This window comes from Gorilla gorilla, chromosome 20, assembly GCF_029281585.2.
Source record: "Gorilla gorilla gorilla isolate KB3781 chromosome 20, NHGRI_mGorGor1-v2.1_pri, whole genome shotgun sequence".
Taxonomy (NCBI): domain Eukaryota; kingdom Metazoa; phylum Chordata; class Mammalia; order Primates; family Hominidae; genus Gorilla; species Gorilla gorilla.
Window position 1 is genome coordinate 46,880,281 of NC_073244.2, and position 137,418 is coordinate 47,017,698.

At 51.7% G+C, this 137,418-nt stretch overlaps 7 protein-coding genes across 21 annotated transcripts in view; 4 read left to right on the forward strand and 3 right to left on the reverse strand.

Annotated features, from left to right (window-relative positions):
• Positions 1-17,060: 17,060 nt before the first annotated feature.
• On the reverse strand, positions 17,061-44,501 carry NPHS1 (NPHS1 adhesion molecule, nephrin). The gene is made up of 29 exons (XM_019014386.4): positions 43,807-44,501; positions 43,484-43,699; positions 43,289-43,411; positions 42,988-43,116; positions 42,391-42,472; positions 41,578-41,681; positions 41,264-41,391; positions 41,004-41,175; positions 40,665-40,822; positions 40,281-40,425; positions 40,070-40,194; positions 38,026-38,212; positions 37,672-37,801; positions 37,371-37,543; positions 36,332-36,472; positions 36,116-36,256; positions 35,485-35,606; positions 34,391-34,562; positions 34,136-34,292; positions 33,727-33,878; positions 31,513-31,624; positions 31,254-31,435; positions 27,312-27,368; positions 23,233-23,352; positions 23,066-23,090; positions 22,889-22,964; positions 22,670-22,763; positions 22,461-22,573; positions 17,061-18,278 (listed from the first exon to the last, which is right to left on the reverse strand). The coding sequence occupies exons 1-29, from the start codon at positions 43,862-43,864 to the stop codon at positions 18,147-18,149; spliced, it is 3,726 nt and encodes a 1,241-aa protein (XP_018869931.2). The 5' UTR covers positions 43,865-44,501; the 3' UTR covers positions 17,061-18,146.
• A 4,386-nt stretch (positions 44,502-48,887) lies between these two features.
• Positions 48,888-59,133, forward strand: KIRREL2 (kirre like nephrin family adhesion molecule 2). 2 transcript variants are annotated; one of them, XM_019016150.4, is made up of 16 exons: positions 48,888-49,171; positions 49,336-49,485; positions 50,398-50,547; positions 50,694-50,854; positions 51,472-51,622; positions 52,288-52,393; positions 52,510-52,658; positions 52,900-53,027; positions 53,113-53,245; positions 53,532-53,632; positions 53,796-54,015; positions 54,484-54,588; positions 54,918-55,027; positions 56,638-56,703; positions 58,149-58,187; positions 58,457-59,125. In XM_019016150.4, exons 1-16 carry the CDS (start codon positions 49,111-49,113, stop codon positions 58,526-58,528), a joined length of 1,902 nt encoding a protein of 633 aa, XP_018871695.1. In that variant the 5' UTR covers positions 48,888-49,110; the 3' UTR covers positions 58,529-59,125. The 2 variants fall into 2 exon arrangements, with proteins under 2 accessions (XP_018871695.1, XP_004060597.1); XM_004060549.5 differs by having other exon boundaries at positions 58,149-59,133.
• A 1,388-nt stretch (positions 59,134-60,521) lies between these two features.
• Positions 60,522-71,654, forward strand: APLP1 (amyloid beta precursor like protein 1). 4 transcript variants are annotated; one of them, XM_019016152.4, is made up of 17 exons: positions 60,524-60,794; positions 61,678-61,821; positions 62,910-63,042; positions 63,251-63,363; positions 63,626-63,759; positions 63,872-64,050; positions 64,497-64,627; positions 65,651-65,725; positions 66,516-66,674; positions 66,753-66,881; positions 68,376-68,475; positions 69,580-69,687; positions 69,944-69,970; positions 70,446-70,516; positions 70,752-70,814; positions 70,936-71,079; positions 71,205-71,654. In XM_019016152.4, exons 1-17 carry the CDS (start codon positions 60,648-60,650, stop codon positions 71,301-71,303), a joined length of 1,956 nt encoding a protein of 651 aa, XP_018871697.1. In that variant the 5' UTR covers positions 60,524-60,647; the 3' UTR covers positions 71,304-71,654. The 4 variants fall into 4 exon arrangements, with proteins under 4 accessions (XP_018871699.1, XP_018871700.1, XP_018871697.1 ...); XM_019016153.4 differs by having other exon boundaries at positions 69,947-69,970; XM_019016154.4 differs by lacking the exon at positions 66,516-66,674 and having other exon boundaries at positions 60,522-60,794.
• A 4,708-nt stretch (positions 71,655-76,362) lies between these two features.
• NFKBID (NFKB inhibitor delta) lies at positions 76,363-94,207 on the reverse strand. 6 transcript variants are annotated; one of them, XM_055369063.2, is made up of 12 exons: positions 91,609-91,970; positions 90,626-90,729; positions 90,379-90,439; positions 89,558-89,763; positions 88,818-89,008; positions 88,631-88,736; positions 88,297-88,443; positions 88,123-88,174; positions 87,885-88,033; positions 82,280-82,396; positions 81,796-81,960; positions 76,363-80,493 (listed from the first exon to the last, which is right to left on the reverse strand). In XM_055369063.2, the coding sequence occupies exons 1-12, from the start codon at positions 91,865-91,867 to the stop codon at positions 80,440-80,442; spliced, it is 1,611 nt and encodes a 536-aa protein (XP_055225038.1). In that variant the 5' UTR covers positions 91,868-91,970; the 3' UTR covers positions 76,363-80,439. The 6 variants fall into 6 exon arrangements, with proteins under 6 accessions (XP_055225038.1, XP_063557344.1, XP_055225044.1 ...); XM_055369069.2 differs by lacking the exon at positions 91,609-91,970 and adding an exon at positions 94,097-94,207 and having other exon boundaries at positions 76,364-80,493; positions 88,818-88,963; XM_019016529.4 differs by lacking the exon at positions 91,609-91,970 and adding an exon at positions 92,334-92,464 and having other exon boundaries at positions 76,364-80,493.
• HCST (hematopoietic cell signal transducer) lies at positions 92,440-96,162 on the forward strand. 5 transcript variants are annotated; one of them, XM_055369073.2, is made up of 5 exons: positions 92,440-93,638; positions 94,435-94,527; positions 95,242-95,307; positions 95,663-95,794; positions 96,011-96,162. In XM_055369073.2, the coding sequence occupies exons 2-5, from the start codon at positions 94,485-94,487 to the stop codon at positions 96,049-96,051; spliced, it is 282 nt and encodes a 93-aa protein (XP_055225048.1). In that variant the 5' UTR covers positions 92,440-93,638; positions 94,435-94,484; the 3' UTR covers positions 96,052-96,162. The 5 variants fall into 5 exon arrangements, with proteins under 5 accessions (XP_055225048.1, XP_063557345.1, XP_055225045.1 ...); XM_063701275.1 differs by having other exon boundaries at positions 96,014-96,162; XM_055369070.2 differs by having other exon boundaries at positions 92,440-93,043; positions 96,011-96,156.
• Positions 96,163-96,293: 131 nt separating this feature from the next.
• On the reverse strand, positions 96,294-100,208 carry TYROBP (transmembrane immune signaling adaptor TYROBP). 2 transcript variants are annotated; one of them, XM_019016532.4, is made up of 5 exons: positions 100,064-100,208; positions 99,626-99,658; positions 99,345-99,479; positions 99,117-99,160; positions 96,294-96,525 (listed from the first exon to the last, which is right to left on the reverse strand). In XM_019016532.4, exons 1-5 carry the CDS (start codon positions 100,122-100,124, stop codon positions 96,460-96,462), a joined length of 339 nt encoding a protein of 112 aa, XP_018872077.2. In that variant the 5' UTR covers positions 100,125-100,208; the 3' UTR covers positions 96,294-96,459. The 2 variants fall into 2 exon arrangements, with proteins under 2 accessions (XP_018872077.2, XP_004060601.4); XM_004060553.5 differs by having other exon boundaries at positions 99,117-99,163; positions 100,064-100,207.
• A 27,317-nt stretch (positions 100,209-127,525) lies between these two features.
• The window catches only part of LRFN3 (leucine rich repeat and fibronectin type III domain containing 3), a 16,012-nt gene continuing 6,119 nt past the window's right edge, over positions 127,526-137,418 (forward strand). Inside the window, exons 1-3 of the mRNA XM_055369075.2 lie at positions 127,526-128,717; positions 130,572-132,002; positions 135,702-137,418. The exon at positions 135,702-137,418 is cut by the window's right edge and continues 6,119 nt beyond it. Coding sequence (XP_055225050.1) covers positions 130,588-132,002; positions 135,702-136,173 — 1,887 coding nt within the window. The 5' untranslated portion in view covers positions 127,526-128,717; positions 130,572-130,587 and the 3' untranslated portion in view covers positions 136,174-137,418. The remainder of the gene's footprint in view (positions 128,718-130,571; positions 132,003-135,701) is intronic.

A 137,418-nucleotide genomic window follows, 5' to 3' on the forward strand; every position in this document is an offset into this window, starting at 1 on the left:
TCCCAGCTACTCCAGAGGCTGAGGCAGGGGAATCGCTTGAACCTGGGAGGCGGAGGTTGCAGTGAGCCAAGATCGCGCCATTGCACTCCAGCCTGGGTGACAGAGTGAGACTCTGTCTCAAAAAAAAAAAAAAAAGAAAAGAAAATACGGTTCTCACGTTTGTAATCCCAACACTTTGGGAGGCCAAGACCGAGGAGTTTGAGACTACCCTGGGCGACATAGTGAGACCCCGTCTCTACAAAAAATACAAAAATTAACTGCGTGTGGTGGCACACACCTGCGGTCCTAGCTACTCAGGAGGCCGAGGAAGGTGGATCTCTTGAGCCTGGGAGGTCAAGGGTGCAGTGAGCTGTGATTGTGCCACTGCACTCCACCCTGGGTGACAAAGTGAGACTCTGTCACCAAAAAAAGAAAAAAGAAAAGACAAATAACCTATATAACCCAGCTGTTCCATGCTAAGTACATATCCTAGAGACCTTAAACATGGGCAGCAGGAAACATGTACAGGAAAGAATGTTCAGAGGAGCAGTGTCTGAACTACCCAAATGTCCATCAAAAGGAGAATGGATACATACATGGTGGTGTAGTTATGCAGTGGAATACTATACAGTAATAAAAAAGAATGGATACTGATACACACAACTGTGTGGCTGAATCTCACAATGTCAAGTGAAAGAAGCCAGACACCAAACAGGGCAAGCTGTATTATTCTTTTTTTTTTTTTTTTTTTTTTTTTTTGAGACACAGTTTCACTCTTGTTGCCCAGGCTGGAGTGCAATGGCACGATCTCGGCTCACTGCAACCTTCACCCCCTGGGTTCAAGCGATTCTCTTGCCTCAGCTTCCAGAGTAGCTAGGATTACAGGCATGTGCCACCACGCCCCACTAATTTTGTATTTTTAGTAGAGACAGGGTTTCTCCATGTTGGTCAGACTGGTCTTAAACTCCCGACCTCAGGTGATCTGCCCGCCTCGGCCTTCCAAAGTGCTGAGCCACTGTGGCTGGTCTATACTTTTCAATAAATATAAAAGCAAGGAAAGTGAAACTGCAGTAAAATGTTGGGAATACATGCATGGGTGGTCAAACTATGAGGACAAGAAAAGTAAGGACATGATTATCACAGAAGTCAGAGAGGTGGTTGATTGTGGGGGATGGGAGGAATTGTAATGGGGTAGAGGGATATGGGGACTTCTATATCCTATTTTCTTTTTTTAAAATGGAAACCATATGTCTTAATTTTTTGTTTTGTTTCGTTAGACGTATCCTTGCTCTGTCACCCAGGCTGGAGTGCAGTGGTGCGATCTCGGCTCACTGCAACCCCCATCTCCCGGGTTCAAGTAATTCTTCTGCTTTAGCCTTCTGAGTAGCTGGGACTACAGGCACCCACCACCACACCTGGCTAATTTTTGTATTTTTGTAGATATGGGGTTTCACCATGTTGGCCAGGCTGGTCTTGAGCTCCTGACCTCAAGTGATCCACCCTACTTGTCCTCCCAACATGCTGGGATTACAGGCGTGAAGTCCTAGGTCTTTTTTTTTTTTTTTTTTTTGAGACAGAGTCTTACTCTGTTGCCCAGGCTGGAGTGCAGTGGCACGATCTCGGCTCACTACAGCCTCTGCCCCCGGGTTCAAGCAATTCTCCTGCCTCAGCCTCCCAAGTAGCTAGGATTACAGGCGCCTGCCACCGCGCCTGGGTAACTTTTGTGTTTTTAGTAGAGTCAGGGTTTCACCATCTTGGCCAGGCTGGTCTTGAACTCCTGACCTCATGATCCACCTGCCTTGGCCTCCCAAAGTGCTGGGATTACAGGTGTGAGCCACTGCGCCTGGCAGTGGCTTCTAGGTCCTAGGAGTCCTAGGTCTTAACATGGATGATGATTCATAGTTGTTCACATTGTAAGGTTTTTTTTGTTTTGTTTTTGAGACAGAGTCTTGCTCTGTCTTCCAGGCTGGAGTGCAGTGGGGTGATCACTGCTCACTGCAGCCTCAAACTTCTGGGCTCAAGCAATCCCCCCACCCACCACCTCCAAAGTAGCTGGGATTACAGGTGCATGTGATCACACTGAGGGTAATTTTTAATTGTTTTTTTGGTAGAGACAGAGTCTCACTATGCTGCCTAGGCTGGTCTTGAACCCCTGGACTCAAGCAGTCCTCTCACCTTGGGCCTCCCAAAGTGTTGGGATTTCAGGCATGAGCCACGGCACCTGGCCCTCACATTGTAAGTATTTTTTTTTTTGAGACGGAGTCTTGCTCTGTCCCCCAGGCTGGAGTGCAGTGGCGCAATCTTGGCTCACTGCAAGCTCCGCCTCCTGAGTTCATGCCATTCTCCTGCCTCAGCCTCCCGAGTAGCTGGGACTACAGGCACCCGCCACCACGCCCCGCTAATTTTTTGTATTTTTAGTAGAGACGGGGTTTTACCATGTTAGCCAGGATGGTCTCGATCTCCTGACCTCGTGATCCGCCCGCCTCGGCTTCCCAAAGTGCTGGGATTACAGGCGTGAGCCACCGCGCCCGGCCTTGAAATTTTTATTTATTTTCATATTTATTTATTTTCTTATTTATTTATTTATTTATTTATTCATTCATTTTTGAGACAGGGTCTCACTCTGTTGCCCAGGCTGGAGTGCAGTGGCACAATTTCGGCTCACTGCAGCCTCAACCTCCCAGGCTCAGGTGATCCTCCCACCTCTGCCTCCCAAGTAGCTGGGACTATAGGCACATGCCACTATGCCCAGCTAAATTTTAAAAAAAAATTTTTTTCCTTTCTTTTTTGAGATGGGGGATCTCACTCTGTCACCCAGGCTGGAATGCTCCAGCATGATCATGGCTCACTACAGCCTCAGACTCCTAGGCTCAAACAATCCTCCTACCTTGGCCTCCCAAACGCTGAGCTTATAGGCATGAGCCTCTGTACTCGGCCTGCCTTTTTTTTTTGGCTCCATCTTGCTCCATTGCCTAGGCTGCAGATGTCTGCTCACTGCAACCTCCGCCTCCCAGGTTCAAGTGATTCTCCTGCCTCAGCCTCCCAAGTAGCTGGGGTTACAGGTGCCCGCTACCATGCCCGGCTAATTTTTGTACTTTTAGGAGAGGCGGGGTTTCACCATATTAACCAGGCTGGTCTCCAACTCCCGGCCTCAGATGATCCGCCTACCTTGGCCTCCCGACGTGCTGGGATTACAGGCACTAGCCACTGCACCCGGCCTTTTTTTTTTTTTTTTTTTTAATCAATTATTTTGAAGGATCATTGACATCTCAGCACATATAGCTCTGTCTTAAATTTGAAAGATTTTGTTATTTCTTCCTTTTGTCTTTGATAATTTACCAGTGAAGCCATCTGGACCTGGAATTTTCTTTGTGGGAAGGTTTTTAATAATGAGTTCGATTTCTTTAATAAATATAGAGCTCTTCGAATTTTCTGTTTCATCTGTGTTAACATTCGTATGTTGTGTTTTTCAAGGAAATGTCATTTGTCAAATCTGTTGATGTTAAGTTGTTCATAGTATCCTCTATATTCTTTTAATGATTCCAGAATTTGTAGTGATAACCTCCCATTCTTAATACTGGTAATCCCTGTTCTCTTTTTTACTCTAACAGGGAATTTTATCAACCTTATTGATCTTTTCAAAAAACCAATATTGCTTGTTTGGTTTTCAGTTTTTGTTTTTCTTTTTTCTTTTTTTTGAGACAGAGTCTTCCTCTGTCATCCAGGCTGGAGTGCAATGGCACGATCTCTGCTCACTGCAACCTCCACCTCCCGGTTCAAGTGATTCTCCTGCCTCAGCCTCCCGAGTAGCTGGGACTACAGGTGCCTGCCACCACACCAGCTAACTTTTTGTATTTTTAGTAGAGGCGGGGTTTCACCATGTTGGCCAGGCTGATCTTGAACTCCTGACCTCAGGTGATCTGCCTGCCTCAGCCTCCCAGAGTGCTGGGATTATAGGTGTGAGCCACAGCCCCTTGCTCAACACTGGCTTTTATTAAAGAGCCCAGGCCAGTCGTCTTGTAGAATGCCTCCTATATAAGATTTGTCTGATTATATCCTTATGATGTCATTTAATGTATTCCTTTATCTTGTATTTCCTGTAAACTAGAGTTTTGGTCTCTAGCATAATTTATTAGACCACCTACTGGTGACCACTGTGTTGTCTCCAGAGTGTCCAGTCCCTAACCACCATGGTACTAGGCCTGCCAGGCTCATGAGTGGCTTCAACAGGATAGCAGCAGACAGGGTGAGAAGCTGGGTTCTAAGTCCCCACACACTCACCATTGGGAGACCACAAGCAGCTAGAGTTGAGGGAGATATGTATTGGGAGAGGAGAGAGGCCTGAGGCAAAACAGTCTTTTGGGACTAGCTTGTGAGGGACCTTGATTATTCTTTAGGAAGGGCTGCTGTCGGCCCGGCGTGATGGCTCACACCTGTAATCCCAGCACTTTGGGAGGCCGAGGCGGGTGGATCACCTGAGGTCAGGAGTTTGAGAGCAGCCTGGCCAACATGGTGAAACCCCGTCTCTACTAAAAATACAAAAATTAGCTGGGCGCGGTGGCGGGCGTCTGTAGTCCCAGCTACTTGGGAGGCTGAGGCAGGAGAATCACTTGAACTCAGGAGGTGGAGGTTGCAGTGAGTCAATATGGTGCCACTGCACTCCAGCCTGGGCGACAGAGCAAGACTCCGTCTCAAGGAAAAAAAAAAAAAAAAAAAAAGGGGGGGCTGCTGTTACCTCACGGGCAGTAAGGAGCCATGGAGGCTTCTAGGCAGGGAAGGGAGAATCTCAGATTTGGGCTTAGGGAGATCCTCTTGGCTCCCAGGTGGAGAGTACATCAGAGTGAGGTGGGGCCTGATTGCTGAGGGAGGAGCTGTGGCAGACACACGGTGGGCAAGGATGAGGTGGACTAGTTGGGGCTGGAGTTGTTGCAGACAGGCCGGGGGCATGTGGGTGGGTGGTGGGGAGAACCTCCGAAATGACTTCCAGAACCCCCAAGTCCCATAGATGACAGGCATGGAGACTTTGGTCTGGAGTGGCATCTAAGGGACAGTGTATCCTCACCCTGATGCGCCCCCCTGCCCCCAGAACTTTCCCACGCGGACCCCAGTTTCCAAGAACCATTTACAAAGACTCTGGCCAAGTGTGGGGATCAGAGACCTCTGCTTCTGAGCCCCTTCCTGAATTTCTCCTGGCAGTCTCTAAATTACTCCTTCCTCCTGTCTAATGTTTTGTTTTGCTTTGTTTCCTGATAGGCTGCAGACCCCAGATACAGGCAGATCACATTAGGTGCAGAATAACTATTTGCCGGATGAATGAAAGAAACGAGGCTGGCACTGCCTGTAATCCCAGCACTTTGGGAGGCTGAGGCAGGCAGATTACCTGAGGTCAGGAGTTCGAGACTAGCCTGGCCAACATGGTGAAACCCCATCTCTACTAAAAATACAAAAATTAGCCAGGCATGGTGGCAGACTCCTGTAATGTCAGCTACTCGGGAGGCTGAGGCAGGAGAATTGCTTGAACCTGGGAGGCGGAGGTTGTAGTGGGCCAAGATCGCACCACTGTACTCCATCCTGGGCAACAGAGCTAGAATCCATCTCAAAAAAAAAGAAAAAGAAAAAGAAAAGAAATGAACTAAGTTATGTCTCACTCATCCCTCTGATGCTTTCCCACAAGTGAGTGTCCCTCTCCCTGTCCCGGCCTCACTGATGGTTCCCAGGAGGGCTCCCATCCCAGCGGCACTCACCAGTGCTCAGAGAATAAAGAAAAAACTCCTTATATGCTCTGCCACCCCCAGCATCAGTGTCTCACCTGGGCTGACCACTGAGATCACCTGGGGAGCCTCTTTCTGGTTACTTTTTTAATGATTATGCAATAAAAATAATTTATTCCCTTTGGTGTACAGTTCAATGAATTTTAGCACGTGTATAGATTCCTTTAAACACTGCCCTCATTTGTAATCAGGATAAGAACAGTTCCATCACTCCCAAAACTTTTTTACAGTCCTACCCTCACCCCATCTCTAACCCCTGACAACCACTGATCTCTTTCCATTGCCATAGTTTAGTCTTTTTGAGAATGTCAAGTATATGGAATCACACAGTGCAGAGGCTAAAGCAACTCCATTTTTTTCTTTAAGAGACAGTGTTTCCTCCTGCCTCAGCCTCCTGAGTAGTTGAGACTACAGGCACATGCCACCATGCCTGGCTAATTTTTAAATTTTTGTAGAGACGAGGTCTCCCTATGTTGCCCCGCCTGGTCTTTTATTCCTGACCCAAGAGGAGATCCTCCTGCCTCAGCCTCCCAAAGTGTTGGGGTTACAGGCGTGAGCCCCACCAGCAGCCCCATTTTGGATGCTAATCCATCTTTCTGATTACCCCCAGTTCTGGGAAGGCCTCTAAGATTTCCAGTTCATCTGTTGATCCCTGTGTAAGAGCAGGTACTTACTGGAATCCTGCCCTCAGGTCAAAACAATCTTGATGTTATTTTGCTTTTCAGTTGTCCTCCACATCCCCTCTGAAGCAGACATGCCCTTTCCCGCTGGTCTACAAGCCCTGCGCCTCAGGGGTAATGATAGGGACCTACCATCTGATCTTGTTACCATGAGAGGGTTCTTGGATCTCCTGCAAAAAAGAATTCAGGGCGAGTCCACAGTGCAAAGCAAAAGCAAGTTTATTAAGAAAGTTTATTAAGAAAGGCAGTGGCTCACGCCTGTAATTCCAGCACTTTGGGAGGCCGAGGCGGGCGGATCACCTGAGGTCAGGAGCTCAAGACCAGCCTGCCCAACGTGGTGAAACCCCGTCTCTACTAAAAATACAAAAAAGTAGCCGGGCGTGGTGGCGGGTGCCTGTAATCCCCGCTACACGGGAGGCTGAGGCAGGAGAATTGCTTGAACCTGGGAGGTGGAGGTTGCAGTGAGCCAAGATCACACCACAGCACTCCAGGCTGGGTGACAAGAGCGAAACTCTGTCTCAAAAAAGAAAAAAAGAAAGTAAAGGAATAGGCCAGGTGCGGTGGCTTACGCCTGTAATCCCAACACTTTGGGAGGCTGAGGTGGGTGGATCACGAGGTCAGGAGTTCGAGGCCAGCCTGGCTAACATGGGGAAACCGTCTCTACTAAAAATACAAAAATTAGCAGGGTGTGGTGGCAGGCGCCTGTAATCCCAGCTACTTGGGAGGCTGAGGCAGGAGAATTGCCTGAACCTGGGAGGCGGAGGTTGCAGTGAGCCGAGATCACACCACTGCACTCCAGCCTAGGTGACAGAGCGAGACTCCGTCTCAAAAAAAGAAAAAAAAAAAAAAAGAAAGTAAAGGAATAAAAGAATGGCTACTCCATAGACAGAGCAGCCCTCGAGGGCTGCTGTTTGCCCATTTTTATGGTTATTTCTTGATGATATGCTAAACAAGGGGTGGATTATTCATGCCTCCCCTTTCTAGACCATACAGGGTAACTTCCTAACATTGCCATGGCATTTGTAAACGGTCATGGCACTGATGTGTAGCAGTGAGGACGACCAGAGGTCACTCTCATGGCCATCTTGGTTTTGGTGGGTTTTAGCCGGCTCCTTTACTGCGACCTGTTTTATCAGCAAAGTCTTTATGATCTGTGTCTTGTGCCTACCTCCCATCTCATCCTGTAACTTAGAATGCCTTAACCATCTGGGAATGCAGCCCAGTAGGTCTCAGCCTCATTTTACCCAGCCCCTGTTCAATATGGAGTGGCTCTGGTTCAAACGCCTCTGACAGGTTCACCACCACCTGAGACACAGACATGGCTTCTGTTTGTAAGTCCCCATTAAATATTTCTTCCTGAGAAACGGAATTTGTCAGCCTCTTTCTCAGGCCCCTCAGCTTCCTCAGACTTTTAGGGGAAGGCTTGCATAGACCTGCCCACTGCAGAACACAGCATGTAATCTTCGAGACCCTCAGCACAATGTCTCTGAGATTTGTAAGTTGTCGCAGGTATCAATATCATGTTTGTTCCTGTTTTTTTTTTTTTTTGAGACAGAGTCTCACTCTGTTGCCAAGGCTGGAGTGCAGTGGCACGATCTCGGCTCACTGCAAGCTCCACCTCCCAGGTTCACACCATTCTCCTGCCTCAGCCTCCAAGTAGCTGGGACTACAGGCGCCCGCCACCATGCCCAGCTAATTTTTTGTATTTTTAGTAGAGACGGGGTTTCACCGTGTTAGCCAGATGGTCTCGATCTCCTGACCTCATAATCCGCCCGCCTCGGCCTCCCAAATTGCTGGGATTACAGACGTGAGCCACCACGCCCAGCCTAGGGCCTCATCCCCAGAAATGTGATTACTGGGTAGGCATTGGGGTGTTGAAAGCTCCCCTGGTGGTTCAAATGTTCACCCAGGTGAAGAGGCACGGCCCCTACAATCGGACACCTTAGCTTCTCTAACTGGGGTCCTCCCTCCCTCTTTGGCTTTTCACTGTCCCTGGAACACACCCAGCTTCCTGCTGTTGCATTTCCGCTGTTCCTTTTCCCTGAAAACTCCACCCTTCCTTCTTTCCCTAATTAACTCCCACCTGCCCTCAGGTGTCAGGGTTTAAGACACCCCCTCAAGGAGGTCTGCCTTGAGCAGCCCCTCCCAGATGAGGGGGAGTTTTACCCTTTCACATTTTAACACCAGCCTTGTAGCTCTTGTCATGTTTATTCGTCTGTGAGTGAAGACTCAGTTTCTCTCCCCACGCCCCTGCTAGACTGTGAACACCATAAGGTCAGGGGGGTCACATTTGGTTTTGTCATTAATTTATCCCTACTGCTTAGCACAGGACTTATTTTTGTTGAATGGACTTATTTTTGTTGAATGGGTAACTAATTTAATAGATTTCTTTGGTATTTGCTCGACAAGGGACTTGCAGATTGCATCACATCAATTCAAGCAGATTCTGGATAAGACCCACCTTTTTTTTTTTTTTTTTTTGAGACAGGGTCTCACTCTGTCGCCCAGGCTGGAGTGCACAATGTCGGCTCACTGCAACCTCCGCCTCCCGCATTCAAGCATGCTCCTGCCTCAGGCTCCGGAGTAGCTGTGATTACAGTTGCAGGCCATGAGGCACACGCCACCACGCCCGGCTAATTTGTGTGTGTGTGTGTGTGTGTGTGTGGGTGTGTGTGTGTGTGTTTTAGTAGAGACAGGTATTTCACATTGTTGGCCAGGTTGGTCTCAAACTCCTGACCTTGTGATCCGCCTGCCTCGGCCTCCCAAAGTTCTGGGATTACAGGTGTGAGCCACCGAGCCCGTCCTCGAAGTTTTTTTTTTTTTTTTTTTTTTTTTAATGAGACATAGTCTTGCTCTGTCACCAGCTGGAATGCACGGCGCGATCTTGGCTCACTGCAACCTCTGCCTCCTGGGTTCAAGCGATTCTCCACCTCTGCCTCCCAAGTAGCTGGGATTACAGGCGCACACCGCCACGCCCAGCTAATTTTTTGTATTCTTTTAGTAGAGATGGGGTTTCACCATGTTGGCCAGGCTGGTCTCGAACTCCTGAGCTCAGGCAATCCGCCTGCCTCGACCTCCCAAACATGGCCTTGGGAATCGCCATATTTGGGTGGACCCAGTTGGGTGGCCTGCATTTGCATATTAAAGGTTGCCGGCCTGGTTCTAAGAGCTGCTTTAAAAACAAAAACCTCCAGGCCACGCCTGTAATCCCAGCACTTTGGGAGGCCGAGGCGGGTGGATCACCCGAGGTCAGCAGTTTGAGACCAGCCTGGCCAACATGGTGAAACTCCGCCTCTACTAAAAATACAAAAATTAGCCGGGCGTGATGGCGCGTGCCTGTAATCCCAACTACTCAGGAGGCTGAGGCAGGATAATCGCTTGAACCGACGAGGTGGAGGTTACAGTGAGCCGAAATGGCGCTATTGCACTCCAGCCTGGGCAACAGAGTGAGACTCCGTCTCAAGAAAAAAAAAAAAAAAAAAGGTAGAAATTAGACAGTATAGAAGAGAGGCAATCTTGGAAGAAATAATGGCTGAGAATTTTCCAGAACTGATGAAAAATACATATTCACAAAGAAGCAAAGATATCTTAAGCTAGATAAAACAAAAGAGCCCGGGTGTGGTGGCTCGTACCTGTAATCCCAACACTTTGGGAGGCTGAGGTGGGCAGATCACGAGGTCAGGAGTTCGAGACCAGCCCGGCCAATATGGTGAAAACCTGCCTCTACTAAAAATACAAAAATTAGTTGGGCGTGGTGGCACGTGCTGGTAATCCCAGCTACTCGGGAGGCTGAGGCAGAAGAATCCCTCGAACCCGGGAGGCAGAGGTTGCAGTGAGCTGAGATCGCCCATTGCACTCCAGCCTTGGTGACAGAGCGAGACTCCATCTCAAAACAAACAAACAAGCAAACAAACAAACAAACACTAAAGAAATCCATGCCTAAACACATCATACTGAAATGGCAGAACATTGAAGCTACCGAGGTCTATTATTTCTCTTTGCATCCTCCAGAGTCTAGCCTGGACTAGATGCTCCACCAATTCAATTACATCAAGAGGGTGGGTATCCCAAGTTGAGACCACAGACAAATTAAAGGCAAGGAGGTAGAAACAAATATGGCTATAAGAAGGAAAAGCATTTTTCTCACCTATCTGAAGCACACAACCTGGATTGGGGGAAAGTGAAGTTGAAAATGAGAGTGTGGGAGAGGGAGAGACTAGGTGGAGAGAATGTTTGTTTTGTTTTGTTTTGTTTTAGAGACAGGGTCCTGTTCTGTCACCCAGGCTGGAGTACAGTGGTGTGATCGATCATAGCTCTCATAGCTCACTGCAGCTTTGAACTACTGGGCTCAAGGGATCCTCCTGCCTCAGTCTCCCGAGTTGCTGGGACTACAGGAGTGTGGCACCACAGCTGCGTAATTTTTGTGTTTTTTGTAGAGATGGGGTCTCTCTGTGCTGCCTGGGCTGGTCTGGAACTCCTGGTCTCAGGTGGTCCTCCCGTCTCAGCCTCCCAAAGTGCTTGGATTACAGACATGAGCCACACACACCTGGTCACTGGGGAATCCTGAGTGCCCTGCAAAACAGAACACAATGGGCTGCTCAACAGTAGCCATGGAAGGTTCTGGAATAAAGTTCCCAGCCGGTCCTTCTGTGGGTGATTGTCCATTTTGTGGTAAGAGGCAAAGGGGCTCTAACACCAGCACAGAGGCAGAGCCATAGGTGGGAGAGTCCCTCTTATTCTCTCTGGTTGGGTCACCAGGTGACCCCATACCAATCACTGGGATTGAAGAATAAGGTATTCCGGCCAGCTCCAGTGCTGTGCCTGTTTCTGGAGCCTCAAGAGTGCTCAACCAATGCACAAAACCTACCTGGGGCGTGGTGGCTCATGCCTGCAGTACCAGCACTTTGGGAGGCCGTGGCGGGTGGATCACCTGAGGTCAGGAGTTTGAGACCAGCCTGGCCAACATGGCAAAACCTCTTCTCTACTAAAAATACAAAAACTAGCTGGGGGTGGTGGCAGGCGCCTGTAATCCCAGCTACTCGGGAGTCTGAGGCATAAGAATCGCTTGAACCCGGGAGGTGGAGGTTGCAGTGAGCCGAGATTGCATAACCGCACTCCAGCAGCAACACAGGTGCACTCTGTCTCTAAATAAATAAATAATTAAAAACAAAATGAAACAAAAAACTGGACTCATGCGTGACTCTGATGGTTCCAGGAGGTGATACATATACAGAACATAGAATGTGAGCTGGCATGTGTTAGGAGCTCATAAATGCTGTCTGTCACTGCTGCTGCAGCGACTCAATGGCTTCCTGTCACCCACAGGATAAAGCACAAACCCATAAGATGAGCTTTGTGGTTTATCTTTGGCCATCTCACTAGCCTTAATTCCTACCACTCCCTGACTTGGGGGTTATTCTCCAGCAACAATTTTAGGGAAATCCCTTCCCACACTGTGCTCCTGGAGTCTTCTTTGTCTCCACCCCCTGCACAGCTACTTATCCCTTAATACTGGAGTTTGGTGACAGCTTAGGAGCAGAGGACAGTCCAGCCAGTTTTAATCTCCAGCACAGACCTCTCCCCTGAGCTTTGGAACCCAATGTACACACACACACACACACACACACACACACACACACACACACACACACACACACGCTCATTCAGAATCCCCTCATGGATTGGTTCTTCTCAAACGGGACACTACCGCACCCTGGTGGGAGCTTGGGAAATTTGCATAATTGTTTTTGGCTGCAGCATTGATTGGAGGGCGTTACAGGTGTCTAGAGGCAGGACCAGGAATGCTGGATGCTGAAATCTGCATCCAGAACAGTTTGTAAATGTCTTTGCAGGCGCTTCTGTGCGTAAAAAAAGTTTATAGTTATCTGAAATTATTAATATAACACATATACCATATACACAAAATTTTGGTATGGTTTAAAATATATTGACATTTTCTGAAATGAAACTACGATGTAAATTTATTTTTATTTATTTATTTTTTTTGGAGACAGAATCTCGCTCTGTTGCTCAGGCTGGAGTGCAGTGGTGCCATCTCAACTCACTAGAACCTCTGCCTCCTGGGTTCAAGTGATTCTCCTGCCTCAGCCTCCCAAGTAGCTGGGTTTACAGGCCTGTGCCACCATGCCCAGCTAATTTTTTGTATTTTTAATAGAGAGGGGGTTTCACCATGTTGGCCAGGCTGGTCTCAAATTCCTGACCTCAAGTGATCCTCCTGCCTTGGCCTCCTAAAGTACTGGGATTACAGGCGTGAGCCACTGTGCCCGACTTCTAATGTAAAGAAAGTGAAGATTGTGTACTTTTTTGTTCAGAATGGTACCAATGGTTATACATCATATCAGAAAAATCACAATTCCAACCACAATGCCACCTACGAGATGTAATGTAAAATTCTGAATGAAGTATAGCACACATAAAGAAATGTGCCCATATCATGTGTTCAGTATGAATTTTCAGAAAGTGACCAGAAAGTAAATTTGACGCAAGTGACACTTGAATAACTAACACCCAAGTCAAAAAAACAACTTCATAATCCCAGCACTTTGGGAGGCCAAGGCAGGAGGATCGCCTGGGCCCAACCTGGACAACATAGTGAAACTCTGTCTCTACAAAGATACAAAATTAGCCATGTGTGGTGGTGCACACTTCTAGTCCCAGCTACACAGGAGGCTGAGGTGGGAGGATCGCTTGAGCCCAAGAGTTGGAGGCTGCAGTGAGCCATCATCACACCACTGCACTCAAGCCTGGGAGACAGAGCAAGACACCATATCAGAAAAAAAAAAAGAAAGAAAGAAAGAAAGAAAGAAAGAAAGAAAGAAAGAAAGAAAGAAAGAAAGAAAGAAAAGAAAACAACATTATAAGGATTCTCACCCCAAGCCTTCCTGGTGCCAGTTTCAATCACCATCCCCCTCTCTCCCATAGGTAACCAGACTCTTTGTTTGTTTGTTGAGACAGGGTCTGGCTCTGTTGCCCAAGCTGGAGTGCAGTGGTGTGATGATGGCTCACTGCAGCCTTGAATTCCTGGGCTCAAGCAATCCTCCCACCTCAGCCTCCTGAGTACTTGAGGCTACAGTTGCACACCACCATGTCCAGCTAATTTTTGTATTATTTTGTAGAAACAGGGTTTCACCATTTTACCCAGGCTGGTCTCAAACTTCTGGTCTCAAGCAATCTACACATCTTGGCCTCCCAAAGTGCTGGGATTACAGGTAGGAGCCCCGGCTCAGGTTATGCACTTTTATAGTCAGTAGTATTAGTAACATGTGGTTGTATCCTTCTCAGTAATTTTTTTTTTTTTTTTGAGACAGAGTCTCACTCTGTTGCCCAGGCTGGAGTGCAGTGGCACGGTGTCGGCTCACTGCAGCCTCCGCCTCCTGGGTTCAAGCCTCCCGAGTAGCTGGGATTACAGGCACGTGCCACCACGCTCAGCTAATTTTTATATTTTTAGTAGAGACAGGGTTTCGTATGTTGGTCAGGCTGGTCTTGAACTCCTGACCTGAGGTGATCTGCCCACCTCTGCCTCCCAAGGTGCTGGGATTACAGGTATGAGCCACCACGCCTGGCCCCTTCTCAGTATTTTATATCAGGGGGCTCCTTGTGTCAGTTTGTCCCATGACTGGTAGCATTAACTTTGATCATCTGGTGAAGGTGACATCTGTCAGGTTTATCCACTGTGAAATTACTATTTTTCCCTAAGTAACTAATGCAATACACGCTTTTTAGGCTCTACTAATTTGAGTTTCTACCCCTTGCAAATTATTTATTTCCTCCTCAGTTAACTAAAGACCTCATTCAAACTGGTTTAAGAGTGAAGGACATTTAGGCTGGGCGCGGTGGCTCATGCCTGTAATCCCAGCACTTTGGGAGGCCGAGGGGGGCGGATTATGAGGTCAGGAGATCGAGACCATCCTGGCTAACACGGTGAAACCCCGTCTCTACTAAAAATACAAAAAATTAGCCGGGCGAGGTGGCGGGTGCCTGTAGTCCCAGCTACGTGGGAGGCTGAGGCAGGAGAATGGCATGAACCCTGGGGGGCGGAGCCTGCAGTGAGCCGAGATCGCGCCACTGCACTCCAGCCTGGGTGACAGCGAGACTCCGTCTCAAAAAAAAAAAAAAAAAAAAGAGTGAAGGACATTTATGGTTGCAACTAACTGAAAATGACATTCAGACTGACCTAAGTGGGGAGGGAAATTGGTAGTCTAGAAGTAGCCCTGACTTCAGGTGTGGCTGGATCCAGTGGCTTGGTACAACTAAGCATTTGTCTTGTTCATCAATATCTGTATAGATTAAGGGGGACTAGATCCGGGGAAGGCAGAAGCAATAGATGTCCGCTACACTGAATCAGAAAAAGGAGAGGAGGAAGTAGGAACTGCATGAAGAGACCCAGCCACAGCCTGGGGTTACTTTGGAGAGCTTCTTCCAAGTGGTTCATGGTGCTGAGCAACCCAGGACCTGGCTTAGCAGCATATTCCTTGGCCACAGTGATTGGTTCCAGGCCAGGCACAAGACCCAGCCTGGGCTGATGAAAGACAGCCCCAGAGCTTTCCAGAACTATTGGCATAAAGAGGCACTCTGGCTGCTGAGCTCATGGGATACCAGCCTAGAACTACAAGTGGTCTTCTCTGTTTCCCAAATAAAGAGTCTACCCGAGAATGAAGCTAGACCTTGCATGGCTATGTTTCAATACTAGGTCTGGCAGTGTCTGAAGCCAACGCTACCCCCTGCAATTGTCAGCTGCAAGAGCCAACAAATTTCCTTTCCTGCTTAAGCCAATGTAGAATAGAATGTTCTAGGTTTTGCAGGGAATGGTGGCTCACGCCTGTAATCCCAGCACTTTGTGAGACTGAGGCGGGCAGATCACTTGAGGTCAGGGGTTCAAGACCAGCCTGGCCAACATGGCAAAACCCAATCTCTACTAAAAATACAAAAATTAATTGGGTGTGGTGGTGCACACCTGTAATCCCAGCTATGCGGGAGGCTGAGGCAAGAGAATCTCTTGAACCAGGAGGCAGAGGATGCAGTGAGCCGAAATAATGCCACTGCACTCCAACCTGGACTACAGAGTGAGACTCTGTCTCAAAAAAATAAAATAAAAAAGAATAAAAATACAAAAATTTCTGGGTGTGGTGGCGTACACCTGTAGTCCCATCTACTTGGGAGGCTGAGGTTCAAAAATTGCTTGAACCCAGGAGGCAGGGGTTGCAGTGAGCCAAGATCGTGCCACTGAACTCCAGCCTAGGTGACAGAGATAAACTGTGTCTCAAAAAAAAAAAAAAAAAAAAAGGCTGGGCACAGTGGCTCACACCTGTAATCCCAGCACTTTGGGAGGCTGAGGCGGGCAGATCACAAGGTCAGGAGTTCGAGACCAGCCTGACCAACATGGTGAAACCCCGTCTCTACTAAAATATACAAAAATTAGCCAGGCGTGATGGCAGGCGACTTAATCCCAGCTACTTGGGAGGCAGAGGCAAGAGAACCGTTTCAACCTGGGAGGCAGACGTTGCAGTGAGCAGAGTTCGAGCCATTGCACTCAAACCTGGGGGATAAGAGCAAGACTTCTCTCAAAATAATAATAATAATAATAATAATAATAATAATAATAATAATAATAATAAATAAAAACAAAAATAAAAAATAAAAATTAAAAAAGAATGTTGTAGGTTTTTTCTTTGAAAAGGAAAAATATACAATTACATGTTGTTGGCTGTGGATTTATTTGAAACAAAAAGAAAAAATATACAATTAGAAAAATTCTACTGTTAGAAATGAAGTAACCTTTTAATTACAGGGAAATCATTTAGATCTTAATGTGTTTATGTATTCCAGTGCTGTGGTGTAAAAACTTATTTTAGTCTGTGCTGATAAAAAATAACATTGTCATACAACAATTGGGGTGTATTTGTAAAAAAGAAAACAAAAGAAAAATAAATATATTGACAAACACGTGAACTAGAAAGTTTTGATAATATGGTTAATCAAGTAGAAGTGGTGGTCTGAAGAAAGTCTGTTCTTCATGCAAACAGGTGGGCTTCTCAGCTACCCTGCTATTCAATAGAAAGATGGAGCCAGGCGTGGTGGCTCACGCCTGTAATCTCAGCACTTTGGGAGGCTGAGGCGGGTGGATCACTTGAGGCCAGGAGTTTGAGACCAGCCTGGCTAACATGGTTGAAACCCGATCTCTACTAAAAATACAAAAAATTAGCCGAGCCTGGTGGCGGCCGCCTGCAATTCCAGCTACTAGGGAGGCTGAGGCAAGAGAATTACTTGAACCTGGGAGGTGGAGGTTGCAGTGAGCTGAGATTGTGCCATTGCACTCCTGGGTGACAAAGCGAGACAAGAAAGGAAGGGAAGAGAAGGGAAGGGGAGGGGAGGGAAGGGGAGGGGAGGGGAGGGAAGGGGAGGGCAGGGGAGGGGAGGGAAGGGCAGGGGAGGGGAGGGGAGGGAAGGGGAAAGAGAGAGAGAGAGACAGAGAGAGAGAGAGAAAGACAGGAAAGAAAAGAAGGAAGGAAGGAAGGGAGGGAGGGATCCTCTTACTGGGCTGTTATTATGAAGCCGGTTTTTAAAATCACTTTTATTGAGATATAATTTATGTACAATAAAAATGCACCGATCTTAAGTGTAAAGTTCAATGAGTTTTGACAAATCTGTGCGCCCGTGCAACCACCACCACAATCGTTATATAGAATATTTCCAACACCTCAGAAAGTTCTCCCATGCCTTTTTGCAGTCAACCCTCCTCTCATGGCCCCAGGAAACCTCTGCTGTGCTCTCTGCCACCGTAGATTGGTTTTGCCTATTTTAGAATTTCTATAAACGAAAGCACACACACAGTACATATTCTTTTCCTCTAGCTTCTTTTGATTGTCTGTTTATTTTAATGCTTATAGAGCATACTTATGTTTACATGTGTCATAGTTTATGCCTCCTGTGTTAGATAACTGTCGGAAATAATAAAATAATAGGTAGGATACAACATGGGTTCATAAATTCCACTTATTATTAGCTATTTCAGACGTCATGGAATGCAAAATGAACAGAGTTTTTAATATGTCTTTCCCCACTTCTGAAAACTTTACTTCATGAAGCACTTAGGGACCCTCAGAATAGCATTTTACTTTTTATTTTTATTTTATTTTTATTTTTCGAGACAGAATCTCGCTCTGTCGCCCAGGCTGGAGTGCAGTGGCGTGATCTCAGCTCACTGCAACCTCCGCCTCCTGGGTTCAAGCGATTCTCATGCATCAGCCTCCCAAGTAGCTGGGACTACAGGCATATGCCACTACTCCTGGCTAATTTTTTATATTTTTAGTAGAAATGTAGTTTTACCATGTTGGCCAGGCTGGTCTCGAACTCCTGACCTCAGGTGATCCACCCGCCTCAGCCTCGCAAAGTGCTGAGATTATAGGCATGAGCCACCGCACCCGGCAGCATTTCATTTTTGAGACGACATTTACAATCTGCCCTGTCCTTTTGGAGAAGTTTAGTTTCTAAAGCCAACCCCAGGATGCACCTTGTTTCTACTCTGGTACCAGCTGAACCGTCTTCTGTCACTCAGCCCCCTCCATGTCCTCCCCTGACACCAAGTCCCTTTGGGTTTTAATGGAGCTCACCTAACCAGCTCAGCCCAAGCTGTAATGAGAGGGACCAGTGGAGTGTAAATTCCTGCAGGTGCAGGACAAGGGGGTTGAGAGGGCTCTCACACCAGATGTCCCCTCAGCTCGAAGGGCAGAGAATCGGGTTCCAGAGTGTCCAAGTCTCCCGCCACCTGGTCATAGATTCCTCTTGGATCCTGATATGTGTCTTCAGGCCAGCGGAGGTCCCTGGGGCCCTGACAGGCAAAAAGTGGAGTTAGAACCATGGAGAGATGCCCTGTAGGTCTTCATTGAAGATCTGGGGGATACACGCCCCTGCTTAACTTCCCAGAAAAAAGTGTTTTAGCTTTTACTAAAACCCCAACATATACAAAAAAGGAGTGTGATTATAATGAATGCTTATGATGAACTCCATGTGCTTATCACCTGACTTCAACAATATCAGGCTGGGCACGGTGGCTTATGCCTATAATTCCAGCACTTTGGGAGGCCAAAGCAGGAGGACTGCTCGAGACCAGGAGTGCGACACCAGCCTGGGCAACATAGTGAGATCCTGTATCTACAAAAAAAAAATTTATTTTTCTTAGACTGTGTCTGGCTCTGTCACCCAGGCTGGAGTGCAATGGCATGATCTTAGCTCCCTGCAACTTCCACCTTCTGGGCTCAATCCATCCTCCCACTTCAGCCTCCCAAGTAGCTGGGACTACAGGCATGCATCACCACACCCAGCTAACTTTTGAATTTTTTTTTTTAAGAGACAAGGTTTCCATTGTTGCCCAGGCTGGTCTTGAACTCCTGAGTTCAATCAATCCACCCGTCTCAGCCTCCCAAAGTGCTGGGATTACAAGTGTGAGCCACTGCACCCAGCCTACAAAAAATATTTTTAAAGAAATTAGCTAGGTGTGGTGGTGAGCGCCTATAGTCCTAGATAATCAGGAGGCTGAGGTAAGAGGATCGCTTGAGCCCAGGAGGTCAAGGCTGCAGTAAGCCATGATCATGCCACTGCACTCCCGCCTGGGTGACAGACTGAGACTATCTCAAAAAAAGAAAAAAAGAAAAAAGAAAAAACCAGTAGCAACCCTTGGTCAATTGATTTATCTATATTTCTATCTTGTTCCCCTCCCCTACTAACTGGATTATTTTGAAGCAAGCCCAAGATACCCAATGATTTCATGTTAGAAAAATAATGTAAATGTCAGAAATATAAAACCTTTAGGCCGAGCATGGTGACTCATGCCTGTAATCCTAGCATTCTGGGAGGCCAAGGCAGGTGGATCACTTGAGGTCAGGATTTGCCTGTGCAATGGGCAAATCCCCGTCTCTACTAAAAATACAAAAATTAGCCGGGCATGATGGTGCATGCCTGTAATCCCAGCTACTTGGGAGGCTGAGGCAGGAGAATCGCTTGAACCTGGGAGGTGGAGGTTGCAGTGAGCTGAGATTGCGCTACTGCACTCCAGCCTGGGTTACAGAGCGAGCCTCCATCTCAAAAATAAATAAACAAAAAAAATTTTTAAAAATGAAAACTTTAAAAGCCCGTGTTATCAGGTATGGCAACTGTGGAATGTAAGTTATGATTATATTGTCCTATGAATTTCCAAAACAGTTCCCTAATCATAATAGAAGAGAAAAACAAAACAAAACAAAACAAAGCAAACAACAACAACAAAAGAACATGAATGGTGGCTCTAACTGGGGATGTGTTTTGTTCTAGGACTGGGAGAAAATGATTATTTTAGTTCAGCAAACTTTAGAGCAGACTGGCCCATGCTCCAAATATGGCCTGCCGCCTGCTTTTTTGTACTGCCCAAGAGCTAAGAATGGTTTTTATTTTTTTCTTTTTCTTTTTCTTTTTTTTTTTTTTTGAGACGGAGTCTTGGTCTGTCGCCCAGGCTGGAGTGCCGTGGTGCAATCTTGGCTCACTGCAACCTCCGCCTCCTGGGTTTAAGCGATTCTCCTGCCTAGCCTCCCGAGTAGGTGGGACTACAGGCGCCAGCCACCACACCCGGCTAACTTTTTGTATTTTTAGTAGAGACGGGGTTTCACCATGTTGGTCAGGCTGGTCTCAAACTTCTGACCTTGTGATCCGCCCGCCTCGGCCTCCCAAAATGCTGGGATTATAGGCATGAGCCACCGTGCCCGGCCCGGTTTTTCACTTTTTAATTGTTGGGGAAAAATGAAAAAAGATAACATAGAAAAATTACATGAAGTTCAAATTATGGTGTCCAAAAATAAAATTTTGTAGGAACATAGCCACACTCATTCATTTATGCATCGTCTATGGCTGCTTTTACTTTACGGTGGCAGAGTTTGTGTAGAGTTTGAGGAAGACCGTATGTCCCACACAGCCCAAAGCATTTACTATCCGGCCCTTTTCGGAAAAAGCGTGCAGCCTCCATCTGCGCTTTAGAGAGTGCATATGGTCGAGCACCATGGACAGCGCTTTGCTCCATGCTGGTGAGGAGCTAGGATCTGACAACAGTCCCGGTATCGGAGGTCGTTCACAGAGACAGAAGAAAATCCTTGGCCCAGAGGTGCCAGAGCATCAGCCAAAGCCACACAGGAAATCAGGGGTTCTGTCCCATCTCCCTAACTGTGCAGCAATGGGTGGGGATTGGCTGGTGGTCAAAGTGCCTGTCTGTTGTTTTTGCCTGTACAGCCACCATCCTCACTTCCCTGTGAGCTCTCTGTCCCTCTCCCACTCTCAGCCCAGTGACCTGAGTGGGGCTGGCCCCTACTCCCTGATCCCATGGTGAACTGACCTAGGCCTCTCCTGTTAGCATATTCCATCCCCTGACTCAGGGATGTGTTCAGTGATGAGAATGTGACCCAAGCTAGACCAATTAAGTGTCAGCATTGGGCATTTGGGGCCACTGGAAAACAGGTATTCTCTTTCTTTGAAGATTTCTAATCTCGTAGGATACAAATCTAGATTTTCTGGGAACATTTTTTCCCTTTCTTTTTTGAAACATGGTCTCTCAGGCTGGAATGCAGTGGCACAATCAGGGCTCATGGCAGCCTCAACTTCCCTGGCTCAGGCATTCCTCCTACCTCAGCCTCCTGAGTAGCTGAGACCACAGGCATGCACCACCATGCCCAGTTAATTTTTTAAACTTTTTTTTTTTGAGACAGAGTCTTGCTCTGTTGCCCAGGCTGGAGTGCAGTGGCATGATCTCGGCTCATTCCAACCTCTGCCTCCTGGGTTCAAGCGATTCTCCTGCATCAGCCTCCCAAGTAGCCGGGATTACAAGTGTGTGCCACCACATCCAGATAATTTTTGCATTTTTTGTAGAAACGGGGTTTCACCATGTTGGCCAGGCTGGTCTCGAACTCTTGACCTCAGGTAATCCACTCACCTCGGCCTCTCAGAGTGCTGGGATTACAGGTGTGAGCCACCATGCTCGGCTTAACTTTTTTTTTTTTTTTTTTAAAGATGGGGTATTATTATGTTGCCCAGGCTGGTCTCCAACACCTGGGCTCAAGCAATCCACCTACCTCAGCCTGCTGAGATTAGAGATGTGAGCCGTGACCATGCCTAGCCATAAAAACATTTTTAGGGAGGAAATTCTGGGCCCAGCTGGGCCTGATGACAATTGTATGCCTTGATTTTTCAGTTGAATGGGCCCCCAAATTCTCTCTTTCTCTCTCTTTAACCAGTGGAGTAGATATGGCTAATTATCTTTAAAAATTCATGTCTACTTCCTTCCACAGTAGCAGAATTGCAGCAAGGCACATCACTGCTAAGCTAGACCACATTTCACAGCCTCCTTTGCCGTCGGGTGTGACCATGTGACTCTCTTCCCACCAGGGAAGTGAGAGCAGAGTGCTGTGCACCATTTCTGGGCCTGGGCCACAAGGTAGGGTTGTGCCTCCTCCACATTCTTTCACCTTTTCCCATGGGTTGAACCCCCAGTGAACTGGCTCATTCATGTAGACTCGGATGACTTGAGCAGGGCCACTCATGTCTGACTGAAAAAGAAATAGACTGCCTTCTTTTTTTCAGAGACAGGGTCTTGCTCTGTTGCCCAAGCTGGAGTGCAGTGGCACCATCATGGCTCACTGCAGCCTCCAACTCCTGAGCTCAAGGGATCCTCCTGGCTCAGCCTCCTGAGTAGCTGAGACTACAGGTGCACATCTCCATGCCTGGCTCATTTTAAAAATTTTTTTGTAGAGACAAGTCACTATATTGCCCAGGCTTGTCTCAAACTCATGGGCTCAAGCAATCCTCCTGCCTTGGCCTCCCAAAGTGTTGGGATTACAGGCATGGACCATCATGCCCAGCCGACTGTCTTTAAGCCACTGGATCATGGTCAGGCCTCTTCGTTACAGCAGCTAGCTGGCCCTAACTAATACAAGCAATAGGAGGTAGGCTCCCAGCACTAGCCAGGAAGGATGGCTGCTGATGCAAAGCTCCTCACCATCTGCACTTCATCGTAGAGGGGTCCCCAGGCTCCAGATGGGGGGTACGTTCTTTCTACCTCATCATACAAGTGCCCAGGGAAGGCCATATCCTCATCTTCACCTGTGAAACCTGGAGTTGGAGTGGAAGGGACACACAATCAAGGCACCCAGTCCAGGCGTCGGGGGTACCTCTGAGTGGGGGAATCCTGACGTGGTCCTAACTCACCTCGGGAATAAGACACCTCCTCCTGCGTCGGGGGCAGCTGGGGGCTGAAGTCCCTCAGGGAGCGGTAATACGGCTCTGCCTCTGTTGTGCTGACCTGTTCCCCACACGAAAAACAAACAAAGCCCTTTCCATCCTCTGACCCCACTGTGCCAGGAAGGGCAGGGCTTCAGTCGCCGTCGGTGCCCTGACTGTGGGGTCGCCAGGGCCACCCCCACTTACCGTGGAGCTCCGAGTGTCCCGCTCTCCCGTCCACTGGCTCTCTTCATATTCGTTCCTGACTCGGTCCTCTTCTGACCTTCCAGGATGAAGGTATGGGGGGAAGTTGAGTGCTGCCCCCCGCCAGTCTCCCCCAAACCTCCCTCAGAGCCTTCTTTACAGAAAAATATCCCCACTTACCCTGCCTCTGTCTTCTCTGAGATGCCTGAAGGAAATAGGAATAAAGGGCTCAGTGACCCTATATAAGCCCCCCACCCCGGCCCCAGGAAGACCTTCAGTATGCAGCAACCACAGGGTTCCCTATTACCCTCAGGTCTCTACCCTGGCAGGGAAGGGTCTCTCCTCACCCTCAGCAAGACGCCTGAGTCTCCGCTGCCAGAGGACCCCCCCGACACAGGAGGCATTGGAGAGGAGCAGAAGCCCCCCAAGAGCGAACAGCACAGGCAGCAGGGGCAGCCCCGAGGGTCCTAGGGGTGGAAGATACCCCTCAGTGAATCCCAGACAACAGGCTGTAGGCCAGGGGTGGGTCTCCCCGAGAAAGTGTAGCCCTGACCAAGTCCCTCCCCCAGGGTCAGAGAAACAGATGGGCAGAGGTCTCTGTGCCCACCCTTTCTGCCACCCAAGGGCAGGTGGCTTCTTTCTTAAGTCAAGCCATTAGCAAAACGTCCTCCATTTGCTTGAACTCTGCAAACTCAGGACGCAACTCTGGACTCAGGAGGGAGCTTCAGCCCCTTAGCTGGGCACTGAAGACTTTCTGTGGTCCAGCCTCTTCCCACGCCTCCAGCCATGCCCACCAAACTTAGACCCTGGTACTGGACTGTCCAGCCACATAAACCAACCACCAGCGGTTTCCAGAATCACTGAAGCAAATTCACACCTCAGAGCTTTGGAATAGTTAAGTGTTTGTCCTCAAATGTCCTTTCTTCTCAAGCAAAGTTCTGTTTGCCTTTCAAATTCCATCTCAAGGTCAGGCGCTGCAGCGCATGCCTGTAATCCCAGCATGTTGGGAGGTCAAGGTGGGAGAATCGCTTGAGCCTAGGAGCTCAAGACCAGCCTAGGCAACATAGTGAGGCTGATTCTTTACAAAAAATTTAAAAATTTAGCAGCATGGTGGTGCATGTCTATAGTCCCAGCTACTCTGGGCACTGAAGCAAGAGGATTGCTTGAACCCGATAAGTCAAGGCTCCAGTGAGCTATGATAGCACCACTGCACTCCAGCCTGGGCAGCAGAGCAAGACCCTGCCTCTGAGAAAAAAAAATCCCATCTCAAGGACTTCTTTATTTTATTTTGTTTTTTAATTAAGACGGAGTTGGCTGGGCACGGTGGCTCACGCCTATAATCCCAGCACTCTGGGAGGCCGAGGGGGTGGATCACAAGGTCAGGAGTTCAAAACCAGCCTGGCCAATATGGTAAAACCGTGTCTCTACTAAAATACAAAAAATTAGCTGGGTGTGGTGGCAGGCACCTGTAGTCCCAGTTACTTGGGAGGCTGAGGCAGGGGAATCACTTGAACCGGGGAGGCAGAGGTTGCAGTGAGCTGAGATCATGTTATTGCACTCCAGCCTGGGTGACAGAATGAGACTCTGTCTCAAAAAAAAAAAAAAAAAAGAGTCTCACTCTTTCACCCAGGCTGGAGTGCAGTGGCTGATCTTGGCTCACTGCAACCTCCACCTCCAGGGTTCAAGCGATTCTTCTCCCTCAGCCTCCCAAGTAGCTGGGATTACAGGCGCATGCCACCACACCCGGCTAATTTTTTTTTTTTTTGTATTTTTAATAGACGGAGTTTCGCCATGTTGGACAGGCTGGTCTTGAACTCCTGGCTTCAAGTGGTCTGCCCACCTTGGCGTCCCAAAGCGCTGGCATTATAGGCGCCAGCCACCATGCCCAGCCTCAAATGACTTCTTTCCACCAACTTCCATCCCAGCCAATATCAGGCTGACTTGGCTGCTATATCCCTGAGGACAAGGCTGAACCCCTCTAAGCAGGCATCTGTTGGGCGGGCCATCTCCCCTATCTTCTACTAATAGCACTTTTTTCCCCTGGGGAGAACAGCCACTCCCCAATCTCAGTCTTGGGTTCAGGCAGGAACTCCATAGTGGGCACATGGCCCGGCCTGGAAAACAAGAGTCTCCATTCCTCTCTCCACAGTGATTGTTTAGACACAGGCATTTGACCCAACGTGTGTTTTTAACAAAACATTTAGGACAATTCTACTAGCTGTCAAGAAGATGGAGGTGGAGGAGGGCTTCTCTGCCCCTCTGACTGAAGAAACTCAGAAAGAAGCCACCACAGATGAAGGCAAAGTTGAGAGAGGGTGAGAAACAGATCACTGGTGAGATTTTTGAGCACCTGAAAGTGGCCACACTTGGAATTTTTTATTTCATATACCAAGACTTTTTTTTTTTTTTTTCTTGAGACAGGGTCTCAACTCTGTTGCCCAGGCTGGAGTGCAGTGGCGTGAGCTCGGCTCATTGAAGGCTCAACCTCCTGGGCTCAATCAATCCTCCCGCATCAGCCTCCTGAGTAGCTGGGACTGCAGGCATGCACCGCCATGCCTGGCTAATTTTTTTTGTTTTTGTTTTATAGAGATGGGGTTTCACCATGTTGCCCAGGTTTGTCTCCAACGTCTGGGCTCAAGTGATCTACCTGCCTCAGCCTCCCAAAGTTCCGGGATTATAGGCATAAGCCACTTTGCCCAGCCAAGCCGTTCTTTTTCATGTTGACAAAACAGCTGCATTTCTGTCACTTGCAACCTTTTTCTCAGGCTCTGAAGGGGATTTTTTGCCAAATGGTTGCAATAGTCTCCCAGTAGTCACATGCTTGAGTGCAGGGCCTTTCCACACTGACTCTGTGTTGAGCCATGTGACTTGCTTTGGCCAATGAGACACAACTATGACAGAATCAGCTAGTAAATTGGAATGTACTCTCTTGCTGCTTTTGACCCCCATGACCACCTCCATGTGAAAAAGTCAAGAAGAGACACGCGCCCAGTTATCTCCATTGTTCCAACCAAGAGCCAGATGACTATCAGAAGTGTGGGAAGGGGGCAACCCTAGACTACCCAGTCCAGTGGAGCTGCCAGCTGACTGCAGAGATGATTTAAGCCAGCCCAGACCAGCACTGTTCCGCCATACTCAGAATCATGAGAAAGAATGTTGCTATAAGCACCCATGTTTGGGGTGGTTCATTATACAGCAAAAGCTAACTGATGCAGGCTTCTTACAGGACATGGAGTGAGCTAATTCTTACGGAATTAAACTAAATTTGGAAGAGAAGAAAATTTATCACTCCAGGCAAGAGGAAGATCTAAGAAAAAAAAAATTGGCCAGATGCAGTGGCTCACGCCTGCAATCCCAGCACTTTGGGAGGCTGAGGTGGGTGAATCACGAGGTCAGGAGTTAAAGACCATCCTGGCTAACGCGGTGAAACCTCATCTCTACTAAAAATACAAAAAATTAGCTGGGCGTGGTGGCACGTGCCTGTAGTCCCAGCTACTCGGGAGGCTGAGGCAGGAGAAGAAGCCGGGAGGTGGAGATTGCAGTCAGCCGAGATCGCACCACTGCACTCCAGCCTGGGCAACAAACAGAGCAAGACTCCGTCTCAAAAAAAAAATAAAATAAAAAAAATAAAAAATGCCGAGTGCCGTAGCTCATGCCTGTTATCCCAGCACTTTGGGAAGCTGAGGCAGGCAGATCACTTGAGGTCAGGAGTTCGAGACCAGCCTGGCCAACATGGTGAAACCCCATCCCTACTAAAAAAGTACAACAATTAGCCAGGTGTGGTGGCAGATGCCTGTAATCCCAGCAACTCTGGAGGCTAAGGCAAAAGAATCGCTTGAACCTGGGAGGTGGAGGTTTCAGTGAGCCAAGATTTTGCCACTTCACTCCAGCCTGGGCAACAGAATGAGACTCTGTCTCAAAAAAAAAAAAAAAGAAAGAAAGAAAGAAAGAAAAAAGAGGAAGCTCTAAGGAGTCTGCAAGTCTGCAATTCTGTGGGGACAGAACTAAGTCTTTTTTTTTTTTTTTTTTTTTTTTTTTTGAGATAGGGTCTCCCTCTGTTGCCAAGGCTGGAGTGCAGTGGCTCAGTCATAGCTCACTGCATCCTCCAACTCCTGGGCTTATGCAATCCTCCCACCTCAGCCTTCTGAGTAGTTGGGACTACAGGCACATGCCACTACACCCAGCTATTTTTTATTTTTGCAAAGATGGAGTCTTGCTATGTTGCCCAAGCTGGTCTCAAACTCCTGGGCTCAAGTGATCACATGCCTTGGCCTCCCAAAGTGTTGGGATTACAGGCATGAGCTACTGAGCTTGGCCAGAACTAAGTCGTTAAGCAGCTGCGACTACAAGCAGAGGAGGTAGGGTCAGAGACCAGGAGGTTCCATTCTCAGGGGAGCTGGGAGGGATCAGGGGACTGAGGACTTGCCTGAAGGTGGCTCTGTGGGCAGCTGGTCTTCAGGTTCTCCAGAAGGCTGGTCGAGACCTGGGGGGTGGATATAGAGATTGTGACTTAACACTAAGAATCTGAGATAAGCTTTAAATATTTCTCAGCCTCTTCTTAAGCCTATTAGATTCATGGGAACTGGTATATGACTGCTTAAGAATATTTCAAAGATACCTAGAAATTGCTGATAATAATGACAATACTATTAATAGCAATTCTAATGGTAATGCTAATGCTAAGAATAATTTGTTTTTTGAGACTGAGCCTCTCTCTATTGCCCAGGCTGGAGTGCAGTGGCGCAATCTCAGCTCACTGTAACCTCTGCCTTCCGGATTCAAGCAATTCTCATGCTTCAGCCTCCTGAGTAGCTGGGATTACAGACGTGAGCCACCACACCCGGCTAATTTTTGTATTTTTAGTAGAGACGAGGTTTCACCATGTTCACCAGGCTGGTGTCAAACTCCTGACCTCAAGTAAGGACACTTTTTTACTTGAGGCTCACACCTGTAATCCCAGCTACTTGGAAGGCTAAGGCAGGAGAATTGATTGAACCTGGGAGGCGGAGGTTGAGGTGAGCTGAGATTGTACCACTGTACTCTAGCCCAGATGACAGAGCAAGACTCTGTCCACCTGCCTCAGCCTCCCAAAGTGCTGGGATTACAGGCCTGAGCCACTGCACCCGGGCAATTTTTTTTTTTTCCCAAGACGGAGTCTTGCTCTGTCACCCAGGCTGGAGCGCAGTGGCGCAATCTCGGCTCACTGCAACCTCCGCCTCCCAGGTTCAAGCAATTCTCCTGCCTCAGCCTCCCAAGTAGCTGGGACTATAGGCACCTGCCACCACGCCTGGCTAATTTTTTGTATTTTTAGTAGAGATGGGGTTTCACCATGTTGGCCAGGGTAGTCTCGAACTCCTGACCTCGTGATTCGCCCACCTCGGCCTTCCAGAGTGCTGGGATTACAGGCGTGAGCCACTGCGCCTGGCCATTTTTTTTTTTTTTAAAGAGACAGAGTCTCACTCTGGAGACTCAGGCTGGAGTGCAGTGGTATGATCATAGCTCACTGCAGCCTCGACCTCCTGGGCTCAAGCTATCCTCCCGCCTCAGACTCCTGATTAGCTGGGACTACAGGCGTGCACCACCATGCCTGGCCCAAAAATTAATTGTTGATGAGCACTTTCGGTGTGCAAGGTCCTTTTCACCCAAATTATCAATTTGTTGAGTTGACCAAAAGAGACTTTGGGCTCTCGATCCCTTAATAAAGGTACAAGTTCTAAAGCAAAGGAGGCAAGTGTCATACTTTATGTTTTAGTGTTCAAAGGGAAGACTGGAGTGGGGTGGGGGGAAGAGCAGAGAAGATTGTAGGGGTGAGAAAGTGTCCTTACTTCCATTGAGAAAAAGCCTGCTCTGTCAGGAAGAGGAAAACAGAAAGAAGAAGCTTGCGGCCAGGACTGGTGGCACACGCCTGTAATCCCAGCACTTTGAGAGACTGAGGCAAGTGGATCACCTGAGGTTAGGACTTTGAGACCAGCCTGGCCAACATGGTGAAACCCCGTCTCTACTAAAAATACAAAAATTAGCCAGGCGTGGTGGTATGCACCTGTAATCCCAGCTACTTGGAAGGCTAAGGCAGGAGAATCGCTTGAACCTGGGAGGCAGAAGTTGCAGTGAGCCGAGATCATGCCACTGTACTCCAGCCTGAGTGACAGAGCAAGATTCCATTGCAAAAAAAAAAAGAAAAAGAAAAGAAAGAAAGAAAGAAAAATAAACTGAGCCACAAAGTTCTGTGCTATATATTTTTAGAAACTGAGACACTTGCCTACGGTCACACAACTAAGAGGTAGCAGAGAGGGGATTTGAACCCAAGCTTCTCTGAACCAGGCTCTGAAGGATTTACCACTACAATACTGTGCCTATGAGAATTGTAACATATTCATCATATTCAAGGAATTTGTCCTTCTCATCCAACTTGCTGAATTTATTGGAATAAAATTATCCATAATATTCCCTAATTATCCTCTTAATGTCTGTGGAGTCTGTGGTAACGTCCCTTCTTCCATTCCTGTTATTGGTAACTTGTATTTTCTCCCTTTTATTTGTCTTAATCAGCTTTATAAATGTTATTGATTTTTTTCAAATAACCAGCTTCTGGTTTCATTGATTTTCTCAATTGTTTTTCTGTTTTCTAATTCATTCATTTCTGCGCTTACCATTATTATTTTCTTCTTTCTGTTTACTTTGGGTTTAATTTGTTCGTCTTTTATTAGCTTCTTTCTCTCTCTCTCTCTCTCTCTCTCTCTCTCTGTTTCTTTCTTTAGATGGAGTTTTGCTCTTGTTGCCCAGGCTGGAGTGCAATGGCACCATCTCTGCTCACTGCAACCTCTGCCTCCCAGGTTCAAGTGATTCTCTTGCCTCAGCCTCCCAAGTAACTGGGATTACAGGCATGTGCCACCACGCCCGGCTAAGTATTTTCAGTAGAGACAGGGTTTTTCCATGTTGGTCAGGCTGGTCTCAAACTCCCGACCTCAAGTAATACACCTGCCTTGGCCTCTCAAAGTGCTGGGATTACAGGCATGAGCCACAGTTTCTTAAGATGAAAACTTAGAATATGCATTTGAGGTTATTCTCTTTAAAAAAAAAAAAAAAAAAAAAAACAAACTAGGCCAGTCGTGGTGGCTCACACCTGTAATCCCAACACTTTGGGAGACCGAAGCTGGTGGATCACCTGAGGTCAGGAGTTCGAGATCAGCCTGGACAACGTAGTGAAACCCTGTCTCTACTAAAAATACAAAAAATTACAGGTGCATGGCTGTAATCCCAGCTACTTGGGAGGCTGAGGCAGGAAAATTGCTCAAACCCAGGAGGCGGGGGTTGCAGTGAGCTGAGACGGCACCATTGCACTCCACCCTGGGCAACAACAACAAAACTGCGTCTCAAAACAAAAACAAACAAACAAAAAGTGGCCAAGCGTGGTGGCTCACACCTGTAATCTCAGCATTTTGGGAGGCCAAGGCAGGTGGATCACCTGAGGTCAGGAGTTCAAGACCAGCCTGGCCAACATGGCGAAACCCCGTCTCTACTAAAAATACTAAAATTAGCTGGGCGTGGTGGCACTTGCCTGTAATCCCAGCTACTTAGGAGGCTGAAGCAGGAGAATCGCTTGAACCCGGGAGGCGGAGGTTGTAGTGAGCCAAGATCGTGCCACTGCACTCCAGCCTGGGTGGCAGAGTGAGACTCCATCTCAAAAATAAAAAATAAGGCCGGGCATGGTGGCTCAGGCCTATAATTCTAGCACTTTGGGAGGCCAAGGTGAGTGGATCACAAGGTCAGGTGTTCGAGACCAGCCTGACCAACATGGTGAAACTCCGTTTCTATTAAAAATACAAAATTAGCTGGGGGTGGTGGCACATGCCTGTAATCCCAGTTACTCGGAAGACTGAGTCAAGAGAATTGCTTGAACCCAGGAGATGAAGGTTGCAGTGAGCCAAGATCACACCATTGCACTCCAGCCTGGGCAACAAGAGTGAAACTCCATCTCAAAAAAAATAAAAAAAAATTAAATAATTAAATAAAATAAAAAACTAAAATAAGCACTTAATGCTATAAATTTCCCTCTAAGTACTGCTTTAACTGCAACCTCAAATTTTTATATGTTTTCATTTTCATTTAATTCAAACTATTTTCTAATTTCCCTTGGTCATTAATCACATTCAGACAGTATGGGTTGTGGTTAACGGTTGGTCTCAAGTTCATCTGCCTGAGTTTCAATCTCATCTTTATCTTTTACTAGTTGTGTGACCTTGGACAATTTGCTTAACAGCTATAGGCCTCAGCAACTCATCATAAAAGGGGAATAGTATTGACTTCACCATACTACCCTACACATCCTCTGAGGAACACTCCAACCTGCCCAAGCCTCCCTTCCCACCTGGGGTAGTGATGGGAAGCTGGGTCCCTTTGTCAGCCAGTCCACTGTCCCCCAAGGCATTACTGGCCAGCAGCCAGACCCTGTATCTTGTAGAAGGCTGTAGACCAGTCAGCGTGAAGGTGGTGGCCTGGGGTGGTAGGACATCCACATAGTGGAACCCTGGAGTCCCCAGGGCCTCATACCTGCAGGACAGGGGGATAGTAAATTCAGGGAAGTGCCCTAGCCCATTCCATTCCTTCCTGCCTTGACAAGGACCCACCTGATGCAGAACCTCTGTGGCAGGCCCCCATCAAAGCCAGGCTTCCACTCCAGCCCCACGGAGTGTGGGGTCAGACTCACAACCTTTAATCCTGATGGAGGGTCAGGGCGGCCTATGGGGAGAAAGATGGGAAAGCAGTCAGAGGATACAAAAGAATTCCAGAAGATTCTGTCCAGGTTTTCCCTAGGAATGATTTTAAATATACAATCGCTTCTCATTGTTCACAGCATACTCATGTTCTGTAAGGTCATGGTGAACACTGCTCTGGCAAACACCAAACTGTCCCTGTAATCCCAGTACTTTGTGAGACCAAGTCTGAAGGATGCTTGAGCCCAGGAGTTTGAGACCAGCCTGGGCAACATAGCAGGACCCTGTCTCAAATTAAACATCAAAATAAAAAATAATTTTAAAAAGAAGTAAGTGAAAACAAAACCAAAAGAAACAGCAAAAAAATTCAAGACCAAATGGTTACTTCTATGGAAAATGAAGGGTTAGGTTTCTTTCTTTTTTTTTTTTCTTTTTTTTTAGATGGAGTTTCACTCTTATTGCCCAGGCTGGAGTGTAGTGGTGCAATCTTGGCTCACTGCAACCTCCACCTCCTGGGTTCAAGCAATTCTGCCTCAGCCTCCCGAGTAGCTGGATTACAGGTGCCCGCCACCATGCCCAGCTAATTTTTCATATTTTTAGTAGAGATGGGGTTTCACTATGTTGGCCAGGCTTGCCTCGAACTCCTGACCTCAGCTGATCCACCCGCCTTGGCCTCCCAAAATGCTGGGATTACAGGCATGAGCCACCACGCCTGGCATGGTTAGGTTTCTTTTCTTTTTTTTTTTTTTTTCTTTTTTTCTTTTTTGAGATGGAGTCTCGCTGTGTCACCCAGGCTGGAGTGCAGTGGTGCGATCTTGACTCATTGCAAGCTCTGCCTCCTGGGTTCACGCCATTCTCCTGCCTCAGCCTCCCGAGTAGCTGGGACTACAGGTGCCCGCCACCATGCCCGGCTAATTTTTTGTATTTTTAGTACAGACGGGTTTTCACCATGTTAGCCAGGATGGTCTCGATCTCCTGACCTCGTGATCCACCTGCCTTGGCCTCCCAAAGTGCTGGGATTACAAGTGTGAGCCACCGCACCCAGCAGTTAGGTTTCTTTAAACGTCTCATCATAGCATTTGCGTCAAGCAATCAATATATGATTTTTTTTTTTTTTGAGACAGAGTCTTGCTCTGTTGCCCAGGCTGGAGTGCAGTGGCGCGAACTCAGCTCACTGCAACCTCCACCTCCTGGGTTCAAACAATTCTGCCTCAGCCTCCCGAGTAACTGGGATTACAAGCGCATGCCATCATGCCGGGCTTTTTTTTTTTTTTTTTTTTTTAATTAGAGATGGGGTTTCACCATATTGGTCAGGCTGACCTTGTGATCTGCCCGCCTCAGCCTCCCAAAGTGCTAGGATTACAGGCATGAGCCACCACGCCTGACTAATCCTGGTATTTTCATACTACTGTTAGGAAGAGAAAGAATTCTGTTTCCTCTGGGAATTCTAACAGACCACTGTGAGGGCCCTTAGAATAAAGCCAACACAGAGACATGCAGACATAAGAATGAAGAGAGCTGGGTGTGATGACTCACACCTGTAATCCCACCACTTTGGGAGGCTGAGGCGGGCAGATCACCTGAGGTCAGGAGACCAGCCTGGCCAACATGGTGAAACCCCGTCTCTACTAGAAATACAAAAATTAGCTGGGTGTGGTGGCAGGCGCCTGTAATCTCAGCTACTCGGGAGGCTGAGATGACAGAATTGCTTGAATCCAGGAGGCAGAGGTTGCAGTGAGCCAAGATCGCGCCATCGCACTCCAGCCTGGGTGACAAGAGTGAATCTCCATTTCAACAACAACAACAACAACAACAAAAGAATGGAGAGTTGCTGATGACAGCTGAACCTAGATCCAGAAACCCCTGAAAATCTATTTTTCAGTTACTTGAGCTAACAAGTACCCCCTCTCCATCTTTTTTCTGTTCTTTTCTTTTTCTTTTGCCTTTGTTGTGGGTCTCCCTGAAGATCCAGTCTCCATTAGGATTTTCAGGGCAGGCAAAAACTCCTTTCTCACACATACACAGATCTTCCGGTTTCAGAAACATGGGCAGCCCAGGGCCAATCAGGGATGTGGGAATGGATCCAGGGAGCACCCCCTCCCCAACACCCTCACAGCCCCTCCATACTGATGCTGACAAGTTGAATGTTGGTTTGGTCCGAGCCAAGGGCGTTGGTGGCTGTACATGTGAAGAGGGCGTAATCCTGGGCGGCAGACACGTTGGCAATGGTCAGGAGGCTGCTGTGGACACCACCCTGGTGGTATATGTGCTCCGTGTACCTAGAGAGAAGGTAGGGCACCACTCACCCTTCCATTCACCCAACCACTTATGCTTGGAATCATCTATGCATCCATCCATTAATGTAACCGTCTGCCTATCTATCCATTCATCCATTTATCTTTTCATCCACTCATCCATTCACTCACTCATTCCTCCACCCATTCGTCTTCCTTCTCTGCAGGGACTCAGGGAGGGGAAGTGGGGCTGGAGGTCCAGACCTGGGGCTGGAGTGCTGCCTGGCTGGGCTTGGGCTCACCTGGGATCTTGGAGATCCAGAGGGATCCCGTTTTTTGTCCAAGTGAAAACGATGTTGGGGACACCTCGGGCACGGCAGTGGAGGGTGGCAGAACTGGTGCTGTCTCCAGCTGCAGCCACCTTAGTTAGGGGAGTGGGGTGCTCCACCTGGGGGGCAACTGGGAGGGGATGGGCAGTCAACATGAGCTATGTGGGAGACATGAGGGCTGTGGGTTCAGTGGCAGGTCTTGAAGTCAGGTGTTTGGGTAATACCCACATCTGACAACAAGACGGACCAGCCGTCGTGCTGGAGGCGCCACCCCATTGTCCACAATGCACTGGTAAGCGCCAGCCTGGGCCAGTTTGGCATGGTGAATCCGCAGGCGCCCTGTGGGTCCCCTGGATATCTTCTCCATGTCATCCAGGCTCTGGTCCTCCTCATCTTCTCCCTGGAGGCCCAAGAGTCCAGAATTGGCCTCCCAGTCTAGCCCCAGATCCATCACTGCCCAAACTGTCCCTTCTGTAGCCTCATTCTCCTAGCCACAATCACCCTCCACAGAGGTATTGAAGAAAAAAAAATTCTCCTGTCATCCATCTATCCATTTACCCAATCCATCTTTTCATCCACCAATCCAGGCAACCACCTACCCATCCATTCACCCAACCACTTATGCTTGGAACCATCTATCCATCCATCCATTCATTTATCCATCTGCTTATCTCTCCATTCATCCATTTATCTTTCCATCCACTCATCGGTTCACTCACTCATTCCTCCGCCCATTTGTCTTCCTTCTCTGCACCCATGTATCCACCCCTGTAGCTCTCCACCCATTCACTCAACTATTCACTCACGCTTGCACACCCATAAATACATGCATCTGTTCAGACATTTACCCAGCTACCTATTTATTCATCTTTCCATTGATCTACCCACCCATCCATTCATCAATTCATCCATCATCCTTCCATAGATATCTTTCCTCTGATGGTGTATCCATCCATCATCTACCCTCTATCCACTGATTTTTCTCCTTCAATCATCTTCCCACCCATCCACTCACCCATTTATCCATCCTTTCACTTGTCCATCTGTTCCTCCATCCACTCACTCATTCATCCACCTGTTCATCCACTTACCTACCTTTTGACCTATCTATCCATCTACCTACCCACTCGCCTGGCTGTCTAGCCATTTATCCATGCATTCATTTTGCCACCAACAGTTATTCATTCTGGGAGCATGCCCTGGCGAGTATATAGTTATACAGGGTCATACAGATGTATGTGGTCCCCATTCCCAAGGAACTCACAGTCAAGAAACCACAACCCGTTGACCCCACCTCTATTCACCAAAGGCTGGGTCCTCACCAGTCTCTCCCAGCTGAACATGCCTGGGAGGATGGGATTGGCATCAACAGTGCAGACTATGTCCACAGAACCCCCGACGTTCACCTCAGTGGGGTCCTGGAGGGCACGGATGGTGGGAGCATCTGGTGGAAGGCAGAGGCTTGGGGAAGACACTTGGGCCCAGACAGGTCTGGGTGTGAGAGGGCCCCAGGTGGGAGGGATGTCTTAGGGCTTCCAGGAAAGTTATGGGTGTGGACACAATCTGCCCTTAATACCAAAGAGTTGGAGGAGAGTTCTCAAGGTTGGTGAGGTTGTCTCCACCCTCCACTATGCCTCTGTGATAATTAGAGTGAGTTGAGTGGGCTTCCAGAATTGTGTGTGTAGCAGGGCTTATACAGTGGGCTCTCATTCCTGACGGGAGCAGCTTCCGTGTCTAGGCGGGCACCCTCTCTGGGCAGAGATTCCACACTGGGTCTCTCTAGTGGGAGGGGTTCCGCAGTGGGCGTGGTTACACCGCGGCTGGGACTTCCAGAACGGGAGGGTTCCAGGATGGGTGGCTATCCCTGGGTGGGCGGAGCTCCCACAATGAGGAAACTCCACAATGGGCAAGGTTCCTTGGGTGGGTGTGGTTTCCATGGTGGGCGGGGCTCACAGTGCACGTCCAGCCGCAGCAGCGCTTCCGCGGTGCCCTCGGAGTTCTGGCAGTGCAGCTGATAGAGGCCGTCGTCCGCGCGGGTCACATTCCACAGATGCAGAGCCCCGCTGGACAGGATGCGATGCCGGGGGCCGCCCGCTGGGGAAGGCCAGAATAAGGGACCTGGCAGGACCTCCCATCCCCGGGACCCCTCCCCATGCCCACTTCCCTCACCTGGACTGAGGCGATAGCCGCGGAAGGTCCAGTTGAAGGCCTCGGGGGCGGGGTTAGCGGACACGGACACGGGCAGCAACGCCTCGCCCTGCTCCACCGCGGTCACCACCAGCACCTGCTCCCCCAGGAACTCTGGACGGTCTTCAGAGGGGGCGCCGCAGGGAGTCAAGATTGTTGTTAAGGTTAGGGTCAAGGACAGATTGGAGATCAGGCACAGGTTCAAGGGTTAAAGTTGGGGTCACGACGGGGTTTAAGGTTGTGGACAAGGTAACAAGTTCAGAGCTAAGCTCAGGGGTAAGGTTCGGGATAGAAGTTAGAATACAGTTTAGGAAAAGAGCAGAAGCCAGGGTCAGTTTGAAGGATGGAAACAGGAGTCATGAGGAGAGAGGACAAATGCAAGATGGGAGGAGGCAGGATAGGAGTTGGCCCAGGACCACGGGTCAGGATGAAGGTCGGGAGTTTCAAGTTTCAGGATGGGGTTAATGATAGAGTGATAGTGTCAAAGCAAAGACCCAGGCCAGGCGCAGTGGCTCACGCCTATAATCCCAGCGCTTTGGGAGGCCCAGGCAGGAGGATCACTTGAGTCAAGGTGTTCAAGATCGGCCTGGGCAACATAGAGTAATGCCATCTCTATTTAAAATTAAAAGTACAAAAAATCAGCCTAGCATAGTGGCACGCGCCTGTAATCCCAGCTCTTTGAGAGGCCGACGCAGGAGAACTGCTTGAGCCCAGGGGTTCAAGACCAGCCTGGACAACATAGTGAGACCCCCGTTGCTACAAAAAGTAAAAATAAACTAGCGAAGCGTGGTAGCGCACACCTGTAGTCTCAGCTACTCGGGAGGCTGAGGTGGGAGTATCACTTGAGCTCAGGAGCTGGAGACTGCAGTGACCTATGATTGCACCACTGCATTGCAGCCTGAGCGACAAAAAATGAAAGAGAGAGAGAGAGAAGAGAAAAAGAAGGAAAAAAAGGTAAGACCCAAGGAGTAGTTTAGGGTCAAGAAGGCATCGAGAGGGGCTTTCAGGCCGGGGCACATACACAGCACGTTGAGGCGATAGAAGGAGCTCACGGTTTCGCGGAGCTCGGCGCTGTGGGCGCGGCAGGTCACGCGTTGGCCATGATCGCGGGATGACACTTGCAGAAGGACGCTCCTGGCAGCGGCGGAGCCTTTGAATGGGGCTCTCCGGGGTGGGGCGGCCACGCCCTCCAGCCTGTGGACCCGGGGTCAAGCCAGGGCTGCGAGCGGAGCCAGAGGCTTGAGAGGCGCTAGGCGGGGGCGGGACATGCGTGGAGGGGGCGAGGCCAGACCAGAGAGGGGAGGGATCCCTCGCACTCCCACCTCTCCCCTTCCTTATCCCAGGACAAGTTGACCGGCGGATTGCTGCTGACGCTGACGCATGTCAAGTTTAAGGCGTCCCCCGGGCGCAGTGCGGATGCGTTGGCCAGGATCGTCACGTTAGTTGGGGGAACTGGGAGACCGGGTTGGAGGAGCGAGACTCAGAGGTTAGGGGCGGCCTGGTCTGCGTCCACCCCGCCTGCACCCCAGGCTCCGCCAAGTCTCGGGTCCCCCACCCCGCCTCCGCCCGCTTCCCCCGGGTCCAGGGTTCGCTGGGTCCCTGCCCCACCTGGCTCTGTCCCTCCCGCCCCGCCCCCGCCGAGTCCGCCCCCGGGCCTCAGCTGTGCGAGCCCTCACACTGCACCGCCAGCTGCGTGGACGCGCTGAGCTGTCCAGCCTTGCACGTGAACTTGGCCTGGTTGTCCGACGGCCCTGTGACCAGCACCAGCTCTCGGGAGAAGGTGCTCCCAGATTTCTCCACGCTGCCGAGATGCACGCGCCGCGACTCCTGCGGCAGCCGCGACTCGGTCACGGTGCGCGAGTCCTACGGGCCGGGAGTGACTGGGGGCCGCAGGCAGCCCTGCCGCTTCCACCAACCCCCAACCCCCCTACCCTGCCCACTGGGTTGGTGCCGCCAGCCCAGACAAAGCCTTTTTCTGATAAGGAGAAGCACCCCCATCAGCGCCACCCCCCTAGGGCAAAGCAGTGGGGAGTGGAACTGAGTGACCCCCTCCCTGGAGTCTCTCCCGCCTCCCCGAGTCCCTGTGCATGGTAGTTTTGGGGATCTGAATCCGCCTTCTGTCCCACACCCAACTCCTGCTCTGCCTCTGCAGCCACCTGCAGGCTCTCAGCGCACTCCTCAAAATCTATTTCTGCTGTGTTTACCCAACACCACGTGCAGGAAACTCCCTTGAAATTCCCAGGCCTTTCCCAGAGTTCCTCAGTTCCTTTTCTTAAAATTCCTGCTGTCCCCAAAGATTTCCTTTGAAATTTTCCTTAATTCCAGTGTCTTTCCATAGATTACTTCCTTTTTTTATTATTGCTGCTGCACAAATTAAACTTTCCATAGATTTCTGAATCTTTCCCGATATTATAATATCTTATGATCCCAGTCTTTTAACAGATTCCTTTGTATTGCCCAGATTCTCAGCACTTCCCCAGAATTCCATCCAATTAAAATGAAATTCCATTGTCATTTCTATAATTTCTAGTCTTCCCCCCAAAGTTTTTAAGTAGCTCCCTAATTCCCAGGATTCTCCTAGAATTCTATTAGGCTTCTCTTTCATTTTAATGAAATTTCATTTTCTTGCCTCCAAATCCCAAGAATTCAATTTAATACTAATGAATTTCCGATAGTCTGTGGAATTACTAGCTTTTCTCCAAAGTTTCTTTTCTTTTCTTTTCTTTTCTTTTGAGACGGAGTCTCCCTCTGTCGCCCAGGCTGGAGTGCAGTGGCACGATCTCGGCTCACTGCAAGCTCCGCCTCCCGGGTTCACGCCATTCTCCTGCCTCAGCCTCCCGAGTAGCTGGGACTACAGGCGCCTGCCACCACGCCCGGCTAATTTTTTGTATTTTTAGTAGAGACGGAGTTTCACCGTGTTAGCCAGGATGGTCTCGATCTCCTGACCTCGTGATCCGCCCGCCTCAGCCTCCAAAAGTGCTGAGATTACAGGCGTGAGCCACCGTGCCCGGCCTTTTTTTTTTTTTTTTTTTTTTTTTTTTTTTTTTTTGAGACGGAGTTTCGGTCTCGTTGCCCAGACTGGAGTGCAGTGGCACAACCTCAGCTCACCACAACCTGGGCCTCCCGGATTCAAGCAATTCTCCAGCCTCAGCCTCTCCAGTAGCTGGGATTACAGGCCCCCGCCACCATGCCCAGCTAATTTTTTGTATTTTTAGTAGAGACAGGGTTTCTCCATGTTGGTCAGGCTGGTCTCTAACTCCCGACTTCAGGTGATCCGCCTACCTCGGCCTCCTAAAGTGCTTGGATTACAGGCGTGAGCCACTGCGCCCAGCCAAATTTTACAGCATTGTTTGTTTTTTTTTTTTCTGGGATTCAAGTCTTTCCCTAAAATTCCTGACATTTCACCTGAATTCTGAGGGTTTTCACTAGAATTTTCTTTAATTTTAATGAAATTACCTTTTCTCTAGAATGCCTAATCTTGATTTAGAATTCCAATTTTTATCCTAAAATTCTCACTGTTTCCCCAGAATTTTCCTAGGATTCCATTTAATTCTCATAGCATTTGTGTCTTTCCTGATTCCCTGCCAAACCTCAGAATCTTTAGTACTTTTCAAGAAATTTAATCTTTTTCCAAGATTGCCCAAGATTCTGAAGGAGAGAAGGGGCCTGGTCCTTCCCCCACATTCCTGGCCACCCCCATAGCCCTGGCGTGGCACCAACCTTGTACCACATGAGGGAGGGCTCTGGGTTGCCCCCGATAGCCAAACACACCAGCCTCACCCGGGTCCCAGCCCGGAGCTTCTGCCCCTCTGGGGGACCCTCAATCCACAGTTTCTGGGCGGGATCTAGGGGGAGAGGCAGGAAGAATGACTTTTTCTCTGTGCTGGGTCCTGAGGCTTGGGGGCATTGCTGGGCCAGGGCAGGGGCTCACATTTTACGTTCAGGATGAGCGACTTCTTGAAGGTCTCCTTGGTGAAGGCTTCACTGAAGGCCTCACACGTGAGGGTCAGACCGTTGTCCTCCCGCCGCGCCAGGAATGTCAGGTTGGACATGGAGATGTGACCGCCATGCAGTCCCTGGCAGGGAGTGAGCTTCAGACGTGGGGACTGCAGCACCCCATCCATCGTGCTAGAGGCCTGAGTCCATCCCAGTCCCCAGCAGGGACACAGGAGACATCTCTACCTCCCCCTCTGTTGGACCCATGGTCCTCAAGGAGAAAGTCCCCCAGGCTGCTGGACCCATCCCCTTCCCTATCCACGAGTCATGCCCTCAGCCCCCTCCATGCTCAGACCCAGGAGCCTGGCCCCCGCCTCACATCCATGACTGTCTCCTCCATGGGCAGCAGCTGCCGCCAGCCCAGCCACCATCGTAGCAGGACCCGCGGGCGACTGGACTTGCTGACACAGGAGAGTGTCACGTTCTTGTTCTCAGTCTGGGATGCAGATCCCAAGATAATAATGGCACTAGGGGGAACTGCAGGGACAGAGAAGGAAGACACTAAGCTGGGCTGGATTTCTCACAGACCAGCCCAGACAGAACAGGACTGGAGACAGATGCTGAGATCTTTGGCATCCAGTAGGCATAATTTGGGGGCACACACAGATGGTTCTCTGAGGCACAGACCGACAGGGGGGCAGCTGGCACCAGGACTCACAGGTGACCTGCAGTGTGATGCCGTGCTCCTGGGTCCCTGCAGACACACTGTTGTGGGCCTCGCAGCTGAGCTGCGCTCCATGGTCTTCTGGCCTCACGGTCATCACCAGCACACTGCGGGCCACTGCCTGGGTGTGCTCTGTGCCCCACGCTGTGGACACCGGCTGGCCATTCTGGAGACAGGGACAGGCCTGGGCCAGCTCAGGACCGGCTCCCAGACCCCACTGTCTCCCCAATCCCCATGCCCGCGTTTGCCCTCACCTTCAGCCACTGCAGTGTGGCTAAGGGATTCCCCCCTCGGGCCACACACGGCAGCTCCAAGCTCTGTCCTGCTCGCACGTGCCCCTCATCCAGGCCTGGCCACTCGATGACAGGGGGTCCTGGAGGGACTGGGGGATATCAGTCACTCAGTGGGCCTGGAGTAGCCCATCCACTCTTTCCAGGCCCCACAACCTGCCTTTGAACCCCCATGTTTCTCTGAGTGCCTGAATTTCCATAATTCCTGTGATGCCCCCACACCCCCCAGTGCCTGCTCCCCATCCTCAGCGCCCTAGTTGGCCCAGTTCTCCACTTACACAGAACATTCACGGTGAATGAGGCCTTGATGGGGGCCTCCAGTGCTGGGCTAGACGCCTCACAGACCAGCAACTGCCTATTATCCGAGCTCCGGGGTGTCACCCTGGGATGAGAAGTCAGGGTTCTAGAGTCAGAGTCATCATCTGAAATTTGGGGAGTCAGGGAGAAGAGGTGGGGATGCCACCTCTGGTCCCCACACCTGGTCTAAGTCCCCATGCTGATCTCCTCTGGGATCCAGGGTTCCATGGGAGAGATTTTGGGGGTGAACAGTGAGAATTGGAGCCTAGAGAGCCCCACATCTGACCAAAACTTTAGTGCTTGGGACTCTAGAACTGAGGTTCCCATGAAGTTTTTTTGTTTGTTTATTTGTTTGTTTGTCTTTTGAGACAGAATCTGGCTCTATCGCCCAGGCTGGAGTGCAGTGGTACAATCTCAGCTCACTGCAACCTCCACTTCTTGGGTTCAAGTGATTCTCCTGCCTCAGCCCCCTGAGGAGCTGGGAGTATAGGCATGCGCCACCACACCCGGCTAATTTTGTATTTTTAGTGAAAACAGGGTTTCACCATGTTGACCCAGCTGATCTTGAACTCCTGACCTCAGGTGATCCGCCCACCTCAGCCTCCCAAAGTGCTGGGATTACAGGCATGAGCCACCACCTCTGTTCCCCATGAAGAAGCTTTGAGAGTCAGGATGAATAATTGTGTCCCAGATGTTCATACCTAGCCCAAGCTTCATGCTTGCATCCCTGGGGTCTGGGGTTCCCATGGGGAAAATTAGGGGTCAAGGCTGGGGGGTTGTTTCAGTTTCCACACCTGGCTGTGGCCTCCACAGTGAAGAGTTTCTGCTGGGAGCCCTCGTTCACGTTTGCAGAGATGTCGGATATTGTCTGTCCACCTTGGGGCAACAAGAGGGCTAGAGGGGTTCCAGACTCCCCACAAGATAGATTCTGGGGAGCATGGCCTGGAAGTCCTCAGGGTGGGTGCGATGCCCCCTCCCTCCTGGTTCTAGAGGAAAAGGGCCTGGGGCAGAGCTGCATCCCCTCCCGACTTTCTTGACTGCCTGAATGCCGCAGTCTTCAGTGCTGGGTCCTGGGCCTCCCTGCTCTTCTCAACTCCTTGCTGGGTTGTACCATGCACCCCATTCCTCAGCTTCTCATGTCTGCATCAGCGCTACTGCCCATATTTCTATCTGGGCCTCAGCCTTGTGCTGGTTGCTGCCCCCCTCGATGTGCCCTCGCATCCACTGGGTCCCACACTGGCCTCAGCATCTCCCCACACCTTCTCCTGGGTCCCCATCCCAGGGATGACATCTTTTCTGGGGCCCTTAGAAGGGTACTGGTCAGGAACACACACCCTTCCCACTCCAGAGGCTTCATGCTGCCCCCTGCCACCCAGTTCACCCACACTCACTCAGGAGAATGGTGATGTCAGGTGCTGGCTTCGCGTCCCCAGACACACAGCTGACCACGTACTCCTGCCCAGCTACCCAGGTGACCATGGTGCCTGCCTCTGGGGTCAGCAGGAGCAGCTTGGGAGGAACTGGTGAGAGAAGGGTCTGGGGTAAGCTTCCAGCACTGAGAAGGACTTGAAGATTGGAGTTCGGTACCCAGGGTCTGGGAGAGGAGAGGCTGGGGGCTTGGACTTCTGGGTCGTGGGGTAGGGGAGGGCTTGAAGCCCAGACTCATGGGTCCTGGGAGTCTCTCACCCATACCCAGGATGGAGAGGATCACTCTGGGAGACACGAGCTCGGGCCCCGTCTCAGAGCGGCCGACCTGGCACTCATACTCCGCGTCATCGCTGAGGTCACAGGCCTCGATGTGCAGGTGGAATTCACCTGCAGGGGGAGCCGGAGGTCAGGGCCGCAGCTTCCGCTGGTGGCTGAGGGTCTCAGGCTCTGATCCCTTACCTCTAGCAGGGTCCCCTTCCAGGCGGTACCTCGGGAAGCCTGGGATCCTGGGGTCGGGGCCCAGGAGCAGCCCATCTTTGGCCCATTGCACCGCACTGCCAGGGGTGCTGACCCCACAACGCAGCTCCACTGAGGCCCCCTCCACCACTGTCAGGTTTTCGGGCAGGGCCCAGAAGCCCCGGGGAACGGAGGCAGGAATCGCCAACTGCGCCAGGCCTGGGGACACAGCGGGGTGCGAGAAAAGGGCAGAGGGTTTGTCTAAGGAAGGTAAGTGGGAAATGGGGGCCACTTGGCGCTGGGTACAAGGCTGGGATCCCACTCACCTTCAGTCAGCAGCCCCAGGAGCAGAAGAGAAGCCCTGAGCGTCGTCCCCAGGGCCATCACAGGTCCCCCTACTGTGACCCCCCCAGCGCCCGCTGCCAGCCACCTGCGTCTGTCTGGCTTTCTCTGGGTCCCTCTCTCTGTGTCTCTGCCACCTGCTTTTCTTTTTTATCTCTCTTTCCGTTACTCTCCTCCCTTTCTCGTTTTCCTCTTCCCCTCTTCCCTGTGAGTGTCTATCTCTGTCTTGCTCTCAGTCTCAATCTCTGAGTCTCTTTCTCTGTCTCTTTAAAAAAACTTTTTTTCTTTTTTTTTTTAGAGACAGGGTCTCACTATGTTGGCCAGGTTGATCTCAGACTCTTTCCCTCAAGCCATCCTCCCACCTTGGCCTCCCCAAGTGTTGGGATTACAGGCGTGAGCCACTGCGCCCAGTCTCTTTATCTTTCCATCTTTCTCTCCTTGTCTAAGCCGTTCTCTCTCCTTTTGTCTCTGTCTCTTCCTCTCTCTCTGTCTCTCTCTCTCTCTCTTTCTCTCAATCTCTATCTTCTCTCCTGCCACCCCTCACTCCTGCTCCTTGTCTCACTACTCACAGCCTTTCAAGAAGGACCTGCAGCCCAGAGTCCAGCAGGCCAGGAGCCCAGGAGAGCGATGAGGCTGATGCAGGCACTGGCAGTCAGCCCTGCTCTCTGACCCAGCTTGAGCTCATTCTCACAGTGCAACCTCCCCCAGGTACCTTCCAGAGCCCCCAGCTCTGGCCTCTGCCCAGCAGGCTCCTCCCAGCTGGCCCAGCTGGAGCATAAAATCCCCTGTCAGCACATGCCAGGCGCGTTCCTCGGTGCCTCCCCAGCCTCCATGACCCCAGGGCCTGGCTTAGGCTGGGAAGATGGGAGAAGTCAGATCAAGGTGGTCTCCCAGCTCAGCAGGGGAGCAGCCAGCTGGGCCCCCAACTCTTCCTTGCCCTGATACATGACCTTGGCAAGTCCCTTTCTTTCTTTCTTTTTTTTCTTGAGATAGTCTTGCTCTGTTGCTCAGGCTGGAGTGCAGTGGCATCTTGGCTCACTGCAACTTCCACCTCCCATGGCTCGAACCTCCCAGGTTCAAGTAATTCTCACACCTCTGTCTCCCAAGTAGCTGGTACTACAGGTATATAGCACCATGCCTGGCTAATTTTTGTATTTTTACTAGAGACGGGGTTTCATCATGTTGGCCAGGCTGGTCTCGAACTCCTGACCTCAGGTGATCCATCTGCCTCAGCCTCCCAAAATGCTGGGATTACAGACATGAGCCACCGCACCTGGCCTCCCTTCCTTTTTTGAGTAGACATCAGTGCCTAAATGATGTCAGGGATCTCTGCTGGGGAGGATGCAAGAGTGAGTGTGACAGGCTGAGAGAGTGTGGGAGAGAGGGAAGATATCCATGTGTGTACGTGGGTGTGAGAGTGGGGAAGGTTAGAGTGAACTGTGATCTGTAATAAGCGTGTGGAGAGCGTGTGTGTGACAGTGTCTTACGTGGGAGTGCACAGGGTGTGGGCAGGAGTAAAAGGCAGAGTCCAATTCCACCGGCCCCCAGTGTGGGTGCAGTGTGAGCCCAAAGTGGGCGCCCTTTGGCAAGGACTGCATGAGCTTTCTTCTCCCTCTTTTTCTTGCCCTCTCCCCCATCTCTTCTTTCCTTCTCCATGTCTCTCTCTCTCCCTCCCTCTATCTATCTTGATTTATCTTTCTTTCTTTTGAGATGGAATCTTGCTCTGTTGCCCAGGCTGGAGGGCAGTGGCATGATCTTGGTTCATTGCAGCCTCAACTTCCTGGGCTCAAGTGATCCTCCTGCCTCAGCCTCCTGAATAGCTGGGACTACAGGTGCACACCACCACTCCAGCTAATTTTTAAAAATTTGTTTGTAAAGACAGGGTCTTTCTCTATTGCCCAGGCTGGAGTGCAGTGGTGTGATCATGGCTCATTGAAGCCTCAAACCTCCTAGTCTCAAGTGTTCTTTCTGCCTCAGCCTCCTGAGTAGCTGGGACTACAGGCCCGCATCACCACTCTGGCTTTTTTTTTTTTTTTTTTTTTTTTTTTGAGAGGGAGTCTTGCTCTGTCACCCAGGCTGGAGTGCAATGGTGCGATCTTGGCTCACTGTAACCTCTGCCTCCCAGGTCCAAGCAATTCTCCTGCCTCAGCCTCCTGAGTAGCTGGGAATACAGGCGTTGACCACCACACCCAGCTAATTTTTGTATTTTTAGTAGAGACGGGGTTTTGTCATGTTGGCCAGGCAGGTCTCGAACTCCTGACCTCAGGTAACCCATCTGCCTTGGCTCCCCAAAGTGCTGGGATTACAGGTGGGAGCCGCTGCACCCGGCCACTTGGCTAATTTTTTTTATATGTTTTTGCAGAGACAGGGTCTTGCTATATTGCCCAGGCTTGTCTGGAACTCCTGGGCTCAAGCAGTCTTCCCATCTCGGCCTCCCAAAGTACTAGGATTACAGGCATGAGCCACTGCACCTGGCCCTTGATTTATCTTTCTTTTTTTTCTTTTTTCTTTTTTTGAGATGGAGTTTCACTCTTGTTGCCCAGACTGGAGTGTAATAGTGTGATCTCGGCTCACTGCAACCTCTGCCTCCCGGGTTCAGGCGATTCTCCTGCCTCAGCCTCCCTAATAGCTGGGATTACAGGCATGCGCCACCACGCCTGGCTAATTTTTTGTATTTTTAGTAAAGACGGGGTTTCTCCATATTGATCAGGCTGGTCTCGAACTCCTGACCTCAGGTGATCCACCCGACTCGGCCTCCCAAAGTGCTGGGATTGCAGGCGTGAGTCATTGTGCCCAGCCGATTTATCTTTCCATCTTTCTCCATCTGTTTGAGCCTCTCTCGCTCTCTATATTAAGTTGTTAAATCTCAGTCAATCTTTATTTCACTGTGTCTCTCCATCTCTACATGTCTCTGTTATTCTGTTTCTCTGTCTCTGTTCTCACCTCTGTCGCTCCCCTCACCCCACACTCTGTCTCACACACACCAGGAGCTCCATAAATATTTGTTCTCAGCCACACTCTGACCACGCCTCTTTCTCTTATGTGTCTCTCCATCTCCGAGTGGCTCTGCTCATCACATCCCTGGATTTTATAACCATATGCTGATGGGCCTGCCCTCCCCGCGTGCACATACACTTGCCTGGGATAAGCTTCTTCTGCCTGCTTATCTCCTGCGGGAATTGGAAATGCTAGTTTTCTCCCCACCTCCCCAAGACCCCCGCCAATCTCGTTCCCAGGAACAAGATGAGGCATCTGGCCTCAGCCCCCAGCTTCATCCTCGATGCTGGCCTTCCCTCTTCCCTCACATGCTTGACTCCTTGCCCTCCTCCCACCTCCCCTCTCCCAACTGCTCTCTACACCCCCTGGGAAATGGGCTGGATGCCAAGCTGGGGGAGTGGCTCTGTCCTGGGGGCCCTCACCAGATGGTGTCCCTAGGGGCCAGAGCGTGGAGCTGTCCCTTGCTGGGGCCTTTAATTAGCACAAAACTTCCACCCTCCACCTTGGCTGTTTTCCTTCTCTGCATGCTCCTGGGACCTTGGGCTCTCCATCTTTCCATGTCCGTAGCCCCAGAGAGCCAGGAAGGGGAAGCGGCGTCAAGTGCCTGGAAAAACAGCCCCACGACTTGAGTTCCTCCCTAAGACTCAGGAGTTCCAGCCCCATGTCCATCCTATTTCAAAATCCAGGCACTAGATAAACCACATAGAAGCCAGGAGTGTAGGCCCCCAGATCCCTCCCCTCTCAGACCCTGGGGTCTCAGTCCCTTCTCTCCAAGGACTCGGGAATTTGGGCCTCTGATCCTCCTGGCCACACTACCCACCCCCGCACCCCCCCATACACACACACACACACACACACACACACACATACACACAGGACTTAGGACAGATGTTCACCGTCTGATTTCCAAATCCTCCTGGGCCTGTGTGGGGGTGGGGAGAGATTGGCAGATAAATCCACCGACTCTTAAGACTTAAGACCAGATATTCTGACCCCTGTCACCCTCTTCCAAGTGCACCATGCTGCAGGCAGGAGACCTAGGAGTTGAGTCTCCAGCCTCTCAAGGAACCGGGAGATCAGGCCATCAGCGTCTCAGCCAGCAAAGGCCTGAACCACCAGTCCCTTATAACCCTGTAAGTCCAACCCCCACTCCCAACCCCACTCCCCCATTTAGGGACACGGAGTCTGAGCCTAAGAACAGTGGAGAATCTGAATGTGGACCCTCCAGTTCTTACAGGTCCAGAAATGTCAGATCAGGGTCCCAGCCCCCCAGCCCTCCTTCAGGCTGCTCGGGGTCCCTCCCACCTGCTCGGCCAGCTGCGCAGCGTGGGAACGCCCCAGCTGGGCTGCATGGAGCCGTCAGGACAAGCTGCGCGGTTCCCAGCCTCCCTGCCTGCCCCGGCCCGGCACCGCCGCCTCCCAGCCGTCGCCGGGCAACCAGGCCGAGGGGCCCGGCCGGCCGAGTGGGGAGAGGGGCTGGGCTGGGACTGCGGGGTCCTGGGAAAGGAGGGGCCGAGGGCCTGGATTCCTGGGTCTTAGGACGTGCTGTAGTTTGCAGCAATAACAAGGGAACAGAGGGATATTTTGAGGAGGGGTTTTGAGGCTGGGGGAGTCGAGGCAGGGGTCCCAACTGTCCCCCAGGTATCGGCGTCCCCTCTTCCCGACCCGCAGGCCCGGGGGAGCCCCGGACCCCGCATCCCCCAGGGCGCGGAAACTGGCGAGGCCCCAGGAGCTCCCATTTATAGCTCAGTTTCCACTGAGCGCAGTCCCTCTAGGACCTGGGCTGAGCAAGTTTCTTCCACTCTCTCTCCCTTCCCTCCTCCTCACCCCTTGGCTGCCCCTCAACCCCGGCAGGGCGCAGGTGTCCAACCCAGCCGGGACCCCCTCCCTCCTCGAACCCAGGTGTTCCGGCTCCCAGACCCCAATTGAGCTGGGGGCGCCCACCCGCCGGGGGATCCCGCCCTGCGTCCCCCATTCATCCGCGTCTCAGCCGCGGGAGTTTCTCAACGGGAAGAGGGCGGAGCTCCCGGGGGGCGGACCCGGGCGGGGCGAGCGGGATCGGGCCCTCTTGGGGTCTCCCAGAGACCCAGGCCGCGGAACTGGCAGGCGTTTCAGAGCGTCAGAGGCTGCGGATGAGCAGACTTGGAGGACTCCAGGCCAGAGACTAGGCTGGGCGAAGAGTCGAGCGTGAAGGGGGCTCCGGGCCAGGGTGACAGGAGGCGTGCTCTCAAGAGGAAGAAGTTGACGGGAAGGCCAGTGCGACGGCAAATCTCGTGAACCTTGGGGGACGAATGCTCAGGATGCGGGTCCCCGCCCTCCTCGTCCTCCTCTTCTGCTTCAGAGGGAGCGCAGGTACCGCACGAGGGGAGCGGAGGAATATGGGGTGGGGGTAGGGGGTTGCTTGCGGGCTGCCGCTTCACTAGGGAGAAGGGAGCTGGGGGCTGGGACTCCTGGGTCCTGAATGAGGGGGCCCCTGAAGGTGCTAAGCTCAGCCCTGCTGCCCCCAACTCTCCTAGGCCCGTCGCCCCATTTCCTGCAACAGCCAGAGGACCTGGTGGTGCTGCTGGGGGAGGAAGCCCGGCTGCCGTGTGCTCTGGGCGCCTACTGGGGGCTAGTTCAATGGACTAAGAGTGGGCTGGCCCTAGGGGGCCAAAGGGACCTACCAGGTAAGACTGTTCTCTCCACGTGGGACAGGCTGGCTAGGGGGAGAGTTGCTGGGCTCGGCTGTACCTGCAGTTTCTATTTTGACATTTTCAAGTTTGGGAAATTGATGGGCTCGGGTAAACATTTAGGAGTCCTGATTTTTGAGCTGCTTCTTTGGGGGTGACCCACAGAGTTTGGGAATTATTATGTTATTGCGAAATAGTACATAGGCCAGGTGCAGTGGCTCACGCCTGTAATCCCAACGCTTTGGGAGGTTGAGGCCAGAGGATCGCTTGAAACCAGCAGTTTGAGACCAGCCTGGGCAACATAATAAGACCTTATCTCTACACAAATGTATATATATTTTTTAAACAAATTAGCCGGGCATGGTGGTGTGCATCTATAGTCCCAGTTACTCAGGAGGCTTAGGTGGTAGGATTGCTTGAGCCTAGGAGTTCAAGGCTGCAGTGAGCCATGATCAAGCCACTGCACTTCAGGCAATGGTGAGACCCTGTCTCAAAAAAACAAAAAAGAGAACATAAATGCAAAAAAGTACAGTAAATATAAACAGAAGATTCACCAAATAAAATAGACACTCACACAGCCAATACCCAAGTCCATTGCTAGCTCCCCAGAAGCCCCCGTGTTCCTTTCCCCTATCATAGCCCCCTCCGCCTCACTCCAGAAGTAGTATCTAACCTAATTTTTATGGCAATCATTTTCTTGCTTTCCTTTCTGACTTTATTACCCCTAAGTTTGCAGTGACTCTGCGTTGGGAGGGAGTTAGAGTCTCTCTGGGCCCAGTACACACTTTTTAATAGTGTCTTACCACCAAATGTGTGGGCCAGTTTTCTGGTGGAGGATGTCTGGGGATGGAGGCCTGAGGCCAGGATTTCAGAACCATGGTGTGCTGACTGCCTTCTCCCTGACTCCAGGGTGGTCCCGGTACTGGATATCAGGGAATGCAGCCAATGGCCAGCATGACCTCCACATTAGGCCCGTGGAGCTAGAGGATGAAGCATCATATGAATGTCAGGCTACACAAGCAGGCCTCCGCTCCAGACCTGCCCAACTGCACGTGCTGGGTAAGGACCTCGCCCACTTGTCCCCTGGGAGCCCAAGAGGGCAGCCCGTACTAGCTGTGAGTAGCAGAGCCCAGGGAGCCCAGGGGCATGGTCAGTTGGAGCTGAGAAGATCAGGATCCATCTCTGACCCCAAATCCACCTTGCAGTCCCCCCAGAAGCCCCGCAGGTGCTGGGCGGCCCCTCTGTGTCTCTGGTTGCTGGAGTTCCTGCGAACCTGACATGTCGGAGCCGTGGGCATGCCCGCCCTACCCCTGAATTGCTGTGGTTCCGAGATGGGGTCCTGTTGGATGGAACCACCTTCCATCAGGTCAGGTCCAAATTCCTGTGCTAGCCTTTGCCCATTGAGGGAAACTTGGGTTACACTCTGACCACAGGCTCATCCAGAAGAGAAGAAGACATGGGAGGGCAGAGGTTCATGGGTTTGGACTCTTGAAATATGATGCAGGGTAAAGATTCTAGGGCCAGACTACCTGGGTTCAAATTATGTCTCAGCCACTTGCTAGTTGATTGATCTTGAGTAAGTTAGTTAACCTCTCTGTGCCTCAGTTGCCTTATCTGTACAATCAGGATAATAGTAGCATGCATGTCATAGGGTATTGTGAGAATTAAATAAATAAATACCTATAAATGCCCAGAAGAGTGACCAACACATAGTGAGCACTATTTAAGTAAGGCAAGCTTGTCCAACCTGCGGCCCATGGGCTGCATGCAGCCCAGGATGGCTTTGAATGTGGCCCACCACAAATTCATAAACTTTCTTAAAACATTATGAGACTTTTTTGTAATTTTTTAGCTCATCAGCTATCATTAGTGTTAGTATGTGTGGCCTAAGACAATTCTTCAATGTGGCCCAGGAAAGCCAAAAGATTGGACACCCCCGATGTAAGGGGTAGATGGCATTATTATTCTTATCCTTCCCTCCAGACCCTGCTGAAGGAAGGGACCCCTGGGTCAGTGGAGAGCACCTTAACCCTGACCCCTTTCAGCCATGATGATGGAGCCACCTTTGTCTGCCGGGCCCGGAGCCAGGCCCTGCCCGCAGGAAGAGACACGGCTATCACACTGAGCCTGCAGTGTGAGTGCAGCTGGCCCTGGGAAAGAGGGGTGTGGGGCCCTGACTCCTGGGTATGAGGAAGGAGGGGACTGTGGCCCTTGGGGAATGAGGAAACTGGAGCCTGGACTCCTGGATCTAAGACAGCAGGAGAGGGCTGGGTATGGTAGCTCATGCCTGTACTCACAGAACTTTGGGAGGTCGAGGCAGGCGGATCATCTAAGATCAGGAGTTTGAGACCAGTCTGGCTAACATGTCGAAACCCCGTCTCTACTAAAAATACAAAAATTTGCCGGGCGTGGTAGCACACACTTGTAATCCCAGCTACCTGGGAGGCTGAGGCAGGAGAATCACTTGTACCCGGGAGGCAGATGTTGCGGTGAGCCGAGATCGTGCCACTCAGCAGCAGAGTGAGACTCCGAGCAGGAGAGGACAGACAGCTGGAGTCCCTGGGGAAAGAGAAAGCTGGGCCTTGACTCTCACATCGGGGAGAGTAGGAGAGGGCAGAAGGCTGGCACATTGAGGTAACTGGGGAAATTGGGAACGGAAAGCCCAGACTCCTGGCTCAAAGGGAGAAGGGGATTAGGGGCCCAGACTCCTGGGATGGAGGAACCAGGGACTGGACCCCTAGGCCAGTGACGGAGGTGTTCCTGGTCCTTGCCCATCTGACCATTGTCCCACCCTCACAGACCCCCCAGAGGTGACTCTGTCTGCTTCGCCACACACTGTGCAGGAGGGAGAGAAGGTCATTTTCCTGTGCCAGGCCACAGCCCAGCCTCCTGTCACAGGCTACAGGTGAGGACGAAGACCCACCTCTCCCCAGCCCCAAGAGTGAGCTTGGGAAGGGCTGGGACCTGAGTCGGTGTGCCAGAGAGGCCGGGACAACGTTAACAGCGCCACCATTTCCTCAGGTGGGCAAAAGGGGGCTCTCCGGTGCTCGGGGCCCGCGGGCCAAGGTTAGAGGTCGTGGCAGAGGCCTCGTTCCTGACTGAGCCCGTGTCCTGCGAGGTCAGCAACGCCGTGGGTAGCGCCAACCGCAGTACTGCGCTGGATGTGCTGTGTGAGCTGGGGCCGGCCTGTGGGTGTGGTCAAAGGTGGCCGTGGCTTTCAGGGCTGTTGAGGGGCGGGGCCTGGAGGGGCGGGGCCGGGAGAGCGGGCGTGGGGTATTAGGAGGAGGAGAGTGTGGAGTTGGGGCATATTCTTGCGCCCTAGAGGGTGTGGTGTTTCTGTGGGGCTGGCTGATCCCAGGTCAGTGGCTGCATTCCGCCCCGGCCATGTGACCCCTAGTCTCTTTCGTCCAGTTGGGCCGATTCTGCAGGCAAAGCCGGAGCACGTGTCCGTGGACGTGGGGGAAGACGCCTCCTTCAGCTGCGCCTGGCGCGGGAACCCGCTTCCACGGGTAACCTGGACCCGCCGCGGTGGCGCGCAGGTGCAGCCCTAAATCTGAGGCGGTGGCTGGCGGGGGACCAGGCTTCCTTACAAATCCGGCTTCTGACTCCCCTTCCCTGTCGCAGGTGCTGGGCTCTGGAGCCACACTGCGTCTCCCGTCGGTGGGGCCCGAGGACGCAGGCGACTATGTGTGCAGAGCTGAGCCTGGGCTATCGGGCCTGGGGGGCGGCGCCGCGGAGGCTCGGCTGACTGTGAACGGTGAGAAGGCGGGGCTTCCTAGGGGACCTGGCCCGTCCTGGGATAGGGAGCGGACCGAGGGGGCAAGGGCTAATGCAGTGGGAGTGGCCTGGAAGGAGCTTTACACCCAGCGGGGGCTGGAGACCGGACCTATTGAAGGCGAGGCTTTTAGGAGAATCGGAGTTTGGAGGCGGCGTGGCCTGATTGATTGAGGTTAGCGGAGAGTGCGCTGGACAGACCCGGCTTTGTTACAGCCTTTGGGGAGGGCAAGACCTCTCCTCTGAGTGACCTACAGTCTCCATCCCAGCTCCCCCAGTAGTGACCGCCCTGCACTCTGCGCCTGCCTTCTTGAGGGGCCCTGCTCGCCTCCAGTGTCTGGTTTTCGCCTCTCCCGCCCCAGATGCCGTGGTAAGGAAATGTCACTCCTCCCGTGACCCATCCAGCCGTGATCCCTGACCTCCCACCTGGCCCCCCGAAACTACTGTGACCATTTCTGACTTCCCAGACATCCCTCCTGCTTCTTCCTCCCCTCCTCAGTCTCCTCCGTGTCCTCCCTCTTTTGTGCCCCCAGGTCTGGTCTTGGGATGAGGGCTTCCTGGAGGCGGGGTCGCAGGGCCGGTTCCTGGTGGAGACATTCCCTGCCCCAGAGAGCCGCGGGGGACTGGGTCCGGGCCTGATCTCTGTGCTACACATTTCGGGGACCCAGGAGTCTGACTTTAGCAGGAGCTTTAACTGCAGTGCCCGGAACCGGCTGGGCGAGGGAGGTGCCCAAGCCAGCCTGGGCCGTAGAGGTGAGACCCCAGCCCGAAGACCCCAAATCTGGAGAGTCTAAACCCCACAAACTCAGGGATCCCCCAGCCGAGGGCTGCAAAACCTCAGACCCTCAAATGCAGAGGAGACCTCCAAACCTCGGGAGTCTCAAAACTGTGGGCTCATTGATTCCCAAGACACCCCCCAACCACAAATGCCTTCGCATTCTGAATCCTAAACTGAGAGACTCCTCACACCTAGGGGCCCCAAAAAGGGAAACTCCAATGATTGCAAAGCAAATTGCAAAGTAAAGGACCCCTCAAATTCTAAGACTCCCTAAAGCCAGGGAATTTAAACTCACTCTCAAACTTGGGGAACCCCAAATGCAAGGGCCTTTGAATCTCCAAATGTGCGACCTTTTGAACCCAGGAATCCCAAACTCAATCCCTGAGCCCCCGCTTCCTGGTTCCCCCTCAGCCTTCTCAGGATGTCCCCTCTGCTCCCTGCAGACTTGCTGCCCACTGTGCGGATAGTGGCCGGAGTGGCCGCTGCCACCACGACTCTCCTTATGGTCATCACTGGGGTGGCCCTCTGCTGCTGGCGCCACAGCAAGGGTTAGTGCCTGAGCCCCGCCCCGGCTCCCCAGGCCCCAGCCCCACACGCGCCCTGCCTGCCCAGTGACCTGACCTGGCCTTGGGCCTTGGCTCCAGTCCCATTTCCAGCTCTGCACAGGGCTTAGCTCGCCTTCACGTTCTGGTTCCCTCCTTAAGCCCTAACTAGACCTTCCCAGGGTCACACTCCTCGGTGGGAATGATTCTTACTGGTTTCCAACAGCCCCACCCAATCAGCCTCATTGGTTCCCAGTCCTCTCTCTTCCCGCTTATTGGTCTGCACACATTGTGACCCCGCCCATCGCTTAACTCCACCGGTCGCTGTTTGTCAGCCTCAGCCTCTTTCTCCGAGCAAAAGAACCTGATGCGAATCCCTGGCAGCAGCGACGGCTCCAGTTCGCGAGGTCCTGAAGAAGAGGAGACAGGCAGCCGCGAGGACCGGGTAGGATGCCAGGGTCCCCAGACCTGACTGTGCCTCCAGACCTAAATAATAGCCCAGTCCCAAGAGGGCCCCCAAATTCAAATAGGACTCTAAGGCCGGGCATGGTGCCTGACATTGGTAATACCACTTTGGGAGGTGGAGACACAAGGATCACTTAAGGCCAGGAATTCAAAGCCAGCCTGGACAGCATAGCAGGACCCCATCTCTACAAAAATACAAACTAAAATAAAATAAAAAATGAACCGGGTATGGTGGCACACACCTATAGTCCCAGCTACTCAGGACACTGAGGTGGGAGGATCCCTTGAGCACAGGAGGTAGAGGCTGCAGTGAACTATGATTGCACCATGCACTCCAGCCTGGGCTACAGAGCAAGACCCTGTCTCCATTTTTTTTTTTTTTTTTTTTTTTTTTTTGGCAGAATTTCACTCTGTCACCCAGGCTGGAGTACAGTGCTGCAATCTCGGCTCACTGCAACCTCTGCCTCCCTGGTTCAAGTGATTCTCTTGCCTCAGCCTCCTGAGTAGCTGGGATTACAGGCGCCCACCACCATGCCTGACTGATTTTGTATTTTTAGTAGAGATTGGGTTTCACCATGTTGGCCAGGCTGGTCTCAAACTCCTGACCTCAGGTGATCCACCCGCCTCGACCTCCCAAAGTGCTAGGATCACAGGCATGAGCCTCCACGCCCGGCCTGAGGGCTCAAGTCTTTTTTTTCTTTTTCTTTTTTTTTTTTTTTCTTTTTTTTGAGACGGAGTCTTGGTCTGTAGCCCAGGCTGGAGTGCAGTGGCACGAACTCGACTCACTGCAAGCTCCACCTCCCAGGTTCACACCATTCTCCTGCCTCAGCCTCTGGAGTAGCTGGGACTACAGGCACCCGCCACCACGTCCAGCTAATTTTTTTGTATTTTTAGTAGAGACGAGGTTTATACCATGTTAGCCAGGATGGTCTGGATCTCCTGACCTCGTGATCCGCTCGTCTCGGCCTCCCAAAGTGCCGGGATTACAGGCGTGAGCCACCGCGCCCGGCCAAGGGCTCTAGTCTTAACAGTGACCCCACACCCAAATGTCACCCAAGTCCATGCCCCTGACCCAATTATTCCCTAGGCCCAGTATGTCCCCACAGCCCGTTTTGTTGTTGTTGTTGTTGTTGTTGTTGTTGTTGTTGTTTTTGAGATAGAGTCTTGCTCTGTCGTCCAAGCTGGAATGCAGTGGTGCAATCCACTCACTGCACCCTCCACCTCCCAGTTCAAGTGATTCTCGTTCCCTAGCCTCCTGCGTAGCTGGAATTACAGGTGCCTGCCACCATGCCTGCCTATTTTTTGCATTTTTAGTAGAGACAGAGTTTCGACATGTTAGCCAGGCTGGTCTCAAACTTCTGGCCTCAAGTGATACTCCTGCTGCAGCCTCCCAAAGTGCTGGGATTACACGCATGAGCCACCACGCTGGCTTCTCACAGCCCTTTTATTGTCCTGAGTGCAGTCCCCAGCTCTCGGGTGCTCTTACTCCCTCCTGCCTGGCCTCCACTGGCTGGCTGAAGGTCCTTGGGGTCTGGCATTGGGGCGGGGGGATCCTCTGCCTATTCCCTCTCACTAAGTTCCCTACCCCAGGGCCCCATTGTGCACACTGACCACAGTGATCTGGTTCTGGAGGAGGAAGGGACTCTGGAGACCAAGGTGAGTGTTGAGAGGGGCGGGGCTCCCTTCACTGTTGGGAGAGGCGGGGCTCCCTTCATTGTGTTTCCAACTCTCTCCCACGCCTGTCCCCTCCTTTTTCCTTCTGTTGTCCTCAGAGCTGGGACTGAGCTCCCCACCCCACTCCTCCTGCCCCCTGGGCCATCTCACTCAGCTCCCAGCCTCAGTTTGCCTGTCTGCAGACGCTTCCCACACATCTGTCCCAGCCCTAGCCTCCATCTGGAGCCCCAGACCAGGGCTCACCCTGCCTGTGCTCTCCTCATCACGGTCAAGCCCACTTTCAGCCGCCAGGTCCTACACTGGCCCCACATCTCCCCAAACTGGTCCTTCCTCTGGGGTCCTACCTTAGGACAGCCACATTGACTCCAGGCCATCCCCAGGCCAGAGCACTTCTCTCTCTCTCTCTCTCCTGTGTACCTAGCACATGCCATTCTCTCTCTTCTTTTTTTTTTTTTTTTTTCTTTTGAGACGGAGTCTCACTCTGTTGCCCAGGCTGGAGTGCAGTGGTGCAATCTCAGCTCACTGCAACCTCTGCCTCCTGGGTTCAAGCCATTCTCCTGCCTCAGGCTCCCTAATAGCTGGCTAATTTTTCTTGTATTTTTAGTAGAGATGGGGTTTCACCATGTTGGCCAGGCTGATCTGGAACTCCTGACCTCAAGTGATCCGCTCGCCCCAGCCTCCCACAGTGCTGGGATTACAGGCGTGAGCCACTGTGCCCAGCCGACATGCCATTCTCTTGGCCTGAAACCTCCTACCTTCCTTCCCGTGTCTACCTAATTCCCTCCTTTAGTCCTCCAGTCTCAGCTCAGAAATTTCTTGTTCTAGGAAGCCCATGCTTCCGTCATGACAGCCCGATCATTTTGCCTGTGTTCCACCCATCACAGCCATGACCACTCTGATCTGGGCTTCCTTATCCCACCCACTATGCTGAGGGCTCCACCATCACAGCCCCTGTCATTGCCTATGCCTTTCCCAGGCACAGCCCTGACCCCTCTGGGTACTGTCTCATGATCTGTCATTTTTCCTTTGGTGTGGGATTCTGTGAGGACAGGGTCCAGTTCTATCCTAGTGACATGCCTTGTAGCAGCAACACAGGGTGTGACACTGAATCAAAGCCTAGAGGCTGTTGGGCAGGTGAGTGTCTCTCTCCTGTTCCCTCTGCACCTTCCACCCCGACACCCCTCAGCAGGCCTATATCCCTCCGTCTCTACCTTTCTCTGCCTATGTCCTATCCCTTTGCCTCTTATCACTGTTCCTCTGTCTCACTTTCTCTCTCTCCCAGTCCATGGGTGTCTCTGTGTCTCTGCCCACTCCTGTCTCTTTTTGTCTCTCTCAAGGTCTGGTCTATTTCAGTGTGTCTCTCCATCAGTGACCCTCATCCCCCCTGCACGATCACGGACCTTACTGAGTCCCATTTGTCCCCTCAGGACCCAACCAACGGTTACTACAAGGTCCGAGGAGTCAGTGTGAGCCTGAGCCTTGGCGAAGCCCCTGGAGGAGGCCTCTTCCTGCCACCACCCTCCCCCCTTGGGCCCCCAGGGACCCCTACCTTCTATGACTTCAACCCACACCTGGGCATGGTCCCCCCCTGCAGACTTTACAGAGCCAGGGCAGGCTATCTCACCACACCCCACCCTCGAGCTTTCACCAGCTACATCAAACCCACATCCTTTGGGCCCCCAGATCTGGCCCCCGGGACTCCCCCCTTCCCATATGCTGCCTTCCCCACACCTAGCCACCCGCGTCTCCAGACTCATGTGTGACATCTCTCCAATGGAAGAGTCCTGGGATCTCCAACTTGCCATAATGGATTGTTCTGATTTCTGAGGAGCCAGGACAAGTTGGCCTCCTTACTCCTCCAAAACTGAACACAAGGGGAGGGAAAGATCATTACATTTGTCAGGAGCATTTGTATACAGTCAGCTCAGCCAAAGGAGATGCCCCAAGTGAGAGCAACATGGCCACCCAATATGCCCACCTATTCCCCAGTGTAAAAGAGATTCAAGATGGCAGGTAGGCCCTTTGAGGAGAGATGGGGACAGGGCAGTTGGTGTTGGGAGTTTGGGGCCGGGATGGAAGTTGTTTCTAGCCACTGAAAGAAGATATTTCAAGATGACCATCTGCATTGAGAGGAAAGGTAGCATAGGATAGATGAAGATGAAGAGCATACCAGGCCCCACCCTGGCTCTCCCTGAGGGGAACTTTGCTCGGCCAATGGAAATGCAGCCAAGATGGCCATATACTCCCTAGGAACCCAAGATGGCCACCATCTTGATTTCACTTTCCTTAAAGACTCAGAAAGACTTGGACCCAAGGAGTGGGGATACAGTGAGAATTACCACTGTTGGGGCAAAGGGGATTCTTGGGATAAAAATATTTATGTTTAATAATAAAAAAAAGTCAAAGAGGCAAGTGTGTCTTAGGGAGTCTACTGGCATTATCACTCTCCATCAAGGAAGGGGTCCCTTAGACCTGTCCCAAGGTCCCTCCTCTACCCTAGCCTATGAGGTGGCTGTAGGAGTAAAACTGTGAGCCACCTCTCAGCCTCTTGCTACCTGCAAAGCACTCTAGGCTCTTTTTTTTTTTTTTTTTTTTTTTTTTTTTTTCTTGAGACAAGATCTGGCTCTATGGCCCAGACTGGAGTGCAGTGGCATGATCTCAGCCCACTGCTACCTCTGCATCCTGGGCTCAAGCCATCCTTCCACCTCAGCCTCCCAAGTAGCTGGGACTACAGGTGCATGCCACCACACCCAGCTAATTTTTGTATTTGTTTGTAGACAGGGTTTCACCATGTTGGCCAGGCTGGTCTCAAACTCCTGACCTCAAGTGATCCGCCCACCTAGGCCTCCCAAAGTGCTGGGATTACAGGCATGAGCCACTGTGCCTAGCCATGGGCTCTTTTAATATACATCTTCACACACACACACACACACACGCACACACACACACACAAGTTGCAAACAGAAAAGACACACACATAGGCATGTATGCACAGACACACGCATAGATGTCCACACAGTTGCACACAAGTGATAGGGCTGCCCCAGGGGTCCTGGGGAAGACTGAATTCTAACTCTCATTAGAGGAGACAAACAAGTGAGCCCTGAAGTGGAGCAGGGAAGGGGAGACTATGGGTAGGAAAATGGCAATCCCCTGGTCCTTACAGCAAGCGTGGAGATCCAGACCCTAATCCTGAGGTGCTGCATCCACAGTGGGCATGGTGCTGGTGCCTGCTTGGATGATCCTTAAAGAAAGGTCCTGGGGGCTTTGGTTCATGGATCCTTGAGCTAGGAGTTAAAGGTCCAGGCCCCTGGGACCCTTGGGAAGCAGAGCAAGAAGAGTGAACTCCTGGGTCTGAAGGAGAATGGGCTGGGGGCTTGGTCTCTGGTCCTGAGAGAGAAGGTGCCCAGACTTCTGGATCTGAAAGAGGAGGGGACTAGGTCTCAACTGCTGCCTTCTTGACTGAGGACATTTTGGAGGCCTGTATTCCTGAGCCCTCAACAGAGGAATGTACTAGGGGATGGGGGTCTCTGATGCTTGCATCCTTGGAAAAGGACAAAACTGTGAGTGTCTGGGTCTAGAGAGGGTGAGAGTCCTGCGGCAGGACTCAAAATCCACAGCGGGCGGAGCCCATAGCCGGACTCCTGGCTGGGCCCTTCATGGGGCGGGACGCCTGGAATCTCGAGGGGCGGGGGCCTGGCGCAGGCTCCCGCCCGGGGTTCCCGAGCTGCTCCACTCTGCGCGAAGCCGCCACGCTATTGTCCTGACCAGGAAGGCGGGGCCGGCGCGGGGCGGGGCTGGCGGCGCCGGCGCAGCCCGGGGGCGGCGGGAGGAGGAGGTGGCGGCGGTGGCGCTGGGAGCTCCTGTCACCGCTGGGGCCGGGCCGGGCGGGAGTGCAGGGGACGTGAGGGCGCAAGGGCCGGGACATGGGGCCCGCCAGCCCCGCTGCTCGCGGTCTAAGTCGCCGCCCGGGCCAGCCGCCGCTGCCGCTGCTGCTGCCACTATTGCTGCTGCTTCTGCCCGCGCAGCCCGCCATCGGGAGCCTGGCCGGTGGGAGCCCCGGCGCGGCCGAGGTGAGGCCGGGCCGGGTCCTGGGGGATGGGGGAAGGGGCGGGACCGGGTCTCTGGACGCCGGCGCGGACATGTCCAGGGCAGAAAGCGCGGTCTTTCCAGCCAGGTGGTCAGCCCCCAGGCGCCCCCAACCACATTTACGAACCCAGGGTTCCAGGCCCCAGCTCGCCCATCATCCGACGTCCCAGCCCCCTCCCATCTCGAGCATAGGAACTGGTCTATTCAGAGCCCCTGGTCCCAGAAGTCCAGCCCCCTCTCCAGACCCAGGTGACTCGGCCCCAACCCCCTCCCGCCTGCACATAGGACCCACCAAGCAGCGAGGCACTTAGATCCAATCATCCAGACCCCTTGTATTCTCTGGACCCATATGGAGGCCCTTGCAGCCTCCCAGGACCCAGGAGTCCAGTCCTTCAGTCACCACCCACCCCAACCAGATGTAGCTCTCCAGTCCTCAAGGACCTGGTGTCCAGGACTGTAGGCCCCTGAAGCCAGGCCTTGTCAGCTTTGCATCCTGCAACGGGAGCCTGAGCAAGGGATGGAGGGAGGAGGGGCCAGAACTCCTGGGTTCTGGCCTCCTCCTCCGCGATTCCGGTTTAACCCCTTCGGGCTCCAGAGCGGCTGCGCTGGGGTGGGGGCGGAGTCTGTCTCCGCAGCAACAAGGCAGAAAGAATCCCGGGGGACCCGGGTCGCCATAGCAACGGGAGACCTGGGGCGCCCCCGCCCTACGGGAGCTGTTTCCCAGGGAACGGTGCCTCCATGGAGGCGGTGTGCGGTGCTTGGGGGAGGGGGCTGGTGCTGGGGGTCTCGGTCCTAGGGAGCAAAGAACCGGGGGACCTTCATGCCAACGCCCCCCGAGCCCTCACTGTCCTCACCACTTCCATCCAGGCCCCAGGGTCGGCCCAGGTGGCTGGACTATGCGGGCGCCTAACCCTTCACCGGGACCTGCGCACCGGCCGCTGGGAACCAGACCCACAGCGCTCTCGACGCTGTCTCCGGGACCCGCAGCGCGTGCTGGAGTACTGCAGACAGGTGGGCGGGGCCGAGCGGGAGAGGCGGAGCCGCCCATAGAAAGCTAGACTTGAAAAAGGCGTGGTCCAGGGTGCTGCGCGATCTAAGGCGTGGAGGCTGGGGGGCGTGGAGGCTGGGGGGCGAAGCCAATAAAGAGGCGCAACTATGCTAGGGGCAGGGGACGTGTTTTGAGATACTAAGTCAGGAAAAGGGGAGAACCGCGAGATAGCCAGAGAGGAAGTGGAATTTAGGAATCTGGTGGTCTTTGTAAAGAGTAGAGGTGTAGGGGGGAGTGGCGAAAGGATAGGCGGGGCTAAGACAGAAAGAGACCTTAAGGACCAGCAAGATGGGGAAAGGGGTGGAGCCCAATGAGAGCGCGGAGAGCTGGGGGGGCGTGGCCATGAAAAGACAAATCTGTAACGGGAAGGGAGAGTTTTGGAGAGGCGGAATAGAGGAAAAGGCGGGGCCTAAAGGAGGGTGAGACCTTTGGGGAGACGAATCTGACTGCGGGGAGGGGTGACCAGAGAGGTGGGCTTAGAGGGAACAGCACAGGAAAAGAGATAGGGCTTAAAGATGACGGGACTTTTAAGGGAAAACTGCTAGTGGGCGAGGCCAATGAGCACAAGGAGCTTGGATATCTAAGGCTGGTGCTAGGGAGAAGCAGGGCCTAGGGAAGCGATGTCCTCATGAATACTAGAGACTTGAAAACGGACCTGGCCAGGCGCGGTGGCTCAGGCCTGTAATCGCAGCACTTGGGGAGGCCGAGGCAGGTGGATCGCCTGAGGTCAGAAGTTCGAGACCAGCCTGGCCAACGCGGCGAAACTCCGTCTCTACTAAAAATACAAAAATTAGCCTGGCATGGTGGTGCGTGCCTGTAATCCCAGCTACTCGGGAGGCTGAGACAGGAGAATCGCTTGAACCTGGGAGGAGGAGGTTGCAGTGAGCCGAGATTGTACCATTCCACTCCAGCCTGGGCGACAAGAGCAAATCTCCGTCTCAAAGAAAGAAAGAAAGAGGGAGAAAGAAAGAGAAAAGGGACCTGACTACTGGAGAGGGGTGGCTGGCAGGGGCGGGGCAGTGGGCTGATTGCCCCCATCTGATCCCCCCAGATGTACCCGGAGCTGCAGATTGCACGTGTGGAGCAGGCTACGCAGGCCATCCCCATGGAGCGCTGGTGCGGGGGTTCCCGGAGCGGCAGCTGCGCCCACCCCCACCACCAGGTTGTGCCCTTCCGCTGCCTGCGTGAGTCCCAGGCGGGGAGAGGGGAACTGAGGTGGGAGTTTCCGAGGGGCAAGGTTCTGAGCCCCTCTCTCAGGCCTACATTAAGGGGCTGGGTGCTTGTGTCCTAAGTGGGGCAGAGAAGCCTCTGAGGATAAAATATCTGGATTCTGAGGAGGGTGGTGGTGGTGGCTGTAGGAGGATCTCACCCTGTTGTCCCGTGCTTCCCCAGCTGGTGAATTTGTGAGTGAGGCCCTGCTGGTGCCTGAAGGCTGCCGGTTCTTGCACCAGGAGCGCATGGACCAGTGTGAGAGTTCAACCCGGAGGCATCAGGAGGCGCAGGAGGTCAGGACCTTGGCCCACCCGTCCCCAGCCCCCACAACCCAGGAACTGGGACCTCTAACACCCTCCGCCACCAGAACCGAGGAGTCTGGGCCACCAGCATCCTCTTCGCACTTGGGATCTAAGAATTTCATCCCCCAACCCCTTCCTCTAGAACCAGGAATCCAGGCTCCCAGCCTCATCAATCCCCAACCCTGGCAGCCCAGTTCCCCATCTGCCCCCTCCCATCCCACAATCCTGGCATCTGGGCCCACTCTTCCCACAGGCCTGCAGCTCCCAGGGCCTCATCCTGCACGGCTCGGGCATGCTCTTACCCTGTGGCTCGGATCGGTTCCGTGGTGTGGAGTATGTGTGCTGTCCCCCTCCAGGGACCCCCGACCCATCTGGGACAGCAGTTGGGTGAGTGGGAGGGAAACCTCCGTGCCCATCTCAAGGTTCCTGAGGCAGGGGATGGAAGCCTGGGAGCCCAGGCCTGGGTTCTTACTGCCTGGGTCCTCTCCTGCTCCCTCAGTGACCCCTCCACTCGGTCCTGGCCCCCGGGGAGCAGAGTAGAGGGGGCTGAGGATGAGGAAGAGGAGGAATCCTTCCCACAGCCAGTAGATGATTACTTCGTGGAGCCTCCGCAGGCTGAAGAGGAAGAGGAAAGGGTCCCGCCCCCAAGCTCCCATACCCTTGCAGTGGTCAGCAAAGGTGAGGCAGTCTCTGAATCCCTGGGGCCTCTCCACCATAGAGGGAGAAAGATCTGGGGGAGTCTTGCTGGGGGGTGTCTTTGGGAGGGGCCTATAGGGGAAAGGCCCAACTGAGGAGAAAAGACGAGAGTATCTTTGGATAAAATAGAGGTAGAAGGGCTAACCTGCCAAGGGAGGGGGTGGTTTGGGGGTACTTGGGAGTAGAGGGGCCATTGGGTAGGTCTTGAGGATCATTTCAGGAAAGCTTGGAAGATGGTGTAATGGATTCCTAAGCTTTGCAAGAACAGGCCCAGTCCAGAACTACATCTCCCATAATGCTAGGCAGCAGCGGTGGCTAAACTGGGTGCATGATGGTCTCCGGTGCACTCTAGGAAATGTGGTTCTCTAGGTAGAAAAGGCGACCTGGAGGTGGGCTGCAGACTGACCTCCTGATCCCTGGTCTTGCAGTCACTCCCACCCCGAGGCCCACAGACGGTGTGGATATTTACTTTGGCATGCCTGGGGAAATCAGTGAGCACGAGGGGTTCCTGAGGGCCAAGATGGACCTGGAGGAGCGTAGGATGCGCCAGATTAATGAGGTGATAATACTGGGGGCCCCAGGACCCCCTACAGTACAAAGCTCCCTAAATACCAGGAAATTCCTCCAGGACACATTGATACTACCTCCAAAGGCTCCCTAAGCCCCTTTGACCTTGAGCTCTCAACACCACCCCCCTAAGATGGCCAGAGGTCCATGGCCCATCTAGAATCCCACTGAGACGCTACCAGGTTCTCTGGAAACTCTGGTCTATGGTACTCTTTCACTTTATTGGTTTTTTTTTCCTTTTGTTGTTGTTGTTGTGACGGAGTTTCGCTCTTAACACCCAGGCTGGAGTGCAATGGTGCGATCTCGGCCCACTGCAACCTCTGCCTCCCGGGCTCCAGCGATTCCCCTTCCTCAGTCTGCTGAGTAGCTGGGATTACAGGCACCTACCACCACGCCCGGCTAATTTTTGTATTTTTAGTAGAGACAGGGTTTCACCATGTTGGCCAGGATGGTCTTGAACTTCCGGCGGGAGGAGATCCACCCGCCTCGGCCTCCCAAAGTGCTGGGATTACAGGCATGAGCCGCCACGCCTGGCCTCTCTTTCACTTTAAACTCCTTCCAGATCTTCCCTCTTGGGAACCCAGGAGCCAGGGAGACTTAAGGGATCTGGGGCCTTTAAATCTTTTTTTTTTTTTTTTTTTGAGACAGAGTTTCGCTCTGTTGCCCAGGCTAGAGTGCAGTGACGTGATCTCCCACTCACTGCAAGCTCCACCTCCTGGGTTCAGGCCATTCTCCTGCTTCAGCCTCTCGAGTAGCTGGGACTACTGGTACCCACCACAGTGCCCAGATAATTTTTTGTGTTTTCAGTAGAGACTGGGTTTCACCATGTTAGCCAGGATGGCCTCAATCTCCTGACCTCGTGATCCACCCACCTCGGCCTCCCAAAGTGCTGGGATTACAGGCGTGAGCCACTGCGCCCAGCCATGGGGCCTCTAAAATCTTAAAGAGGGGTTGGGGGACTTGCCAGGTGGATCAGGGTGGATTCTGGGGTCCTGAAGCTCCCCTCCCTATGCAGGTGATGCGTGAATGGGCCATGGCAGACAACCAGTCCAAGAACCTGCCTAAAGCCGACAGACAGGCCCTGAATGAGGTAGGACAGCCCCAGTGGGTCCTACTCATGCCTGTCCACCACCTGGAGCACGCTCAGTTTCACCTGGCTCTGGCTGTGCCCTGCCAATCCAGTTCCACCCCTTCCCACCTATCTCAGCCTTTCCTGGCCCCATGCCTACATGAAGCTCTGCCCCTCTTAGCCGTCATCTGACCTGACACTGCTCTCCTCCCCAGATTGGCCATATTCGGCCCCATCTACAGACTTGACTTGCCTCTCAGGGCTGGCTCTGGAGTCCTGTCCCAAGCCAGGGCCCCTGCAGATGCAGCCAGGGCCTTCTTGGTCTCTCTTTGATGCATTTATGTCTCTATCAGGCCCCGCCCCCTGATTCTGGCTCTGCTGGGCCAATCTCACTTTTATTAACCTGACCTACCCCATGGAGACCCCACTCATGTTAGCCCCCATTCCAGCTCTTGGTCCCACCCCTATCGTGTCATTTATACACAGCCTGTCTCCAGTTTGACCCTGCCCAGGCCAGGAGCCCTGCAAGGCTTTGTCCCTTTCACCTTAACTTTGGTCAGTTCTGCTCCCAGATTGTTCCCACTCAATCTTACAGTTTACATCCTCTCATTGGCTCCCAGTGGGCCTAGTCCCACCTCCACTCTGCCTGGCCCTGTAGCCCACCCCTTCCAGTCTATAACCTTTGGTTCTGCCCAGGCCTGGACCCCTGGAACGCCCCCCAACCCCATGTAGCCCTGCCTTTCCAGGCTCTCTTTGACCAGGCTTTGACCCATCTTCTCCTCTCCTGACCCTGTGCCCACCCGCTCCCCAGCACTTCCAGTCCATTCTGCAGACTCTGGAGGAGCAGGTGTCTGGTGAGCGACAGCGCCTGGTGGAAACCCACGCCACCCGCGTCATCGCCCTTATCAACGACCAGCGCCGGGCCGCCTTGGAGGGCTTCCTGGCAGCCCTGCAGGCGGATCCGCCTCAGGTGCGGGGACCGTGGGGGCAGAGAGCAGAGGGTGAGAAGGGTCAGGGCGGGCTTGGGCATCCTGTGTCCCTTCCACAGGCGGAGCGTGTCCTGTTGGCCCTGCGGCGCTACCTGCGTGCGGAGCAGAAGGAACAGAGGCACACGCTGCGCCACTACCAGCATGTGGCCGCCGTGGATCCCGAGAAGGCACAGCAGATGCGCTTCCAGGTGCTCACATCCTTCCAGCTCCCAAATGCGCCGCTATTCCTCAGACGCCAGCGCCTCAGGCTCTTCTCTTGTCCCTTAGACCCTCTTTCTGTCTCTTGGACCCCTTCCTATCCCCTGAACACCGCTTCTCTGCCCCTTCCCAGTCTCTCAGCTCAGCTTCCTGACCCTGAAACATGGACCCTCACATGCTGTGTCTTTGACCCCTGCTTCTTGTCCCTTGGATTCCTACTCCCCCCGCTGTCGATCCTATGTTCTGTCCCTTGGATTTTCACTGCCTTTCCCAGAATCGTCTTTTTTTTTTTTTTTTTTTTTTGAGACAGGTTCTTGCTCTGTTGCCCAGGCAGGAGTGCAGTGTGCGATCTTGGCTCATTGCAACTTCCACCTCCTGGGTTCAAGCAATTCTCCTGCCTCAGCCTCCCGAGTAGCTGGGATTACAGGAGCCTGCCACCACACTGGGCTAAATTTTTTTTTTTTTTTTTGACAGAGTCTCGCTCTGTTTCCCAGGCTGGAGTGCAGTGACATGATCTGGGCTCACTGCAACCTCCGCCTACCGGGTTCAAGCTATTCTCCTGCCTCGGCCTCCTGAGTAGCTGGGACTACAGGCGGGTGTCACCACATCTGGCTGATTTTTGTATTTTTAGTAGAGACAGAGTTTCACCATACTGGTCAGGCTGGTCTCGAACTCGACCTCAGGTGATCCACCCTTGGCCTCCTAAAGTACTAGGATTACAGGTGTGAGCCACCACGCCTGGCCCCAGCTAATTTTTGTATTTTTGGTAGACACAGGTTTCAGCATGTTGGCCAGGCTGGTCTCGAACTCCTGACCTCAGGTGATCTGCCTGCCTTGGCCTCCCAAAGTGCTGGGATTACAGGCGTGAGCCACCGTGCCCAGCCAGAAACCCCAATAACTTTTGCACCAATCTAATATTTTTAGCAGAGACAGGGTTTTGCCATGTTGCCCAGGCTGGTCTCAAACTCCTGACCTCAGGTGATCTGCCTACCTCGGCCTCCCAAAGTGCTGGGATTACAGGCATGAGCCACTGCGCCCGGTCAAGAATCTCCTTCTTGTTCCTTGAACTCTATTCCTGTCCCTCAACCTCCTTTCTCCATAACTTCACTTGTTTTCCCTGGAACCCCTGTTGTGTGCGCTCAAATTTGAATTCCCCTTTCCTGGATGTTTTCTTCCTGTCTATGAAACTCCGTTCTGTGCTGTTGAACTCCAAATCTTGCCTTGAACCATGTCATTTCTATATGACCCTCCAATCCTCAATCTCTGTCTCTGGAATCCCCTCAAACTCCACTTTCTGTTCCTTGGACTTTATTCTTCAATTTCCTTCTCCTATGGCCCAGTTCCTAACCCTTGTACCACACGTCCTGTCCATTGCATGTGCCACTTTTCCTCGGTCGCTATTGAATTCCTCCTTCATACTGCTTCAGTTTCCTCGTCTCCAGCCTGCATTGCCCAGTTCATCCTTCATGTCCACTCACCCACAGGTGCAGACCCACCTTCAAGTGATTGAGGAGAGGGTGAATCAGAGCCTGGGCCTGCTTGACCAGAACCCCCACCTGGCTCAGGAGCTGCGGCCCCAAATCCGTGAGTGTCTATTACCCTGGCTCCCATTACAGATCTCTGAGGGCAGATCTTGACTCCTAAATGTTGGGCCCCCCAATTTCATTTATTCCTCTGTAACAAACAGCCCAGACCTTAGCAGTGAAAATCAACAACGATTTTTCTTTGTTCATGATTCTGCCATCCGGTCTGGGCTCAGCAGAGTGGTTCTTTCAGTGGTCTTGCCAGTGGTCAAGCATGCAGCTGTATTTAGCTAGCAGATCATCTAGGGGCTGGGAGTCTAGCACAAATGGACCTTTCTCTCTCTCCAAGGAAGCGCAGGGCCTCTCTTCTCCGTGGAGCTTCTCCATGTGGTCTCATCAACAGGGTAGCTGGATTCCCTACATGGTGGTTTATGCTCTCTAAGACATCAAAGTGGAAGTTGCTAGGTCTTAAGGCTTGGACCCACATTCTATTTGTTAAAGCAAGTTACAAATTCAGTCCAGATTCAAGGGAAGGAACCTATATGCATACCGGAAAGTGTGACCTATTGCAGCCCCCAGATCTATTGTGGCTTTCTCCTGGATATCTTACACATAACCCTGATTCTCCTAGTATTTAAGAAAGCTATCATCTTGAGGCGTGGTGGCTCACGCCTATAATCCCAGCACTTTAGGAGGCCGAGGCGGGCGGATCACTTGAGGTCAGGAGTTCGAGACCAGCCTGGCCAACATGGTGAAACCCCGTCTTTACTAAAATACAAAAATCAGCCGGGCATGATGTCGCTTGCCTGTAATTCCAGCTACTTAGGAGGCTGAGGCAAGAGAATTGCTTGAACTCGGGAGGTGGAGGTTGCAGTGAGCTGAGATCGCATCATTGCACTCCAGCCTGGGCAACAAGAGTGAGACTCTGTCTCAAAAAAAAAAAAAAAAAAAAAAAAAAAACATAATCTTGAAACTTCAGCCTCCATCCTTCCTGCCAGCAGTGCCTCCATCCAGCTTCCCACTTTCTCAGATCACACTTCTGGCTACCCCACACTTGGGGCTGACTCTGCTGTCTGCATGATCTCCCACTTGCTCTACTGTTAGGGTGCCCTCCACTCACCCCCATGCTCACTACCTCAGCCACCTTTCTGCATGTCCCCCTCAGAGGAACTCCTCCACTCTGAACACCTGGGTCCCAGTGAATTGGAAGCCCCTGCCCCTGGGGGCAGCAGCGAGGACAAGGGTGGGCTGCAGCCTCCAGATTCCAAGGATGGTGAGTGAGCCCACATACAGATGACTCCAGACATTAGGGAACAGGCCCCAGCCTAATTTGTAATCCCCTGGAGTCTGAGGGTGTCTTCACCACCACAGTGACTGGGAGAGGATGGGGAGGAATGTCTAAGGTTGCGGGAGCCTCTGTAGGATCCCCAATCCTCCTTCTTAGTCCCTGGAAGGATGTTTCTCCACCTTTCTTTGCTGATACCCTCCTCTCTTCACTGTTCCACTCCCTTGCTTCCTCTGGCTGCCAGCAGACACCCCCATGACCCTTCCAAAAGGTGAGTGTCTCACAGTTAACCCCAGCCTCCAAATCCCACTGAATCCCTGAACCCAGAAGGAAACAGGGTCTATCCATTGGGAACCTCAGACCCCCTGGGGTAGAGTTCGATGTACTTTCCAGCCCCCTCCTCTGGACCCTAAAGAATGAGATAGGGCCAGGCACTGGTGACTCACACCCGTAATCCTAGCACTTTCAGAGGCTGAGGCAGGAGGATCCCTTGAGGCCACGAGTTCTAGACCAGCCTGGGCAACATAATGAGACCCTGTACCTACAAATAATTTAAAAATTTCCTGGGTGTGGTGGGGCATGTCTGTAGTCCCAGCTGCTCAGGAGGCTGACATAGAAGGATCACTGGAGCCCAGGAAGTTGAGGCTGCAGTGAGCTGAGATCATGCCACTGCACTCCAGCCTGGGTGACAGAGTGAGACTCTGTCTAAAGAAAAAAAAAAAGAATGAGATCAGACTTGGGGGTAGGGTCCACAGAACAAGATGCTGCATCCCCTGAGAAAGAGAAGATGAACCCGCTGGAACAGTATGAGCGAAAGGTAAGTTAGTCAGAACTGTGGGCTCCCTAAGGGGAACAAGATCGGGGCCTATATGGCTGGGTATGAGGGAGGAGATGCTGGGGCCTTGGGTTCCTTGTCCTGAGGGAAGAGGGAGCTGAGGACGTGGAATTGAGATCCTAGAAAATGAGAGGGCTGGGGGACGCTCTCTTGGGCCCTTGGGTAGGAAGAAGCCAGTGCCAGGCTTCTGGGTTCCTGACACTTCCTGCTCCCCCAGGTGAATGCGTCTGTTCCAAGGGGTTTCCCTTTCCACTCATCGGAGATTCAGAGGGATGAGCTGGTAAGAGGAGGAACAGCCAGGTACCTAGGGGAAGAGACCAGAGGTCAGCGGCAAGGCTGTGATTCCCAAAGCCACACAGTACCCTCAAAGAAGCCCTCTGCCCCATCTCCTCTCCCTGCAGGCACCAGCTGGGACAGGGGTGTCCCGGGAGGCTGTGTCGGGTCTGCTGATCATGGGAGCGGGCGGAGGCTCCCTCATCGTCCTCTCCATGCTGCTCCTGCGCAGGAAGAAGCCCTACGGGGCTATCAGCCATGGCGTGGTGGAGGTGAGAACCATGGCGTGGTGGAGGTGTGGGAAGAGTTCCTGAGCCCGGGTGTGGGCGGCCTGAGAGGCTTGCGGGCAGTCCCGCCCCCGCACCACACTGTCCTGTCCCTCCCCTGCCCTTTGCAGGTGGACCCCATGCTGACCCTGGAGGAGCAGCAGCTCCGCGAACTGCAGCGGCACGGCTATGAGAACCCCACTTACCGCTTCCTGGAGGAACGACCCTGACCCGGCCCCCTTCACCCCTTCAGCCGAGCCCAGACCTCCCCTCTTCCTGGAGCCCCAGAACCCCAACTCCCAGCCTAGGGCAGCAGGGAGTCTTGAAGTGATCATTTCACACCCCTTTGTGAGACAGCTGGAAATTCTTATTTCCCCTTTCCAATTCCAAAATTCCATCCCTAAGAATTCCCAGATAGTCCCAGCAGCCTCCCCACGTGGCACCTCCTCACCTTAATTTATTTTTTAAGTTTATTTATGGCTCTTTAAGGTGACCGCCACCTTGGTCCTAGTGTCTATTCCCTGGAATTCACCCTCTCATGTTTCCCTACTAACATCCCAATAAAGTCCTCTTCCCTACCAGGCCAGTCTGAGTCTCTGTGGGAGAATTAGTCTGTAACCACAGCTGGACGCGGTGTCATCGCCGCCCAGGCCGCCTTGGCTTCTTTAAACGGGATGACGGAGCTTTAAATCTGGGCGGGTCCTGCGGGAAGGCCTGGCGCGCCGGGGGCGGGGCTCAGAGACCAGGGATAGGCGCCTGTCCTGGAGCTCTCCGCGGTGCTGAACTGGCCGCGCCTTCTAACTGTCAGTTGGGTACCAGTGTGGACCCCAAGGAGGCTGGGCTCCAGCGAGTTTCCCCTGCCATCTGCTCAGCCTCACACACAATCACATGCAGCGCCCACCCCAATCTTCCAGAGTCCTGTAAGAGATTATGAATCGTGAACCACCGTTCCCATTCCCCAAAGTCTTCATTCCTTCTCGGGGAGTCTATAGAAACCCTCCTGGAGTGTGGAAATTCCAGTCACGTGTCCCAGAAAGGGATATATGATATCTGCACGTGCCTACTGAACTTCGTTTTATTTTCTCCCCCTACTGCCCGTATAAATGCAGAAGAATTTCTTTTTCTTTCTTTTCTTTCCCCACCTCCCTTTTTTTAAGACAGGGTCTAACACTGTCACTTAGGCTGGAGTGCAGTGGTGCAATCATAGCTTACTGCAGCTTCCAACTCTTGGGCTTAAGTGACCCTCCTGCCTCAGCCTCCCGAGTAGCTGGAACTATAGGCACGCACCGCCACCCCTGGATAATTTTTTTAAAAAAAATTTAGGCCAGGTGCGGTGGCTTACGCCTGTAATCTCAGCACTTTGGGAGGCTGAGGCGGGCGGATCACCTGAGGTCAGGAGTTCGACACCAGCCTGGCCAACATGATGAAACCCTATCTCTACTAAAAATACAAAATTAGCCGGGCGTGGTGGCGTATGCCTGTAATCCCAGCTACTTGGGGGGCTGAGGCAGAAGAATCGCTTGAACCCAGGAGGCGGAGGTTGCAGTGAGCCAAGATTGCGCCACTGCACTCCAGCCTGAGCAACAAGAGCGAAACGCCATCTCAAAAAAAAAAATTTAGAGATGGGGTCTTGCTATTTTGCCCAGGCTGCTCTCCAAGTCCTGGCCTCAAGCGATCCTCCCACCTCAGCCTCCTGAGTAGCTGGGATTACAGGCGTGCAGCACTGTGCCCAGTATTGGAATTTATACCCTCACATGTCCCATTATGCTGGCTCAGGTTAGCCCTCTACATATACAGTTATCTGTCCCAAGAGGGTGGTTAGGAGGATTTAAAGGGTTAATATTCGTGGAGCTGTTATAACTGCACCTGCCACTTAGCAAGTATTTGTTAAATAAATTTTAAAGTATTAAGGTAGCAAACACTCATATGGTGTTCACCCTGTGCCAGGCACTACTCTGAGGGCTTTACATGCACTGGCACACTTAACCATTACTCCTATGAAAGGAAAATAAATCCTGGGGGCCCCAAATCACTAAGTTAAAGGGAAAAGTCAAGCTGGGAACTGCTTAGGGCAAACCTGCCTCCCTTTCTATTCAAAATCATCCCTGTACTCACTGAGAGAGGCATATTCTGATTGCCTCCTTTGGAAAAGCTAACCAGAAACTCAAAAGGATGCAACCATTTGTCTCTCACCTACCTGTGACCTGGAAGCCCCCTCCCTGCTTTGTGTTGTCCTGCCTTTCCAGACAGAACCAATGTACATCTTAACATATGTTGATTGATGTCTCATATCTCCCTGAAATGTATAAAACCAAGTTGTACCCCGAACACCTTGGGCACATGTCGTCAGGACCTTCTAAGGCTGTGTCATGGGTGCACATCCTCAACCTTGGCAAAATAAACTTTCTGAATTAACTGAGACCTGTCTCAGATATTCGGAGTTCACATTTCCATCCAATGGAGTCAGTATTATGACTATTCCTATCTATAGATTAGGAACTGAGGCTGAGAGTCGTTACATCACATGCTCTATGTCATCATCCAGGAAGAGTCAGAGCTAAGAATTCAATCCAAGAAGCCTGGCTCCAGCATACACTCTCCTGGCCACTTTGCTAACCTGTTTAATACTCCAAGGTTGTCCAATATGGTGTTCCGATTGTGCGCTTCAAAATTCCACGTGGCTGGGCACAGTGGCACGCTGCTCTAGTCCCAGCTACCCGGGAGGCTGAGGCAAGAGGATTGCTTGAGCCCAGGGCTTCTGGACTGGAGTGCACTGTGCCACTTGGGTGTCCACACTAAGTTTGGCATCAATATGATGACCTCCTGGGAATGGGAACCGACCTAGGAAACATAGGTCAAGACTCTCATGCTGATCAGTAGTGGGATAGCACCTGTGAATAGCCACTGCGCTTCAGCCTGGGCAACATAGAGGGACCCTGTCTAAAAATAAAAATAAAAATAAATAAATAAATAAATAAATAAATAAATAAATAAATAAAATCCAAGTGATACCATTCACCTCCCAGACTTTGTAGATTTGCTTTTTTTACCACAGCTTCCCAGCAGATGGCAGTAAAGTGTCATGTTCTAACGTCAGTATCTTGCATGATTTTCTGACAGATGGTTTGGGGAGGGAGCATCTATTTCTAATTCTCCCAAAGGGCCTATGAGCTAGCTGTGGTTCTTCATAATATATAACTGTAAATATAGGTCGTGTATATTGAATATACACCTGGTAGATGTTAGGAGAAGACGCTTCATGGTGCAAGTTGGATGCAATGCCAGTTTCTGCAGAGAACTCAGTTTGCACCATCACTCTGATACTGGTTATATCTTTGGTTATACTCGGATGAGCCCAGTGGAAATCTATCACTAACACCACAGGCACCACAGGGGTTGAAAGCCGCCTTTGTATTTTCACAACCAAGAGTGATCAACAGGCTAACAACAGGTAAGGAGCTCCAAGCAGGTGAAACAGGAAAAGTAAGGCGGTTTTGCTCAATAGGGTCAGTGTGTAAAGTTTAATGGTAATACTTAGAGTATTTAATTTTAAAATGTTGTTATTCAAATTCCAGCAGGAAAAATAATTTTGCTGTTACTTATCTGATGTTCTTGCACTCCTAAGTCATTCTTTTCCCACTGAAGATGATCTTGGTAATTCTGGTTTTTTTGTTTTGTTTTGTTTTTGTTTTTGTTTTTTTTTGAGACAGAGTCTTGTCAGGCTGGAGTGCAGTGGTGTGATCTTGGCTCATAGCAACCTCCACTTCCCAGGTTCAAACAGTTCTCCCACCTCAGCCTCCCGAGTAACTGGGATTACAGGCGCCCGCCACCATGCCTGGCTAATTTTTGTATTTTTAATAGAGACGGGGTTTCACCATGTTGGCCAGGCTGGTCTTAAATTCCTGACCTCAAATGATCCACCTGCCTTGGCCTTCCAAAGTGTTGGGATTACAGGCGTGAGCCACCGTGCCCGGCCAATTTTTCTTATAATAATTCAGTTTCTACCATGTGCGTGGCTCATGCCTGTAATCCCAGCAATTTGGGAGACTGAGGTGGAAGGATCGCTTGAGTCTAGGAGCTCAAGACCAGTCTGGGCAACATAGTGAGACATAGTCTTTACAAAAAAAAAAAAAAAATTAGTCAGGCATGGTGGTGAGTGCCTGTAGTTCCAGCTACTCAGGAGGCTGAAGTGGGAGAATTGTTTGAGCCTAAGAGGTCGAGGCTGTAGACAGCCAAGGAAGACAGATTGAGACCTGGTCTCAAAATAATAATAATAATAATAATAACAATAATAATAATAATATATGGACAGGTGCAGAAGCTCATGCATGTAATCCCAGCACTTTGGGAGGCCGAGGTGGGAGGATCCCTTGAGCCCAGGAGTTCAAGACCAGCCTGGGCAACATAGTGAGACCCTGTATCTACAAAAATAAAAATGAAAAAAATTAGCTGGGTGTGGTGGCATACACCTGTGGTCCTAGCTTCTCAAGAGGCTGAGGCAGAAGGATCTCTTGAGTCCAGGCAGGAGGTGGAGGCTGCAGTGAGCTGACGTTGCACCACTGTACTCCAGCCTGAGCAACAGAGTGAGACCCTGTTCTTATTTAAAAAAAAAAAAAAAAAACCACAAAGTTTCTGAGGGACATTTTATCATGTTAGTGGGGTGGGTGTGTGCACATGTGTGTATTGATATGCATCTTAGTTTGGGCTAAGAATACCATGGGCTGGGTGGCTTAAACAACACGCATTTATTTCTCACAAGTGCTAGAGGCTGAGAAGTCCAAGATCAAGGTGCCAGCAGCTCCAAAGTCTGGAGGACTCTCTTCCTGGTTTGCAGATGGTTTTTTTTGTTTTGTTTTTTGACAAGGTCTTGTTCTGTCACCTGGCTGGAGTGCAGTGGTGCAATCACAGCTCACTGCAGCCTTGATCTCCCAGGCTGAGGCAATTCTCCTGCCTTACTCTCTCGAGTAGCTGGGACCACAGTTGTGCACCACTACACCTGGCTATTTTGTTTTTTTTTGAGTAGAGACAGGATTTCACCATGCTGCCCACGCTGTTCTCAAACTCCTGAGCTCAAGCTATCCTCCCATCCTGGCCTCCCAAAATGCTGGGATTACAGGTGTGAGCCAGTGTGCCCTGCCCAAGATGGCCATCCTCTTACTGCATCTTCATAGGGCAGAGAGTAGAGAGCAGGGAAGCCAGCTCTCTCCTGTCTCTTCTTCTTCTTCTTTTTTTTTTTTTTTTTTTTTTTGAGATGGAGTTTCACTCTTGTTGCCCAGGATGGAGTGCAATGGCATGATCTCGGGTCACCGCAATCTCCACCTCCCAGGTTCAAGTGATTCTCCTGCCTCAGCCTCCTGAGTAGCTGGGATTACAGGCATGCACCACCATGCCTGGCTAATATGTATTTTTTAGTAGAGACGGGGTTTCTCCAGGTTGGTCAGGCTGGTCTCGAACTCCAGACCTCAGATGATCCACCCGCCTCGGCCTCCCAAAGTGCTGGGATTACAGGCATGAGCCACCACGCCCAGACTCTCCCATCTCTTCTAACAAGGACATTAGTCCCATTCATGAGGGCTCCACCCTCATGACCTAACTACCTCCCAAAGGCCCATCTTCAAATACTACCCCACTGGGGCTTATGGTTTCAACAAATGAATTTTAGAGGGACACAAACATGCACTCCATAACAATACAAATTGAGATATACATCTTATATGTCAACAAAACCTCAGATGCCATCAGTGATAAAAAATAGCATTATTTTAGGTACCACAAAAGGAAAAAAAAAAGGCAAAATATAAACTATGTCACACAATTGACTATAAGATGATCCCAATTAAGTTCTTCTGTATTTTTTATTTTATTATTATTATTTATTTACTTACTTTAGAGACAGTGTCTTGCTGCCTCCCACACTGGAGTGCAGTGCTGTAATCATGGTTCACTGCAGCATCAAACTCCTGGCCTCAAGTGATCCTCCTGCCTCAGCCTCCAAAGTAGCTGGGACTACAGGCACCCACCACCATGCCCAGCTAATTTTTGTATTCTTAGTAGAGACAGGGTTTCACCATGTTGACCAGGCTGGTCTCCAACTCCTGACCTCAAGTAATCCGCCCTTCTTGGCCTCCCAAAGTGCTGGGATTACAGGAGTGAGGCACCTCGCCCAGTCCCCAGATAACTCTGTCTCCCAATATTGAGACCCTTGTGTAATGCCTCCCACACTGATCTGGGATCAATGACATGTCAACAAGTATGATACAAGCAGGGACTTGTCTCCTTGGATCTCTCCCTCTTGGAACCGCTGAGCCACCACCTGAAGTTAAGAGATCCACCTGCCCTCCTGGACTGCATGGAAAGACTCTTGGGCCACTCCTGGAAGCTCCATTATCTCAGCTGAGCTATCAGGCATGTGAGTGAAGGTGTTATGGATTTCCAGGCCAGTTGGGCCTCAGGTTGATTGCAGCCACAGGAGGAACCAAAGGGAGACAGCAGAACAGCCAGCTGAACCTGGCCTAGATTTCAGTCAGAAACAATTAAGAGGGGCTGGGCGCGGTAGCTCACACCTGTAATCCCAGCACTTTGGTAGGCCGAGGTGGGCGGATCACTTGAGGTCAGGAGTTCGAGACAAGCCTGGCCAACATGCTGGAACCCCCCCACCTCTACTAAACAAATACAAAAATTAGCTAGACGTGGTGGTGGGTGCCTGTAATCCCAGCTACTTGGGAGGCAGAGGCAGGAGAGTCGCTTGAACCTGGGAGGCGGAGGTTGCAGTGAGCAGAGATCGCGCCACTGCACTCCAGTCTGGTGAGACTGAGACTCCTTCTCAAAAAAGAAAAAAGAAAAGAAATAATTAAGAGGGTGTTGGTTTAAGCCTTAAATTTTGGGGTGGAGACATTGGCCGGAGCCCCGGAATGTGCTAACATGTACATTCGGTCTGTGGTCCATGAAAGGTTCCTAGCTGTGGGGGCTATGATGGGTCCAAGGGCTTTCTGGGATGGGGGCTCTTTGTGTGATTATATTGCAGAGGCCAGAGCAGAGGCTGTGGAGCGGGTATGAGAATGGGGTTTGGGTTTTTTTTTTTTTTTGAGACGGAATCTTGCTCTGTCGCCCAGGCTGGAGTACAGTGGTGTGATCTCGGCTCACTGCAAGCTCCGCCTCCTGGATTCACGGCATTCTCCTGCCTCAGCCTCCCAAGTAGCTGGGACTACAGGTGCCCGCCACCATGCCCAGCTATTTTTTTTTTTTTTTTTTTGTATTTTTAGTAGAGATAGGGTTTCACCGTGTTAGCCAGGATGGTCTCAATCTCCTGACTGCGTGATCCGCCCGCCTCGGCCTCCCAAAATGCTGGGATTACAGGTGTGAGCCACTGCGCCTGGCCAATTTTTTTGTATTTTTAGTAGAGACAGGGTTTCATCATGTTGGCCAGGCTGGTCTCAAACTCCCGACCTCAGGTAGTGCACCCGCCTCCGCCTCCCAAAGTGCAGGGATTACAGGCATAAACCACTGCGCCCAGCCTTGGGGGTTTTTTTGTATCTTTTTTTGAGACAGAGTCTTGCTCTGTCGCCCAGGTTGGAGTGCAGTGGCACAATCTCAGCTCACTGCAACCTCTGCCTCCCAGGTTCAAGTGAGTCTCATGCTTCAGCCTTCTGAGTAGCTGGGATTACAGGCGCACGCCACCACGCCTGGATAATTTTTGTATTTTTAGTAGAGATGGGTTATTGCCATGTTGGCCGGGCTGGTCTCAAACTCCTGACCTCAGGTGATCTGCTTGCCTCGGCCTCACAAAGTGCTGCAATTTTAAGTGTGAGTCACTGCGCCTGGCTGAGAATGGGGTTTTGTGGAAGTCTTAGTTTGGGTTTCTCCAAAAGCAGCTATGGAGGGAAGGATTGGAGGGAAAGTTCATTTGGAAGGGATGGAGAACATTGGTAGGGGAGACACGAAGAGACACAGAGAAGAAAGAGCAGCCAATAAAGGGTATTTTATCAAGCCCAAACCACTGTGGGGAACTGGGGATTCATCTGCTGGGGAACTCTGGAGCCCGCATAGGCCATGCACTTCAAAGTTAGCCCAACAGACAGGTGGGGGACTATCTCCTATCAGTAACTGGCTGAGGGCTGCTGGAGTGGGAAGTGGGCACGAACCCCCTGGCTTTCAACACTTGCCACGCTCATACCCGGGGCAGAGCCGCACCAGTGGTTTGAGATTGCCCAAAGGCAAATATTCTGGGGCTGACACCCAGGCTGGTCTCAAACTCCTGGCCTCAAGTGATCCTCACACCTTGGCCTCCTAAAGGCCAGTCCCTCTTGTGTCGCCAGGGTGAGGGTGACAGGATATGGACTTGGCACCCATGGTGGCTGCTACATTCATCCCAATATGACCCCTCAGTGGGCATCACAGCCACTCCCCTGCACCAGTGCCCCCAGAGATCAGACAACAGTGGTTCTAGTCCAAATTGAGTTTAAATTTTTTTTTTTTTTTTTTTTAAGACAGTCTCTCTTTGTCACCTAGGCTGGAGTGCAGTGGCACAATCTCGGCTCACTGCAACCTCCGCCTCCTGGGTTCAATCAATTCTTCTGCCTCAGCCTCCTGAGTAGCTGGGACTACAGGCGCACGCCACCATGTCCAGCCAGTTGTTTTTGTATTTTTAGTGGAGACAGGGTTTCACCATGTTGGCCAGGCTGGTCTCAAACTCCTCACCTCAAGTGATCCGCCCGCCTCGGCCTCCCAGAGTGTTAGGATTACAGGCATGAGCCACCAAATCTGGCCCAAATTGAGTTTAATAAAGAGCTTGAGTGATGCTCAGATTAGGGAGGGAGTGACCGGGAATGCTGGGGTCTGGAACGGGGGGCCCACCTGAGCTCTGAATCAGAGAGCAGTGGGACCTAAGGGTCCCTGATCTCAGAGGGTCCCTCCTGTCTCAGGGTGAGGACCTGAAGGGTGTGGGTCCCGGGGAGGGTGAGGAGGCCATTGTAGGAGCTTTACTGAGATGGTACTGGGATCCCCCAAGCACCACGTAGGGGGATTACATCTGGGTTTCTGGGAACGAAGAGCTGAGTTAGGGTAGAGAACCTGAAAGATCTCAGTGGGGAAAGGACTAGGGGTGCAGGGTGTTTCACAGAAACAATCAAGGGGCCTCGATTTCACAGAAATCATCAAGAGGGCTCCTTGTGGGTAGAAGAGGGGTATCACAGCACCCCAAATATTGGGGCCTGTTCACCTCTCTGCAGCCATTCTGGGGTTTTAATGTAAGACCCCAATGGCAGGATATTCCACATACATTATCATGGGTTTGCAACATTAGCATACGCTGGCTGTCCCGCAGGACGGTGGGGACTGGAAAATCAGTCCAGGGTCTGGGTTTGAGTCCTAAGAGGACAGGCCTGGCGGCGCCACACGGCTCCTCTTCAACAGCTGCCGGAGCTGTAGACAAGGCAAAGGAGGGAGAGAAGTCTGTCAGGTTGGAAGGAGAGGTGGGGAAGGCACGCCATGTGGAGGGAGGGGCTAGAGAAGAGAGGTTGAGTGGGTCCCGTTGGATTTGAAGGTCAGAGGTCCAGAGTCAAGATTTTGGAAGAGCCAGGTGCAGTGGCTCACGCCTGTAATCCCAGCACTTTGTGGGGCTAAGGTGGGCAAATCACCTGAGGTCAGGAGTTCAAGACCAGCCCAGCCAACATGGCGAAACCCCGCCTCTACCAAAGATACAAAAATTAGCCAGGCATGGTGGCGCGTGTGCCTTTAGTCCCAGCTTGGGAGACTGAGGTGGGAGAATCACTGGAACCTGGGAGGCGGAGCTTGCAGTGAGCTAAAATTGCACCACTGCACTCCAGCCTGGGTGACAAAGCAAGACTCCGCCTCCAAAAAAAAAAAAAAAAAGATTTGGGAAGGAGGCTGGGAGTGATGGTTCATGCCTGTGATCCCAACACTTTGGGAGGCCAAGGCAGGAGGATCAATTGAGTCCAGGAGTTTGAGACCAACCTGGACAACATAGTGTGACCCCATCTCTTAAAAAAAAAAAAAAAAACAAAATTAGCTGGGTGTGGTGGTGACTGCCTGTAGTACCAGCTACTGGAGAGGCTAAGGTAGGAGGATCCCTTGAGCCCAGGAGCTCGAGGCTGCAGTGAGCTGTGATCGTGCCACTGCACTCCAGCCTAGGCAACAGAGCAAGACGCTGCCTCAAAATAAATAAATAAATAAATAAATAAATAAATAAATAAATAAATAAAAATAAAGATGTGGGAAGAAGGTCAAGGCCTGGGTTCATACACTGAGAAAGGGTCAGGAAGCAGAACTTCAGTGAAGGGAAAGGGGCTGCTGGCTGGGGGTTCCCACCTGGGGGTGAGGAATGAGAGGGAATTGAAGGGAACAGGTAAGAGGTCAAAGGTCACATCTGAGGTCAGGACCCAAGGTTAGGGGCAGGGGGTAGGAGGTCACACTTGGGGGGATCAAAGGTCACACCTTGAGGTCAAGCAAGATTCAGGGTTGGGAATACAGGTCACACTGTGAGGTCAGGGTTGGGGTAGAGATCAGAGAAGTCACCATTCTGGGGTAAGGGATGAAACACTGAGGTCAGAGGTCACATTATAGAGTCAGGGTTGCCTGAGGGCTGAAGTCACCTTCCAAGATTATAAGTCATTCTCTGAAAGTGAGCATTGGGTGGGGCAGGGAGGTCATCCTGTGCCCGAGAGCTCAGAGGCCACTCTACAGGCAGGCTCAGTGCTTACTTACCCCCTCAGGGCCCGGCCCGGGCCGCAGCAGGTGAACGGGCTGCTCATTCTCCAGGTTGCGCAGTGTGGGGTCCGCCCCAGCTGCCAACAGGTGCCGCACGATGGACTCCTGGGCCGGCCCAGGGGGCAGGGCAGCCGCCATGTGGAGGGCTGTGTTCCCGTGGGCCTGGAAAAGTAAGGGGAGGGCTGGTGGGGATCTGGGCTCAGCTGGCCCAGGCCTCTAAACTGCACTTCAATTTCTGCCTTGTCTACGTCCTACACTTGTCGTTTCACATCCCAGACCTCCCCCGGCCACAGCGACGCTGCATGCATCCCTGTGTCCACGGACTACATGTTCTGGGGCAATCTGTGTCTGCTTCCTACACATTCCCCTGCAGATCCCACACATCGTCCCCTCCACGTCCACAGCCCCCAGGACCCCTAACATCCCACTGCCCCCTCTACCGTATCCCACACAATCTGCACTTCCCAGCCCCAGCTCCCACCTTCATGTTGACAAAGGTCCGCAGGTCTCCCCGGGGCAGCTCCAGCAGCAGCTGAACCAGAGTGGGGTTGGCAGCCTGCACGGCCAAGTGCAGAACTGTCTTGTTGCTCTTGATCTCCTGAGGGGAAGGGAATGGCAGAGGTCAGGGCCAGCCTCACACCTAGGTGCCCTCCCACAGAATCCAGGAGTCTTTAAAGACCCTGACCCTTGGCGGAGTGCGGTGGTTCACGCCTGTAATCCTAGCACTTTGGGAAGCTGAAGAAGGAGGATCACTTGAGGCCAGGAGCTGCAGACCAGCCTGGACAACACAGCAAGACCTCATCTCTACAAAAAATAGAAAAATTAGCCAGGCATGGTGGTGCACACCTGTAGTCCCAGCTGCTTGGGAGGCTGAGGCAGGAGGTTCATTTGAGCCTAGGAGTTCAAGGCTGCAGTGGGCCATGACCACGCCACTACACTCCAGCATGGGTGACAGAGTGACACTCTATCTCAAAATTAATAAATAAATAAGATGCTGGCCCTCTTCTGCGAGCCCCACCAAGAGTGCCTTATTCAGTTGTATGTCTTGTGCACCACACAACACCACGTCTCAGGGTGTACCATTCACACCATACACCTTCCAGAACTGTACATTTCTCATGACAATTTTCCCACCAGCGTCTGAGAAAGAGACTCCTTTTCCAGTTCTTCAAAGCAACTGCCTTAGCTACCTGCCCTCCATTCAACACATTAAACTGCATCCCGACCCACACAGACTGTACTTTATCTACAAGCACAGGAGTTGGCAGCATTAATCAGTGGACTAGCTAATATTGCAATACTGCACCACAATACTGAGCTGTTCCCATCATATTTGGGGGAAAATAAAAGACATTTTCTAAAATGAAACCTTTTTATGTGTCTTTAAGGAGTTTGTAATGATAATGAATGTTAAACATTTTATGTGCTGATAACAGGGCAAAACCACCTAGTTTGCTCGTCCAAAAAATGATGAAGACAAAACCAAAGCTCTAGATTAAGAGTGATTTGAAAAGACATAACATCATAATATGTGTGCTTATTTGGATCTTGATTTTTTTTAATGAAAAAAATTATCCTTTTACAGCCAAAAGGGAATTTGACTACAGCCAGGATATTTGGTATTACAAGAAAATCTTTAATTTTTTAAAGACAGAGCAATGATACTGAGGTTTAAAAAGTTCTTTTTTTTCGAAGGGCGCAGGGGCTCATGCCTGTAATCCCAGCACTTTGGAAGGCCAAGGAGGGCGGATCACTTGAGGTCAAGAGTTCGAGACCAGCCTGGCCAACATGGTGAAACCGTCTCTACTAAAAATACAAAAATTAGCCAGGCGTGGTGGCACATGCCTATAATCCCAGCTACTTGGGAGGCTGAGACACAGGAATAGCTTGAACCCGGGAGGCAGAGGTTGCAGTGAGCCAAAATCACACCATTGCAATCCAGCCTGGGCAACAGAGTGAGACTCCATCTCAAAAAAAAAAAAAAGCTGTTTTTTGTTTGTTTTTTGAGACAGGGTCTCGCTCTGTTGCCCAGGCTGGAGTGCAGTGGTGTGACCAAGGCTCACTGCAGCCTCAACCTACTGGGGTCGAGTGATCCTCCCACCTTAGCCTCCCCAAGCACTGGGATTACAGGGAAAGAGTTCTTATCTTTTATTATTGTTGTTGTTGTTGAGAGACAGGGTCTTGCTCTGTTACCCAGGCTGGAGTGCGGTGGCAAAATCATGGCTCACTGCAGCCTTGACCTCCCCAGGTTCAGGTGATCCTCCCACCTCAGCCTCCTGAGTACCTGGGACCACAGGCATGTGCCATCAAGCCCAGCTAATTTTTGTATTTTTTTTTAGGGATGGGGTCTCCCTATGTTGCCCAGGTTGGTCTCGAACCCTGAGCTCGAGCAGTCCGCCCACCTGAGCCTCCCAAAGTGCTTGGATTACAGGCATGAGTCACCGCACCCAGCCATCTTTCTTATTTTTAAAAAACTTATTATTATTACTAAAAATACAAAAATTAGTGGGGTGTGATAGCACATGCCTATAGTCCCAGCTACTCGGGAGGCTGAGGCAGGAGAATCACTTGAACCTGGGAGGTTGCAGTGAACCAAGACTGTGTCACTGCACTCCAACCTGGGCGACAGAGCGAGACTCCATCTCAAAAAAAAAAAAAAAAAAAAAATTATTTGTCCTTTTTTCAGAGAAATACTCCCTGATTTCTGAGTTCTCCCAGAACCCTACCACACAGTTAATTCTTCCTCTTCATCATTTCTTGCTCAACTTAAATGTAATTTCCTCAGAACGACCTTCATTGTGAGCCCCACATCCAATATAAAGCCAATCTTTTTATTGTCTAAGAGCTCCTTCTACATTTCCGAGGCAGCTCTCATCCCAATTTGTAATTATGTTCAGTTCTTTGTTTACTTATCATCTCCTCTCTTTTCCATTAAATTGTAATGTCTAAAAGTACAAGAAAGTGGTCTTTTCTTATTAAAACATTATAGGTAGCTGGGCATAGCAGCTCACGCCTGTAATCCCAGCACTTGGGAGGCCAAGGCTGGGGGATCACTTGGGCCCAGGAGTTCGAGACCAGCCTGGGCAACATAGTGAGACCCCCCCCCCTCTACAAAAAATATAAAACAATTAGCCGGGTGAGGTGGCTCCTGCCTGTAGTCCCAGCTACTTAGGAGGCTGAGGTGGAAGGAATGTTTGAGGTCAGGAAGTCGAGGCTGCAGTGATTCGTGACTGCACCACGGCACTCCAGCCTGGGTGACAAAGCCAGACCCTGTCTCTAAAAAACAAACAAACAAAAAGCAACTTTATGCCCCATCACTAGCACACTGGTAGCCACATCATATGTGTCCAAAATTCTGAGTGAAGAAACGAATCAATTACCAAAGTATCAATTTCACCTTCTCTGTATTGCCCAAATGATCACTTAGCTCTACTTTGCAACCATTAAGAGCCTAGATTACCATCATTCATTTCCTGACCCCGCTAATGCCTTATCTTGTCTCTACTCAGTCATGCCCGTCCTTCCTACAGTCCATCCCCACCATCTAGCTAACTCTGCTAAACACCGTTATTCTTTAAAGATATACAAATATTTTTGAAAAAAATACGTGTTGGAATTTGCTTAAAAATCACATGAAAGTGAGAGGCCACGCACAGTGACTCACGCCTGTAATCCCAGCACTTTGGGAGGCCGAGGCAGGTGGATCACGAGGTCAGGAGATCGAGACCATCCTGGCTAACACGGTGAAACTGCATCTCTACTAAAAATGCAAAAATTTAGCCGGGCGTGGTGGCGGGTGCCTATAGTCCCAGCTACTCAGGAGGCTGAGGCAGGAGAATGGTGTGAACCCGGGAGGCGGAGCTTACAGTGAGCCGAGATTGCACCACTGCACTCCAGCCTGGGTGACAGAGCGAGAGCCATCTCAAAAAAAAAAAAAAAAAAAATCACTTGAAAGTGAGAGAGTGGATGGGGCAGGACTGGCCATGAGTGGCTGGTTATTGATGTTGGACATATGGAGTTCATTCTACTATTTTCTATATTTTATTGGTGTTCAACATTCTTTAACTAAAAAAAATTTTTCGGCTGAGTGCAGTGGCTTATGCCTGTAATCCCAGCACTTTGGGAGGCCAAGGTGGGCGGCTCACCTGAGGTCAGGAGTTTGAGAGAACAGCCTGGCCAACATAGTAAAACCCCGTCTCCATTAAAAATACAAAAAAATTAGCCAAGCGTGGTGGTGCATGCCTGTAGTCCCAGCTACTCAGGAAGCTGAGGCAGGAGCATGGCTTGAACCCGGGAGGCAGAGGTTGCAGTAAGCCGAGATCGTGCCACTGCACTCCAGCCTGGGTGACAGAGTGAGATTCCATCTCAATAAATAAATAAACATTTTTTGTGGATGTTTAATTCTCTCAGCCAGCCTATGAAGGAGCTACTGTCACAGGAAAGGAACAGAACATAATTAAAAGCTAGGTTGTAAAGTCAGACTACCTGGGTTCTAATTCTCTCTCTGACAGTCACAAGCTATAAGATTTTTCAGGCTAGGTGCAGTGGCTCACAACTGTAATCCCAGCACTTTCAGAGGCAGAGGTGGAAGGATTGCTTGAGCTCAGGAGTTTGAGACCAACCTGGCCAATATAGTTAGACCCTACCTCTACAAAAAAGTAGCCAGGCATGGTGGTGCATGCCTGTGATCACAGCTACTTGGGAGGCTGAGGTGGGAGGATCACTTAAGTGCACAAGGTCAAGGCTGCAATAAGCTGTCATCATGCCACTGCACTCCAGCCTGAGTGACAGAGTGAGACCCTGTCTCAAAGAGATTTTTGAGGCCAGGTGCAGTGGCTCACGCTTGTAATCCCAGCACTTTGGGAAGCCGAGGCAGGAAGATCACCTGAGGTCGGGAGTTCGAGACCAGCCTGACCAACATGGAGAAACCCTGTCTCTACTAAAAATACAAAATTAGCTGGACGTGGTGGTGGGAACCTGTAATCCCAGTTACTCGGGAGGCTAAGGCAGGATAATTGCTTAAACCCAGAAGGCGGAGGTTGTGGTGAGCCGAGATCACACCATTGCACTCCAGCCTGGGCAACAAGAGCAAAACTCCGTCTCAAAAAGAAAAAAAAAAAAGATTTTTGATTTCCCGTGCCTCAGTTTCCTTATCAGTAAAATAGAGAGAATAGAGTACACATGTCAAAGGGTGTTTGTGAGGTTTCAATAAGCTAATCTATGAAACTCAGTGCTTGATGAATGAATAGTAAGTGCTTGATAACATACCCTAAGGTCAGTAATATTATTCCCAGTTAACAACTAGGGGCCAGGCACAGTGGCTCACGCCTGTAATCGCAGCACTTTGGGAGGCCAAGGTGGGAGGATCATTTGAGGTCAGGAGTTTGAGACCAGCCTGGCCAACACAATGAAAGCTCACTTCTACTAAAATACAAAAAAAAAAAAAAAAATAGCCGGGCATGGTGGCGTGCGCCTATAGTCCCAGCTACTCAGGAGGCTAAGACAGGAGAATCACTTGAACCTGGAAGGCAGAGTTTGCCGTGAGATGAGATTGCACCACTGCACTCTAGCCTGGGCTACAGAGTGAGACCCTGTCTCAAAAACAAAAAAACAAACAAACAAAAAAACCCTGCTGGGCGCGGTGGCTCACGCCTGTAATCACAGCACTTTGGGAGGCCAAGGCAGGTGGATCACCTGAGGTCGGGAGTTCGAGACCAGCGAGACCAACGTGGAGAAAGCCTGTCTTTACTAAAAATACAAAAAAATTAGCCAGGCGTGGTGACTCATGCCTGTAATCCCAGCTACTCAGGAGGCTGAGGCAGGAGAATCACTTGAACCCGGGATGCAGAGGTTGCGGTGAGCCAAGATCACACCATTGCACTCCAGCCAGGGCAACAAGAGCAAAACTCCATCTCAAAACAAACAAACAAACAAAAAACCCCTAAGGCACAGAGAAGTGAAGTAACATGTTCAAGGGCACGCAGCAAGGAAGAGGCAAAGTCAGCATTTGCCTGGAGCTCCCGGACATCCAAGTGGCCCCATTCCACACGATCTCCCAGGGACTGACCGCCCACACCCCCACTCACCTGGCTGGTGTGATTAGCACCCATTTGCAGCAACATGTGGACACAATCCAGCCTGTCTCGGGCCTGTGTGCTCAGCACCCGGGGACAGAGGTCGGAAGGGCGCATAGCAACGTTAAGGGCCAGGATGGCCGTGTGGAGCGGGGTGAGGCCTGCAGAATGGAGACAGTGAGGGACCCGCATCTGCACCCACCTCGCCCAGCCACACCAACCACACCAGCCCTGCCCACACCCAACTTACCCTCAAAGTCTCTGGCTTCCAGGTCAACCTGGACCCCGGAGTTAAGCACAGCCTGGGAGGAAGAGAAGGTAGACTGCTGGGTAAGGGTATCCCCTGGCCTCCTGGCCCTGGAAGCCAAAATCTGGGCAACCAGTCTACCCCCCAGACAAACCCCTGCCTGCCAGCTGGCCATACCAAGAGAACTCCTGGGAGCCCGTAGGTAGCGGCCACGTGCAAGACCGAACGTCCCTGATGGTCAGCGGCATTGGGCTCTGCTCCCAGGTTCAACAGATCCTCCACAATCAGGGGCTGGTTGGCAGCAGCCGCCACCAGGAGAGGGGTCTGCAGACCACAGGAGAAGTCAGGTTGGGCTCCTGGTTCCCTCCTGTCAGAAAACCAGGCTCCCAGCCCCATCTCCCCTCAGCCCCAGGAGCTCACCCCCCATTCCCCTCTTCTCTAGGATCCAGGGGTCCAGGCCCCAGGCTCCTTCCTCCCCTGAACCCAGGAGAGTTCAGGCCCCAAGCCTCACCTTGCCCTTATGCTCACGAATGTCAAGACGCCGGTACACCTGGAGCACCTCAGCCGCAGCATATGCCGCCCAGCGCAGCCCGCGAGCCGCAAACAGGTGAAGGAGCCTGAGGACAGGTGGGGGACAGCCGTGAGAACAGCCCCCGCCAAGCCAAGAGTCTGCAGACAACCCCATCCCTTATACTCACGTGTCCCCCTCCTCATCCTGGGCCAGCAGCTGCTGTGGCCCCAAAGCCAGCATGTGAGCTCGGGCCGCCTCCAGCGATGGTCCAGGGACCACAGCGGGGAACTGTGGGGGTCCCGAAGGGGGTGCAGAAACTCTCCAGGGTCCAGCCTGTGGCAGAGAAGATCCTACATAGAACTGGGTGTCTGGGGGGTCCTGGAGGGTGCAGGTGGTGGGAAGACCCAGTCAGCTGAGAATTCCTCCATCCCAAGCCACCACACACACATCTGCATGCAGAGCCCCTGGGTATCCCATCTATGCCAAGTGACCTTGGACCTTTAGGCCTCAGTTTTGCCCACCTGGAAAAGGGGATTTTTTTTTTTTTCGGTGACAGAGTCTTGCTCTGTCACCCAGGCTGGAGTGCAGCAGTGCAATCTCTACTCACTGCAATCTCTACCTCCTGGGTTCAAGCAATTCCCCCGCCTCAGCCTCCCGAGTAGCTAGGATTACAGGCGTGCGCCACCACACCCAGCTAATTTTTTTATTTTTGGTTTCACCATGTTGGCCAAGCTGGTCTCAAACGCCTGACCTCAAGTGATCCGCCTGCCTTAGCCTCCCAAAGTGTTGGGATTACAGGCGTGAGCCACCACGCCCGGCCTGGAAAAGGGAATCGTAACTGAGCTCCAGACATCTCAGAATACTGCAGGAGTGCAACTGCGAATTTTTAGGGGCCCTTCAGCATCCTGTACCCACTCTGTATCTCACCTCCATGCCCTGGGGAAATGGGCACGGCTGCCCTGGGTCCGAGGGTGGGTAGAAGTCAGGAGGCAGGAAATTTTCGGCAGCAGAAGCAGGGCAAGAGTAGGGGCTGTCAGTGTAGGCAGCATGCGTGTTGGGGTCCCAGTCTGGAAAGCCCAGGCTGCTAAGTCCAGAACCCACAGTCTCCGAGTGTGCTGGGAAGGGAGGGTGGCCTGCGTGTAAGAGGAGGGGCAGGGGCAGGTCTGGTTACCAGAGTTGGGGACGTCACATCCAGGGCTAGAGGGCCTAGTGTCTCCCAAGGTACTGAGAGTTAGTACTTCTGGGACACCAAGCGCCTGGGACCTGGATTCCTGGGACACTGAGGAATTGAGGGCCTGGACTCCTGGGGCACTAAAAAGGCTGAGCCTGGGCCCTGGGGCTCCGTAGGACTATGTGCATAGACTACTGGACTCAGAGAACCTAGGAAATCAGACTGCTACTGAGTTCCAGCAAGAATGAGGGCCTACCAGCCTAGGCAACATAGCCAGACCCCGTTTCTACAAAAATTTAAAAAATTAGCCAAGCAAGGTGGCATCGCCTGTGGTCCCAGCTACTTGGGAGGCTGAGGCGGGAGGATCACTTGAGCCCAGAAGGTTGAGGCTGCAGTGAGCCAGATAGCGCCACTGCACTCCAGTGCCAGGGTAACAGAGTGAGATCCTGTCTCAGGAAAAAAAAAAAAAAGGGAAGAATGAGGGCCTAACCCCCTGGTGTCCCAAAGTTCTGAGAGCTGCGATGTCTGCGTCCCTTAGGGAAGGGGGATGGGGAGGCCGGGAGCTGAGAGAACTTACCAGTCACAGCCTCATTCACAGATGGGGTCAGGGGCTGCTCTGGGGGAGGGAGAAATTGTCCCTGTAGAGACAAAAGCAAAAAGGAACCCAGGTGACTTTATCTAGCAGATTCCTCCGGGTCTGTCTCGGATCTATAAGACATTTCGGTCAGGACCACCCCTCTCATCAGCCCCGAGGGCCCGGCAAGCCGCTGAGTCCCTACGGGACAGCACGGGGCCTCCGGAGAGCTGTGGCTCCCTGGCCTCACCTGCACCCCGCCAGCGTCGGGCTGCTGCTGCTGGCGGCGCCTCTGCTCTTCCAGAAGCTTCTTCACGGTTTGCGTTGGGCAGTGGCTGCGCTCACCCCTGCTCACTGTGCGGGAGAGGAGAGGGGGAAGTCATCAAGGGTCGTTAAGTCACCTAAATGCCGCGGGGGTGGCGCGCGGGGAGTGGGTTTGGGCACCCTCCTCGCCCTCCCGCGCGGAAAAACTGGCACATAGATGCCGCCTGACTCCTCCAAAGCCATTAGAAGATTTGGGGTGGGGCATCCGCCTCCGCCGTTTCCTTCCTTTTGCTCCGCACTTTCCCTCTGACCCAACTTTCCACCACCGTCGCGGAAAGTGAGGAAGGGGGAGGAGGACACCCCTCTGCAGCAACCACCCCACTTCCGTAAAAACATTCCACCCCCAGATATCCAAGTTTTGAAGTCAGCGGGTTGGTGGGGGGCCGGCGCCAGGCGTCACTCCCTAGACGCACATCCAGGTTCCCAACATTTTTTTCCCTAGAACCTGACCCGGAAATCAGGAGTCCCCAGCGCCCCTCCTCGAGAAGTCAAAGGCCTCACCCCGGGCCGGGAGCGGTGGCTCATGCCTGTAATCCCAACACTTTGAGAGGCCAAGGGGGGCGGATCACCTGAGGTCAGGTGGCCAACACGGTGAAACCCCGTCTCTACTAAAAATACAAAAATTAGCCGGGCGTGGTGGCAGGCGCCTGTATATCCCAGGTGAGGCAGGGGAAACACTTGAACCCGGGAGGCGGAGGTTGAGGTTGCAGTAAGCGGAGATCGCGCTACTGCACTCCATCCAGCCTGGGCGACAGAGAGAGACTCCATTAAAAAAAAAAAAAAAAGGCCCATCCGTACAGTCTCTTTTTCAGGCCCCAGGAATCTGGACCCTCAGTTCCTTCCTCTCTAGGACCTGGGAGCCCCAGTTCCCAAACTCCTTCCCACGACCCAGAAAGACAGAACCCTCACCCTTCCGAGCCTGGGTTCCGGCGGAGGAAGGGTTAAGTGGGGATTGCGCGGGGCGGGGGCGGGAGGAGGTGGCTCGGAAACAGCCCCGACGCGGCGCGCTGACGCCACGGCGCTCACGCAAGGGAATCTTCCATCCTCCCCTTCCCCCAGGTCCTGTACCCCAGGTGTCCTGCTCCGAGGCGGGGCGCGCGGCCGAGCGTGGCGCTCGTGGAATCCCCGCGCAAGGGGAATTCCTGCTCAGCCCGGCACGGGTGGCCATCCGGAAATCCCAGGGCGGGGCAGAGGCAGGGTCACCGCCAGCGTAGACCCTGAGGCCAGGCTCCGGACCCTTCCCCACCGAGACCCACGCCGATTTTAAGCAACCACGCCCACCCCCCACCCCCCCGCACTCAGCCTAGTCCCTGCTTCTAGGGGTAGGAGTCTCGGCTGCCAGCAACCCCTAGCACCTCCAAGGACCCAGAGATCCAGCCTCCCAGCCCTTGCACCCTCGGGGCCCTGCGATCCTGGATCCCCAGACCCCTGCACCCCCAGGACCCAGAAGTCTGGGATCCCAGCCGCCCCTCCGTCACGATCCACGATCCCCTCCTCCTCCAAACACCTAGGGCCCTCAGTCTCGGGATAAAGGACTGACGCTTCAGCTCCGTCCCTCAGGGCCTCGGGGGTCTTTCGATCCTCAGTCCCTCACTCTCTTAGGGGGCCGAACGCGTCCTGCCCGCACCCATTACCTCGGGGATTCCGTGGCGTGGATTGCGGGCCCCCAGGGCCGCGGCCTCGGCGCTGCGCCAGCCTCGCTGTTTCCCCCGCGGAGCCGCCGCCGGGTCCCCGATCTTGGGTCCGGTACCCGCGAGTTTTTAAACTAGGGGTTATGGCACCGCCCAGTCCTGGGCAGGGCCCGCCCACAGGCCTGGGAGTCCCCGGGTCGCGCTCCGGCGAACGCAGTCCCTGAATGGGCGCGGCGGACTTGGGAGGCGGACTACTCAGTCCCCCCGGGAAGGAGGGAGCTGGGGGTCCAGATCTTTACTCTGAAGGAGCCTAGGGCACCGGGCTCCAAGAGGAGGGAGACACCGGGGGGCCTGGATTTCTTTTCTTTTCTTTTTCTTTTTTTTTCTTTTCTTTTCTTTTCTTTTTTTTTTTTTTTTTGTTGTTGTTTTTGAGAAGGAGTCTCTGTCGCCCAGGCTGGAGTGCAATGGTGCGATCTCTGCAAACTCCGCCTCCTGAATTCAAGCGATTCTCCTGCCTCAGCCTCCCGAGTACACTACAGGCGCTGGACACCATGCCTGGCTAATTTTTGTATTTTTAGGAGAGATGGGGTTTCACCGTGTTGGCCAGGCTGGTCTCGAACTCCTGGCCTCAGGTGACCCGCCTGCCTTGGCCTCCCAAAGTCCTGGGATTACAGGCTTCAGCCATGGTGCCTGGCTGGGGGCTGGATTTCTGGGTCTGTGTCTAAGGGGGTGCTGGAGGCTTTGTCTCCTGGGTCCTGCCCATGGGGGTAGGGGTAGGAGTGGGGATGGAGATGGGGTGGGGGCAGGGAGAGTATTACTGGGTCCAGAGGGAGGCAGGACTGGGGGTCTAGACTCCCAGAGGAAGGGTCTGTGGGTAAGGGTATAGGGTGTGGCTCAATTTCTCCCTCTCCCCTACCTCACCCTTTTTAGAGGTCTGCTTTCATTTACTCATTCATCATTTAAAATAATTTATTGCAGCAGAGGAGGCATTTTGCTGTGTATTGTGAACTAAGCAGACAGGAATTCCCAGCCCTGGAGCTGGCATTCCAGTGGGAGGCCACTCTCAGTTTCACTTGGTGACCTTTCACAGCACTGACCATGTTGGCCCTATTTCTCCCCTGCTTGCTTGCTTTTCTATTTTATTTTATTTTATTTTATTATTACATTTTTATTGTTAGAGAGAGGGTCTCATTCTGTCACCCAGGCTGGAGTGCAGTGGCAAAGTGGTGAGATCTCGGCTCACTGCAACCTCCACTTGCCTCAGTCTCCCAAGTAGCTGGGATTACAGGAGCCTGACACCATGCCCGGGTAATTTTTGTATTTTGGTAGAGACGGGGTTTCACCATATTGGCTTGAACTCCTGATCTCAGGTGATCCCCCCACCTTGGCCTCCCAAAGTGCTGGGATTACAGGCATGAGCCACTGCAGTGGCCTCTCCCCTGCTTTCAAGATGCCATGCTCTCAGGGGTCCCCTCCCTCTTTCTCCATTTCCCTGGCAAAGTTCCTCCTCTTCCCCCATTCAGTGTGTGTTGTGATAGGGGCAGAATCCTGTCTGCACTCACTTCCTTGGTGATCTCACCCAGTCTTGTGGCTTTGAGTACCATCCATAAGCCATCAACCCCCAAATTTACATCTCCAGACCAGCCTTATCCCCTGAACTCCTAAATGCAGTGAGGTTATTCAGCATCTCCACAGGGAGATTGTCAGGCATTTCCAACCCTGTATGCCCAAACCTCGTCACTTTCCCCGCAAACCCACTTCCCTACCTTTCATCTCTGCCAGCAGACACTCCCATCTTCTCAGCGTTTCACGCCAGAAGACTTGGCTGTCTAGGATCCCTCTCAAACACACCCACATCCATTTAATCAGCAAATTTTGTTGGCCCTACCTCCAAAATATTTCCAGATCTCCCTAGCCCGCACACCCTTGCCACCTGTCATTCCCACTTGGACCAGGCCAGCAGCCTCCCTGGTCTCTGACCCTCCCCCTGAGTTCTTTCACCAAAGGCAGTAACGGAGACACCCCCTCAACACACACAGGAAGCAGATGGTCTTGACACCAGCAGGGTGACATCCGCTATTGCTACTTCTCTGCTCCCCCACAGTTCCTCTGGACTTCTCTGGACCACAGTCCTCTGCCAGACCCCAGTCCACCATGATCCATCTGGGTCACATCCTCTTCCTGCTTTTGCTCCCAGGTGAAGCCAGTGGTTACAGGGGATGGTAGGCAGAGCGTTTGTGAGATGGGTGCTTGGGTGACGTCTGCAGGGACGGGTGATGAAAGTGGAGTTCTTCTCCCTGCACCCCTTCCCTTCTGGGAGATCCATTCTGCTTCAGGGCCTGGGTCCTTGGGGGCGGAAGGGGGTGAGACAGGGAGTTCTGGAGGGTCTGCCTGTTAGCGTCCCCTTCTCATGGCTGGGTCTCTGCTGCCACTTCCAATTTCTTGTCACTCTCCATGTCTCTGGGAGTCCCCTTCCCGTGTGGCCCTGTTCCATCTCTCCAGCCTGGAGATTACTTCTCAGGACACTACCTTTACTTCTCTACGCCCTATTTTTTGGTTTGTTTATTTTGAGATGGGGTCTTGCTCTGTTGTCCAGGCTGGAGTGCAGTGGCACAATCACGGCTCACAGCAGCCTTGACTTCCTGGGCTCAGGTGATCCTCCCAGCTCAGCCTCCCGAGTAACTGGGATTACAGGTGTGAACCAACACTTCCAGCTAATTTTTGTATTTCTTGTAGAGACGAGGTCTCACTATGTTGCCCAGGCTGGTCTCGAACTCCTGGGCTCAAGCGATCTTCCTGCCTCGGCCTCCCAAAGTGCTGGGATGACAGGCGTGAGCCACGGTGCCAGGATGAGCATTCTGTTTTGTGGACCTTCTCTCCACCCTCATCCACCTTCTTTCTCTTTCCACAGTGGCTGCAGCTCAGACGACCCCAGGAGAGAGATCATCACTCCCTGCCTTTTACCCTGGCACTTCAGGTATCACTTCCACCCCAGAAGCTTGGCCAGAGGCTCCCAGAACACCCCAGTGGTTCTCCAGGTCACCATCCCACCTCCCGTCCCCAAATCAGAGGATCCGTGTCCTTCTCCGAGTCCCAGAATCAGCGACCCCCAGCCTGTGTTCAGGAGCACCCCGTGTGCCCGCCGCACAGCCCCGAGGGTCCTGGGACACCCCAGCCTCTCTGCATCTGTCTCCCGTTTCATTCCCCAAGCGCAACCCCAAGGAACCTGGGACCCGCCCCCTCGCAGGGGACTTCCTCTCTGCCTGTGGCCAAAGCACAGCCCCAGGACGCAGAGCTTGAGTTGTCTCCCTGTTCCGGCCCCCACTCTCCAGGCTCCTGTTCCGGATGTGGGTCCCTCTCTCTGCCGCTCCTGGCAGGCCTCGTGGCTGCTGATGCGGTGGCATCGCTGCTCATCGTGGGGGCGGTGTTCCTGTGCGCACGCCCACGCCGCAGCCCCGCCCAAGGTGAGGGCAGAGATGGGCGGGGCCTGGAGGGTGTATAGTGTCCCTAGGGAGGGGGTCCCAGGGAGGGGGCCCTTGGGGAAGCCCTGGAGGAGGTGCTGGGGAAACCCTGGGGGAGGTGCCTTGGGGAACCCCTGAGGAAACCCCTGAAGCAGGGGGTCCCCAGGGAAGTGGAGATATGGGTGGTCAAGCTTCATGCTTTCTCTCCCCTATCCCCAGAAGATGGCAAAGTCTACATCAACATGCCAGGCAGGGGCTGACCCTCCTGCAGCTTGGACCTTTGACTTCTGACCCTCTCATCCTGGATGGTGTGTGGTGGCACAGGAACCCCCGCCCCAACTTTTGGATTGTAATAAAACAATTGAAACACCTGTAGTCATATTCTTTCTCAAAGAACCCCAGAGTTCCCAAAGCCTCCCTCCCATGAACTGTTTCTGGATCCAAGGCCCCCTCAGAACCCCCACATGTCCCCATCCCATCAGCCCAAGGATCTGGCATAATGTTTTTGTGCTTCATGTTTATTTTAGGAGAGTATTGGGGAGCGGTCTGGTCTCTCAGGGATGGCACTCTGTGGGTCTGTATCACGGTAGGAGTTGGAATGAGGTGCAGGGTGGGCTTCAGGAATGGCTGGATCCAGGTATCAGGTTGCTGACTGTCATAATTCGGGCTCATTTGTAATACGGCCTCTGTGTGTTGAGGTCGCTGTAGACATCCGACCTCTGACCCTGGAGCTCCTAAAGGAATGGGGGCCATCAGTGGAAGGGACCCACCAAATAAAATCCAGCCTTCTCCCAGTGGCCTGCAAGGCCCCTGGCAGCTTCTTCAGCCTTATAGCCATGAAAGAGATCTGGATTTTATTCAAGTACATTGAATGTTCCCCCTTCTCCTCTGCCTCATCAGTGTGCCCCAGCCTCAGGGTCCCTGCGTGTGCTGTTTCCTCTGCCTAAAACTCTGTTCCCCTAGATCCCCTCTCCCTTCAAGTCTCAGCTCATGTCACCTCCTCAGAGAGGCATTTCTCAATTTCCCCTCTGTAGTTTCTTCCCCCCACACTCCAGCCACTGTAAAAAAAAAAAGCCTGTTTATTTCCTTTACTGTGCCTCCCAAAATTATTTTATTTGTTCATTTGCTTCAAGTTTGTCTTAACTAGGATATAAACTCTGTCACTGTGTCCCCAGCATTTAGCACTTATAGGTGCTAGACACATCCACAGAGGGAATAAATACATCCGGGTAATGCTTTGCCCTAAAATTTCACTGCCACCAGTAACTGGAAGGGCCCCTCGGTCTTCTGGATATCACAGAGCCAAACCTGAGATTCTTAGACTTCACAAAGAAACTTTATCCACAAGTGAGGTGAATAGGCAAAGCTGGTTGCAGACAATATATCAGACTTCACACAGCAGTGTTCACACTTGGGGTAGGGGGAGGATCTATGTGGCCCCCAGGGGCAGGCCTCAGACAGAAACCCTGAAATCATATATAATGACTAGTCTGGGCGTGCATTCTTCAGGGGAGAGGTCTTAGAGAATCTCATGACCCCCTAAAGGGTTAAAAAGGAACATTGACAGAGAGGGGGATAGATGACTAGATTCTCTTGTATACTCTATAGTTTTTAAAAAGAGCTTCAGCCAGGCATGGTGACTCATGCCTATAATCCCAGCACTTTGCGAGACCGAGGTAACAGGATCTCTTGAGCCCAGGAGTTTGAGACCAGCCTGGGCAACATAGTGAGAACCTATCTCTACTTTAAAAAAAAAAAAAAAAAATTAAGGCCGGGCGCGGTGGCTCACACCTCTAATCCCAGCACTTTGGGAGGGAAAGGTGGGCGGATCACGAGGTCAGGAGATTGAGACCAGCCTGGCCAACATAGTGAAACCCCATCTCTACTAAAAATACAAAAGTTAGCCGGGTGTGGTGGCATGCACCTGTAGTTCCAGCTACTCGGGAGGCTCAGGCAAGAGAATTGCTTGAACCTGGGAGGTGGAGGTTGCAGCGAGCTGAGACCACACCATTGCACTCCAGCCTGGGTGACAGAGTGAGACTCCATCTCAAAAAAAAAAAAAAAAAAATTAAAGTAGAGAAAGAAAAAAGAGCTTCAAGAATACTCAACCAGCATGGTTGCTTGAGCCTGTAATCCCAAGATTTTCGGAGGCTGAGGCGGGAGGATCACTTGAGACTGGGAGTTTGAGACCAGCCGGGGCAACATAGTGAGACCCCTGTCTTTTTTTTTTTTTGAGATGGAGTCTCACTCTGTCGCCCAGGCTCACTGCAACCTCCGCCCCCTGGGTTCAAGCGATTCTCTTGCCTCAGCCTCCTGGGAAGCTGGAATTACAGGCGCATGACACCATGCCCAGCTAATTTTTGTATTTTTAGTAGAGATGGGGTTTCACCATCCTGGCCTGGCTGGTCTTGAACTCCTGACCTCGTGATCCACCCACCTTGGCCTCCCAAAGTGCTGGGATTACAGGTGTGTGCCACCATGCCTGGCCAAAAAAAAATTTTTTTTAATTATAAAGAACATTTACACTGCTCTCAGATTATATGCACAATTTCGTATTTTTTGTGTAGATTTTTCTGGGAGTCTAGATTTTCTTAGTTTCTCAAAGGGATGAAGGGTCCTCAAACCCAAAAAAGAGATTCTAGGACTCCTCTCTTTAGAGTTACCAAGGTAGGGCTGAATGACATTCTCTGCCCTACTGAGAGCGTCTCCCAGAAATCAGTCGTCCTAGGGCTGGGTTTTTTCCAGAAAATTCCTGGCCTGACTTCTGGCAAGGCCTGTGCTTACACTTACAAAGGCAAAGCCACCCTTTTTTTTTTTCTTTTTAACTCGTCACGCTTTTTTTTTTTTTTTTTTTGACAGAGTTTTCCTCTTGTTGCCCAGGCTGGAGTGCAATTGCGTGATCTTGGCTCACTGCAACCTCCGCCTACTGGGTCAAAGGATTCTCCTGCCTCAGCCTCCCAAGTAGCTGGGATTACAGGCATGCGCTACCACGCCCAGCTAATTTTGTATTTTTAGTAGAGACAGGGTTTCACCATGTTGGTCTCGAACTCCTGACCTCAAGTGATCCACCCGCCTCGGCCTCCCAAAGTGCTGGGATTACAGGCTTGAGTCACCGTGCCCAGCCCCTCTTCACACATTTTAAGCTGACCATAAGCTTGTGGTTGATCATTCGGCCCAGTTTTGGACAGATGTCCCATGTGCCTTCAGGGTTTGGGGGTGCTTTAGGCAGAGTGGCTTTGAGGTCCCTCTGATGGCATGAAGGAGTATCTGGGGCAGATATCCCTGGCAGGAGTGAAATGTGAGGAGGACAGTCTGGTTTTCTCACCTGATAAGGCGACTCGGTCTCAGTGATACGCTGTTTCCGGGTCGCTGCTGGAGGTGAGGGGTGTTGTGGGGTGCAGAGACAGGCAGAGTGGTGAGTTGAGGGTGTTTTGTCATTCCAAATCAGCACCTCCATCACCATCCCTTTGGATGTTTGAGATCTGAGAGTTTACCCAGCCCCCCACCCCCATCTAGGCAAGTCCTCAGGATGTCCCCTGCTAGCCCCACTCACCCTCCGCAGCCCCTCGCCCCCGATGGACCAGCCGGCCCAGGAAGTACACGGCCAGGGCAATGAGCACTGTCAGCACCAGGTCTCCCATCACAATCCCTGCCAGCACGCCCGGGCTCACCGTAGAGCAACTGCAATCTGCGGCACAGGGGTCAGGGGAGGTCAGTGCGTGCTGGGAACTGTGGGGAGGGGTCAGCGGCAGGGAGGTTTGGAAAGGGTGTGGGAGAGACGGAGACAGGGAGGTCTCTGGGAGGTAGAGAGAGGGGCTGTGGGTCTAGGCCTACCGCTCTGGGCCTGGGCCTGGACAGGACGGAGACCTGAGGAGGAAAAAGAAGGTAAACTGAGGCACAGAGTTATGACGGGGGTGGGGGAGGCAAGTTTAGAAGCCAGGGAAGGTGGATCCTGACAGCCAAGAGGTTAGCAACGGGGAGAGTGTGTCTGGTGGGACTCAGGGGGCTGGCGTCTGGGCCACCGGACTATGAGCGTTACTTCTGCACAACTTGTCCTGTGGCAACACCCTTAGATGTCTCTTCTCCCCCGCTTGTAGCGGACGACAAAACTTGGGGGCTTGAGCTCTGGGAGAAACCCACAGGCTTTGGGAGGTTGGGGACCTGCTCCCATCCCAACACCCACTTTTGGTTCTCTCGTTCCACCCCACTCCCTGCCCTGCCCCAAGCTGAGCCCAGGGACCCGGCAGGCAGCCACGGAAGCCCCTAACTCACCACCTACAGCCAGCAGGAGAGGCAGGAGCAGGAGCCTGCTGCAGGGTTCAAGTCCCCCCATGAAGCCGGATGCTGCTGGACACCACAGTGTAAGGGCCGGTGGGATGTGGCGCAGCGTCCAGGCAAGTGAAGGAGGAAGTCTGAGGCGGGTGGTGGCAGAAGGGAGGAGGAGACAGGGGAGGAGAGACAGAAACAAAACCCAAGAAAGAATCAGGCCCAGACACCCAGGGGCCATGCCGCAGGCCCCCAGCAACTAGACGTGAAGGGCAAAGGGTACATGAAGTACAAACTTCACCTCCGTCCCCAGTCAGGGGTCAGACATCGTTTTAACAGGAGGGTCAGTGTCATGACCTTCCTCTGGCTGATTGAAACCAGCTCTGCCTCTTCCTGGCTGGTCAACCTCGAGTGCAACGGCACGGTCTCGGCTCACTGCAACCTCTGCCTCCGGGGTTCAAGTGATTCTCCTGCCTCAGCCTCCCAAGTAGCTGGGATTATAGGCACCTGCCACCATGCCCGGCTAATTTTTTGTATTTTTTTTTCTTTTTTTTTTTAGTAGAGACAGGGTTTCACCATGTTGGCCAGCTGGTCTCAAACTCCTGACCTCAGGTGATCCACCCACCTCGGCCTCCCAAAGTGCTAGGATTGCAAGTGTGAGCCACCGCACCCAGCTCCAACCTTTCTAAGCCTCAGTTTCTTCATCTGTAAAATTGGGAGTAAAATGGGACCTACTTTTTAGAGTTGTGGGGATTAAATGAATTAAAGTTCCTAGACCAGGGTCTGACCCTTGTCAGCTTTTTAAAAGCATCAGCTATGATGATGATTATTTAATCATCAGAAACTTGTGCTGTTTAAAGGATATTAAAAGAGCCAGCAGCATGTGGGCACTAATGACATGCAGGCACTCTGTCCCAAGCGTTAAATCATTCAGTCCCCGCAATGCCCTTCTAGGGCACATACTCTTATCATCCCCATTGTTCAGAGAGGTAGAGACACTTGCCTAAGGCTGCACAGCAAATCAAGGTGGAAATGGAACCCAAGACCCAAAAGCAGGTTTTTGACTAGGGGAGAGTCAGGGGGAAAAACAAAGATGAAAGATGGGGAAGGAGAAAACAGCGGCAAAGCTGAGAAAGAAGGTGAGAGTAAGGCAGTGGCACAGACACAGAGGCACGGCTGGCGGCGTGGGGAGAGGCAGGTGGCTGGCTCTCCTGCTGAATGAGGAAGTGGCTGGGAGCAAGGCCCAAGGGAGGCCACCCCAAGGAGACGGGGACTTCTAGCCCCCAGCTGGAGCCTGGGGCTGGGGAAGGAGGAACCTGAGGTTAGGGTGCTGGAGGATGAGACAGCTGCAGGAAGCCCCCCTCCCCCATCCACACGTCACACCCACCGCTCCTTGGGCCTGGGCTTAGGAGAAAAAAGGGGAAACTGGATTCTGGTCACAGGGCAGATGCCCAGTGGCCCGTGGGGGAAGGGAGGAGAGGAGATTTGGAGCCTGGAGGAGGGTCAGGTCCCAGCTCAGCCCACGGTCACCACTGTTCAGGCCTGGCTGAGTCCCATCCCTTAAAAACCCAAGCCTCTCCCATTGTGTCTAGAGCGAGCATGGAGGGAACAGACCCTGTAGGTCCTCCCGGGCACACCAGGCCACCCAATGTGTTGGAGCAGAGTGGGCGAGGGGGCAGTCAGAGACCAGAGCAGGGCTCTGAGCCAGGAGGGCCCTGACCTGACTCAGGGCTTCACAGGTTCCCTCCGGCCGCAGGTGGGGAGCAGACTGTGGAGGCAGGGACTGGAGCAGGGAGGCCAGGCTGCTGGGATATTTGTGAGGATATTGTGAGGTCTATTAGAATAATGCCTGGTTGAGTTCAAGACCAGCCCGGCCAGCATGGTGAAACCCCATATCTACTAAAAATTAGGCTGGGCACGGTGGCTCATGCCTGTAATCCCAGCACTTTGGGAGGCTGAGGCGGGCAGATCATGAGGTCAGGAGATCGAGACCATCCTGGCCAACACGGTGAAACCCGGTCTCTACTAAAAATACAAAAAATTACCTGGGCATGGTGGTGGGCACCTGTAGTCCCAGCTACTCAGGAGGCTGAGGCAAGACAATACCTTGAACCTGGAAGGTGGAGGTTACAGTGAGCTGAGATCGCGCCACTGCACTCCAGCCTGGGCAACACAGCAAGACTCTGTCTCAAAATAATGATAATAATAATAAAGGGCCAAGCGCGGTGGATCACGCCTGTAATCCAACACTTTGGAAGACCGAGGTGGGCGGATCCCCTGAGGTCGGCAGTTCGAGACCAGCCTGACCAATATGGAGAAACTCGGTCTTTACTAAAAAATACAAAATTAGCCTGGCGTGGTGGCGCATGCCTGTAATTCCAGCTACTCAGGAGCCTGAGGCGGGAGAATCGCTTGAACCCAGGAGGCAGAGGTTGCAGTGAGCAGAGATTGCGCCATTGCACTCCAGCCTGGGCAACAAAAGTGAAACTCAGTCTCAAAATAATAATAATAATAATAAACTTTCACTCCTGCTCTAAAACTTACCTTGGTTTCTCACTCTGCCTTATGCCCCTTGGTCAAATTCTTTTTTGAGGAGGCAAGGATTGAGGTTGCTGCAGACCCCTATGGATTCACTGCCGCGAACATACTTCGGTACCGTGTGACTTGGATATGTTCCACGCTAAAAATTAGTATGTCCAGTCTCGAGTTCTCAGCTTAGTTTGATAAAAATCCTCCCTCAGCCAGGTGCAGTGGCTCACGCCTGTAATCCCAGGCGTGATTTTGGATTTTGGGACTTTAGGAGGCCAAGGAGGGTGGATCACCTGAGGTCAGGAGTTTGAGACCAGCCTGGCCAACATGGTGAAACCCTGTCTCTACTAAAAATACAAAAACTAGCCAGACATGGTGTTAGGCGCCTGTAATACCGGCTACTTGGGAGGCTGAGGCAGGAGAATCGCTTGAACCTGGGAGGCAGAGGTTGCAGTGAGCCAAGATCACGCCATTGCACTCCAGCCTGGATGACAAGAGTGAGACTTTGACTCAGAAAAAAAAAAAAAAAAATCCTCCCTCAGTCCTTCAGCATCAGCCTCCTAGTCTCATCCTCCCCACTTCAGCCAGGCCTGGGCTGTCCCCAGAAGATATTCCCCAAGCACCATCCAGTCATACGGATGTGGCCATAGGGGCTGGAATCAGGGTCCTAGAGCACCACCTGTAGTTGCTGAGCTGTGGGAAAGTCCAAGGGGTCCCCAAGGAATGGACTCGGGTAGTAGCAGACATCTGTGGGCTATGTGGGCTCTTTACTAACCAGAAGTGGAATATTTCAACATTTTAGCAACCAATACAACTGTGCTGATGCAGACCACAGGTGGCAGGTCTGGGCTGGCCTCTGGGCTAGAGGACGGATAAAACACTCTCTTTGGCCAGGCATAGTGGCTCACACCTGTAATCCCACCACTTTGGGAGACTGAGGCGGGTGGATCACTTGAGGTCAGGAGTTTGAGACCATCCTGGCCAACATGGTGAAACCCCGTCCCTACTAAAAAATACAAAAATTAGCCAGTCGTGGTGGTACACATCTGTAATCCCAGCTACTCAGGAGGCTAAGGCAGGAGAATCGCTTGAACCTGGGAGGCAGAGGTTGCAGTGAGCCGAGATCGCACCACTGCGCTCAAGCCTGGGCAACAGAGCAAGACTCCGTCTCAAAATAAAACAAAACAAAACAAAACAAAAAAACCCTCCCTCTTTGGATGAAGGAAGAAGCTGAGATTCAGGGCACCCAGCAACAAGGCGCTGCCCCAAGACACTGCCAGACTCCTGGAAGCTGAGCTGAGGGCCTCCACACAAGATCAAGAGGTGAGTGTCTCACCCTCTCTGGGCGGCAGGCCAAGAGTTAGGGAAGCCAACGCTGACTTTCCCAGAAACCAGGTAGTGTGTCGGCCTGTGACCAGCTCACTTCTGTGGAAGCTACAGTCCCTCCCCACTCTCCCAGCTTCCACACTGGCCCCTCCACAGCCTGTCCTCCTCAAAGCAGCTGGAAGCTTTGTAAAACATCAGATGAATAGAGGCCAAGGCAGAAGGATCGCTTGAGGCTAGGAGTTCAAAACCAGCCTGGGCAATCTAACGAGACCCTGTCTCTAATTCTTTTTTTTTTTTTTTTGAGATGGAGTTTTGCTCTTGTCGCCCAGGCTGGAGTGCAGTGGCGCGATCTCCGCTCACTGCAACCTCCACCTCCCGGGTTCAAGCAATTCTCCTGCCTCAGCCTGCTGAGTAGCTGGGATTACAGGCATACGCCACCATGCCTGGCTAATTTTGTATTTTTAGTAGAGATGGGGTTTCTCCATGTTGGTCAGGCTGGTCTCGAACTCCCAACCTCAGGTGATCCACCTGCCTCCGCCTCGCAAAGTGCTGGGATTACAGGCGTGAGCCACCGTGCCCAGCTCTAATTCTATTTTTAAAAATAGGCTGGGCACGGTGGCTCACGCCTGTCATGCCAACACTTTGGGACACCAAGGCAGGCATATTACTTGACCTCAGGATTTCAAGACCAGCCTGGGAGCCAGGCGTGATGGCTCAAGCTTGTAAATCCCAGCACTTTGGGAAGCTGAGGCAGGTGAATTGCTTGAGCTCAGAAGTTTGAGACCAGCCTGAGCAACAGGGCAAAATCCCAGCTCTACAAAAAATACAAAAATTAGCCCAGCATGGTGGCACCCACCTGTAGTCCTAGCTACTCGGGAGGCTGAGGTGGGAGGATCACCTGAGCCTGGGGAGGCAGAAGCTACAGTGAGCTTAGACTGCGCCACAGCAGTCCAGCCTGGGCCACAGAGTGAGACCCTGTCTCAAAAAAGAAAAAAATTAATTAATTTAATTTAAAAATCAGACAAATAGCCTAATTTTTAAGTGATTAAAACATTTGAACAGACACTTCACTAAAGACGAGACGTGAAGGCCGGGCGTGGTGGCTCACTCCTGTAATCCCAGCACTTTGGGAGGCCAAGGTGGGCGGATCACCTGAGGTAAGGAGTTCGAGACCAGCCCAGCAAATATGGTGAAACCACATCTCTGTTAAAAACACAAAAATTATCTGGGCGTGGTGGCAGTTTCCTATAATTCCATCTACTCAGGAGGCTGAAGCAGGAGAATCCCTTGAACCCAGGAGACAGAGGTTTCAGTAAGCCGAGATTGCACCACTGCACTCCAGCCTGGGCAACAGAGCAAGACTCCATCAAAAAAAAAAAAAAAAAAAAAAGCCAGCGTGGTGGCTCACGCCTGTAATCCCAACAATTTGGAAGGCCAAGGCGGGCAGATCACCTGAGGTCAGGAGTTCAAGACCAGCCTGGCCAATATGGTGAAACCCCATCTCTACTAAAAATACAAAAATTAGCCAGGCACGGTGGCAGGCATCTGTAATCCCAGCTGCTTGGGAGGCTGAGGCAGGAGAATCACTTGAACCCGGGAGGCAAAGGTTGTAGTGAGCCGAGATCGAGCCATTGCACTCCAGCCTGGACGACAAAAGTGAGACTCCATCTCAAAAAAAAAAAAAAAGAAGAAGAAGAAGAGACATGAATGGCCAGGAAGCCTGTGAAAAAGTGCTCAGCACTATTAGTCATTAGGGAAATATAAACGAAACCTCAGTGAAATGTCACTGCACACCCACTCAAATGACTAAAATTAAAAAGACTGACCCTATCGAGTGTCAGCAGAAATGTGGAGCAGTTGGAAATCTCAGACACTGCCGGTGGAAATGCAAAATAGAGCAACCACTTTGGAAAATAGTCGGTTGTTTCCTTTAAACATTCTGCAGTAGCTCACACCTGTCATCTCAGTGCCTTAGGGGACTAAGGTGAGAGGATCTCTTGAGGCCAGAAGTTCAAGATCAGCCTGAGAAACATAGCAAGATACCATATTTACAAAAATTGTTCTTTTTTTTTGAGACAGAGTCTCATTCTGTTACCCAGGCTGGAGTGCGGTGGCACAATCTCAGCTCACTGCAACCTCCGCCTCCTGGGTTCAAGCAATTTTCATGCCTCAGCCTCCTGAGTAGCTGGGATTACAGGCACCCACCACCACGCCCGGCTAGTTTTTTGTATTTTTAGTACAGGTGGGCTTTCACCATGTTGGTCAGGCTGTTCTCAAAGTCCTGACCTCTGGTGATCCACCCTCCTCAGCCCCCCAAAGTGCTGGAATTACAGGCGTGAGCCACTGTGCCTGGCCTAATTTTTCTATTTTTCATACAGATGGGCTTTCACCATGTTGGTCAGGCTGATCTCGAACTCCTGACCTCAACTGATGCGCCTGCCTCAGCCTCACAAAGTGCTGAGATTACAGGCATGAGCCACTCTGCTTGGCCCAAATTTTTTTTTTTTTTTTTTTTTTGAGATGGAGTCTCTCTCTGTCGCCCAGGCTGGAGTGCAGTGGCTCGATCTCGGCTCATTGCAGCCTCCCCGTCCCAGATTCAAGCGATTCTCCTGCCTCAGCCTCCCAAGTAGCTGGGATTACAGGCATGAGCCACCACACCTGGCTAATTTTTGTATTTTTTTAGTAGGGACAGGGTTTCGCCATGTTGGCCAGGCTGTTCTCACACTCCTGGCCTCAAGTGATCCTCCCACTTCAGCCTCCTAAAGTTCTGAGATTACAGGCATCAGCCACCATGCCTGGCCCCCAAAATTGTTTTAAATTAGCTAGGCGTGGTGGAGCGCACTTGTGGTCCCAGCTACTCAGGAGTCTGAAGCAGGAAGGTTGCCTGAACCCAGGGATTGGAGGTTGCAGTGAGCTATCGTGGCACTACTGCACTCCAGCCTGGGTGACAGAAGGAGACCCTATTTCAAGAGAAAGAAGAAAGGAAGGAGGAAGGAAGGGAGGGAGAGAGAGAGAAAGAAAGAAAGAAGGAAAGAAAAGAAAGAAGAAAGAAAGAGAGACAAAAAGAAAGAAAAGAAAAGAAAAGAGGCCGGGTGCAATGGCTCACGCCTGTAATCCCAGCACTTTGGGAGGCTGAGGTGGGCAGATCACAAGGTCAGGAGATCCAGACCATCCTGGCTAACGCGGTGAAACCCTGTCTCTACTAAAAATACAAAAATATTAGCCAGGCATGGTGGCAGGTACCTGTAGTCCCAGCTACTCAGGAGGCTGAGGCAGGAGAATGGTGTGAACCCAGGAGGCGGAGCTTGCAGTGAGCCGAGATTGTGCCACTGCACTCCAGCTGGGTGACAGAGTGAGACTCCGTCTCAAAAAAAAAAAAAAAAAAAAAGAAGGGGATGTGTGATGTGTTCAATGATATTAGGGAACCCACTGAATCTCTAGGAGGTCCAAGAAATCAGTCCCTGAGCTACACAGATCAGATCCTACTCCTGCCTTGGGGAGCAAACACCTCAGCTCCACTGCTAAAGCGATCTGGGACCTTCTGTGAAGACTTCTGTCATTTGCATCAGACACTGGGGGAAGTTTGGCAATTTCTAAGAAATTTAAACATAAACACACCATACAACCCAACACTCCCACTCCTAGGTATTTACCAAAGAGAAGTGAAAACGTGAGTTTATACAAAAACTAGTACCATATATTAATAGTGGCTTTGTTCATAATTGCCCCAAACTGGAAACAACCGAATGTTCTTCACTGGATGAATGGATAAACAAGTTGTTTATCCATTTTTTTGAGATCCACACGGTGGGATACTACTCAGCAATAAGAAGGAATGAACTATTTTTACTTATCTTTTTATTGGAGAAAGGGTCTTGCTGTGTTACGCAGGCTGGAGTGCAGTGGTGCAAACATGGCTCACTACAGCCTCAACTTATTGGGCTCAAGCGATCCTCCCACTTCAGCCTCCCAAGTAGCTGGGATTATAGGTTCGCACCACCATGCCCAGCTAATTTTTACATTTTTCGTAGAGATGATGTTTTGCTATGTTGCCCGGGCTGGTCTTGAACTCCTGGCCTCAAGCGATCCTCCCACCTCATTCTCCCAAAGCCCTGGAATTACAGGTATGAGTCACTGCACCTGGCCTCACCAATATTTTTTTCTCCCCTTCTTCTTCTATAGGTGTGAGCCACCACGTCTGGATTTTTTTTTTTTTTTTTTTGAGACAAAGGTTTGCTCTTATTGCCCAGGCTGGAGTGCAATGGTGCAACCTTGGCTCACTGCAACTTCTGCCTCCTGGGTTCAAGCGATTCTCCTGCTTCAGCCTCCTGAGTAGCTGGGATTACAGGCATGCGCCACCATGCCCAGATAATTTTTGTATTTTTAGTAGAGACGGGGTTTCATCATATTGGTCAGGCTGGTCTCTAATTCCTGACCTCAGGTGATTTGCCAGCCTCGGCCTCCCAAAGTGCTGGGATTACAGGCGTGAGCCACCACTCCCAACATCCTAATTTTTATTTTTATTTTTTTAGAGATGTGGTCTCACTCTGTCACTGAGGCTGTAGTGTACTAGCAGGAACATAGCTCACTGCAGCCTCGACCTCCCAGGCTCAAATAATTTTCCCACCTCAGCTCTGCAAGTAGCAGGGACTACTGGCAGGCGCCACCATGCCGGCTAATTTTTTAAATTTTTTGTAGAGATAGTGTTTCACCACCTTGCCCAGGCTGGTCTCAAACTCCTGAGCTCAGGCAATCCACCTGCCTTGGCCTCCTAAGGTGCTGGGATTACAGGTGTGAACCCCCTTGCCCGGCCACCCCTTCTTCTACTGAAACAGAATTTGTAGTTGGGCATGAGATTCCCTAGCCAAAAAGATGTCTCTCATCCTCTTTGGAGCCTGTTGGGGCCATGTATCTGTTTTCTGGCAAATGGAACTTGGGAAGAAATGATGCGGGCAACTTCCAGATTGTGAACCTAGTCAAAGAGTATGCCCTCTCCTTTTCTGCTCTTCCTATTGGCTGGAATGTGGCCCTTATTCTGGCTGTGGGCACCCACTTTAACCACAACAGCTAACATTTTGAAGGCTTTTTAAGTAGAATCCAAGTAATGCTTGATGGTTTCATCAATTGTGGCTCATCCATAACATAAATACAGTCATGGCCAGGCGTGGTGGCTCATGCCTATAATCCCAGCACTTTGGGGGGCTGAATCAGGAACCTCAATTGTGGCCAGGAGATCAAGACGAGTCCGGGCAACATAGCGAGACCTTGTCTACGAAAACAAACAAACAAACAAACAAACACATCAGCCGAGTGTGGTGGTACATGCCTGTAGTTTCAGCTACTTGGGAGGCTGAGATAGGAGGATCACCTGAGCCCAGGAGGTTGAGGCTATGGTGAGTCATGATTTGATTGGGCCACTGCACTCCAGCCTGGGCAACAAGGACAGTGCAAGACTCTGTCTCAAGGGAAAAAAAAAAAAAATTAAGAACTTGCCACAGTGGCTCATCCCTGTAATCCCAGCACTTTGTGGGGCCAAGGCAGGAGGATTACTTGAGGTCAGGAGGTGTAGACCGGCCTGAGCAACATAGAGAGACACTCTCTCTACAAAAAAAATTAAAATTAGCCGAACGTGGTGGCACACACCTGTAGTCTGAGCTACTTGGGGGGCTGAGGTGGGAAGATCACTTGAGCCCTGGAGGTCGAGGCTACAGTGAGCCAAGATCACGCCACTGCACTCCAGCCTGGGTGACAGAGCGAGACTCTGTCTCCCAAAAAAAAGAATTAATGGCCGGGCACGGTGGCTCAAGCCTGTAATCCCAGCACTTTGGGAGGCCGAGGTGGGCAGATCACAAGGTCAGGAGATCGAGACCATCCTGGCTAACACGGTGAAACCCTGTCTCTACTAAAAATACACAAAAAAATTAGCCAGGTGTGGTGGCGGGCGCCTGTAGTCCCAGCTACTCGGGAGGCTGAGGCAGGAGAATGGCGTGAACCCAGGAGGCGGAGCTTGCAGTGAGCGGAGATATAGCGCCACTGCACTCCAGCCTGGGCGACAGAGTGAGACTCCGTCTCAAAAAAAAAAAAAAAAAAAAGAATTAACATTCACCAAAAGATATCTTAGAATGATAATGTGGCTATATATTTTGATCTATATTTTAAAAGGTCATTATTACTTGGTGATATATACTTCCTACAAATTTGGGAGGTGAAATAATAAGAAGTCTGGAATGTGTTAAAAGCCATCCAATAAAGAAGAAGTAGGTTCAGGTAGAGAGGGAATAAGATTAGCACGAATTGACAATTATTAAAGCTGGCAATAAGTCTGTGGGAATTCATTATACGATTCTCTCTACTTTTGTGTATGTTTGAGATTTTTTATTAAAAAAAAGATAACCATTAGAAAATGGTTACAGAGTAGGAGAAGAAATTTGTAACACATAATGCAATGAATCTGAACATATCCTGCAAACATAAATAACTCCTTAAAAACAAACAGCAAACCCCAGAAGAAAAATGGGCAAACTCAAGTAGACACTTAATTAATTTATTTATTTTATTTTATTTTATTTTTTGGAGACAGTCTCACTCTGTCACCCAAGCCGGAATGAAGTGGTGCAATCTTGGCTCATTGCAACCTCCACCTCCCAGGTTCAAGCGATTCTGCTGCCTCAGTGTCCCGAGTAGCTAGAATTACAAGCACGTGCCACCACACCCGGTTAATCTTTGTATTTTTAGTAGAGACGGGGTTTCGCCATGTTGACCAGGTTGTTCTCAAACTCCTGAGCTCAGGCAATTGGCCCACCTTGGCCTCCCAAAGTGCTTGGATTACAGGCATGAGCCACTGCGTCTGGCCAATTGATTTATTTATTTGAAACAGGGTCTCACTCTGTTACCCAGGCTGGAGTAGAGTGGCATAATCCTAGCTCACTGCAGCCTCAACCTCCCTGGCCTAAGCCATCCTCCCACCTCAGCCTCCCAAGTAACTAAGACCATAAGTATGGGCTATTATGCCCGGCTAATTTTTAAATTTTTTTAGAAACAGGGTCTTGCCCAGGCTGGTCTCAAACTCCTGGGCTCAAGGCGTCCTCTGGCCTTGGCCTCCCAAATTTCGGGGATTGCAGGCATGAGCCACTTCAAGCAAGCACTTCAGAAAACAGGAACTCTAAATGGCAATAAAGGTGTGAAAATGTGCTCATCCTCAGAAGGAGAACGAACATTAAAACAATGTAAGGCCTGGTGCAGTGGCTCACACCTGTAATACCAGCACTTTGGCAGGCGGAGGTGGAAGGATCACCTGAGGTCAGTAGTTCAAGACCAGCCTGGCCAACATGGCAAAACCCCGTCTCTACTAAAAATACAAACATAGCCGGCATGGTGGCACATGCCTGTAATCCCAGTTACGAGGCCGAGGCAGGAGAATTGCCTGAACCCGGTAGGCAAAGTTTGCAGTGAGCCAAGATTGCAACACTGCACTCCAGAGTGGGCGACAAGAGTCAGACTCCATCTCAAAAAACAAACAAGACTAGTAGCACAAAACCACTCCACGCCTTTCCCTCTACCCCTAGAAATGTCGAAATTTTCAAAATCCGACACTACCAGATGTGGTGAAATGTGGAGCCACAGAAAATCTCATACACCTCTGAAGGAGGCAGAGGGGTTGAACCACTTTGAAAAACAGTTTGGCACTTTATTTCCCAGGGACCCAACTTCCGCCCCTATCTGTATCTGAGAGAGATGGGTGCAATAGATGCCAGGAGCCTTGTGTAAGGATAGTCACCCTATTTGTAAGGCCACCCTATTTGTAAGGCTTTTCAAAGGAAACAACCCAAATGCCCATCGCAGGAGAAAGGATACATACCATGGGGCATATCACACAATGGAATACCGTGTAACCATGGGAATACATACCCTAGATCCATTTGCCACAACATGGACTTATCTCTCAAAGATAATGCTGAGTGGAAGAAGAAAGAAGCCGCGGGCGCGGTGGTTCACGCCTGTAATCCCAACACTTTGGGAGGCCGAGGCGGGTGGATCACGAGGTCGGGAGATCGAGACCATCCTGGCTAACACGGTGAAACCCCGTCTCTACTAAAAATACAAAAAATTAGCTGGGCATGGTGGCGGGCACCTGTAGTCCCAGCTACCCGGGAAGCTGAGGCAGGATAATGGTGTGAACCCGGGAGGCGGAGCTTGCAGTGAGCTGAGATCGCACCACTGCACTCCAGCCTGGGCGACAGAGCAAGACTCCGTCTCAAAAAAAAAAAAAAACCCGCATACAAGAGTATATACCATATGGTTCCTCCTTACATAGAGTTAAAAAATAGTCCAAATTAGACTACACTGTTTTAGGAAGCATACATGTAAGGCAACATTATTATTATTATTATTATTATTTTTGAGACGGTCTCGCTCTGTTGCCCAGGCTGGAGTGCAGTGGCCCGATCTCGGCTCACTGCAAGCTCCGCCTCCCGGGTTCACGCCATTATCCTGCCTCAGCTTCCCGGGTAGCTGGGACTACAGGTGCCCGCCACCATGCCCAGCTAATTTTTTGTATTTTTAGTAGAAACAAGGTTTCACCGTGTTAGCCAGGGTGGTCTTGATCTCCTGACCTCGTGATCCGCCTGCCTCAGCCTCCGAAAGTGCTGGGATTACAGGTGTGAGCCACCGCGCCTGGCCTATTATTATTATTATTGTTATTATTGTAGACAGGGTCTGGCTCTGTCACCCAGGCTGGAGTGCAATGGCACAATCACTGCAGCCTGAAACTCCCAGGCTCCAGCAATCCTCCCACCTCAGCCTCCTGGGTAGCTGGTACTACAGGTGCATGCCACCACTTCTGGGTAATTTTTTTTTTTTTTTTTTTTTTTTTTTTTTTTTGTAGAGATGAGGTTCTCACTATGTTGCCCAGGCTGGTCTTGAACTTCTGTGCTCAAGGGATCTTCTTGCTTCAGCCTCCCCAAGTGCTGGAGTAACAGGCGTGAGTCACCTCGCCCTGCCAATAGGTGGCAAAATAATTAAGAAAATCAGAAGTGTTCCATCAGAACCAACATGGTGGTTGCCTTTCAGGGGACAGTACACTTTGTGAATAAAAAGGAACAAAAGAGGAATGTTCTAGAATACATCAATTACATTTATTTATTTATTTATTTATTTATTTATTTATTTATTTATTTTTAAGACAGGGTCCCCCTCTGTCACCCAGGCTGGAGTGTGATGGCACAATCTCAGCTCACTGCAGCCTCGACCTCTGGGGCTCAAGTGATCATCCCACCTCAGCTTTCCAAGTAGCTGGGACTACAGGCGCGTGCTACCACGCCCAGCTAATTTTTTGTATTTTCGGTAGAGACGGGGTTTCGTCACGTTGCCCAGGCTGGACTCGAACTCCTGAGCTCAGGTGATCCGCCCACCTCTGACCTCTTTCTTCATATGGAAGTAGATGCCTGAATAATTTTACTCAATGATTCACTGTGCTGTGCATTTGTCTTCATCTATAGGCATTCTGTATGTCACAACAGACAAAGTTTAAAAGATCTAGCCAGGCATGGTGGCTCATGCCTGTGATCCCAGCACTTTGGGAAGCTGAGGCGGGAGGGTCACTTAAGCCCACAAGTTCAAGACCAGCCTGGGCAACATAGCGAGACCCTGTCTCTACAAAAAGATTAAAAAATTAGCCAAGCATGGTGATGTGCACCTGAGATATCAGCTACACAGGAGGCTGAGGCAGGAGGATCCCTTGAGCCCAAGAGGTTGAGGCTGCAGTGAGCCATGTTTGTGCCACTGCACTCCAATCTGGGTGACAGAGTGAGACCCTGTCTAAAAAAAAAACACTATGCAAAAATTAGCCAAGCTTGGTGGTGTGCACCTGTAATCCCAGCTACTTGGGAGGCTGACGCAGGAGAATCGCTTGAACCTGGGAGGCAGAGGTTGCAATGAGCCAAGATTGTGCCATTGCACTCCAGCCTGGGCAACAGAGAGACTCCGTCTCAAAAAAAAAAAAAAAAACAACTAACTAATAATGCTTGCTCATTATAAAAAATTTGAAAAATGCAGCAAAATAAAAAAGAAAAAGAAAATTCACCTACTTCTAAGAGACAGCTTCTATTAATGTTTCATTATATTTCCTGTCTTTTACTGGGCATATTTGTATGTATTCTGACCATCCTGTATATAGAAATTTGCATCCTGACGATACTCTATATGCAAATTTGCATCTGGCATATTTTAGCAAACAATTTTTATTAACTTGAAATGAACAGCTATATTTCCTTCAACTACTCAAATATGACCTGACCTCACTATTGTACACCACCTTTTTGCTCTGGAAAGTAACCAAAGAGATGATCCTCACAGTCCTTAGGGCAGAATAAATTATGTTTTTCCTTTTTTTTTTTTTTTTTCTTTTTTTTCACTCTGTTGCCCACGCTGGAGTGCAGTGACGCGACCTTGGCTCACTGCAACCTCTCACTCCCAGGTTCAAGTGATTCCTCTGCCTCAGTCTCCCCAGTAGCTGGGGTTATAGGTGTGTGCCACCACACCTGCCTAATTTTTGTATTTTTAGTAGAGACGGGGTTTCGCCATGTTGCCCGGGCTGATCTCAAAGTCCTGGACTCAAGTGATCCACCTACCTCAGCCTCCCGAAAGTGCTGGAATTGCAGGTGTGAGTCACCACACCTGGCCAGGGCACAATACATTTTTTGTTTTGTTTTGTTTTATTTTTTGTTTTTTGAGACGCAGTATCGCTCTGTTGCCCAGGCTGGAATGCAATGGTGTGATCTTGGCTCACTGCAACCTCCGCCTCCCAAGCTCAAACGATCCTCCTGCCTCAGCCCCGCTAGTAGCTGGGATTACAGGCACGCGCCACTATGTCTGGCTAATTTTTGTATTTTTAGTGGAGACAGGGTTTCGCCATGTTGGCCAGGCTGGTCTCAAACTCCTGACCTCAGGTGATCCACCCGCCTTGGCCTCCCAAAAGTGCTGGGATTACAAGCGTGAGCCACCGCAACTGGCTTTTTTTTTTTTTTTTTTTTTTTTTGAGACAGAGTCTCTCTCCGTTGCCAGGCTGGAGTGCAGTGGCACAATCTCGGCTCACTGCAACCTCCGCCTCCCAGGTTGAAGCGATTCTCCTGCCTCAGCCTCCCGAGTAGCTGGGACTACAGGTGCGCGCCACCACGCCCAGCTAATTTTTGTATTTTTAGTAGAGACGGGGTTTCACCATGTTGGCCAGGATGGTCTCGATCTCTTGACCTTGTGATCTGCCCACCTCGGCCTCCCTAAGTCCTGGGATTACAGGCGTGAGCCACCGTGCCTAGCCCAGAATAAATTAAACATTAAAGCTTAGATTTCATTTCTCAGTTCACTTGTATTTAGAAAGAGCTGTGGGGGCGAATCTGTTTCCCTTTTCCTCTTCCCCCTGCCTGGGAGCCATCCTGGATCTTTCAGGCCAGTGCTTTCCCAGGGATAGTAGCACAAAAGTGGAAGCCACCTGGATCTCTGACTCCATGAAGCCTTCATACCAATTCTGCATTCTTTATGTTTGGTCAATTTGTAGGAGAGAAATAAAGTTCGATTTTGCTTAAGCCACTATTATATTGAGTTCTGTTTCAGGGTTCATATCCTACCATTCCTGTATCTTGTCTAACAAACAGTGCTCATGAAACATGATCCATTTCTCATATTCCTGAATCTCTTTAGAAACACCAGTCTTGAGGCTGGGTTCAGTGGAAGGCCAAGGCAAGAGAATCACTTGAGGCCAAGAGTTCAAGACTAGCCTGGGCAATATAACAAGACCCGCATCTCTACATACATGAAATAAAAATATTACGACGTAGGTGAATCATCTGGGGTCAGGAGTTCGAAACCAGCCTGGTCAATATGGTGAAACCCCGTCTGTACCAAAAATAGAAAAATTAGCCGGGCATGGTGGCGCACACCAGTAATCCCAGCTACTCAGGACGCTGAAGTGGAAGAATTGCTTGAACCTGGGAAGTGGAGGTTGCAGTAAGCGGAGATTGCGCCACTGCACTCCAGCCTGGGTGACAGGTGAGACCCTGTCTCAAAAAAATACTTAAATAAATAATTTATGGCATCATAAAAATCCTTGTAATGAAATCTTTTCCCACTTGCTGGAGTACTTCCAGGAAGTAAATTCCTAGAAGTAGAAATAATGGATCAACAGATATGCGCATTTTTAGGCTTTGGATGCAGGCTGCCCAGTTCTTCCGAAAGGTCATCCTCGTTTGCAGCCAGCAACGGGAGTGGGGTCTCCCACGTCGCTGTGCTCTCCTTGGCTATAGGGAACCAGATTTCTGATATCTTTGCTGATTTGACAGGCAAAGAGGAGGGTTTCAGTACTTCGAGTTCAGTTATTACCGGGGGTAAACTTGGCTTTGATCAATTTCAGCTATTTGTATTTCTTTTGTGATCTGTCTTTTCCTCTCATTTGCCCATTTTTCTTTTGGCTGATTGGCTTCTCATATTAAATTTATTAATGTTTTCATTACCTTAAGGATGTTAACTATTTTTCTTGTTTTCCTTTAAAAAAAATTTTTTTTAAAGAGACACAGTCTCACCCTATCATCCAGGCTGGAGTGCAGTGACAGATCACAGCTCGCTGTAATCTCCTGGGCACAAGAGATCTTCCTGCCCCAGCCCCCCGAGTAGCTGGGACTACAAGCATGCACCACCACACCTGCCTAATTTTCGTATTTTTTATTAGAGACAGGGTTTCACCATGTTGCCCAGGCTGGTCTTGAACTCCTGAGCTCAAGGGATCCTCTTGCCTTGGCTTCCCAAAATGCTGGAATTACAGGTGTGAGCCACCACACCCAGCCTCTTCCCACATTTTACTCTAGTCCATCTGGAATTTATTTTCATTTATCAGTCTCCAAATTAATATTTGTACCTCAAATGGCTAAGACAGAAATCCAACTGCTGTGACATTATGCTTCTGTTCTATAATGCATTCTTGCTCTTCTGCTCTGTCTTTGGCCAGTCATTCTGGTACATTACCCATCAAGATTGTTCTTACACTGAAACACACTTTAAATTATGTGAGCTTCATGATGTTACTATCTTGTAACCAGGCTCTATCCATAGCACCTAGAGCCTGGCACATGGCAGGATCTCAAGAAATATCTGGCAAAAGAATGAATTAGTGAATGAATAAGTGGGAAAATAAATGAATAAATATAATATGCAGCTGGGCATGGTGGCTCACACCTGTAATCCCAGCACTTTGGGAGGCCAAGGCAGGAGGATTGCTCAGCCAGTTCTGGCCCTGGTCAACAGCCCAGCTGAGCTCGAAACCAACAGCCAGTGACATTGCCAACCATGGACATCAGCCACCTTGGACATCAGCCTGGTTGAACTTTCACATGACTCCAGTTCCCTCCAACATCTAACTTCACCACATGAGTAACACCAAGCAAGAACCACCCTGCTGAGCCCTTCCTAAATTCCTGACCCAAAAACTCAGAGGGAAACTAAAATAAGCCACTTAACTTGGGGATAATTTGTTACACAGCAATAGATAACTGAAACACTGGGTTTGCAAACTCAACCCTCACTCTAACCCTACAGCATCCAGATGTTTAATGTAAACAGTGAGTTGGGCCTGGTGCAGGTGAGCAGGTGCGGTGGGAGCCCTGAGGCACTGGGGAACCTGTTCTGCACTGCCCTGAGCTGTATGTCTCCCCAGATTTGTTCCTTGCCCTCCCCTTTCTTCCCCCAACCTAGGCTGCTATTTCCAGTCTTCCCTCCAGCTGGGGTTCAATCAATGGGAAGCTCAGGTAGGAGGCTGGAGGGCCAGAACAAGCAGCCAGGGTCATTCCACTCCCCAAGGGTCATTCTCCCCCTTCTCCTGGTAGTTATGCCTCCTCTAGAGCCCCAGCTCCTGCCAGCCAGACAATCCCACTGTGTTCCCAGCTTCTACTAGGAAACCTTATCTCTGGGCTCCGGTGACACCACCTCCTCCCTTTGTTCCTCCAACTTACGGTGGAGGCAGCTTCCCTCTGCTGCTAATTTCCAGTTTCTTCACTGACTCCCGCTGGGCCCCTCAGCTCCTCCTTCCCTACTTAACCATCTCCATCTCCAGGTGTTCATGTCCCCCTGTGTTTTTGTCGTTGTTGTTGTTGTTTATTTATTTATTTATTACAGACAGTTTCGTTCAGTTACCCAGGTTGGAGTGCAGTGGTGCAATCATAGCTCACTGCAGCTTCTAACTCCTAGGTTCAAGTGATCCTCCTGCCTCAGCCTTCTGAGTAGCTGGGACTACACAGGCCACCACACCCAGGTATTCCTATTTATTTTATTTATTTATTTATTCATTTTGTAGAGACGGGATTTCACTATGTTGCCCCGGCTGGTCTCCAACTCCTGGCCTCGAGTGATCCTCCCACCTCAGCCTCCCAAAGTGCTGGGATTACAGGCATGAGCCACCGCACCCAGGCTGCAAATCCCAATGAAGAGGAAGAACAGGATGCGGGACATCCCATGCAGAGAATGAAAGGCGGGTGCTGTGTGAACGTGGGTACAAGGAAGTTAGGCTTTCACTGGGGTGGCACAATGGCAGCTCTGAGGCAAAGGCATCAGAGCAAAAGAGAAGGAAAAGAGGGAGCCTGCCCTGCAAAGATCTGGGAGAACCGTGTTCCCAGAAGAGGAATGGCTATCACAAAGACCTAAGGCAGGAAAGAGCTGGGAGTGCCTGAGGAACAGGGAGAAGGTTTGAGCAAAAAGAGCAGCATCATGGGGCAAAAAGAGCAGGATCATGGGGAGATGATATGAGGATGGAGAAGTTGCTGTGGTCACAGGAGCCATGGGCAGGAGTTTGTGCAACCAATTTGTCCATTACCCGATGCACACAGCAAATCAAGACAGCCAGTTGCAGCTGAGAAAGAGGATTAGTTGTAGGGTCAACAAATAACAACATGGGAGAGAAGCTCAAATTCATCTCCCTCAGGAATCTGGAGCAAGGATTTTTTTTTTTTTTTTTTTTTTTTGAGATGGAGTCTCGCTCTGTCGCCAAGGCTGGAGTGCAGTGGTGCCATCTCAGCTCACTGCAAGCTCCGCCTCCTGGGTTCATGCCATCCTCCTGCCTCAGCCTCCCGAGCAGCTGGGACCACAGGCGCCTGCCACCACGCCCGGCTAATTTTTTTGACGGGGTTTCACCGTGTTAGCCAGGATGGTCTCCATCTCCTGACCTTGTGATCCGCCCGTCTCGGCCTCCCGAAGTGCTGGGATTACAGGCGTGAGCCACCACATGGGGTAAGGATTTTTAAGGATTTGGGGGTGAGACAAAGTGTGGATATCATTGTTGGAAGACTGCAGGGTGAAGTTTAGGGACATGGAGAGGAAGAAGCAGTATTCTCATACTACTGGCAGTCCTCTGTGGGGGTCTTCACATTGGTTGCTGGAATTTGGGGGTCTGATAAACAACTCAAGTGATCTTTTTTAAAAAAGCCTTAAGATTCTAATGTCAGAGATCCTGTCTGTGGGAACAATGGAGATGCAAGTCAATTCAATGATCTTATGATCCTAATGTCAGAAATCCTATCTACAGGCCAGGCACAGTGGCTCACCCCTGTAATCCCAGCACTTTGGGAGGCCGAGGCAGGTGGATCACCTGAGGTCAGGAGTTTGAGACCAGCTAGACAACATGGTGAAACCCCGTCTCTACTAAAAATACAAAAATTAGCTGGGCGTGGTGGCAGATGCCTGTAATGTCAGCTACTCAGGAGGCTGAGGCAGGAGAATCGCTTGAACCCGGGAGGAGGAGGTTGTAGTGAGCAGACATCATGCCACTGCAGTCCAGCCTAGGCAACAAGAGCAAAACTCTGTCAGAAAGAAAGGAGAGGAGAGGTGAGGAGAGGAGAGGAAAGGAAGAGAAAGAAAGAAATCCTATCTATAGGAACAATGGGGGTCTAGTACCACCTGACTTTTAGCAACAAGGAAGTGGACCAAAGTGCAACCTGATTATGTTTAATTATAACCACATTTCTGGGGCTCGATGGCTCACGCCTGTAATCCCAGCACTTTGGGAGGCTGAGGCAGGCGGATCTTTTGAGGTCAGGAGTTTGAGACCAGCCTGGCCAATATGGTGAAACCCCGTCTCTACTAAAAATACAAAAATTAGCCAGGTGTGGTGGTGGGCACCTGTAATCCCAGCTACTCGGGAGGCTGAGGCAGGAGGATCACTTGTACCCGGGAGGTGGAGGTTGCAGTAAGCAGAGATTGCACTACTGCACTTCAGCCTGGGTGACAGAGTGAGACTCAAAAAAAAAAAAAAGAGAGAGAGACAGGCATGGTCGGCTTGTTAACATGCAGACTGCTGGGTCCCCCAGAGATTCTGGTTCAGTAGGTCTAAAACAACAGAGAATTTGAATTTCTGACAAATTGTCATGTGATGCTAATGCTGCTGGCAGAGGTCACACTTTGAAAACCACTGGTCTAGAAAAACACCTTTTTTTTTTTTTGAGACAGGGTCTTGTTGTCTCACCCACGCTGCAGTGCAGTGGTGCAGTCACGGCTCACTGTAGCCTCAATCTCCTGGGCTCAAGTGATCATCCTGCTTCACCCTTCTGAGTAGCTGGGACTACAGGGTGCACCATCCCACCTGGCTAATTTTTTAAAGATTTTTTTTTTTATATATGGGGTCTCACTAAGTTGCCCAGGCTGGTGTCAAATTCCTAGACTCAAGCGATCCTCCTGTCTGAGACTCCCAAAGTGCTAGGATTACAGCTGTGAGCCACTGTGCCCGGCCACAAATGAAAGTAATTTAATAAAATATTTCACTTGAATTTAATTATTTTGCTAATAATTAATAGATATGCTGGGCATGGTGGCTCACATCTATAATCCCAGCACTTTGGGAGGCCGAGCCGGGTGGATCACCTGAGGCTGGGAGTTCGAGACCAGCCTGACCAACATGGAGAAACCTCGTCTCTACTAAAAATACAAAAAATTAGCCGGGCGTGGTGGCACATGCCTGTAATCCCAGCTATTCGGGAGGCTGAGGCAGAAGAATCGCTTGAACCCAGGAGGCGGAGGTTGCGGTGAGCCGAGATTGTGCCATTGCACTCCAGCCTGGGCAACAAGAGTGAAACTCTGTCTCAAAATAATAATAATAATAATAAATAGATAATATTTATATAAACATATCCAAAATACTATTTCAACATGTTATCAATATTTTATAAATGACTAATGAGCTACTTTTTATATTTTTTTCTTTTTATTTGAGACCGAGTTTCTCTGTAGCCCAGGCTGGAGTGCAGTGGTATGATCTCGCCTCACTGCAACCTCTCCTCTGGGATTCAAGTCATTCTCCTGCCTCAGCCGCCTGAGTAGCTGGGATTACAGGTAGATGCCATCACACCCAGCTAATTTTTGTATTTTCAGTAGACTCAGGGTTTCACCATGTTGGCCAGGCTAGTCTCGAACTCCTGACCTCAAATGATCCACCCGCTTTGGCCTCCCAAAGTGCTAGGATCACAGGCATGAGCCGCCCCACCTGGCTTACATTCTTTTTTCCTATTAAGTCTTCGAAATCCCTATGTATATTTTATATTTGCAACACATCACAATTAGGACTTGTCTTCAATAGCCACATGTGTGACTAGTGGCTACCATACTGGACAGCACAGGACAGGCCTGGAATGGTGGCCACTGTTGTGGGGATAGTGAGTTGAAGGTGGAGACTTGCCTCTTGAATTTAGCAACGAGGATGAGCTTTGGCAATAAAAAGTTTCATTTTTGTGAAGTGGAGAGAGAGTATATGAATACTTCCTTCCTGAAGTTTGGGTGTGGTTTTAACACCAATAGAGAGATCTGGCCAACAAAACTCAAAACCAACACCAGATATTAGCAGCACAAAAAAAGACAACCACATATTATGTCCCTTCTGATAGGAGATCTTAATATTATCCCTAAAGTATACTTAACCCCAAACTGAATGTGTATCTGACTCAGCCTCTAGATCTACCAGTTTGCAAGACATACAGAGGATGGCAGAACATATTAAAGGACACCAAGAGGGGAAACCAGTCAAATCAGACTGAGAAGAGATTATGTATAGGTGGATAGTGTCAAAAAGAAAGGAAAAAATTAAAATTTGTAAAAAAAAAAAAAATCACACTTTGGGAGGCCGAGGCAGGAGGATCGCTTGAGCTCAAGAGTTTGAGACCAGCCTGGGCAACACAGTGAGACCCTGTCTCTATTAAAAAAAAAAAAAAGTATAAAATTTTGGCCAGGTGCAGTGGCTCACACCTGTAATCCTAGCACTTTGGGAAGTCAAGGCCAGAGAATCACCTGAGGTCAGGAGTTCCAGACCAGCCTGGCCAACATGGTGAAACCCTGGTGTGGTGGCGCATGCCTGTAATCCCAGCTACTCAGGAGGCTGAGGCAGGGGAATCGCTTGAACCTGGGAGGTGGAGGTTGCAGTGAGTCGAGATCGTGCTATTGCACTCCAGCCTGGGTGACAAAAGCGAGATTCCATCTTAAAAAAAAAAAAAGTATAAAATTAAAAAATTAGACTGAGATGAATGAGAGGGAGAGGGAAAAGTTATAAAATAGAAGACTTAAAGAGGTAACAAACAAATACAATGTACAATGCAGGCACCCTGGTCAGATTCTAATTTGAACAAGCCAACAGTTTAAAGACATTTCTATGACATTTAGGGAAATTTGGAGACAGGATGAATGTTAAGACACTACTAAGGATTTGTTGGCTTTTTAGGTGCGATAAAAATGTTATAGTAATTTTTTTTAAGAACCTTATATTTTAGAGATACATAATGGATGAAATCATGTGATGTCTGGGATTTGCTTTAAACTAACTTTGGGGGAGGTGGAATAAATAAAACAAGATTGGCCATATGTTGATAATTGTTGAAGCTGGGTGATGGGTACTTAGAGGATCATTATATTATTCTATTTCTGTGTACGACTGAACATTAATAAGGCTTTAAAAGGGGGACTGCTGTGAAAAAGAGAAAAAAGTAGGGAAATTGTGTGTTTTCTCCCCCCAGGATCGAAGCGCCTTTAACAGGCTCCACAGCTGACAAGGACGTTGGGATGCAAGAGAGTGAGAAGGCGCCAGGGTGGCTGCAGGGCACATTCAACAGTCGGTCTAGCTCTTGCTCCCGCCGCTGCCTTCTCTGCAGCTCTGGAGGCTGCAGCTTCTGGTCCTGGACCGGGACTTGGGTCCACACCCACGCGCTGAGGTAGGGCAGGCTCAGCGGCCTCCCGCGCCTGCGCAGCACCGCCCTTTTCGGGCGCGGCGCCCAGTCCCTACACCCCACAATCCCCCGCGCCGTTCCGGAGGCGCGCTAGGAGTGGGTGTGGCCTCTGCCTCCACATTGGAACAAGGTGAGGCAGAGGGTGTCGCGTGGTCTTCTGGGAAATGTAGTTCGTCTGCCAGGCCGGAACCACCGCTCAACCGGCTCGCGAGACTATGCACCCCACAATGCGCCGCGCGCGCAGCGGCTAAGCGATGCGTTGCTGCCTCCACGTGGTGGCTGAGTGATCATGCTCCGGTTTGGGAATGGGGCCCAGAAGGGTAGGGTTAGGGGCGGGGACGGTGCTGGGGATGCTGAGGGTCGCCCTGGAAACCTCTGGGAAGATTTTCCAGAGGGTAAGTCCCCTGGACCTGGCCCACGAAAGGGTAGTAGTAATGAAGAAATTGGAGGTGGGGCCCGCTATGAGGACCGAATGACAGAGCAGCACCTGTTGGCTGCATATGATAATCAGGCTACTGTTACACCTAAGACTCATACAGTAGGCATTTCCTAGGCCACTTACCGCTCCCTGCGCTTCAGGTATCTTAGCCCATTCAATCCTCCCAGCCACCATTCGAGATATTATCAGCCCTCCTTTCTAGGAGTGAAGCTGAAGCCCAGAAAAGCGAATCACTTGCTCAAAGTTATTCAACATGTCAATGGCAGAGCTGGGATTTGAACTAGGCTGTCGGGCTACCAAGTCTGGGCTCTTCTTCATAGGAATATCTCATCACCCTATTCAGTTATCCTAAAATTGTAATTAGCACATGAATCAAGTCAAGATGGTCATTAACATGTGAATCTCTTTGAGTCGCTGATTACCAGCGCTTGTTCCTGCCCAAATTTGTTACTTAGACCTTCTTCAGGACAAAGTTGACAATCAACATAGATTTATAGTTAGCACATGAATCAGCACAGGTTTCTGTTCACAGGGATCAGATTTCTGATTAGCACTTGAATCAGCAGTGGTTTGTGTCAACAGCTGGAGTCTTTAGGTTCCTGATTTGCACAGGGATCTCCACCCAGGGATCATTTTCTTGCCTAAATAGGCCTGTTCCTTTATGTCCAGGTGACCTTCTCTTCAAATGTTGTCCCAGCTGGGTGCAGTGGCTCACGCCTGTAATCCCAACACTTTGGGAGGCTGAGGCGGGAAGATTGCTTGGGTCCGGGAGTTTGAGACCAACCTGGGCAACATAGCGAGACCCCGTGTCTCCATGAAAAATAAGACAATTAGCCTGGCATGGTGGCATGTTCCTGTAGTCCCAGCTACTTGAGAGGCTGAGGTGGGAGGATCCCTTGAGCCCAGGAGTTTGAGCTGCAGGGAGCTATGATCATGCCACTGCATGGCAGCCTCAGAGACAAAGCAAGACCATTTCTCTTAAAGAAAAAAAAGGGCGGGCACAGTGGTTCATGCCTGTAATCCCAGCACTGTAATCCCAGGCTGAGGTGGGCGGATCAACTGAGGTCAGGAGTTCGAGACCAGTCTGGCCAACACGGTGAAAACCCATCTGTACTAAAAATTTGTTTAAAAATGGCCAGGCACAGTGGCTCACGCCTGTAATCCCAGCACTTTGGGAGGCTGGGGTGGGTGGATCATCTGAGGTCAGGAGTTTGAGACCAGCCTGGCCTACATGGTGAAACCCCGTCTCTACTAAAAATACAAAAATTAGCCGGGCATGGTGGCACGTGCCTGTAATCCCAGCTACTCGGGAGGCTGAGGCAGGAGAATCACTTGAACCCCAGAGGCAGAGGTTGTAGTGAGCCAAGATCACGCCACTGCACTCCAGCCTGGGTGACAGAGTGAGACTCCGTCTCAAAATAAAAATCAGCAAGCGTGGTGGTGCATGCCTGTAATCCCAGCTACTTGGGAGGCTGAGGCAGGAGAATAGCTTGAACCCAAGAGGTGGAGGTTGCAGTGAGCTGAGATCATGCCACTGCACTCCAGCCTGGGCGACAGAGCAGGACTCTGTCTTAAAAAAAAAGAGATGGGGGCTGGGCGCAGTGGCTCACACCTGTAATCCCAGCACTTTGGGAGGCCGAGGTGGGGGTATCACCTGAGGTCAGGAGTTCAAGACCAGCCTTGCCAACATGGCGAAACCCCATCTCTACTAAAAATACAAAAATTAGCTAGGCGTGGTGGTAGGTGCCTGTTATCCCAGCTACTTGGGAGGCTGAGGCAGGAGAATCACTTGAACCAAGGAGGCAGAGGTTGCAGTGAGCCAAGATTATGCCACTGCACTACAACCTGGGCAACAAAGTAAGACTCTGTCTCAAAAATAAATAAATAAATAAATAGGCCAGGCACTGTGGCTCACACCTGTAATCCCAGCACTTTGGGAGGCCGAGGCGGGCGGATCACGAGGTCAGGGGATCAAGACCATCCTGGCTAACATGGTGAAACCCTGTCTCTAATAAAAATACCAAAAAAAATTATCTGGGCATGGTGGCAGACGCCTCTAGTCCCAGCTACTCGGGAGGCTGAGGCAGGAGAATGGCGTGAACCCGGGAGGTGGAGCTTGCGGTGAGCCAAGATCACGCCACTGCACTCCAGCCTGGGCAACAGAGCTAGACTCTGTCTCAAAAATAAATAAATAAATAAATAAAATAATAAAATGGGGTTATTTGTTTTTTGCTTGTTGCATTGTTTAAGTCCCTTATAGACTGAATTCCTCTTTATGTCTCTAAATACATTTGTCTCTTTGGTACATATCTGCGGTGCTACATCCCCTCAACCCACCAGGTTTTAGCATAGCTGTTGTGGTAGACAGTTCCGTGTGCAGTGCAGATAGCCCTGGTTTAGCCCAGCTGTTCTCAAAATGTGGTCCCTGACCAGGTGTAGTGGCTCACACCTGTAATCACAACACTTTGGGGGGCCTGGGAGGGAGGATTGCCTGAGGCCAAGAGTTCAAGACCAGCCTGGGCAGCATATTGAGACCCTGTCTCTACAAGAAATTTTTAAAATTAGCTGGATATGGCGATGCATGCCTGTAGTCCCAGTTACTCTGGAGCCTGAGGTGGGAGGATTGCTTGAGCCCAGGAATTTGAGGTTGCAGTCAATTATGATTGCACCAATGTACTCCAGCCTGGGTGACAAAGCAAGACCCTGTCTCAAAAAAAAAAGTATGGTCTTTGAAAAGTCACATTAGCATCACCTGGGTACTTATTAAAAATGCAAATGTTCGGGTCCCACCTCAGACCCACTGAACCAGAAACTCTGAGGTTGGGACCTGGAGATCTGTGGTGCCCCCGGGTGATCCTGGTGGGCTGCACTGCAAGGACACCTGGCCTGACTCCTGCAAGGCAAGGCATCCCTCTCTGCTTTTCTTTCTTTCTTTCTTTTAAAAACAGAGTCTCACTCTGTCACCCAGGCTGGAGTGCAATGGCTGGATCTCAGATCACTACAATCTCCACCTCCCGGGTTCAAGCAATTCTCTTGCCTCAGCCTCCCGAGTAGCTGGGATTACGGGCGCCCGCCACCACACCCGGCTAATTTTTGTATTTTTAGTAGAGACGGGGTTTCTCCATGTTGGCCAGGCTGGTCTCCAACGCCTGATCTCAAAAGATCCGCCCGCCTTGGCCTCCCAACGAGCCGGGAGTACAGGCGTGAGCCACCGCCCCCGGCTGTCAGTGTGTCTTGAGGTCTTTCCCTAATCCCAGATGGCACAAGTTTTCCCTCTTGCAGGCAGAGAAAGGAGCCTTGGGAAGGAGCCCCTCTGGCCTGAAAGATCAAGCCTGTTGCCGGGCATGGCCAGGTAAGGAAACTCCAACCGTGGAAAGGACATTCCAGGGAGGTGGTGCTGAGATAGGGGGGCAGAAAGAGACAGGTTTGGGGGGCCAGTGGCTCTGGAATGAAGCGCTACACTCAAGGCTAGGAATGGTTACTGAATGCACATACACACATACCATTCTCACAGCCCAGGTGCTGCGTCTTAGAGCGTGTGAGTGTGTGTGTGTGTGTGTGTGTGTCTGTGTGTGCGCGCGCACGCACGTCTCTATCTCTGTTTCTGTCTTTCTCTGACTTGTCCTTATCTCTTGTCTCTCCATCTCTCTCTGTGTCTCGCTGTCTCTGTGCATTTCCATGTCTCGAATATGTGTGTGTTTCAATCTGTCTCTCTGCCTCTTTCCATTTACTCCTCTCTATCCATCAATCTAAGCCTGCCCATCTTTTTGTCTGCCTTTCTGTATCTCCGTTCTTCTCTGTCTCTCTGTCTCAGTCTCTCTGTATCCAGGGATTCTCGTTCCCAGCAGCGCCAGTGCGACTCCATGGGAGGTGGGGCCGGGGCGCGTCTTTGAGAGAAGGGGCGGGTGCCTACGCCTTTAAGCGCGGGTGCGCGCGGAGCCTGCGCCTTTAAGCGCCGGTGCGCGCGCTGCCCTGGGTTCCCGGCGAGGAGGCCGCGGGAGCGCCTGGACCCGGCCCGCCAGCCCGGCCCCCGCCCGGCCCCCGCCTCGGCCCCGGCGGGGGAGGGGTCTCTGAGCGCGGCCCCTCCCCCCTGCGCCCCCGCCTGCGCTGCGGTGCCCCCATCCCGCGTGTCCCAGTCTGTCTGACCGTCCCTCCGCTCCCAGGCCTCGCCCCACCCGGCCCTGGGGCTGCCCGGTCGCCCCCCTCCCCACCGCAGCCGGTCCCCTCCCTCCCAGTCAGCCTCCGCCGCAGCCCAGGAAGCCAGCCGGGACGCCGCCGCCCCGGACCCCGCGCCCTAACCTCCACCTCGGGGGCCTGCACCCCCAGATTGAATCGGGAATTCCGGAAACCCGAGCCTGGAACCCTGATCTGGGACCAGTACCCCGAGATCCGGCCGTGGAACCCCAAGATCTGGAGCCTGAACCCCAGTATATGGGGCTGGAATCTCAACATCGGTCACTGGGACCTCAATATTTGGAGCCGGAACCCCACAATTTGGAACACAGACCCCAATATTTGGAGCAGAACCCCAAGATTTGACATCTAAAACCTCAAGCCTGGAGCTGAACTCTGAATTCTGGGCCTGGGACCTTGAAATCTGGGACTGGATTTCCAGTACTGTACCCTGGAACCCACTCTTGGGGACCTGAACCCTGGGATTCAGACCTCAAATTCCAAGATCTGGACTGTGGGATTCCAAGGGGCCTGAACCCGAGTTTGGGCCTGAAGTCCTTGCTGCAGACCTGAATGCTTAAATCTGTGGCTTGAGACCTCCCAGTCTTGACTCAGCACCCCAATATCTGAATGCAGAACCCCGGGATCGGATCTCAGACTCTAAACCCCACCGTTTGGCTGCTTAGCATCCCAAGACTGGACCTGGGAGACCCTGACCCTGAACAACCCTAACTGGACCCCTAAAACTGGACCCTAGAGGCCCAATATTTAGGGGTCTGGAACCCCGAGTATTAAGGTCTGGAGACTCCGTTGCCACAGATTTGAGCCGAGTCAGGACACAGTCCCTCTACAGAAGCCTTGGGGACAGGAAAAGCATGACCAGATGCTCCCTCCAGAGCCCTGACCTCTGACTCCCCTGGAGCTAGAACTCTGCTCCCTGGGGCTGCTTCTAGCTCAGGTAAGGCTGCTGAAACCTCAAGGTGGGGAGGGGCTGGGAGGAGCATTGTGGCTGCGGGTTACGGTACCAGGTACCCTTTGACACTCTTGGGGTTTCTCCAGAAAAAAAGACATTCCCCCATGGGTCTGCCTTCAGCTCCTGCTCTGCTCCAAACACTCTCTGGACACTGGCCATCCCTGCCCCTCTCTGACCTTCCCTGCCCCAGTTGATGGGACCTCCAGGTCTCTGACCCCTGCAACCCTTACAGCCTCTCGCTGTCTATCCTGTCCGACCGTCTCCGCCACCTCTCTTGTCCACCACTCCTCTTTCTGGTCTCCTTTCTCCACCTGTCCTCTCAATGGCCATCTCTGTTCCCTTTTTCTCTCTGATCATCTTTGTGACACCCCTGTCCACAGGTCCTCTCTCCAGTCGCCTCTGCCTGCTGCTTCTCAGTGACCATCGTTGACATCTGTGTCCACTGTGCCTCTCTCTAATCATCATTCACCAGCTCTCTTGCTCTTTCTCCACCCCTGAATCTAAGCCTGGGTCTGTGACCGTCCCCATCCATCTTTGACATTGCTGTCCACCACTCTTCTCTCCAGCAGCCTCTGTCCATCTCTCCTCTCTAGCTTCCTCTGGCCACCTTTCCCTTTCTCTGGCCATCTCTCCCACTGCTCTTGCCCTCCTCCCACCCCTGACCCTAACTCCCAGTCTGCAACTGTCTGACCATCTCTGGCCACCTCTCCTCTCTCTCTCACTCACTGATGCCCTCTGATCATCTCTGGCCACCTCTTCTCTCTCTCTCACTCACTGATGCCCTCTTGATCATCTCTGGCCACCTCTTCTCTCTTTCTCACTCACGGATGCCCTCTTGATCATCTCTGGCCACCTCTTTTCTCTCGCTCGCTGATGCCCTCTGATCATCTCTGGCCACCTCTTCTCTCTCTCTCACTCACTGATGCCCTCTGATAATCTCTGGCCACCTCTCCTCTCTCTCACTCGCTGATGCCCTCTGATCATCTCGAACATCTCTGCTGCCTTTCCTCTCTCCGATGACCTCTCCCCGCACCATCCTCCTGAGCAGCTGTCCTGGGCTCCCACTGACTCTGCCATGTCTGTCCTTTTCCTCCTCTCTGACCACCTTGCTGGCTTTGGGCCGTTTCTGACCACGTGTCTCTGACATGGTCATCTCCCCCAGATCTGAGCCCAACCCATGCCCTCCCTTCTCTTTGTCCACTGCTCATCTTCCTGACCATCTGTAACCGCTTCTCTTCTCTGGTCATATCTGACCACTTCTGATCATTGTTGCCACCCTGGCTGCCCCGTCTCCCCATGGCCAGCTTTTACCATCTCTGACCATGTCTAAAGCCCTCTGGTTTTCCTGCCACTCACCCAGACCAGCTGTCATTTCTCTGACCATTTCTTTTCTTTTTTCTTTTGGAGAGACAGAGTCACGCTCTGTTGCCCAGGCTGGAGTGTGGTGGCGCAATCATAGCTCACTGCAGCCTCAAATTCTTGGGCTCAAATTGATCCTCCCACCTCAGTGTCCCACGTAGCTAGGACCACAGGTGGGCGCCACCATGCCCAGCTAATTTTTAAAAATTTTTGTATAATAGATACACGGTCTCACTTTGTTGCCCAGGCTGGTCTTGAACTCCTGGCCTCAAGCCATCCTCCTGCCTCAGCCTCCCCAAATGCTGGGATTACATGTGTGAGCCACCGCGCCTGGCCTTCCTCTGGCTTTTGGTCACATCTGACGGTCTTTGACCAGCCCTTCTGCCCTCAGCCGCCTGTGACCTTCTCTCCTGGTCTCAGACCACCCCCAGCCCCTGTAGAACCCCTCTTCTGCCCTCACGCCTCCCCTCTTCTCCGCAGGACACCCCTGCCCGCGATGGCCATCCTCCCGTTGCTCCTGTGCCTGCTGCCGCTGGCCCCTGCCTCATCCCCACCCCAGTCAGCCACACCCAGCCCATGTCCCCGCCGCTGCCGCTGCCAGACACAGTCGCTGCCCCTAAGCGTGCTGTGCCCAGGGGCAGGCCTCCTGTTCGTGCCACCCTCGCTGGACCGCCGGGCAGCCGAGCTGCGGCTGGCAGACAACTTCATCGCCTCCGTGCGCCGCCGCGACCTGGCCAACATGACGGGCCTGCTGCATCTGAGCCTGTCGCGGAACACCATCCGCCACGTGGCTGCCGGCGCCTTCGCCGACCTGCGGGCCCTGCGTGCCCTGCACCTGGATGGCAACCGGCTGACCTCACTGGGCGAGGGCCAGCTGCGCGGCCTGGTCAACTTGCGCCACCTCATCCTCAGCAACAACCAGCTGGCAGCGCTGGCGGCTGGCGCCCTGGATGATTGTGCCGAGACGCTGGAGGACCTCGACCTCTCCTACAACAACCTCGAGCAGCTGCCCTGGGAGGCCCTGGGCCGCCTGGGCAACGTCAACACGTTGGGCCTCGACCACAACCTGCTGGCTTCTGTGCCCGCCGGCGCCTTTTCCCGCCTGCACAAGCTGGCCCGGCTGGACATGACCTCCAACCGCCTGACCACAATCCCACCCGACCCACTCTTCTCCCGCCTGCCCCTGCTCGCCAGGCCCCGGGGCTCGCCCGCCTCTGCCCTGGTGCTGGCCTTTGGCGGGAACCCCCTGCACTGCAACTGCGAGCTGGTGTGGCTGCGTCGCCTGGCGCGGGAGGACGACCTCGAGGCCTGCGCGTCCCCACCTGCTCTGGGCGGCCGCTACTTCTGGGCGGTGGGCGAGGAGGAGTTTGTCTGCGAGCCGCCCGTGGTGACTCACCGCTCGCCGCCTCTGGCTGTGCCCGCAGGTCGGCCGGCTGCCCTGCGCTGCCGGGCAGTGGGGGACCCAGAGCCCCGTGTGCGTTGGGTGTCACCCCAGGGCCGGCTGCTAGGCAACTCAAGCCGTGCCCGCGCCTTCCCCAATGGGACGCTGGAGCTGCTGGTCACCGAGCCGGGTGATGGTGGCATCTTCACCTGCATTGCGGCCAATGCAGCTGGCGAGGCCACAGCTGCTGTGGAGCTGACTGTGGGTCCCCCACCACCTCCTCAGCTAGCCAACAGCACCAGCTGTGACCCCCCGCGGGACGGGGATCCTGATGCTCTCACCCCACCCTCCGCTGCCTCTGCTTCTGCCAAGGTGGCCGACACTGGGCCCCCTACCGACCGTGGCGTCCAGGTGACTGAGCACGGGGCCACAGCTGCTCTCGTCCAGTGGCCGGATCAGCGGCCTATCCCGGGCATCCGCATGTACCAGATCCAGTACAACAGCTCGGCTGATGACATCCTCGTCTACAGGTGCAGGGTCCAGGCACTGGGGTAGCTTGGGTGGGGGAGTGAAGCAAGGGGAGGGTTGAGGGTACACCTACTAATACCCTACACCGAAGCGCAACTGATAAGTGATGCCGGAAGGTTCCAAAAGAAATCAGAGAGCAAAAGTAAAAGAAATCAGGCAGCAAGGATAACAAGAATCTGGCAGAAAGGGTCAATGAAATCTGACAGCAGTGATAAAAAGAAGTCAGACAAGAAGGACGAAGTAAATGAGACAGCAAATGTTAAAATATATCAGGCTACAGGGCTAAAAAAGATCAAGCAATAAGGATAAACGAAATCAGGCTGCATGGGTAAAAAGAAATTAGGCAGCAAGAATAAATAGTAGTAGCAAACATAAAAAGGAAACCAGGCAGCGGGAGGAGAAAGTAATCAGGGCAGAAGAATAAAATGTTAATGGGCAAGGGTGGGTGGGGAAGATAAGGGGATAAAAATAAATTTAAGTTGTAAAGATAAAGAGAGAAACACCAGGTTTTCCAGATGACAGGACTAGATACTAGCTGGGCTGCAGGAAGAAAAGGAGATCAAACAGGAAAGCACAGGGAGCCCAGAAAAAATGAAATAAGCAGCTCTGTTAGAAAAAGAAATCAGACCAGAGGTTAGAAGGAAATTGCAGGGGGGAGGTTTGATAGAGACTGGGCTTTGGGTGTATGTGGTGTGAACTATTCCATGTTTCAAGTTCTAATATAGTGACATCCATATTTTTTTTTTTGAGACAGGGTCTCACTTTGTCGCCCAGGCTGGAGTGCAGTGGTGCAATCTCGGCTCACTACAACCTCCGCTTCCCGGGTTCAAGCGATTCTTGTGCCTCTCGAGTAGCTGGGATTACAGACGTGCACCAGCACGCCCAGCTAATGTTTGCATTTTATTTTTAGTGGAGACGGGGCTTTGCCGTGTTGGCCAGGCTGGTCTGGAAGTCCTGACCTCAGGTGATCCACCTGCCTCAGCCTCCCAAAGTGCTGGGATTACAGGCGTGAACCACCGCACCCAGTGTAGATTTTTTCTTTTCTTTTTTTTTTTTTGAGACGGAGTCTCACTCTGTTGCCCAGGCTGGAGTGCAGTGGCACGATCTTGACTCACTGCAAGCTCCGCCTCCCAGGTTCACGCCATTCTCCTGCCTCAGCCTCCCAAGTAGCTGGGACTACAGGCGCCTGTCACCACGCCTGGCTAATTTTTTGTATTTTTAGTAGAGATGGGGTTTCACCATGTTAGCCAGGATGGTCTCGATCTCCTGACATCGTGATCCACCCGCCTCGGCCTCCCAAAGTGCTAGGATTACAGGCCTGAGCCACCGCGCCCGACAGATTTTTTATTTTCTAAATCAAATCAAACCTAGTTCAAGTTCCTTTTGCCAGGTAAACAGAAATATCCAGTTTGCCACACTTGTGGGGGATTCTCTTCTCTCTCCTGTTGTTGCAAACACAGAACCTGGGGTTTACACACTCCAAGAGGTGGCTCAGTCCAACTTGTTCCCCCAAGCTGGAGAGCACTCAGCACATCTGCAGTGACTGCATGTGGTCAGCAGTGGTGGCTGCTGACCCAGGTGCTGTTGACACCTCTTACCAAAGTCCAACCTTGCATGGATGGACTGCGGCTGTGGGTGAGTCCCTGTCCTCACGGCCAGGCTGGGCCAAGGGTGCAGTCCCAAGGCTGACTGTAAAGACTGGACCTCCCCAAGGCTGAGGACTGTTCCTTGGGGACCTAGTAGTACCTGGATGTCCTTTCCCTCCCTTGGGGCCAACACCTCAAGAAAAGGCCACTTGATTTCCATTTCAGTCCTGGCAACCCACTGAGCTCATTCTACTCCCTTTCTCAGACATGACTCGGAAGATTCCACGGAAGTCCTGCCCCTGGAAATCACACAAGTCGGCCAGGCGCGGTGGCTTAACCCCTATAATCCCAGCACTTTGGGAGGCCGAGGCAGGTGGATCACCAGGTCAGGAGTTTGAGACCATCCTGGCTAACACGGTGAAACCTCGTCTCTACTAAAAATACAAAAAATTAGCTGAGTGTGGTGGCACACGCCTGTAGTCCCAGCTACTCAGGAGGCTGAGGCAGGAGAATTGCTTGAACCTGGGAGGCGGAGGTTGCAGTGAGCCGAGGCTGTGCCACTGCACTCCAGCCTGGGTGACAGAGTGAGACTCCGTCTCAAAAAAAAAAAAAAGTCACACAAGTCCTGGCCACCTTGCCAGGTGGGGAATGGGATGAATGCTGTCCTAGACAGTCACCCTGCCCCAGGCGGCCACGGAGTTCCCTGTACCTCTCTCATTAGAATAGCCTAGGAATAAAACAGGTGATAAGTCAACTCTCCAACAGGGTGCCCAACTACAAAAGAAACTATAGTGAAATAGGGTGGTAAGGATTAAAAGGAAACAAGAAAGAAAAAGATAAATAGAAACCAGCCAACAGAGATAAAAGAGAAGCAGGTGACAGAGCTGGAAAGAAATAAGGCAACAGGGAGAAAAAGAAAGCAGTAGTGACGGAGGCACATTAGTTTAATGAAAAGGGAATCAGACGACAGGACTCATTGGAAAATAGGCCATCGATACAGTCATAATAATAAGGCAATAGGGCTAGGGGGACATTTATTGGCAGGTTACAAGGAAATTGGGCAACAGGGGTACAGGGAGATCAGGTGGTTTGATTGGAGAGAATCCTAGCTGTACACTAGAGGAAAATCAGGCAGCTGGAAAAGGGAAATTTGGCATAGGCTGCAGGAAATAGGGGAACCAGAGGGAAATTGGCAAGCGTCTGGAGGAGACTGGGAGGTAAAATGTGGGGGAAATTGGATGGGGGTGGCTAGAAGACAAAAGGATTAAATTAGAGGGAAATTGGACAGGGTTAGAGCAGAACTGGGTGGTGAACTGGAGAGATGACTGGCAGTGGGACCAGAGTGAAATCAGGCAGAGGATTGGGGCAAAATTGGGCAGGGAGGCTAGAGCGGAGCCGGGCTGCAGGCTGGAGGGAAATTGAGTGGGCAGTGCAAAAGGGAAATTGGGCAGTTGGGTATAAAATGAAACCGGCAAGGTGTGGTGGCTCACACCTGTAATCCCAACACTTAAGGAGGCCAAGGCAGGAGGCTGGACTGCCTTGAGGCCAGGAGTTTGAGACCAGCCTGGGCAATATAGCAAGAGCCTGTCTCTACAAAAAATTTAAAAATTAGCTGGGCATGGTAGTGCACACCTGTAGTTCCGGCTACTCAGGAGGCTGAGGCGGGAGGATGGCTTGAGTCCAGGAGTCAGAGGCTGCAGTGAGCTGTGATCATGCCACTGCACTCCGGCTTGGGCAACAGAGCAAGACCCTGTCTATAAGAAAACAGAAAGAAAGAAAGGAAAGAAACAGGATGGATTGGAAAAACTCACGTGGTGAGCTGTTAGAGAAATTGGGTGGTGGGACTAGAGTGAAAATGGGCAGCAGGCTATGAGGACGTGTGAGAGGGTGGGCTAGAGTGAAATTGGCCAACAGACTGGAGGGGTATCAGTCAGGTGGCTGAATGGGATGTCAGACCAAAGGGAATTGGGATGTTGGTGAGAGGGAGCTCATTGGGTAGAATGAAATGAAGGAGTGGACTGGTGGGAAGTCTAGCCCCGCAGGGAGTTTGGTGGGGGAAGCACAGGATGGGGGCTGGGCAGCCTGAGACCTGACCCCCACCTGCCTGCCCTGCAGGATGATCCCGGCGGAGAGCCGCTCGTTCCTGCTGACGGACCTGGCGTCAGGCCGGACCTACGATCTGTGTGTGCTCGCCGTGTATGAGGACAGCGCCACGGGGCTCACGGCCACACGGCCTGTGGGCTGCGCCCGCTTCTCCACCGAACCTGCGCTGCGGCCATGTGGGGCGCCGCACGCTCCCTTCCTGGGCGGCACGATGATCATCGCGCTGGGCGGCGTCATCGTAGCCTCGGTACTGGTCTTCATCTTCGTGCTGCTAATGCGCTACAAGGTGCACGGCGGCCAGCCCCCAGGCAAGGCCAAGATTCCCGCGCCTGTTAGCAGCGTTTGCTCCCAGACCAACGGCGCCCTGGGCCCCACGCCCACGCCCGCCCCGCCCGCCCCGGAGCCCGCGGCGCTCAGGGCCCACACCGTGGTCCAGCTGGACTGCGAGCCCTGGGGGCCCGGCCACGAACCTGTGGGACCCTAGCCAGGCGCCCCCCCTCTAAGGGTCCTCTGGCCCCACGGACAGCAGGACCCGGACACCCTGTGGGACCTGGCCTCAAACTCACCAAATTGCTCATGGTTTTTAAAACTCTGATGGGGAGGGTGTCGGGGACACCAGGGCAAAACAAGAAAGTCCTATTTTTCTAAGCTTGGGCGAAGACCCTTGCCCTCGTCTCTGTCTATGGGGGTTGGGGGACGGAGCAGGGGTCTGGAGCTGGGGAATGCCTCCTTTGGGGAGACACCCCCTCCCCGCCCAGTTCAGTCTGAGGACCCTGGAGGAGGCTGAGGATGGCGATCCATTCAGACAATAGATGTTCCCTGCGTGTCGGCTCTGAGCATGCCCTGGGTTGGGGGATGCTGTGGTGATCCAGATAGCCCTGAGCCCTGCCTGCAGGGGCTTAAAGTCAAATGGGAGACAGACACATCCCCAGACAGTGATAGCACAGAGTGACCAGGGATGTGGGCATGAGGGAAGCCTGGGGGATCGTGACAGTCCATAAGAGGTACCCTGCTCAGCCCCAGGTGTGGTCAGGGAGGGCTTCCTGGAGGAGGACACATGTGATCTGAGAATGACATATGACGGAGATAACTGGGCAAAGAGCAGAAGGAAAGCTCTTTCAGGCAGAGGGCACAGCACAAGCAAGGTGGTGGTGTGCCCTGGGCACTGGGGGTGCTATGGTAGAGGTGAGGCAGGAGGGTTAAGCAGGGTCTAGGACCTCCAGGCTGAGGAGCTCAGACTCTGGCCTGATGATACTGGGGAGCCATGGAGGGTTGTATGCAAGGGAGGAATGGGGTCAGGTTGGGGCTTTAGGAAGATCCTTCTAGTGCTATGAGTAGGGTGGACCCAAGGGGAAGACTGAAGCTGGGAGCCCCAGGGGAAGCTGGGGCAGGGACCTGGGTGGGTGAGGACGAAGTTGGACCAGCTGGGCTAGGGAACAAGAAAAGGGAGTGGGTTGACAGAGACACTCGGGAAACTGTGGGAAGCTGAAGCGGTGGGTTATGGAGCTGCGGGGCCATGGGGTGGGGCAGGAAGATGGTGGGGACTGCCCTCATATAGGACCAGGGAGAAGGAGCAGGTTTGGGAAAGATGATATGGCCAGTGGGGAACTTGGTAGGTGTAGGGGGCCCTGAGGATGTCCAGGATGTGGCATTCAGGAGGGTGCAGGACCCCTGGTCTGAGGCTGAAGCTGGAAATAGAAATGAGGGCTTTGTCAGCAGAGATGGGAAC

Bases quoted from the DNA above. Each gene is read 5' to 3' on its own strand.
- HCST (XM_055369070.2), top strand. From the start codon at position 92,914: ATGGGGTTTCACCGTGTTGGCCAGGCTGGTCTCGAACTCCTGGCCTCA. The intron at 93,044-94,434 runs GTCTGTGTCTAA...GCTCCCCCACAG, and splicing joins GCTGGGGGCTGGATTTCTGG to TTCCTCTGGACTTCTCTGGA. The intron at 95,308-95,662 runs GTATCACTTCCA...CCCACTCTCCAG, and splicing joins CTTTTACCCTGGCACTTCAG to GCTCCTGTTCCGGATGTGGG.
- NFKBID (XM_055369063.2), bottom strand. From the start codon at position 91,867: ATGGCCACCCGTGCCGGGCTGAGCAGGAATTCCCCTTGCGCGGGGATT. The intron at 88,737-88,817 runs GTGAGTATAAGG...ACCTGTCCTCAG, and splicing joins CAGGATGAGGAGGGGGACAC to GCTCCTTCACCTGTTTGCGG. The intron at 81,961-82,279 runs GTGGGAGCTGGG...TTACTTTTCCAG, and splicing joins GGACCTTTGTCAACATGAAG to GCCCACGGGAACACAGCCCT.
- TYROBP (XM_004060553.5), bottom strand. From the start codon at position 100,124: ATGGGGGGACTTGAACCCTGCAGCAGGCTCCTGCTCCTGCCTCTCCTG. The intron at 99,659-100,063 runs GTGAGTTAGGGG...TTTCCTCCTCAG, and splicing joins TCTCCTGCTGGCTGTAGGTG to GTCTCCGTCCTGTCCAGGCC. The intron at 99,480-99,625 runs GTAGGCCTAGAC...CCTGTGCCGCAG, and splicing joins CCAGGCCCAGGCCCAGAGCG to ATTGCAGTTGCTCTACGGTG.
- KIRREL2 (XM_004060549.5), top strand. From the start codon at position 49,111: ATGCTCAGGATGCGGGTCCCCGCCCTCCTCGTCCTCCTCTTCTGCTTC. The intron at 51,623-52,287 runs GTGAGTGCAGCT...CCACCCTCACAG, and splicing joins TATCACACTGAGCCTGCAGT to ACCCCCCAGAGGTGACTCTG. The intron at 53,633-53,795 runs GTAAGGAAATGT...TTGTGCCCCCAG, and splicing joins CTCCCGCCCCAGATGCCGTG to GTCTGGTCTTGGGATGAGGG.
- NPHS1 (XM_019014386.4), bottom strand. From the start codon at position 43,864: ATGGCCCTGGGGACGACGCTCAGGGCTTCTCTTCTGCTCCTGGGGCTG. The intron at 23,091-23,232 runs GTGAGGAGAGAC...TATTTCCTTCAG, and splicing joins ACTCAGGCGTCTTGCTGAGG to GCATCTCAGAGAAGACAGAG. The intron at 22,965-23,065 runs GTAAGTGGGGAT...TCATCCTGGAAG, and splicing joins TCAGAGAAGACAGAGGCAGG to GTCAGAAGAGGACCGAGTCA.
- APLP1 (XM_019016152.4), top strand. From the start codon at position 60,648: ATGGGGCCCGCCAGCCCCGCTGCTCGCGGTCTAAGTCGCCGCCCGGGC. The intron at 63,364-63,625 runs GTCAGGACCTTG...CTCTTCCCACAG, and splicing joins GGCATCAGGAGGCGCAGGAG to GCCTGCAGCTCCCAGGGCCT. The intron at 66,675-66,752 runs GTGCGGGGACCG...TCCCTTCCACAG, and splicing joins TGCAGGCGGATCCGCCTCAG to GCGGAGCGTGTCCTGTTGGC.